The sequence below is a fragment of the Thalassophryne amazonica genome, chromosome 6, assembly GCF_902500255.1.
Source record: "Thalassophryne amazonica chromosome 6, fThaAma1.1, whole genome shotgun sequence".
Taxonomy (NCBI): domain Eukaryota; kingdom Metazoa; phylum Chordata; class Actinopteri; order Batrachoidiformes; family Batrachoididae; genus Thalassophryne; species Thalassophryne amazonica.
This window is the reverse complement of record NC_047108.1, coordinates 102,527,026-102,644,983: the sequence shown is the minus strand read 5'-3', so window position 1 is coordinate 102,644,983 and position 117,958 is coordinate 102,527,026. Positions and strand designations below refer to the sequence as shown.

At 41.0% G+C, this 117,958-nt stretch overlaps 4 protein-coding genes across 5 annotated transcripts; 2 read left to right on the top strand and 2 right to left on the bottom strand.

The window, feature by feature from the left end:
• Nucleotides 1-6,501: 6,501 nt before the first annotated feature.
• dnajc5aa (DnaJ (Hsp40) homolog, subfamily C, member 5aa) lies at nucleotides 6,502-13,960 on the bottom strand. The gene is made up of 5 exons (XM_034173012.1): nucleotides 13,804-13,960; nucleotides 12,847-12,977; nucleotides 9,846-10,059; nucleotides 9,583-9,754; nucleotides 6,502-8,632 (listed from the first exon to the last, which is right to left on the bottom strand). Exons 2-5 carry the CDS (start codon nucleotides 12,954-12,956, stop codon nucleotides 8,529-8,531), a joined length of 600 nt encoding a protein of 199 aa, XP_034028903.1. The 5' UTR covers nucleotides 12,957-12,977; nucleotides 13,804-13,960; the 3' UTR covers nucleotides 6,502-8,528.
• A 12,358-nt stretch (nucleotides 13,961-26,318) lies between these two features.
• On the top strand, nucleotides 26,319-29,195 carry LOC117512793 (glucose-induced degradation protein 8-B homolog). The gene is made up of 5 exons (XM_034173011.1): nucleotides 26,319-26,492; nucleotides 26,812-26,939; nucleotides 27,517-27,713; nucleotides 28,031-28,228; nucleotides 28,741-29,195. Exons 2-5 carry the CDS (start codon nucleotides 26,819-26,821, stop codon nucleotides 28,912-28,914), a joined length of 690 nt encoding a protein of 229 aa, XP_034028902.1. The 5' UTR covers nucleotides 26,319-26,492; nucleotides 26,812-26,818; the 3' UTR covers nucleotides 28,915-29,195.
• Nucleotides 29,196-35,322: 6,127 nt separating this feature from the next.
• On the top strand, nucleotides 35,323-68,165 carry LOC117512791 (solute carrier family 17 member 9-like). Its single transcript, XM_034173010.1, has 13 exons — nucleotides 35,323-35,492; nucleotides 35,647-35,844; nucleotides 40,624-40,763; nucleotides 43,410-43,509; nucleotides 43,589-43,713; nucleotides 58,972-59,071; nucleotides 59,170-59,266; nucleotides 59,405-59,492; nucleotides 63,422-63,456; nucleotides 63,689-63,804; nucleotides 64,424-64,479; nucleotides 66,839-66,868; nucleotides 66,974-68,165. The coding sequence occupies exons 1-13, from the start codon at nucleotides 35,371-35,373 to the stop codon at nucleotides 67,144-67,146; spliced, it is 1,380 nt and encodes a 459-aa protein (XP_034028901.1). The 5' UTR covers nucleotides 35,323-35,370; the 3' UTR covers nucleotides 67,147-68,165.
• A 13,540-nt stretch (nucleotides 68,166-81,705) lies between these two features.
• Nucleotides 81,706-96,587, bottom strand: ythdf1 (YTH N(6)-methyladenosine RNA binding protein 1). 2 transcript variants are annotated; one of them, XM_034173004.1, is made up of 6 exons: nucleotides 96,467-96,587; nucleotides 95,674-95,701; nucleotides 85,239-85,333; nucleotides 83,508-85,142; nucleotides 83,308-83,352; nucleotides 81,706-83,197 (listed from the first exon to the last, which is right to left on the bottom strand). In XM_034173004.1, the coding sequence occupies exons 1-6, from the start codon at nucleotides 96,467-96,469 to the stop codon at nucleotides 83,183-83,185; spliced, it is 1,821 nt and encodes a 606-aa protein (XP_034028895.1). In that variant the 5' UTR covers nucleotides 96,470-96,587; the 3' UTR covers nucleotides 81,706-83,182. The 2 variants fall into 2 exon arrangements, with proteins under 2 accessions (XP_034028895.1, XP_034028894.1); XM_034173003.1 differs by lacking the exon at nucleotides 96,467-96,587 and adding an exon at nucleotides 95,963-96,322.
• Between the last annotated feature and the right edge of the window lie 21,371 nt (nucleotides 96,588-117,958).

The following is a 117,958-nucleotide window of genomic DNA, read 5'->3' as shown; positions in this document are numbered from 1 at the left end:
TCTCACAAATCCAACAAGACCAAGCATTCATGATATGCACACTCTTAAGGCTATGAAATTGGGCTATTAGTAAAAAAATAAAGTAGAAAAGGGGGTGTTCACAATAATAGTAGTGTGGCATTCAGTCAGTGAGTTCGTCAATTTTGTGGAACAAACAGGTGTGAATCAGGTGTCCCCTATTTAAGGATAAAGCCAGCACCTGTTGAACCTGCTTTTCTCTTTGAATGCCTGAGGAAAATGGGACAAACATTCCATTATGTAAAGCCATACAATTGTGAAATTATAATCAAACATTTTACATTCTACTGGCATGTAGAAATAAATTCTGGCAACAAACGGTGTATGAACCACATCATAGATTGACTAATGGCACCTGGTGTCAAATGAATTTACAGGTTTTATTCATGATTGTGTCTATAGTAAAAAAAAAAAAAAAAAAAATCTTGAGGGTAGTTTTAAAATAGCACTTTAAAAAAAATCTCTCTTTCTTATTTGCTTATTTATTTTTTACAGTGTAAGGGATTCACTGTGATACTGGCATTTTGAGCTCATTGGTTTATGTGACATCATCAGAACATGTCATTTTAATCACTGACAAAATTGATTCTTAAACCAATCAAAGTTATGGATGAATTATTATTTGCTGATCAGCTATGGTGTGCTGATTTGGACAAAACCCATGTTCATGTTTGAAAATAATTATTATCTTTCAAGAAGTAAATGAAAGCTAATTAGGAAAACTGCAATTAATGTGTTATAATAAAGTTGCATCACGCTCAAAGTGTGTTCAGTCTGAGGGAGGGTGTGCATCCATTTTGTTATCACATTTTGTCACATAATTTGCAACCTGTTGCTCCATAGATCTGATTAAATTTGCAAAATAAATACAGTAAATAAAATAAATTAGAACTGTGTTGTATTCTAATGCAAACTAACAGAACATCTCCACAAACTACACAAACAAGTATGAAAAAGCTGAGCATCTGAAGTCACTTCATATTATTTATTGTATTTGATTGCATTGTAAGCACATACAGATTTCTCTACTCATTGAGCATATTAATAAAATATAGATGCAGAAAACAGAGCTGTCATTAGTGCTTAATGTTACAGGCCTCTAGTTGCTAAATCTAGAAATACATTTGTGACTCTGGTTTTGATACATTTCATATGATTGTGTTTATTGATTTCTTTGATGTTTTATTCTTTGTGTCTTATTTATTCGCCTCTGGGTGTTGTCTTTTATTTCCATTTGTTATTTCCCTGTGTCTTTGCTTTTGGTTATTGGTAATTATTTTTCCTACTCACCCCTGTTTGTCTGATTTATGTTATTCTCTGAGTTTTCTCTTTTTAATTATTTTCTCTTTGTATTCTGTTCATGTGCGTCAGTTCAGTTTTTAATCTCTCCTTGGTTACTGTTCAAGAACGGGTCGATTGTCTAGTTGTGGTCAAGAATTGTTGTGCTATTTCAAGTGTATTCGTTACTTCTGCATCTGCGGGTTGTAAGTATATTTTGTGTCTTTATTTTCTGCAGTGGTTCTAGTTTTGTTGGTTCATTTGATTTCTCTGTGCCCCCACAGTTTGTTCACAACCTTTTGGGATGTTGAATTTCAGTATTACCTTGTATCATTAAAGCACCTTGGTTTTGCACCTTCACTCTTGTGTCCTAGCTGACCTGCTTTTGGGATTCAATTTTGCCTGGTTCCTGGCTCCCAGTCGCAACAGAGAAAGATTATCCACAGGTAAAATTTGAATGCCTATAAATTTGTAAAGGTTTAGACCCAGATAATGTGAGTTAATGTCAGATGGATACAGGTGGATTATTGGTTATGGTTGACATAGTTCTTGCACCTTGGCAGAAGAATGTTCTCTCCTGAGTCCCCCTTAAATTGCAAATCATGCTTAAAACCTTTCATAAATTGGTTCATCTGCAACATCAGTACAGTCACCATTCAGCATGGTAGGTCTAATAAACTACGATAAGAAGGCATTGTTTCAGTGTTGTATGTTAAGAAAGAAATAAAACCATTGACAATTAATTCAACAAAGAATGCATGTTGTTTGAATTCTTTGTTCAACTGTGTGGTGGAATTTTACAAATACACTATGTTTTTGTGACTTCTGTACACTTCACCCATTTAATAGGCCACCTGGTAGGAGTGCTTCTCTCAAGCATTTCTTAATTAGCAGCTTCTGATAATTTGAGGGACATTATGAGACTTTATGGGTCCACCTTGCTAAGCCTTGGAGATAAAACCAGATGTAACATCTTCCAGCTTTGGGATGACCCTCAGAACAATAGCTGATTCATTGCTCTGACTGTTGCAAGGAGAAATAAAATACACAAGGGCATTTTCAGCACAATTTGATTCTTTATTTCTGATCAGCACTCACACAATTTTTCACAACAAACTATTGGTGAAGTCCTGGCAACACAAATTCCTGGAGGGTATGTAGCACAGTGCATCTGAAAAGTATACACAGGACTTCACTTTTCCCACATTTTCTTATGTTACAGCCTTATTCCAAAATGGATGAAATTAAATTTTTTTTTCCTGAAAATTCCACACTCAATAAACCATAATGACAAAGTAAAAAAGTTTTTTTTTTTTTTTTTTTGTTTTTTTTTTTAGATTTTTTGCAAATGTATTAAAAACAAAGCAAAAAAAAAAAAAAAAACTAAAATCACATGTACATATGCATTCACAGCTTTTGCCATGAAGCTCAAAATTGAGCTCAGGTGCATCCTGTTTCCACTGATCATGCTTGAGATGTTTCTACAGCTTAACTAGAGTCCACCTGGGGTAAATTCAGTTGACTGGACATGATTTGGAAAGGCACACACCTGTCTACATGTAAGGTCCCACAGTTGACAGTGCATGTCAGAGAACGAACCAAGCATGAAGTCAAAGGAATTGTCAAAGGAATAATTATGTTACCTATGCCATTTATCTTGTATAGGTAACATAATTATTATGCAATTCAAACAATATACTTTATGTATTTTAAATAAATACTGTCATTATTATTGATTTTGAGTAATTATATTTTATTAATACTAAATACATAAAGCTGAGGATTATGCATTTCAAATAAATAAGATTTATTACAGTAATGAATATGCACCATGTAAGGTTTATTTGGTAGGTTTGTATTAAAATTATCTAAAAAAAAGTAAATGGGAATTTGTCATTTAATAAAATTACATAAATCTTAAAAGTTAGGGATAAATATTTCTGTGAGTGCACCCTAGGGACACAAAGTAGTCCTGCACTCTGAGAACGCAATGCCCGGGCCAATACGTAAGGTTTAATTAGGTCAGCTAGGTAGGGAGGTGCCAGTCCATGAACAATTTTATAGACTACAAGTAGTAGCAGAACCATAAAATCTGATCTCACTGGGACAGGAAGCCAGTGAAGGGATGCCAAAATGGGTGTAATGTGATCGAACTTTCTGCTTCGTGGCAAAAGTCTGGCTGCAGCATTTTGAACTAATTGGAGACCCCTAATGCTGGACTGCGATAAACCAGAAAATAGAATATTGTAGTAGTCCAATCTAGAAGAGATAAACGAATGAATCAGGGTCTCAGCATCAGCCATAGACAGGATGGGACGAATTTTCGCTATATTTCACAGGTGGAAGAAAGCAGTCCTACTAATATTTCTAATGTGGAGGTAAAAGGACAATGTAGGATCAAAAATTACCCCAAGGTTCCTCACTTTGTCGGTGTGATGTATGACACACGAGCCTAGGCTGAGCTTAACTGGTCAAATTGATGCCGATGTCTCACTGGACCAAGAACCATCATTTCAGTCTTATCAGAGTTTAAAAGTAGGAAGTTTCTAGACATCCAACGTCTCACTGATGCAAGGCAATCTTCTAAGGATTTTATGTGAATGAGATTACCAGCAGTTATCAGCATGTATAACTGAGTATCATCTGCATAGCAGTGAAAGGTAATCCAAAAACACTGCAATATGTGCCCAAGGGGTGCTATATAAAGGGAGAAAAGCAGGGGGGCCAACTAGCTAACTAAGGTTAGAGGTAGCGTTACTGTACAAAACACAGCGACTGGTCAAGTATGACGTCAACCATGCAAGGGCACTCCCAGTAATCCCAAAATGATTTTCCAGCCTATCAAGTAGAATATGATGATCCACAGTATCAAATGGAGCACTGAGATCTAACAGCAACAGAACCGTAGTGGTGTCTGAATCCATTGTAAGCAGACGATCATTCACCATTTTAGTGAGAGCCGTCTCTGTGGAATGATATTTTCTAAAAAAAAGACTGAAGCTCCATCCAACCTGATGAGCCTTGAGAGGTGCTGCAAAGAGGAACAGGCAAAAATGCCCAAAGATAGGTGCGCCAAGCTTGTGACATCACTGTATTTCCACAAAGAGAGAGAGAAATAATGACAAGTGAGTGTCTTTTTTTGCAACTCAGGCAACTTCCTGCAGCCACAGGAAAGACTTAATGTATTTTTTTTTCAAGCATTCGACTCCACACAGCTGATATGTACATGGTGTCATGAGGAAATTGTAAAATAATAATAATAATAACAATAATAATAATAACAAAGATTGAAAAAAATGTGAACATTAACAATAGCATAAAGTCACTTTTATACCTATACATTTAAAAGTCAACTAGTTTATTGAAAATTAAAACCTCCTTTAACTGTGAACTCTGAATGCTTTGTTTTGATGCAGTCTTACATAAGACAGAAAACAAAAGTCTGAACAAATGTAGCTTTGTCATTTTAAAACTGTATGGAATAGAAAGGAAATTTAATTGTTTTTGAACACATGCAGTTGCAAAAAAGCCAAACCTTATAATAACGGCTCATGGGAACCCCTGCGCTCATGGGATAGATAAAAATACATTGTACGAGTATAGTATGAAGTTCAAATATATATAAAGGGATTATGCAACATCTGTTAATTTTTCTTTAAGATAACTGACCTCGCTTTGGCAAATCAAAATTCAAAAGTTTGATTCTTGTCTCCATCTGCTGGCATTCCACCACACAGCAGCTTTACATGTCTATTTATAAAACAAAATAAACAGAGGCCAGTCCAGGGTGCACCCTCACCTCCACCCAATGACTGCTGAGACAGGCACCACCAGCACCCCCGCCCCCCATCCTAGTGACCCTTGACAAGACTAAAGGTGCCCTGACACTTGCACGACTTTGATCCATGCATTTGCACGACTTTGATCTGTGCATTTGCACGCACGCTGCTTTAGAACATGAATGAATGCCTGAATGAGCAAATATATGACGTGTTTTGTGGACATGTAAAAGGTGTATGACCAGGTGCTCTGTGGGGTGTTGGGTGCTGTGGGAGTGTGGGTGCTGGAACCGCTGCAATGCATCATTTGGTCTCTATACAACCAAAGTAGGACCTGTGTCTACATTCTCAGTATTACGTACTTCAGGGGTCCAAAACCCCCTGTTCCCAGTACGTGTTGGACTCCACCAGGGAGGTGATTTCAGACCTACATGTCTGCTTCTTGTAGATGATGTGGTTTGCTGGCTTCACCAGTAACCTCTGATGTGCACTGTGCAGGTTGGAGGGCGAGTGTGAAGCGACTGGGATGGGGATGAGGATCAGCACCTCCAAATCTGAGACCATGGTGTTCTGTCACAAGAAAAGGTTGGATTGTGCTTTCTGGGTCAGGGGAGGGTTATCGCCTCAAGTGGATTACCTGACGTATCTCTGGATCTTCTTCATGAGTTGGGCTAAGATGGAGTCTAAGATTGATAGATAGATGAGGATTGCTTCTGATGTTTTGTGGATGCTGCACAGCTCCATCATGGTGAAGAAACAGCAGAGCCAGCAATCGAGAGTCTCAATTTACCAGATGATTTATGCTCATAAACTTTGGGTGATGACCAACAGAACAAAGTTGTGGATACAAATACCTGAAATGCACCAGGAATCTGGGACTACACTCAGGGACAGGGTGAGAAATTTGAGTATCTGGGAGGGACTCGCCATAGAGCCGCTGCATCTTTACATCACAAGGAGTCAGCCGATGTGGTTCGGTCATCTGGTGAGCATGCCCCTAGGTGTCTGCTAGGGAGGTCATCTAGGCACATCCAACTGGGAGGAGGTCCCAGGGAAGACCCAGGACACGATGGAGGGATTATAACTCCCAGCTGTCTTGGGAATGACCCGGGATCCCTCAGGAAGAGTCTGAGAACTTGAGGATAAGAAACCTTGGGATGAGGATTTTGGTCTGCTGCCACTATGAGCCGGACCCAGATAAGTGGCAGAAAATGAACTGATGAACGAGCGGAGATGTAATGCAATAAAAGACATTTTTAATTTTGGGGAAATGTGTAAACAGGACTATTTTTCCCTGTAAGAAAGCTAAAAAGACACTAGCAGCACTGACGTGTCATTTCAACTGTACAGTTTTTTTCAGTATCCAGTCAGCTGACCGCATGAAATTCAGTGAGATGTGAAAGAAAAATCTTCCCTTAACAACTCCAAATGTTCAGGAACATTTATTCACCAACAGCAAATCAGATCAATGATCCACATTTTCTTTCAGACACACAGTTACCATGCTACAACATAAATGTTAAGTTTTATACTTTGTATGGTTCAGTGTATGTACAAGCAACCTCAACCATTAAACTGTTCTTTGCCTAATTTAATGGTTACATTACAACACCGCAGCAGGTTAAATTAAAGCCATGACAAAGTAGGAAATAAATAAAAGTCCAAAAATGCATCATATAACCATTTCACTATAGATACACTATATACTATATTGTTTTTTTTTATGGAATCATGACCTGATTGTTAATCCTTTATATATTTTTAAACAGTGCATTCAACTTAAAACATTTATAGTAGCATTTTTCAGTGTGTCAATGAAAAAGCTATGACAGGTACATCTATTTTTCATCAAAGGTTACAGGAAACATCATACAAGGGCCACAGAGGTCAACATCCATACTATTAATAGCAGAGGGTGGCCAACAGGAGCTCACCAATTGTAAACCACTGAAACACATATTATCCTTTATGAAACTGACAAAGATGGAAAAGGTGTTCATGACCATTTATGGCAATTTGCAGATATATTGCAATTTTTGGAGCGAAAATAAAAAGATAATTCAGAGCTGCCTGTAGCACTGGCTCACAGAAGATGATATGCATTTGAGCATCTTTTACTCTACAAGCATTCACACAACTCAACAATGACAGACAACCACTATGTGTGACAAAATGTCCATTTTCAGATTTCAGTTTGAAACACAAGGACTAAAAACATGACAAAAATATTATTCCTCCCTTCCCATGTGAATATCCTGCAGGCAGCTTTTCTTTACAAACCTACAACAAACAGTGTAAAAGCATCTTAACAACACATGTACTTGTTAAAGATGACCCGGAGTTAAAAACATGTCAGCCTCTGATCAGAGATGGCTGGATTACCTCGAGTTCCTTGGCTTTGTGCAACTTAAGTAAACAAATAATGAGGTAAAATTTATATTCTTCAGTCTTAATGAAGTCTTTGAAATAAATGAAGGTGGCAAAAAGTCCAAATGCCATACCAGACTGAAAAGATGAAAGTCTGTATTTTAAAAATGCCTGTGAGAGTTTTGCATTGTTAATTTGGACCCACTTTTCTAAATCCTCATTAAGTTAGATAGAAATTCTTACAAGAAATCTTAACAGATTTTCACTTTAATTGCTAAAACAACCCATTCCATGTTGGATAAGAGCTTGAAAGTCGGCGACATCTTAAAAGGATGCACGGAAGTGAAAGTGTAAGAAAGAAAACATAAGATATAAATAAAGGTAAAAATATCATGTCAAAGTGTATGCAAATAAAGTTATGTGCCTCAATGAGCCAGTGATTTGCACGAAAGACAAAGAAGTGCACCGCCAAATAGCGCTGACAATCTGACCATGATCAACTTAAATACCATTTTTAATATGCAAATCAGGTATGAAAATTGTCGTAGCTTGATAGTGCTGTTCTTGAAGGTTTAATGATGGCACCAACTCTCTGTATCCAGCACCTCCCTGAGCCATGCCTTTACCTTTAGTGTAAAACTAAACTAGCCCCGTCCCGCTGAATTGTATCTACACATATTGCACAAACGTTATGAATCTTGCAAAAGATCAATGAAAATTGGGGCATTTTTTTCTCTCTCTCAACAGTGCATGCTACACCATGATGCAAAATATGGGTCAAAGACAGCTGGGTAGGCAAACTGTGCAGTTAAAGGCAAAGAATTGCAAAATAAAACCTAAAAAGGAAACCTTCTTGGGGTTTTTTAATATATTGTTTAGGGGGAAATGAGCAGTGAGTCAATCAGGGATGGTGGAAAGGATTCCTTAGTTTCATTAGTTCTGTTCATGGGCCATGCTGACAAGTCCTTCCCCTCTGCTTGGCTCCATTTCTGAAGCCAAAAGATGGACTGCCCCTCTCTTTCATGTCATTTAGGTGGACCAGGGAAGCAGGCAAGACTGCAGGCCAGAATCAACAGGAAGGGATGGTTAGTTGAAGCCGGTGTCAGTGTGGTAGGAGTGGTGACCATCTGCTGTTAACTGCGTTGTCTCTGTTGCTGAAGGTTGCAGCACAATTGGGTCACCACCAGCCTCTGCAAAAGAAAGGAGAAGAAAAAAAACTATTTGCATGGGGGTGTATTTGCTGTCTTGTGCACCATCAGGTTACATAGGAGGCGTTTCTATTAGTACTGATTGATTAAGTCAGCACAGTGCAATAATCCCTCCAAGGGAGTAGAGAAACCTTTAGGAACAACTCCACCAAGCAAGCACCCCAAAGGTGCCGGTATTTTTGGTTAGCAAAGTCACAGAGCCACAGCAGAAACCCAGAATGAATGAAGGGTTCAAACTCCCAAGAGGATCACCTACAGGAACCCCTGGGCTGCACAGAGCAGCCACTACAGGCCCAAGGTAGACATGCAACCTGAGTTATGGAGTTTCCAGCAGCCCAAGAAGGTGAAAAAGGGAATCACTGCAGGATCCCAAGCAGGGCTTTGTCCCCATCCTGAGCTGGGCAATACACCATAGGAATAGTCTAGCTGGCAAGTAATAAAGAGGAGGGACAGGCCACTTTAGCCAGCCACAAGGGGACCAGGGTAGCCATGGCCCTATGTGCTCACATTTGGTGCAGTCCCGGGTGGGAGTCTTATGGTGTGTCCTCCTTGGCTCTTCAGTGGCTGGCCTGTTTGGCTTATGGATATACCTGTGGGAAAGGGCACCAGCACTGGCCTAGAAACAAGGCCACAACCTCACTGAGGACGGCTCAGCTAGCAAAAATCAACTAGACTCAAGGCAAGTTTGAGAGCAAGTGCTGGTGCCATGCTTTGTCGCATCCACGACACCATGGAACCACCTTGGATCCTCAATGGCAACCACCTAGGTAGACAACTGGTCTATCACAACATCTCTAAAATACTCAACTGACCATAAATATAGCTGCACCCCACAAGAGCAGGATCTCTGCTACCAAAGGCAAGAGAAGTTCAAGTGCTAAACCTGTACCCAAACACCAAACAGAAAACCAATTTAAAAAGAAAGTGGTCACCTCTCTCATCAGATTGTAGTTGAGCCTCCAAGTCCTCAGGAGACACGTAAAAGTCCTGTTCCTGACCCTCCCGAGGCCGTGGTTTACACCTTCCACAGCAACAATTACAGCAGCAGCACAGGCAGCAACAGAAGTAGCAGCCAGTGGCCACGCCGCAAAGTACAAACAGAGCCTGAGGGAAGGCAAAGATAAAGGGACAAAGTGAAGAAAAGTGACATCACAAAAGCAAAACATAATGAACCTGCACCCTCCTCAAGGTTTACCTTTGCCCACCAGCTTGACAGAACAAAGTACGTGTTCACATTCTCTTCTCCAAACTGTTCAGCCACATACAACCCCAGGGAACCGTATTTGTCGTAAATATTACGTTTTGTTGGGTCATTCAGAATTGCATGGGCATTGTTTATCTCTTTGAATTTATCAGCTGCCTCTGGATTGTCAGGATTCTTGTCAGGGTGGAACTTCAGTGCCAGTTTCCTGGGTGAAAAGTAAGTGACAAAATCAGAGTAGAAATAGCAGAGATGATGCACACCTCGCTGTAATGAGAGCTAGCTAATGTCACAGAGGAATGTCTGAAATATGGACACTACCAGTCAAACATTTGGACACACATTCCCAGAAAACGCTTGACTGGTACTGTATTTGATATGAAATATGAATTACAAGACAAAATAATCCAAGACAATTTCTTTCTTTTGTGATACAGCCAAGTTCATAAGTATAGTGTGCACCATGCCTCCACCTTCTTTCCTTAAGGGAGAGCCAGCAAGTGAAAGAGCCAGTGAGTGGGATGCCTGAAATATGATTTTAAAATGAAATTTTAATTTCAACACACATGAAGACCAGATCATTGCTTTCCTTTATGGTAGAGTCAGGTCCATAATTACTGCACCATGTCTCTGCCTCCTTTCATTCAGGAAGAGAGCCAATGAGTGAAGGAGCCAATGAGTGGGATGCCCAAAACACAAATTTGATGTAAAATATGAATTTCAACATAATTTTATGTGCAGCATGCCTCTGTCTCCTTTCATAAAAGGAGAGAGCCAGTGAGTGAGGCAGCCAGTGAGTGGAATGTCTGAAATATTAGAAATAAAATATGAATTTCAGCACAATATTTTGTGCAGCATGCCTCTGTCTCCTTTCATAAAAGGAGAGAACCAGTGAGAGAGAGAGCTAGTGAGTGAGACAGACAATAAGTAGGATGCCTGAAATATTAGCCACAAAATATGGATTTCAGAACAGTATTTTGTGCAGCATGCCTATATCTCCTTTCATAAAAGGAGAGAGCCAGTGAGTGGGATGTCTGAAATATTAGAAATAAAATATGAATTTCAGCATAGTATTTTGTGCAACATGCCTATGTCTCCTTTCATAAAAGGAGAGAGCCAGTGAGTGAGAGAGACAATAAGTGGGATGCCTGAAATATTAGCGACAAAATATGGATTTCAGAACAGTATTTTGTGCAGCATGCCTATATCTCCTTTCATAAAAGGAGAGAGCCAGTGAGTGGGATGTCTGAAATATTAGAAATAAAATATGAATTTCAGCATAGTATTTTGTGCAACATGCCTATGTCTCCTTTCATAAAAGGAGAGAGTCAGTGAGTGAGAGAGACAATAAGTGGATGCCTGAAATATTAGCGACAAAATATGGATTTCAGAACAGTATTTTGTGCAGCATGCCTATGTCTCCTTTCATAAAAGGAGAGAGCCAGTGAGTGGGATGTCTGAAATATTAGAAATAAAATATGAATTTCAGCATAGTATTTTGTGCAACATGCCTATGTCTCCTTTCATAAAAGGAGAAAGCCAGTGAGTGAGAGAGACAATAAGTGGGATGCCTGAAATATTAGCGACAAAATATGGATTTCAGAACAGTATTTTGTGCAGCATGCCTATGTCTCCTTTCATAAAAGGAGAGAGAGCCAGTGAGTGGGATGTCTGAAATATTAGAAATATAATATGGATTTCAGAACAGTATTTTGTGCAGCATGCCTATGTCTCCTTTCATAAAAGGTGAGAGCCAGTAAGTGAGAGAGACAATAAGTGGGATGCCTGAAATATTAGCCACAAAATATGGATTTCAGAACAGTATTTTGTGCAGCATGCCTATGTCTCCATTCATAAAAGGAGAGAGCCAGTGCGTGAGAGAGACAATAAGTGGGATGCCTGAAATATTAGCCACAAAATATGGATTTCAGAACAGTATTTTGTGCAGCATGCCTCTGTCTCCTTTCATAAAAGGAGAGAGAGCCAGTGAGTGGGATGTCTGAAATATTAGAAATAAAATATGAATTTCAGTATAGTATTTTGTGCAGCATGTCTATGTCTCCTTTCATAAAAGGAGAGAGCCAGTGAGTGAGAGAGACAATAAGTGGGATGCCTGAAATATTAGCGACAAAATATGGATTTCAGAACAGTATTTTGTGCAGCATGCCTATGTCTCCTTTCATAAAAGGAGAGAGCCAGTGAGTGGGATGTCTGAAATATTAGAAATAAAATATGAATTTCAGCATAGTATTTTGTGCAACATGCCTATGTCTCCTTTCATAAAAGGAGAGAGCCAGTGAGTGAGAGAGACAATAAGTGGGATGCCTGAAATATTAGCGACAAAATATGGATTTCAGAACAGTATTTTGTGCAGCATGCCTTTGTCTCCTTTCATAAAAGGAGAGAGAGCCAGTGAGTGGGATGTCTGAAATATTAGAAATAAAATATGGATTTCAGAACAGTATTTTGTGCAGCATGCCTATGTCTCCATTCATAAAAGGAGAGAGCCAGTGAGTGAGAGAGACAATAAGTGGGATGCCTGAAATATTAGCCACAAAATATGGATTTCAGAACAGTATTTTGTGCAGCATGCCTCTGTCTCCTTTCATAAAAGGAGAGAGAGCCAGTGAGTGGGATGTCTGAAATATTAGAAATAAAATATGAATTTCAGTATAGTATTTTGTGCAGCATGCCTATGTCTCCTTTCATAAAAGGAGAGAGCCAGTGAGTGAGAGAGACAATAAGTGGGATGACTGAAATATTAGCCACAAAATATGGATTTCAGAACAGTATTTTGTGCAGCATGCCTCTGTCTCCTTTCATTCAAGGAAAGAGCCGATGAGTGAGTGAGCCAGTGAGTAAATGAGCCAGTGGAAGAACTAGTGAACTGAATGGGTAAACTGAGGAACCAGTTCAGGCAAGGACTGATAAGAGGCTAAATTAAGCTGTAGTTAGGGCTCAATGTTGTATAAATAAAGTGAATGGAATGTCTCACCTGTAAGATCTCTTAATGTCATCATTGGTGGCCACCTTGTCAACTCCCAACACATGGTAGAGAGACTCACCGGCGGTGGACAGAGAGCGCTGTCTCTGGTGCTCAGACATTTTGCTTCACACGTCGACAGGCTGGCCACAGAAACAGACAAGAAAAAGCGCTGCTAGGGCTGCCTGTCATTCACAAACCTATGGGATCACAACCACTTTGTTCAGGATTTTGTACCATGTGCATCTACTCTAAAAATAATAACAATAATAACTAAACTGAGGCCTGTGACAGGATCCTCCCAAGTGCAGGCAACAAGCTGGTGCAGTGCTGCCTTGATTACAGATCAACAGCTCAACATGATATATATGTACAACACCGTCATATGACAAAGAGCCATGAAGGGAAAACATATACAGTCTCTGCATCCATCTAGTATTTATGGATTTTTTTATGCAATCCCACAACTGAATGAGCTTTTTCCAGCTTTAATCCTGCAGGTTTTCTGTGCGATTTCTTGGCATCAGTACTGATGCTGCAAGACAGCGGGATTTACTGAAACGATCCAACATTCAGGACACAAAGGCCAAATGTTTCATTCTGAAACAAAAGAACAGAACAGCTCCTGCAGCCTGTTCAAAGCCCTGTATGGCATATTTAATCATTTTCACCAAAACCACTGTGCACCCGTCATTTAGGTGACATCATTCTCTCGGATGTGAATCTGGAGCTGTCGTGCACGATCAGCGTGAGGCGTTCAAAGGTGTGAAATCATGATTTGGAAACATAAGCATCTTCCCCAGCACGGCCATAGCGCACAGCATCCATGTTGCTTCGCTTCCTGGCCTGGTCTGGTCTTGATGCAACCCGGGGATGGATCGTCAACAGCAGCACCGTTCGAACGAGCAGATCCTCGAAGGAGGGGTAAAAAAAAAAAAAAAAAAGGTAAAATCGGAGGAAAAGGCTCACCTTTCAGTCGAATGTGATGCGCTGCAAAGCAAACGATCCCAGATTGTGGAGAGTGAAGCGTGACTATGGCTGCATGTCGGTCGTATCCGGATTCCGTGTGGATCCCCACGACACAACCATGGACAGCTGCAGCAGGACGCAGGCTCCGCCCCCCGCAGCAGAACTCAGGCTCCGCCCCCCGCAGCAGGACTCAGGCTCCGCCCCCCGCAGCAGGACTCAGGCTCCGCCCCCCGCAGCACCCCACGGCGACCCGACGTGCGCGCGCCCAAAAGCGCCGAAGCGACAGGCAGCGAGATGACGTTGTAGTGTGTTGTAACATAAAAACTGGACTATTTCTCCGATTAAAAAGACATTCAAAATCAGTTTAAGGGCAGTTTGCACGCTGGGAGCGCCGAGCAGCAGTGGCGGCGCCAGAAAATTTTTGTTGGGGGAGTTGAAGAGAGTTGGAGGGGCTCCACAAAATGTCATTGAAATGAACAATATATAGTAAATTGCTTTATAAATACCAAGGTGTATGTTTTAGTCGCCCGTGCTCCTCTAAAATGTGGTATCAGTGCACACACACGTCACTTAGAATGATTGCAAGTTCAGTAAACTTGCACATAGGTATAAATAAAGATAAGTGAAGTTTTAAGAGTGGCTGTAATAAATATTTAGGAAACCTAAATTTTTGGAGTATGGAGTTAAATTTGTCTCATTAATACTTGCAAATGCACAGAGGGTGATTTACAAATATCCTTTGATTTGTACTCGTGCTTTGTGATCCGCAAACACAAATTTCTGATTTGTAACTTGTGTGTGGGTTTTTGCAAATAAATGTTTATTTGCAAACTGAAAATTCTGGTTGTGAAGGGTGATTCAGCATTAGTGGATCACCGAACACACACATTCATCACTTTGCTCAGTTATGCAATACTGAGACATTCTCAGCACAAAACTGCAGTTGAGATCCACAAATATGTCAGTCGCTATTCACATTATTGGCAGAATTATTGGGGGGGCTGAGGGAGGGCTTGGCTCATTATTGGGTGGGCTTAAGCTGCCCCCCAAGCCCACCCTTGGCGCCGCCACTGACAGTTTTAGTCAGTTTTAAGAGGTACTAAAGTCTGCTTTAGGCGCAGATCCTCTCTGCAAACGTTTTTTACTCACTGTGGTCATCATGTCTGGATCTGATCACTGATCACCTTTGATAACCTCATCACTGAGCTTTGATCCTGAAAACTGACCTTGAGTGTGGCCTTGTCAGCTCCTCTCACTAGGCCACCATGGCCTGTTGGTGAGTGTGATGGGTTTGGTCCTTGTCTTGTGTGAGACTTGAAATACATCCCTACTGGTCTTTTGACCAGGCCTAGACTCATGATTTCCATGGGCGCAATTTGGTGGGGGATAGGGGGGACATGTCCCCCAACCTTTTCAACCAGGGGGGACAGAATATGGTATGCCCCCCCCACCTTCTGACATATATGTGTGTACTTTAAACATGCTATGTCAGTCTTATGTGCAAAACCATGTCAGAATAGTATCTTTGTTTCTGCAAGTTTGTATTTTTAGCAGCATTGACTTGTTTACAACACCTGTTTCTTGTTTTGTCTCATTCTGAATTTTCTGGGACTGCATTTGCCCAGATTTGAAACCAAAAATAGTTGCCTCTATGGACTAGTGTCTACACATAAGTATCAATGGACATATGCTAATTTACTAAATTCTGAAAGTTAGAAAAGGAAATCAGAAAAGCTATCTGGGACCTCAGAAAGCCCATCTGCAATTATTGCTTGATCTCCAAAATCAGTCTATGCAAGCGAAATTATGTTCAGTATGAGTGTTGTCATTAGTGCCACTTTGGGGAAAATTAAATTCATGATAAGTAATTTATCCTAAACTTAAACCAGTGGCCTATGGGCTTCGGCTCTGCGGGCCTCACACTTTGTCCCCCCCAATTTCTAGTTCTAAATTGCGCCCTTGATGACTTCCCCTGCTAAACTACTGATCTTTGATCAGATCTAATAAGGGTGGGAGGCTCATCTATGTTGTTGTTCTTGTTGTCCATTCAGCTGCTCCCATTCTGTTCGGGGTCGCCACAGTGGATACAGCCAGATCCGCATCAGTATTTGGCAGAAGTTTTATTCTGGATGCCATTCCTGACGCAACTCCAGTATTACCTGGAGAAACACACACAGCCTCTGGTGTTCCAAAGAGGTCTCCCATCCAAGTACTAACCAAATCCTGCACTGTTTAGCTTCTGAGATCTGACGGGATCAGGCTGACACAGAGCAGACTATCTTGTCCATTCTGTTGACACTCGGAGCTTCCAGTACTTGTGCTGACATTTTATTCCACCTATCCACCACATGTGAAAAGAACTTTTGAGGAAGACATGTTGCAATGCTGCTTTTCCAGTCCTTTGGTATTTGACTTGTTATCCAGTTTTAATATGCTATTGCAGCCCAGTTTTTTTTCATCCTCCCAGCACAAAATTATAAAAATTTTCGTGATGGCGGGGAGGGGGGGGGGGTACTCACTATTACTAACCCTAGTCCTACCCCCAACGAATGGGTTGGCTATTGTCCAACTTGTGGATATTGTGTGCATATTTGCAGACCTCTGTCATATCACCTCTCACTCTTCCACATGCCATACTTGGGATTTTCATGTTTTTTAAGCCTTTCTTCATAATCCAACCCTGGTATAATTTAGGTTGTTCTATGTAACACACCTTCAGTAAGATTTTTGCCTCTCTCCAGAAATGGTGACCAAGCTACGTTTCCAAACTCCAGCTTAGGGTGGACAATAGTTATGAAAAGCATCTTCATGATCCAGCCCAGTCTCACGTTTTTGTTTTTTTTTCCTCCTGTCATGAAAATTTGACTTATTTCGTTTTTTAAAACTCACTATTACTAACACTACTCCTACCCCCAACCCTAACCTTAACCATAACCTAATCCTACTCCTTCCCCCACCCTAACCATAACCACACCCACCCCTCACTTCACTTTTAATTTCGTGCAGCCATCCCGGAATGAATTGGAATGATTTCGTGCTGCCATGACGAAAATGAGGCACTTTTCGTCACAATATCACAAACCAATAGATTAATGTATATTTCGTGCTGCTGAATCACGACTTGCTTTGAGTAAAGGTGGGCGATACCGGGAATTTTGGTATTAATCCGATATCAAGTAAATACAGGCCCAGTATCGCCAATATTGATACCGATACCAATACTTTTTCATATTTAAGCTTCATAGATGCAAAGGATCCAAAAGACCTAGGATAAAATTTCACCAAACATTGTACGTGACAACAAAATACTTTATTATCACAATCAACATTTTTGTTTAAAAAAATATCACTCAACACAACTTAAAACAAAATCTCCTGAGGTAGAGGGCCGACAAACCAATCAATCAATCAATCAATTTTATTTATATAGCGCCAAATCACAACAAACAGTTGCCCCAAGGCGCTTTATATTGTAAGGCAAGGCCATACAATAATTACGTAAAAACCCCAACGGTCAAAACGACCCCCTGTGAGCAAGCACTTGGCAACAGTGGGAAGGAAAAACACCCTTTTAACAGGAAGAAACCTCCAGCAGAACCAGGCTCAGGGAGGGGCAGTCTTCTGCTGGGACTGGTTGGGGCTGAGGGAGAGAACCAGGAAAAAGACATGCTGTGGAGGGGAGCAGAGATCAGTCACTAATGATTAAATGCAGAGTGGTGCATACAGAGCAAAAAGAGAAAGAAACACTCAGTGCATCATGGGAACCCCCCAGCAGTCTAAGTCTATAGCAGCATAACTAAGGGATGGTTCAGGGTCACCTGATCCAGCCCTAACTATAAGCTTTAGCAAAAAGGAACGTTTTAAGCCTAATCTTAAAAGTAGAGAGGGTGTCTGTCTCCCTGATCTGAATTGGGAGCTGGTTCCACAGGAGAGGAGCCTGAAAGCTGAAGGCTCTCCCTCCCATTCTACTCTTACAAAACCTAGGAACTACGAGTAAGCCTGCAGTCTGAGAGCGAAGCGCTCTATTGGGGTGATATGGTACTATGAGGTCCCTAAGATAAGATGGGACATGATTATTCAAAACCTTATAAGTAAGAAGAAGAATTTTAAATTCTATTCTAGAATTAACAGGAAGCCAATGAAGAGAGGCCAATATGGGTGAGATATGCTCTCTCCTTCTAGTCCCCGTTAGTACTCTAGCTGCAGCATTTTGAATTAACTGAAGGCTTTTCAGGGAACTTTTAGGACAACCTGATAATAATGAATTACAATAGTCCAGCCTAGAGGAAATAAATGCATAAATTAGTTTTTCAGCATCACTCTGAGACAAGACCTTTCTAATTTTAGAGATATTGCGTAAATGCAAAAAAGCAGTCCTACATATTTGTTTAATATGCGCTTTGAATGACATATCCTGATCAAAAATGACTCCAAGATTTCTCACAGTATTACTAGAGGTCAGCGTAATACCATCCAGAGTAAGGATCTGGTTAGACACCATGTTTCTAAGATTTGTAGGGCCAAGTACAATAACTTCAGTTTTATCTGAGTTTAAAAGCAGGAAATTAGAGGTCATCCATGTCTTTATGTCTGTAAGACAATCCTGCAGTTTAGCTAAGTGGTGTGTGTCCTCTGGCTTCATGGATAGATAAAGCTGGGTATCATCTGCGTAACAATGAAAATTTAAGCAATGCTGTCTAATAATACTGCCTAAGGGAAGCATGTATAAAGTGAATAAAATTGGTCCTAGCACAGAACCTTGTGGAACTCCATAATTAACCTTAGTCTGTGAAGAAGATTCCCCATTTACATGAACAAATTGTAATCTATTAGATAAATATGATTCAATCCACCGCAGCGCAGTGCCTTTAATACCTATGGCATGCTCTAATCTCTGTAATAAAATTTTATGGTCAACAGTATCAAAAGCAGCACTGAGGTCTAACAGAACAAGCACAGAGATGAGTCCACTGTCTGAGGCCATAAGAAGATCATTTGTAACCTTCACTAATGCTGTTTCTGTACTATGATGAATTCTAAAACCTGACTGAAACTCTTCAAATAGACCATTCCTCTGCAGATGATCAGTTAGCTGTTTTACAACTACCCTTTCAAGAATTTTTGAGAGAAAAGGAAGGTTGGAGATTGGCCTATAATTAGCTAAGATAGCTAGGTCAAGTGATGGCTTTTTAAGTAATGGTTTAATTACTGCCACCTTAAAAGCCCATGGTACATAGCCAACTAATAAAGATAGATTGATTATATTTAAGATCGAAGCATTAAATAATGGTAGGGCTTCCTTGAGCAGCCTGGTAGGAATGGGGTCTAATAGACATGTTGATGGTTTGGATGAAGTAACTAATGAAAATAACTCAGACAGAACAATCTGAGAGAAAGAGTCTAACCAAATACCGGCATCACTGAATGCAGCCAAAGATAACGATACATCTTTGGGATGGTTATGAGTAATTTTTTCTCTAATAGTTAAAATTTTATTAGCAAAGAAAGTCATGAAGTCATTACTAGTTAAAGTTAAAGGAATACTCAGCTCAATAGAGCTCTGACTCTTTGTCAGCCTGGCTACAGTGCTGAAAAGAAACCTGGGGTTGTTCTTATTTTCTTCAATTAGTGATGAGTAGTAAGATGTCCTAGCTTTATGGAGGGCTTTTTTATAGAGCAACAGACTCTTTTTCCAGGCTAAGTGAAGATCTTCTAAATTAGTGAGACGCCATTTCCTCTCCAACTTATGGTTTATCTGCTTTAAGCTGCGAGTTTGTGAGTTATACCACGGAGTCAGGCACTTCTGATTTAAAGCTCTCTTTTTCAGAGGAGCTACAGCATCCAAAGTTGTCTTCAATGAGGATGTAAAACTATTGATGAGATACTCTATTTCACTTACAGAGTTTAGGTAGCTACTCTGCACTGTGTTGGTATATGGCATTAGAGAACATAAAGAAGGAATCATATCCTTAAACCTAGTTACAGCGCTTTCTGAAAGACTTCTACTGTAATGAAACTTATTCCCCACTGCTGGGTAGTCCATCAGAGTAAATGTAAATGTTATTAAGAAATGATCAGACAGAAGGGAGTTTTCAGGGAATACTGTTAAGTCTTCTATTTCCATACCATAAGTCAGAACAAGATCTAAGATATGATTAAAGTGGTGGGTGGACTCATTTACATTTTGAGCAAAGCCAATTGAGTCTAATAATAGATTAAATGCAGTGTTGAGGCTGTCATTCTCAGCATCTGTGTGGATGTTAAAATCGCCCACTATAATTATCTTATCTGAGCTAAGCACTAAGTCAGACAAAAGGTCTGAAAATTCACAGAGAAACTCACAGTAATGACCAGGTGGACGATAGATAATAACAAATAAAACTGGTTTTTGGGACTTCCAATTTGGATGGACAAGACTAAGAGTCAAGCTTTCAAATGAATTAAAGCTCTGTCTGGGTTTTTGATTAATTAATAAGCTGGAATGGAAGATTGCTGCTAATCCTCCACCTCGGCCCGTGCTACGAGCGTTCTGGCAGTTGGTGTAACTCGGGGGTGTTGACTCATTTAAACTAACATATTCATCCTCCTGTAACCAGGTTTCTGTAAGGCAGAATAAATCAATATATTGATCAATTATTATATCATTTACTAACAGGGACTTAGAAGAGAGAGACCTATTGTTTAATAGACCACATTTAACTGTTTTAGTCTGTGGTGCAGTTGAAGGTGCTATATTATTTTTTCTTTTTTGAATTTTTATGCTTAAATAGATTTTTGCTGGTTATTGGTGGTCTGGGAGCAGGCACCGTCTCTACGGGGATGGGGTAATGAGGCCACAGATTGTTAGCTCACATTAGGAGATAATTTCTGTACCTGGATTCTCAGGTGCTGCAACCTGGTCTGACAGCTAGAGGTGGGCGGACCGATCCTAATATCGATAATATCGATACCAACGCTGATATTGATATTGAATGATCCTCGTGTAAAAAGATCAATACTCAAGCTTTTTTCTCTCCCGCACGCACTGACTGCTGCACACGCAGATTCATCAAAGTCTACTCTCTGTCTGTAAGAGCAGCGCTGCTCTGTGTCACACAACACGGAGCAGCACACCCTTGTATTCTGGTCATATCCTTAAACTAGGTTTAACTTAAAACTTAAAACTAGGTTTTAAACTAGGTTTAAGGATATGATTCCTTCTTTATGTTCTCTAATGCCATATACCAACACAGTGCAGAGTAGCTACCTAAACTCTGTAAGTGAAATAGAGTATCTCGTCAATAGTTTTACATCCTCATTGAAGACAACTTTGGATGCTGTAGCTCCTCTGAAAAAGAGAGCTTTAAATCAGAAGTGCCTGACTCCGTGGTATAACTCACAGACTCGCAGCTTAAAGCAGATAAACCGTAAGTTGGAGAGGAAATGGCGTCTCACTAATTTAGAAGATCTTCACTTAGCCTGGAAAAAGAGTCTGTTGCTCTATAAAAAAGCCCTCCGTAAAGCTAGGACATCTTACTACTCATCACTAATTGAAGAAAATAAGAACAACCCCAGGTTTCTTTTCAGCACTGTAGCCAGGCTGACAAAGAGTCAGAGCTCTATTGAGCTGAGTATTCCTTTAACTTTAACTAGTAATGACTTCATGACTTTCTTTGCTAATAAAATTTTAACTATTAGAGAAAAAATTACTCATAACCATCCCAAAGACGTATCGTTATCTTTGGCTGCTTTCAGTGATGCCGGTATTTGGTTAGACTCTTTCTCTCAGATTGTTCTGTCTGAGTTATTTTCATTAGTTACTTCATCCAAACCATCAACATGTCTATTAGACCCCATTCCTACCAGGCTGCTCAAGGAAGCCCTACCATTATTTAATGCTTCGATCTTAAATATGATCAATCTATTTTTATTAGTTGGCTATGTACCATGGGCTTTTAAGGTGGCAGTAATTAAACCATTACTTAAAAAGCCATCACTTGACCCAGCTATCTTAGCTAATTATAGGCCAATCTCCAACCTTCCTTTTCTCTCAAAAATTCTTGAAAGGGTAGTTGTAAAACAGCTAACTGATCATCTGCAGAGGAATGGTCTATTTGAAGAGTTTCAGTCAGGTTTTAGAATTCATCATAGTACAGAAACAGCATTAGTGAAGGTTACAAATGATCTTCTTATGGCCTCAGACAGTGGACTCATTTCTGTGCTTGTTCTGTTAGACCTCAGTGCTGCTTTTGATACTGTTGACCATAAAATTTTATTACAGAGATTAGAGCATGCCATAGGTATTAAAGACACTGCGCTGCGGTGGTTTGAATCATATTTATCTAATAGATTACAATTTGTTCATGTAAATGGGGAATCTTCTTCACAGACTAAGGTTAATTATGGAGTTCCACAAGGTTCTGTGCTAAGACCAATTTTATTCACTTTATACATGCTTCCCTTAGGCAGTATTATTAGACGGCATTGCTTAAATGTTCATTGTTACGCAGATGATACCCAGCTTTATCTATCCATGAAGCCAGAGGACACACACCAATTAGCTAAACTGCAGGATTGTCTTACAGACATAAAGACATGGATGACCTCTAATTTCCTGCTTTTAAATTCAGATAAAACTGAAGTTATTGTACTTGGCCCTACAAATCTTAGAAACATGGTGTCTAACCAGATCCTTACTCTGGATGGCATTACCCTGACCTCTAGTAATACTGTGAGAAATCTTGGAGTCATTTTTGATCAGGATATGTCATTCAAAGCGCATATTAAACAAATATGTAGGACTGCTTTTTTTGCATTTACGCAATATCTCTAAAATTAGAAAGGTCTTGTCTCAGAGTGATGCTGAAAAAACTAATTCATGCATTTATTTCCTCTAGGCTGGACTATTGTAATTCATTATTATCAGGTTGTCCTAAAAGTTCCCTGAAAAGCCTTCAGTTAATTCAAAATGCTGCAGCTAGAGTACTAACGGGGACTAGAAGGAGAGAGCATATCTCACCCATATTGGCCTCTCTTCATTGGCTTCCTGTTAATTCTAGAATAGAATTTAAAATTCTTCTTCTTACTTATAAGGTTTTGAATAATCATGTCCCATCTTATCTTAGGGACCTCATAGTACCATATCACCCCAATAGAGCGCTTCGCTCTCAGACTGCAGGCTTACTTGTAGTTCCTAGGGTTTGTAAGAGTAGAATGGGAGGCAGAGCCTTCAGCTTTCAGGCTCCTCTCCTCTGGAACCAGCTCCCAATTCAGATCAGGGAGACAGACACCCTCTCTACTTTTAAGATTAGGCTTAAAACGTTCCTTTTTGCTAAAGCTTATAGTTAGGGCTGGATCAGGTGACCCTGAACCATCCCTTAGTTATGCTGCTATAGACTTAGACTGCTGGGGGGTTCCCATGATGCACTGAGTGTTTCTTTCTCTTTTTGCTCTGTATGCACCACTCTGCATTTAATCATTAGTGATCGATCTCTGCTCCCCTCCACAGCATGTCTTTTTCCTGGTTCTCTACCTCAGCCCCAACCAGTCCAAGCAGAAGACTGCCCTTCCCTGAGCCTGGTTCTGCTGGAGGTTTCTTCCTGTTAAAAGTGAGTTTTTCCTTCCCACTGTCGCCAAGTGCTTGCTCACAGGGGGTCGTTCTGACCGTTGGGGTTTTTACGTAATTATTGTATGGCCTTGCCTTACAATATAAAGCGCCTTGGGGCAACTGTTTGTTGTGATTTGGCGCTATATAAATAAAATTGATTGATTGATTGATTATTCACCTGAATGTCAACATGGTGAGAAAATTTTAAGCTTGTGTCCACATTAACAGCTAGATTCGTCGCAAGTTCCATCTCTTTCATCTCAACAGTTTCACTACTGCTGTGCTTTCACATACTATACTTATGATGTGTATTTTTCTGCTAAGGTGAAGCACTTTACATTTATCAGCATTGAAATGTAGCTGCCAAGTGTCTGCCCAGTCAACAAGACTATCTAAACCACTTTGAAGTTTTTGCTGTTTGACTACTGTTTCTACACTGTTATACACCTTTGATCCTGATTGCTGCTTTTTGATAGTGATCATTGACTGTTGATCCTGATCTTTGATCATGCTTGATGACCTCATAGTAATCTTTGATCCCACATGTGGACCTGTGATCTGTACCACTGACCTTGGATCCTAACCTGATCAGTGACTCTTGATATCACTAACCTTTGATCTTGAACACTGAGCTTTGATCCTGATTACAGGATATAAGGAGTCCTGATCCAAGTCCAACATTAAGGGTCAAAATCAGGATCCAGATTCACACTTAACCTTCTTTGGCCCATGCCCTACTTCTCCACAAAAGCTCATTATAATCATTTCAACAGTTTTTGTTGTTGTTGTTTCTTTGTTTATTTGCTTTCTGTGCAAATCTTCTAAACAAACACAAACTGATGTGGTTGAAGTACACAACAGACACACATTCCTTACTTGGCAGCTAGAAGGGCAATCAGTATCTATACCTTCCTGTAGGGTGCAGTTTCTTTGAGTGAGGTCACAAAAATAATGAGCTCAGTTGTGTCAGAAATCGTTCTATTTGAACTGTATTTACATTCTGCTGTTTTATTTAAATGTCTGCATTCTTGGTATAAATTGCTTTATAGTGGCAAAAAAAAAAAAAAGAAATAAAATTAAAAAATTAAAACATTCACAGTGTAACTAAGAATTCCTACCCAGAACATGTCCACTAGTTCACTTTTTATTTAATTACAAATCTCACAATGTACATATTACAAACCCAATTCCAGTGAAGTTGGGACGTTGTGAAAAATGTAAATTAAAACAGAATGCAATGATTTGCAAATCCTCTTCAACCTATATTCAATTGACTACACCAAAAGACAAGATATTTAATGTTCAAACTGATAAACTTTATTGTTTTTGTGCAAATATTTGCTCATCTTGAAATGGATGCCTGCAACACGTTTCAAAAAAGCTGGTACAGAGGTATGTTTACCACTGTGTTACATCACCTTTCCTTCTAACAACACTCAATAAGCATTTGGGAACTGAGGACACTAATTGTTGAACCTTTGTAGGTGTCGGTTTTGAATGCAATGCTGCCTGAGCGAAGATCACGGGTATTCAGTGTTAGTTTTCAGCCTTGCCACTTATGTGTAGAAAGTTCTCCAGATTCTCTGAATCTTCTGATTATACTATGGACTGTAGATGATGGAATCCCTAAATTCCTTGCAATTGAATGTTGAGAAACATTATTTGTAAACTGTTGGACTATTTTTTCATGCAGTTGTTCACAAAGTGGTGATCCTCGTCCCATCTTTGCTTGTGAATGGCTGAGCCTTTTGGGGATGCTCCTTTATACCCAATCATGACACTCACCTATTTCCAATTAGGTGTTCTTTCAGCATTCATCAACTTTTCCAGTCTTTTGTTGCCCCGTTCCAACTTTTTGGAAATGTGTTGCAGGCATCCATTCCAAAATGAGCAAATATTTGCACAAAAACAACAAAGTTTATCAGTTTGAACATTAAATATATTGTGTTTGTGGTGTATTCAATTGAATATAGGTTGAAGAGGATTTGCAAATCATTGTATTCTGTTTTTATTCACATTTTACACACCGTCCCAATTTCATTGGAATTGGGGTTGTATGTAAATATTAAATATTAGGTACGCATTTAATGTACATAATATTTACAAATAAATTTATGTTGAGTGTGTTTTCTATTAACCAAAGCCAGTGTAATCTTGGACTACTCCTGTGCCAGCCAACACCTTGTATGGAAGCTTGTGACCTTTATGTGTGTGACTGAATATGACTGTAATTTACTTTGGATAAGTAAATAATAATAAATGTAAATAAATGAAATGTTTTAAAAAATGTTTAAGTAACGTAAATATCCAAATTTTCTGAAGAACAATTTTAACACATCACATTATTACATTTTCTTTCAACACAAAGTTAGGTCTATCTTTAAAATGCTGCTCAGCTGTAGGATTAGTTTGTATTTTATTTAAATATTCTATCCAGTTTATATTTAATGTAATGTTTGCACTTAACGTTTGTGTAAAATCTGAATAATTTGACCTTGTTTCAACAGATATGTTCTTGTCAACAACAATAACATTCCCAGACTTAAAAATTACAATCATTAAGCAATACGAGCCGAATACAAATGTAAAGAGATGTTTAACTACAAAAAATACAGATAGTCACATTAAACACATAAATCAACTGTTTTTTTTTATCAAACTCCTGATTGTTGCGCTATTGAAAGTGTTGTTTATTTTATTTATTAAAAAACATATTTGTAATTAGTAAATCTTCATTTATGAATATAAACACACAGTAGCAAAATAAAATGAATAATATAATACTGTTTTTTTTTGTTGTTTTTTTTTTGTAGAATAACAGATAAACAGTATATGTAAGAGAAAAATCATCCCGAATGTAACTGTTCCTTGGTAACCGTGACGTCATCGTCATCACCAATCAGGCCCCTCGTAGCGCTGACGTTGCAGTATCGCGAGATGGTCACATTAGCTTGGTTGGTTAGCTAGCCGCGAAAAGCAAAGCTAGATTGTCTACACACAGTTCTACTTTTCTTTAAAGCGCTCAAAGTAAACTAAGCATTATTTTTTGTTTTTCTTTGCACGTCTGCACGAAAGGATCATCGTCGGACCCAGTATTTGTGCGGTAAGTTGTGTCCACGCACATAGTCCGCTAACCATCAGGAGGAAACGGGTTTGTTTAGGAAGCCTCGGAGAATTTCCTAATTATGATGGCTTTTCTTTTACCTTAGCACTGTTATAACACATACAAAACCTTATAGTCGTGATTTATGTGTTGTTTATGTTAATAGTGTGTATTCTTTTTGTCTGTTCTTTTTTTTTTTTACTAACATCTATCTTTGCACTGTAGCGTTGCTCTGCATGTAGTTACACCGTATGACCACCAGGGTGAGTCATTCTTGTTCACTTTTAGCTATGTTTCCAATGAAGTTTCCACTTTTCAGGATCCCAATGATGAGTTATGCCGAAAAGCCAGAAGACATCACAAAAGAGGAGTGGATGGATAAATTAAACAATGTTCACATTCAAAGGGCAGATATGAATCGACTTATTATGAATTACCTGGTGACAGGTGAGGGATCTTTGTGATATACTTAATGTGGATGTAAAATGGTATATGCTTTTAATGATTGATCATTATACACCCCATAAAAATACTATGTGTACATGTGAGGAGTTACTGTTTTGATGTTATTCTAAACTGAAGGGCTGCAATTCATTACATTGTTTTATCTGCAGGCTGTTTTCTAACTACCAGTTAATATGTTTAGTTTAAACTGTCAGGAAAAAATAGTGTACCTATTTGTGTATTTGTTTTTTACAGATCAGGGCAGTAGCTTCATTTTTACTTTTTTTTTTTACAAGTCCAGCAGTTCAAAGTCCAGATATTTTAAGCAAAATCCAAATGTGTGAAAGTTTCTGCCACCACCATTTTGTCTGTACTATTCGGTTTATATGAGCAATGTCTGTCCTTGCAGGTAGCCAGCCATATACCAGTGAGTCTTAGTTGTAGGTTAGGGTTAGGTAAGGTCTGGTCATGTAAACAACCATGTATGTTGTGAGATAAAGACTTTAGCATTGGTAGCGCCACAACAGAACTGATAGCCTTATGCATAACAATGATTTCCTGTATGTTTTCATGTTTCAAGAGGGATTCAAAGAGGCTGCAGAAAAATTCCGGATGGAATCAGGAATCGAGCCAAGTGTGGATCTGGACTCTCTGGATGAAAGGATAAAGATTAGAGAGATGATCCTGAAAGGACAGATACAGGAAGCTATTGCACTCATCAACAGCTTACACCCAGAGCTGCTAGACACCAATCGATACTTGTATTTTCATCTTCAGGTGCGTTTGTTACATCCATGAGGAGTCATCATGTGTGGACCTCTGTAATTTGAATAGTACTTGGTGCCAGTTTGTGGGATTGCATTAGCTGGAGAAGGGCAGCTTGATGTTTATACCAGCAAAGCTTGGAGACTGAAAAAAAATTAAGAAGGCATTGTTTATAAAGCAAAGAAGTTTTGCTGAAAATGTGTTGTAGTGATCAACCAAGCACAAATTGTAGGCAACATCTCAAGCTTCCTTGTGTTCTTTATTTACTTTTTGTATTTATTTCCAGAACTTCAACATTAATTGCTTGTACTTTGTTTCTCCTCTTGCAGCAACAACACTTGATTGAGTTAATCAGGCTAAGGGAGACTGAGTCAGCTCTGGAGTTTGCGCAGACACAGCTGGCCGAGCAGGGGGAGGAGAGTCGTGAGTGTCTGACAGAGATGGAAAGAACACTAGCCCTTCTGGCGTTTGACAATCCAGAAGAGTCACCCTTTGGAGACCTCCTGAACATGATGCAGCGACAAAAGGTAAACTGTTCATGCCTGCAGTGGTATCAACAAATACAGGCAGGTAAAGAAGATTGAATGGGAAAGTGTGTCCAAATAATTGACTGATACTGTGTGCTTCTGCTGATCTTATAGAACTGTGGCATTCTGGGTCAGTATTGACAAAATTTATAGCATCATTTTTTACAATACACAAGCGTCATTCAACATCACACTCAAGGTAAATTTTTGCCACAGGATATGTGATTGGCATGTATTTAACAGTTGACCCAGTTAGAAATTTAGCGAAATGTCAAATGCGCCATCTCCTTATGCAAAAGAAAGTGTACTTTCAAAAATGGACTGCTCAACACTGAAATTTGATGGTATCTTTCCCTTTTATAAGTTGTTTTGTAGAGATGGGATGAAAACCTTAAGGAATACTGCTTAAAAACAAGAAAATGCTGGTGATTACATATCCTCTTTGGCAAAGGTAATAATTGTGCAGGAATTTTTAAATGTAAGTTGACTGCAACACATTTCTGGATGCACAGGTATGGAGTGAAGTGAACCAAGCTGTCCTGGACTATGAAAACAGGGAGTCAACACCAAAACTGGCTAAGCTACTGAAATTACTGTTATGGGCACAGAACGAGCTGGATCAGAAGAAGGTGAAATATCCCAAAATGACTGACCTCAGCACAGGCACCATCGAGGATCCCAAGTGAACACTACAGACAAGATCAACCACCTTCCACATCCTCTTTATTTATGATCAGTCAGTGACTGTGTGATAACCAGGTAACATATATGTATAAACAAATGCTATGTTTTTCATGTTTCATTCATGAGAGGTAAGACTTGATGTGCAAACTGTAAATTGCTGTATTTGCAAGGTGACAAATTATTTAGTTTAAATATTGATCCTGAATTTTTAAATAGATCTCTGAGACAACAGAATTCATATAGCTGTTTTTATATTTTGTCTTTCTAAAGCTTAAGCCAGTAGTATTATTTATTGTGACTATTTTCTGTCTTACAAGACATTATATTGCAGCTTGAGAGTTGGTATTATAAATGTTTACACAGTTAATAATACTGTGCTGCAATGTGCAGAGCCAGAAATATTGACTTCATGGGAGAGAGATCCAAAGTTTAGATAAGCAATGTTTGAATTTCAGTTTTTAGAGAAGGATATGTTCATTTTGCATTGGCCTGCAGGACTGTAAATGGGCTGTTTATTCACTTCAGAAATCAATTCAAAATCTAACTGAATCACACAAAAAGTGTACTAAATGAAAGCTATACTTTATTGTAGTAATTGTACTGTTTTTGTTATACATTTAATGAATGATCGCAAAAATAACACACCAGGGGCCAAATGTATAAACTGGTGGTTTATCTTCTACTCGACAAATTTTTAAGTCACAGTTGTGAGTGGCAGTTTTTGGAATTTTGCCTCTACACCACCGCAGTGGAGGTGAATTGAAACAAGATAAGATTGTTGTGTAGACTTTCCGCTGTAATTATAAAAAATATCATGTTAATCATTTAGGAATTACACTCATTTGTATACAAGGTCCCTCATTTTTGGAGCCCATATATAAATGGACTACGTATAAGGGTTATTATTAATACATATCACTTTTAAAGCTACTTTTCTTGAGACAGATTAGGTGTTGGATAAATTAACATTTTTGTCACTAAATTCATCTGGGACTTCATTTCCATGATTAAGAAGAACAAACAAAATGGTAACTGTGGTAAATCTGTCTAGTAGGTAGTTGTCAAAAACCTGAGTAACTGGGCAAGAACAAGACTAGTGAATGAAGCCATCAAGACACCCAGACAATGCTGAGGGAGTTATGTTTGTGTGGGTGTGATTGGAGAAGCTCTGCATAATGTCTGTATCACCAGTTATACTACTTGATGGTGAAGTGACACAGAGAAAGAGTTTCTTTAAAGGAAGATGCAAAATTTCAGCTGAGGTTTTGCAGAAGGCACCTGAGACTTGGGCTGAGATTTGATCCATTTCTGGTTTTAAAAGTCCTTCTCTGTGGCACTTGGTGATGAAGCTGTTACTGGTGGTGCTGCAGTAGGCAAAAGTTGCACTGTCCCCATTTTGTTCAGTCACATCCACAGTAACCTTTAAATCCTTCATTGTTGTCATGGCTGTCTGGATGTTGTACAGTGAGGCAAAAAAGTATTTGATCCACTGTTGATTTTGCAGGTTTTCCCACCCACAAAGAATGGAGAGGTCTGTCATTTTTATCGTAGGTACACTTCAACTGTGAGCGACAGAATCTTAAAAAAAAAAAAAATCAGAAAATCACATTGTATGATTTTTAAATAATTCATTTATATTTTATTGCATGAAATAAGTATTTGATCCAATAGAAAAACGGACTTTAATATTTGGTACAGAAAGCTTTGTTTGCAGTTCAAGAGATCAGTTGTTTCCTGTAGTTCTTGACCAAGTTTGCACCCTGTAGCACGGATTTTGGTCCACTCCTCCATACAGATCTTCTCCAGATCTTTCAGGTTTGGAGTTTCAGCTCCCTCAAAAGATTTTGAAGAAGTTGAGGTCTGGAGACTGGCCAGGCTACTCCAGGACCTTGAAATGCTTCTTACAGCCTCCTTAGTTGCCCTGGCTGTGTGTTTGGGGTCATAGTCATGCTGGAAGACCCAGCCACGACCCATCTTCAATGCTCTTACTGAGGGAAGGAGGTTGTTTGCTAAAATCACAGGATACTTGACCCCATCCATCCTCCCTTCAATACGGTGCAGTCGTCCTGTCCCCTTTGCAGAAGAGCACCCCCAGAGTATGTTTCCACCCCCATGCTTTACGGTTGGGATGGTTTTCTTGGGGTTGTTCTCATCCTCTAAACATGGTAAGAGGAGTTGATTCCAAAAAGCTCTATTCTGGTCACATCTGACCACATGACCTTCTCCCATGCCCCTCTGGATCATCCAGATGGTCACTGGTGAACTTCAAACGGGCCTGGACATGTGCTGGCTTGAGCAGGGGGACCTTGCTGCCCAGCAGGATTTTAAACCATGACAGCATCATGTGTTACTAATGTAATCTTTGTGACTGTGGTCCCAGCTCTCTTCAGGTCATTGACCAGGTCCTCCTGTGTAGTTCTGACCTTTCTCAGAATCATCCTTACCCCACGAGGTGAGATCTTGCATGGAGCCCCAGACCTAGGAACATTGACAGTCATCTTGTGTTTCTTCCATTTTCTAATAATTACTCCAACAGTTGTTGTCTTCTCACCAAGCTGCTTGCCTGTTGTCCTGTAGTCCATCCCAGCCTTGTGCAGGTCTGCAGTTTTGTCTCTGGTGTCCTTAGACAGCTCTTTGGTCTTGGCTATAGTGGACAGGTTGGAGTGTGATTTATTGTGTGAACAGGTGTCTTTTATACAGGTAACAAGTTCAAACAGGTGCAGTTAATACAAGTAAAGAGTGCAGAATAAGAGGGCTTCTTAAAGAAAAATTAACAGGTCTGTGTGAGCCAGAATTCTTGCTGGTTGGTAGGTGACCAAATACTTATTTCATGAAATAAAATGCAAATTAATTATTTAAAAATCATACAGTGTGACTTTCTGAATTTTGTTTCCAGATTTTGTCTCACAACTGAAGCGTACCTATGATAAAAATTACAGACCTCTCCATTCTTTGTAGGTGGGGAAAATGTGCAAAATTAACAATGGATCAAATACTTATTTGCCTCACTGTATCACGCCAGTAATCTAAGCACATCACGTTTCATTTCAACTCTAATGTGGTGATGGTGGTGTATGGAGTAACATTATAAAAATTCTTAATGTCCAATCATTTATGGACCTGACTGTATTTCTACTCGCTTCAGCCACATCTGACGTAACATTTATAAGGGTGTTCATACAATTGAGAGCTAGGAGATGTTGTTTTAAACACCACCTGCTAGCTATCAGCTATGTGAGAAGAGCAGCAAGAGATTCCAAAAGTACAGTACTGGGGATCCCTGTACTTTGGGGTGGAGACTGGGTGGCATAAATGTTTCCAGAAGAAAACAATCCATATGTCATTTTCCCCTCACACACACAAAAAAAAACATTACAAGGGGAATAACATGGAATTGGACTGTGTGCATGTTCCATACATAAGACAATGAGTACACACTGTTTTCATTTGCGATTTGATTTTGATATGCAAAGTGGAAATGTGAGACAAATTCTGACATAGAGTTCTCTTTGCTACTCTGTCAGTGTTTATGATGTTATAGTGTACACGATTATTGAAAGATTATTTTGAAAGACCATTTTGTATGGTTTTATTTCAGTCTGCTGTTTTGCTTTGTATCTTTCATTGTGAAGCACTTTGTGACGTTTGTGATATAATTATTTCTGACATCTTGGTAATAATTAAGCCACTGTAATTAGGTATTTAATGAGTGGTTATTGTGGTTACTATAGCCGAAATACACAATGCTGTGCATAATATCAGAGGACCAGTGTGCCGGTGCCGTGTACCTACAAATAATTTACAGTTGCAGGTTTTTGATTGACTTATTAATTGACAGCAGCATAGTTGCTGTCAAAAGGTGTGTGTGTGTGCGCACGCGTGCCGGGGTCTCTGTTAAGGTTTTGCCAATATGATTTAGGTAAACGTGTGATTCTCTCTCTCTCTCTCTCTCTATATATATATATATATATATATATATATATATATATATATATATATATAGTGGGGGGGGGAACAAAAACGAACATAATCATATGTAAGCATTATAAAGGGTCTGTCTTTTTTTTCTTTTTTTTTTTTGTATTATCCACTGTGGTACTGAATGTCAGGAGGGTGCAGCTGCATCCACTCGTGATTGAGAGTGGATGCAGGGGGAGGTGATGGTCTAGTGGTTAAGCGTTGGGCTTGAGACCAGAAGATCCTCGGTTCAAATCCCCGCCTGACTGAAAAATCATTAAGGGCCCTTGGGCAAGGTCTTTAATCGCCTGTTGCTCCCGGTGTGTAGTGAGCGCCTTGTATGGCAGCACCCTGACATCGGGGTGAATGTGAGGCATAATTGTAAAGTGCTTTGAGCATCTGATGCAGATGGAAAAGCGCTATATAAATGCAGTCCATTTACCGTTAAGATTTCTTTGTGGGGGTTGGGGATGGAGTAGGTAAGGCTTTACAGATTTGACATAATACAAAACCATGCATGTTTTTTATTTTTGTATGTATGCAGATTTTCAATCTTGAACATTTTATGCATCTGAGCACTGAAATACAGTGGATGACCTGAGTTGTGTTTTGAAATTAGTACTTAACGGTAACCTGCTTAACTGTAACAGCTTTGGCAGTTCATGGCTCTTGTTAGTCCCAACTTCCTGAATTCAAATTTTATGTAAAGAGGAACCACAGATATTTTATGCAGGAATGTTTTTTGTTTATTTTAATTTTTTGCTCCCCCATCCAAAAGCTGTGAAGCTTGCTTACATAAACACAGCAAAGGGGACTGCATAGGTGGATATGCTTGGTTTTAAAGTAGACTCTGGATATTGTCTAGGGCAGGGGTGGGCAACTTGTTCCAGAAAGGGCCAAGAGGGTGCAGGTTTTCTTTGCAGCCACTGACTCCACCAGGTGATTTCACTGATTAATATCACCTTGAGCAGATGGAATCAGTTAATCAGTGAAATCACCTGGTGGAGTCAGTGGCTGCAAAGAAAACCTGCACCCCCTTGGCCCTTTCTGGAACAAATTGCCCACCCCTGGTCAAGGGAATTCATAGTGTATGGTTTGGTGGGACTTACTCTAACATGGAAGCTAAAACTCAAAGGCTGTAGTGTCTGTTGAGCTTCTTTTGGTGTTGGTGAGTCAGGTTTAATCAGTGTTACCCAACTGACAGCAACCAGAAAACAAAATGTGCACACCTTTAATTTGGCTGGAGTAAATAGGCGGCTACTTTCCGGAGTTGGGGATGGACAGTTGTTAGTAAGTCAGGACTGAGGACGCTTACATCATGTGGTGGAATGTGGTGTAGGATGCATGTCACAAATGCATGCTCACAGACCTGACCCCTGCAAACCTCAGATGATTTTCTAACAGACTGGTTGTATTAATTTGTGATGTGATGAATCAATGCTTGGTGCCAGCCTCACTTATGCTTTTTGTCTGTCTAGGTTAAAGTAGATATTTATTAAGTTATGATGTTGGCATGATTGGTACACAGCTTGGAATGAAAGCTGCTCCACAGGTGCAGCCTTCTATGGTGAAATAGGTGTGGGAAAAGTGAGTGATAATGTTGCCTGCTTTGAAAGCTCTTGAATTGCTGTTTTGCTTTGATTGACTGGAGGAAAAAAGTAAATGAGTGCATTTCTATAGCGTTCTCTCATCTGAGGCAGATGCTCAGTGCTTTACAATGATGCTCCACATTCACCAATGTCAGTGTGCTGTAATGAAAGGTGTTCACCTGCACACCAGGAGTAACTTGTGAATTAAGAACCGTGCCCACGTGTTTTAGTTATTAAATCTCCCCCCACCCCAATCTGATGGAGATTTGAACTGAGGATTCTGTCTTTTCATACTCAACATTTTAGCCTCGAGGAGTTCATCACCTCCCGTAAAGGTTATTCAATCTGAACAGTCATTTTAAAAAAATAAAAAAAGTTATGGCTTTTGCTGTCAGTTTAACACTTTTACCACTGTGAATATCTTCACATTACCTGCATGTAAAAGTATATTTTTCTTTTCATTGAGAGGCTGTTGTGCCTCTTTTTTTTTTTTTTTTTGTCCTTTGGGGGTGGGGGATGTTGACTTTTATATAAAACAAACTTGCTGCTAGTTGTCCGTCATTTCTTTTTTGGTTGTATTGTCTCTGATATTGGCTTTGTCAAATACTGAGACCCAGAAAGTTCATATGTTTTATTATTCAGCATTTTTAAGGTCAGATTTGCAATGATTAAAATAAAACAAAAATCTTTTTGGAATCAGTGTTTTTCATTGCGAATTGGACTTTGTGCAGAATTCTGAAGAACATCCAGTGGTTTTTCCCAACTAAAATCACTTTTTGGTGCCTGCACTCAGTCTTCTAAATCACACCCAATTTTGCGGAACACGTCTTACCTGTCTGGCCTGTTGACCTGAAGGTAAGAGAGAGCTTCCTTTTTGTGACAGTCATGTAGAAGGAAACCTGTGTTCTCTGAATGGCTGAACAGCACAAACTGGAAAATGACAGCAACAGCTCTGATGATTTTTTGTTGGACTTGTCCATTTTCACCTCACAGGCTTCTGTCAAAGAGGAAGTAGACCAAAATCTGTGGGCCAGGTAAGATGTCAGTCAAAACAGCTTATGAGTCTTCTTCCAAGTTCTCTTTAATCAAAAAATAATTCTGTTGTTGTGTTCATAGGTTTGCTAAATAACATTGTTCATGGTGGAAGTTTATTTTTAACAAAACATTTCTTGTTTTTGATAATTGCAGACCTCTTGCAAGAAAATGGACTAGTATGCTCTTCTTGGGCACTTGCCTCCTGTATTGTGCCAGGATGGCAATGCCTATCTGTGCTGTCTCCATGGCTGCCGGTTTTGGCTGGAGTAAGATCGATACAGGCTTGGTTCTGGGTGGATTCTTCTGGGGTTACTGTGGTACACAAGTCCTGGGAGGACATGCCAGTGACAGGTAAGCTCCATCAAGGCGGATGTACTTCTGGTTTTGTTTGTTTGAGTAGTATAGTTGTTTCAAGTATATTTTCATTAATGACAGGACTTGTTTCTGTTTAGGCTCTCAGTTGTCCAGGTGGTTTCCATAGTAGAGAAGATTGAATCTTCGACTGGACTGGGTTGCTTGACGCGAGGATGTTTCGCTTCATATCAGAAGCTTCCTCAGCTAAAATTCTTGCTCTGGTAGTCTGACTTCTGTCTGACCCTTGTCGAGAAGAAGGAGCAAGAATTTTAGCTGAGGAAGCTTGTGTGATTTGAAGCGAAACGTCCTCGTGTCAAGCAACCCAGTCCAGTCGAAGATTCAAGCTTCTCTACAATGACAGGGCTTGTTTGTTTTTAAGTTTCAAATACAGAGTTAAGTCAATAATTTGGATTTTGCACAGTCAGTCACAATTTGTGCCATTTTGGCTCTTTATAGCCCCTCAGTAAAGTAGAAATAATTTGCTTCTACTATATAAGTTAAGCTTTAAAGCTACATTGTGCAGGATTTAGGGATGTATATGTATGTGAACACAATTGGAGTATAGTATTTATAACATCTGTTTATTCGTGTATAATAACCTCCAACAATTAATGTGTTTTCATGAGCTCAAAATGAGCCCTGCACATCTACATGGTAGCGGGCCCCCTCACTGCAGCACTGTGAAAGACTGCTGGAAAAATGGAGTAATCAGTGATTGCCCCTCTGTACTCGGTCTACTGGTTGCTAGTAAGAAGTTTAAGAACCCTCATTTTTGTGAACTAGTCGATCATAGCTGTTACGTATCACAAGAGAAGGCAAGCTCCTCATCACCAAAGAAGTGAAAACTTGAAGGCAACCACTTCGTGACTCGTGACTGACACTGGCATAATACAGTCTGCAGCCTCACCATAGAGGGTGACACAGGAGTAGATTTTCATTCCTGTCCTGTCCCACTCCCACAGGAAAAATTCCTGTCCCATCCCAATCCCGGGCCAGAGTTAAAAAAAATTCCTGTCCCGTCCCGCTCCTGGTAAAATGACTCCCACTCCCATCCCGCTCCCATTTTTTTCCTTCTTTTAGTTTTTAGGCTTTAGTGTTCTGCAGTTTTATTTCAGAAGATGTGGCAACAGAAACAGTTCATCTGTGGTATTACAGGGAGGCACTTATTGCCTTAATCCAAATAATTAAAAAAAAGTCACTAAAAGACACAAAAGATAAAAATAATGCATGGCCTGTGATCTTACAGTTTTTCAAAATGTGGTGGTGGACATGTAATGATTTTGACATTTGTCTTCTATTTATGTAACTGCAGACTACATATTTCATGTTTTGTGAGATCAGCTTTATTTTTATTTATTTTTTGTTAATGTATATATCCATTCCTACATTTAAGGCCTGCAGCATTTTCCAAGAAAAAAACATCAGAAATGTCAGAGGATGAAAACATGAACATTTCCAAGTGACTAAATACTTCTTAGACTTCATTTATATCGATCATTCAGAAATACAAACAGTGTGGTACTTTATGGTAAATTTGTGTCAGGTAGGCAGTTCTCAAAAACTAAATGTCCATGCTGGAAGAAGACAAGTGAGGGAAGCCACAAGACACAACTCTGGAAGAACTTTTGGCTTCTGTGGATGTGAGTGGAGAAACTAGGAACAGTACAACATTTTTGTTTTTTTATTTTCATTTTACATACAGTCCCTGCTTTTTTTATTTGTGGTTGTTTCTGTTCCGTTTCTGAAATTAAAGAACTGCTATAAGGAAAAGTGTTAACTTTTTTTTTTTTCAAACTTTGTAGAACAATCGCAAACACCAAACTCAAAAAAAAAAAAGAAAATACACAAACATGCAAGAAAAACTGAACAATGCAGACTGATTTGACTCCCATGATTTTTGAAAATAATAAGAGGTAACTTACTTTGACATAAATGAAACACAGAGCTGCAATCTAATAACTTTGAAAAATAACACAAATCAGCAGCTTGTATTTTTAGTCTGACAGAGTTCATTTCCTCTTTTTTTCTCCTCAGTCACGTTTTGTGCTTGAACATAAAACAGCTACATTAAGCCATCTAAAATAAATATAAAATCTAAAATAAATATCTTTGGAAAATAACAGCCTGTTAAAGTTCAGAGTTCTCAACTATTTTGAGATTTCTGCTTCTGAACATCACTGCAGAGTTTCTCCACATCAGGTTTTTTTGAACACGTGTGTGTGATTTTTATTCTGTTCATTCCTATGTTCTTATTTTTAAGGAATTTTGACTATTTATTTAAAGTAGACCTGCATTGAAATAAATGTGGTCAGATCTCAGAAAGAAATAGCTGATATGTATTTATAAGACACTTATGAATGCAGTAAAGTAAATCTGCAAGCCCAAATTTGTAATTCAGCGGAGAAATCTTCGTTTAAAAATGACAAATTTGCAGCTAAAATTTGGCCCTCAGCGAAAACTGTTTGTACATCCGGGTCATTGCAGTGACATCCGGCAGAAGACGGCGTGCTCCCGCCTTCAGTCCAATCCCACATTGAAATTGACTTTATCTGTTAATAATGTTACTGTTATACACATCCTGGTTTCAGCATCCAAAAGTAAGCTGCAATGAATGCGAGATACAGCTCTGCATGATCAGATCAGCGGCGAGCGACATCGACAGCAGGCGCCGTTCTTCCCCGACACCTCTCTCTGCCTCCGCTGCGCTTACTAAGTCTGCATGTTCGGTAAACGCCGAAGCGGGCCACTCACACCGCCTGTGTCTGCTGTGCAGCCGCATCACCTCTCTGTCTACTGAATGGAGGTGCAGCCAACTTGGCAAAAGTCCAGAGACTACGCTCGCTGTTTTGATGCGGAGCGGCCGGTAACACCTGTTGCTGCAAGGACAGACTTTCCGCAGCGCCGCACGTCTCGGTAATCGGAGCCGCAGAGCTCCGTGGCCACTGAGAGAGGTTTATATCTTTTTAATGACTTGGATTCTTTGCGGGTCCCGCCACCGTACCCCGCGACGGTAACACCGGAGGCGAAAGACAGTAGATTTTCAATGCGACACCACTCAATCAAACGGGCGTATGAAAAAGTCCCCCAAAATAATTTTCAAGCACAAATAAAAGAAATGTGTGCTCACCAACCGTGCCGCAAGACAATATGAAGTTTTAAAAAGTAGATCCTTCCGTATAAGACAAGAAAAAGGTGCAGATGCAAACTGACGTAAATCCACAAATTACATTTGGCGCGCGCAATGCATGCTGGGATAGGGTCTTCTCTCTGACGTCTCGGCAGCGTCCCAAATGTGATGACAGTTTTGCGGAGGGCTAAATTTTAGCTGTAAATTTGTCATTTTTAAATGAAAATTTCTCAGTTGAACGACAGATCTGGGCTTGCAGATTTACTTTACTACATTCAGAAGGATCTTATGTGTAAATATGTCATTTTTTGGTCCAAAGATCTGACTGCATTTATTTCAATGCAGGTCTACTTTAAACTCATAAGTTTAGTTTAACTTTCACCGACACGTGCACATGGTGTGAACAGGACGTACCATCAGAACAGTACAGGGAGAAGTAAAGGCAGCGTCACAGTTTTGTGTTGCTTTTCACTCTGTGCTCAGCGCGCCTCTCCCGCGCCCCCTCCCCTCTCTCTCTCCTCGCAGCCAGCCGGCTCACTCACACACACACACAGATGGCTGCAGTGATCGAACCCAGTCCTAATTTTAGACAGCTTTAAGCAAAGCCACCAGGTTTTTTTTTTCCCCTCTGGCGTCTTTTTTTTTTTTTTTTTTTTTTTTTTTGGAAAATTGACAGCCCAAATGACAGCTCACTGCCTAAAACCTTGGTTCCCGCTCCCGTCTGCTCCTGTGAACTTTTAATCTATACCATCCCAATCACGTGATAAATAGCAAAGTTGACTCCCATCCCGTGGGAATCCCACGAGAGTCCTGTGACCAGTGGGATTCCCGAAAACATGTCAGCCTCAACCTCACCATTAGATGACCATTAGTGCCGTGCACATGGACAGACTGCAACCAGTTTGAAAAGGACTGTCAGATAATAACACGCAGCAGGCGATCTGACTGTCACGTCACCCACGTGAGCCCTGTTCCACATGACGTGGTGTTTTGTTGCACGCCGTCCATGCGCCAGCAGATGTGGATATGAATGAACTGCTTCTCATTCATATCATTTTCATGAGTATGTGTCAGTGACCATGTGTCATCTACAGAGAAACAGACGGATCATATTTTTATTGCCCGCTTGATGAGAGGGATTTAATACAATGCGGTTTGCTTTTTTTTTTTTTTTTTTTTTTTGTATTTAATACGTCCATCTGCTTCCTGATATGAGGCAGTTTCCAGCACCTGTCACAGGACAGCGATGGTAGCTCACTGGTAAAGTTTCCAACTGGCAATCAGAGCTTTTGGAAGGCGCGGGTTCGAATCCCGTGGGTGGCATGTATTATTATTATTATTTTCAGCTGCGTGATGTGGTACACACTGCTGGCAAAAGCTGCTGTGTTCCCGCATGCACTGAACCATCACAGCATGTATTTTTCTTATTTTTTTATTTATTGTTTTCTTCATAGCTGCTGCACAATGTGTTTACACATTGTGCAGCTACTTCAGAGTTGTCTCTGTGTTTTGGTGGCTTCCCTCACTTGTCTCCTTCTTGCATAGCCACTCAGTTTGTCACAATGAGATTGCTTGTGGTTAATTTATTAAGGTTTTCACACAAGCACTTTGGACTTTAAGGAGTTTATCAGTGTTTCTTGTTCTGTCAGACTCGGAGGGGAGCGCGTGTTGTTGCTCTCTACTGCATTGTGGACTCTGATCACAGCTGCTACGCCTCTTCTGGCCAAAGTAAGCACTCACAGCCTCCTCCTCATGACTTTGGCCAGATTGCTTATGGGGCTGGTGCAGGGTGAGTAAATGTTCTTCAATAAGATTCCTCAACTGCTGCATCTAAACAAACCACACATTGTTTTCACATACTACTTACCTTATGTTCTTTACATGCTCAGATTTTGAATTAAAATGAATTTCCAAATGAAATCAAGTGGGTTGCGGTCGAGGGCGGGTGGCCCGGCGGCCCGGTCCGCGCTCACAGCCCCTGGCTGTTGGGATGTGGAATGTCACCTCGCTGGGGGGGAAGGAGCCTGAGCTTGTGCGGGAGGTTGAGAGATACCGACTAGAGATAGTCGAGCTCACCTCCACGCACAGCTTGGGCTCTGGTATCCAACTCCTGGAGAGGGGCTGGATGCTCCACTTTTCTGGCGTTGCCCACGGGGAGAGGTGGACGAGAGGGTCGCGTCCCTACGCCTTCGGGTCGGGGACAGGTCTCTCACTGTTGTCTTGGCCTACAGGCCGAGCGGCAGTGCAGAGTACCTGACCTTCTTGGAGTTCCTGGGAGGGGCACTAGATAGCGCTCCGACTGGGGACTCCGTTGTTCTCCTGGGGGATTTCAACGCCCACGTGGGCGGCGACAGTGAGACCTGGAGGGGGGTGATCGGGAAGCACGGCCTTCCCGATCTGAACCCGATTGGTGTTCAGTTGTTGGACTTCTGTGCTAGTCATAGTTTGTCCATCACAAACAACATGTTCGAGCACAAGGATGTCCATAAGTGCACATGGCACCAGGACACCCTGAGCCGGAGGTCGATGATCGACTTTGTAGTCGTATCATCTGACCTTCAGCCACGTGTCTTGGACACTCGAGTGAAGAGAGGGGCTGAGCTGTCGACCGATCACCACCTGGTGGGGAGTTGGATCCGCTGGGAGGGGAGGAAGCCGGTCAGAACTGGCAGGCCCAAACGTATCGTGAAGGTCTGCTGGGAATGACTGGCGGAACCCTCTGTCAGCGAGGTCTTCAACTCCCACCTCTGGGAGAGCTTCTCCCAGATCCCGGGGGAGGTTGTAGACATGGAGTCCGAGTGGACCATGTTCTCCACCTCCATTGTCGATGCGGCCGCTCGTAGCTGTGGTCACAAGGTCTCTGGTGCCTGTCGCAGTAGCAATCCCCGAATTCGGTGGTGGACACCGGAAGTAAGGGATGCCGTCAAGCTGAAGGAGTCCTACTTGTCTTTGTTGGCAGGTGGGACCCTGGAGGCAGCTGACAGGTACCAGCAGGCCAAGCGTGCCGCAGCCCGTGCAGTCGCAGAGGCAAAAACTCTGGTCTGGGAGAAGTTCGGGGAGGCCGTGAAGGACGACTGTCGGTCAGCCTCGAAGAAATTCTGGCAAACCATCCGATGCCTCAGGAGGTGGAAGCAGCTCTCCACCAGCACTGTCTACGGTGCGGGTGGGGAGCTGTTGACCCTGACTGGGAATGTTGTCAGGCGGTGGAAGGAATACTTCGAGGATCTCCTCAATCCCATCGTTACGTCTTCCAAAGAGGAAGCAGAGACTGGGGACTCTGAGGCAGACTCATCCATTACCCAGGCCGAAGTCACCGAGGTGGTTAGAAAGCTCCTCGGTGGCAAGGCTCCTGGGGTGGATGAAGTCTGTCCTGAGTACCTTAAGTCTCTGGATGTTGTGGAACTGTCTTGGCTGACACGCCTCTGCAACATCGCATGGCAGTCGGGGACAGTGCCTCTGGATTGGCAGAGCGGGGTGGTGTACAAGCGGCCGAGATGAGTTTCCTCCGCAGGGTGGCTGGGCGCTCCCTTAGAGATAGGGTGAGGAGGAGGAGCTCGGAGTTGAGCCGCTGCTCCTCCACGTCGAAAGGAGTCAGTTGAGGTGGCTCGGGCATCTTTTCCGGATGCCCCCTGGAAGCCTCGTTGGAGAGTTGTTCCGGGCACGTCCCACTGGGAGGAAGCCCCGGGGAAGACCCAGGACACGCTGGAGGGACTACATCTCTCGGCTGGCTTGGGAACACCTTGGGGTTCCCCCGGAGGAGCTGGGGGAGGTGTGTGTGGATCGGGAGGTCTGGGCGGCTTTGCTTGAGCTGCTACCCCCGCGACCCGACTCCGGATAAAGTGGAAGAAAATGGATGGATGGATGGATGGCTGGGTGGTGGTCCCTCTGTTTAAGAAGGGGGACCGGAGGGTGTGTTCCAACTACAGGGGGAACACACTCCTCAGTCTCCCCGGTAAGGTCTATTCCAGACTACTGGAGTGGAGAATTTGACCGATGGTCGAACCTCGGATTCAGGAGGAGCAGTGTGGTTTTCGTCCTGGTCGCGGCACACTGGACCAGCTCTAGACGCTACATTGGGTGCTCGAGAGTTCATGGGAGTTCGCCCATCCAATCCACATGTGCTTTGTGGATCTGGAGAAGGCATTTGACTGGAGAGGTGTTCCGGGCACGTCCCATCGGGAGGAGGCCCCGGGGAAGACCCAGGACACGCTGGAGGGACTATGTCTCTCGGCTGGCTTGGGAATGCCTTGGGGTTCCCCTGGAGGAGCTGGGGGAGGTGTGTGTGGATCGGGAGGTCTGGGCGGCTTTGCTTGAGCTGCTGCCCCCGCGACCCGACTCCGGATAAAGCAGAAGAAAATGGATAGATGAAATCAAGTCAAACTGAGAATTGATGGACATTTTGTAGAATTCAGTTTGAGACTCTGATGTCTTACAGGTGTTTACTTCCCCTCTCTGGCCAGCCTGTGCTCACAACGTGTCGTGGAGAGTGAGAGGGGGTTTTTGATGAGCAGCATGTACAGCGGATGCTATTTAGGGTATGTTGGCCACACGCGCATGCACACTCACAAATTAATAAATTGCTGAACCTGTCCCTTACCCTTGCTGCTCTCTCAGAACTGTGTTGGCAGGTGGGCTGGGCTCCCTGATGTTGGAGGGGAACGGATGGGAAAGCATCTTTTACTGCACTGGTTTAATGTCTGGACTGTGGGCGCTTGTTGTTTGGCAGTGTTTAATGAAAGGTACGTCAGCCACACTGCAAATCAAGACTGGATTCTTTATGGTTGATTTATACACACCTGATTGAGTCTCAAGTCTTGTGCCTCACCAGTGGGCTCATCAGTGGATTGTCACTTGTCTTCAGGAATTTTGTACACTCAACAAAAATATAAACGCAACACTTTTGGTTTTGCTCCCATTTTGTATGAGATGAACTCAAAGATCTAAAACTTTTTCCACATACACAATATCACCATTTCTCTCAAATATTGTTCACAAACCAGTCTAAATCTGTGATAGTGAGCACTTCTCCTTTGCTGAGATAATCCATCCCACCTCACAGTTGTGCCATATCAAGATGCTGATTAGACACCATGATTATTGCACAAGTGTGCCTTAGACTGCCCACAATAAAAGGCCACTCTGAAAGGTGCGGTTTTATCACACAGCACAATGCCACAGATGTCGCAAGATTTGAGGGAGAGTGCAATTGGCATGCTGACAGCAGGAATGTCAACCAGAGCTGTTGCTCGTGTATTGAATGTTCATTTCTCTACCATAAGCCGTCTCCAAAGGCGTTTCAGAGAATTTGGCAGTACATCCAACCAGCCTCACAACCGCAGACCACGTGTAACCACACCAGCCCAGGGCCTCCACATACAGCATGTTCACCTCCAAGATCGTCTGAGACCAGTCACTCGGACAGCTGCTGGAACAATCGGTTTGCATAACCAAAGAATTTCTGCACAAACTGTCAGAAACCGTCTCAGGGAAGCTCATCTGCATGCTCGTCGTCCTCATCGGGGTCTCGACCTGACTCCAGTTCGTCGTCGTAACCGACTTGAGTGGGCAAATGCTCACATTCGCTTGTGTTTGGCACGTTGGAGAGGCGTTCTCTTCACGGATGATGCGAAGGAGATGTGTTGCACTGCATGACGCAAATGGTGGTCACACCAGTTACTGACTGGTATCCCCCCCCAATAAAACAAAACTGCACCTTTCAGAGTGGCCTTTTATTGTGGGCAGTCTAAGGCACACCTGTGCACTAATCATGGTGTCTAATCAGCATCTTGATATGGCACACCTGTGAGTGAGATGGATTATCTCAGCAAAGGAGAAGTGCTCACTATCACAGATTTAGACTGGTTTGTGAACAATATTTGAGGGAAATGATGATATTGTGTATGTGGGAAAAGTTTTAGATCTTTGAGTTCATCTCATACAAAATGGGAGCAAAACCAAAAGTGTTGCGTTTATATTTTTGTTGAGTATATTTATTCTTCTTTTTATTATAGGCTGTGTTGATTTCCACAAGCCATTTGATTAACTGATTCAGGTGACTTTGTGGGACATCCTGAGAACTTTTGGAATCCCCAATAAGCTGCTAATTGCCAGCCTATACTTGGAAACTGTGTGTGGATTGGTGGCAGAGTCTATGACGACTTAAATTCTGGTGTCCATCTGGGATCTGTTTTGGTTCCTTTTTTGTTCAATGCTTACTTGAACTGTGTTTTTTGCATAAGGTTGGGAATTTCAGCAACGTGGTTGCTTTTGTTGTTGAGGAAAGGTTCATTGATCTTCCCTCTGTGCATGATGCTGGAATTTTTGTGGAAGCAATGAATGCCCCGATTACAAGACTAAAATCCAGGCTTCTAATAACTTCCTGGACAGAGCCATCAGTGGTGTATCTATATGTGGAGGAAGTATTGAAGTTGTGTTATTGCAAGAAAAAGGATGTCCAAGTCTTTGGGATCCTGGTGATTCCAGGCTGATTCTAAGTAAGTCCTGTTGGCTTCTCCATTGTCAAGTCGCCACAGCAGATCCAGGGTGGATCTGCATGGTGATTTTGGCACAAGTTTTATGCTGGATGCCCTTCCTGAAGCAACTCCACATTCCATGGAAAATGGGCAAGGGTGGCCTTGAACCAGGAACTTTTAGCTCTGGAAACAAGCGCATTTAACCTCTGACTGCATGGTTGTGAAATTTGGGCTCTAAAGATGTCATCACATTGCGAGGGACTGAGTAAACTAATTAGTAATGGATCTAAATACTGTTTACTGATAAATGATATCAGTTATCATTTGCCTGTCTTTATGGTTCTTGATTTGCATCCCCTTAATGAAATATGAGTGTTCAAATCAGTCCACATACTTCAGAGTGAGAAACGAGGAAACAATTTGCGAATTTAGAAGAGAACTTTTACAGCAAGACTGGTTTGGAGTTTATATGGATGATGTGAATGAAGCATACATATTTTTCATAAATACATATTTGTTACTTGATAACAAATGGTGTCCACTAAAACTATATAAGAAAATATCAAGAAGTGGAAAACCTTGGTTTATGATAGGAATTCTGAGATCATGCCAAAAGAAAAATAAACTGTATAGAAATTATTTTTAAAAAATGGACACCCAACATTGAGATCAAATACAAAACATATAAAAATAAATTAACAACTATTATGAGATCTGCTGAGAACGATTATTACAATAGAATATTGAGGGAAATCATGGGAATATGAAACCAACATGGAAAGTATTAAAAAGTGTAATGACACTTAACTCCAAACCAAGACAGCTACCTGATTAGTTTATTGAGAATGATGTTGAATATATGAACAACAAAACTACTGCTAATGAATTTAACATGCTTTTTTCAAATATTGGAGCTAATATTGCAGAATCCATGACTACAATTAAAAGAAATCATTCATAATGGGAAGTAAAATAATGGCGTCTCTTTGTTGGGGAAGTCAGTGAACATGAAGTCTTAACTATAGTAAATAAATGGAAAAGTAAATTATCTACACATAATGACGGATTAGGTATGACAATTGTTAAAAGAGCTATTAACTGCTTTCTTAAACCGCTGACCTATATTTTTAATCTATCCATACAAACCAGTGTTTTTCCTGAGTAAATGAAAGTAGCTAAAGTGATACCTATTTTTAAAACTGGGGATGAACACATTTAACAACTGTAGACCAATGTCACTGCTTTCACAGTTCTCTAAAGTCCTTGAGAAATGGTTCACAAATTTTTTTGAGAAATGTAAATTAGCGAAAAACAATATGGATTTAGATCTCAGCGATCGACAACCTCAGCACTCATTGAATTGATAGAAACAATTACAACTGCAGCTGAAAGAAATGAGTACACTGCGGGAGTGTTTATTGATCTTTGCAAAGCATTTGATGCTATAAATCATGAGTTCTTATTATTAAAATTATATAAGTATGGGATTAGGGGCACGGCACGTTGGTGGTTTCAAAGTTATATCACAAATTGTCAGCTGTATGTACATATAAATGAACTGAATTCTGATTATAGAGAGGTTAAATGTGGAGTTCTGCAAGGATCAGTTTTAGGGCCTTTGCCTTTTCTTTTGTTTATTAATGACATATATGAATCTTCTGAAATGCTATTTTTTTTTTTTTTGCCAATGATACCAGTATATATTATTCAGGAAGTAATCTGTTGGAAATAACAGAAGTAATAGGGGAAGAAATGTTAAGTGAGAAACTGGTTTAATGAAAATAAGTTGGCTTTAAACTGGGATAAAACTATCATTTTTGGCAATCGAAGCACCAATGATGTGAAAATTACCATTGATGGAGTTAATGAAGTTAAGTTTCTTGGTGTAGTGTTGGATGAAAAATTAAATTCGAAAGCCCACATAGATTATACAACAAAGTTAGTCAAAGCATTGGTATTTTATTTAAAGTAAAAGATTTGTTTGAATGTAATTCTTTGTGTATGTTGTATTGCTCAATGATTCTCCCATACTTCAGTTATTGCGCTGAAGTCTGAAGACATACATATAACAGTACCACTAAGCCATTTTTTGCTACAAAAGAGAGCCATTAGAAGTCAACAAAAAAGGTTATAGAGATTTTAAGGTTGTGCTACTAGTCTATAAAATTATTCATGGACTATCACCTCCCTACTTACACAAAAGTGGAGACATTTTAGCAAAAAGTACAATAATTTATTCAAACTTCACAGTGAAACATAACTGGTGTATAACATGATGATGACAAAGGTGTCCCATTCTGTAGCATGAACCTCTGCAGCGGTGACTCTGAGAAAACCATCTGAAACACACACATACAGCATACATATTTTAATTAGTGCTGTCAGGTTATTAAAAAAATAATGTGATTACAAGGTTTGTGATTAGTTAATCTAAATGAATCATTTAATTGCAGGTATATTAAAAAAAACTCAGATCTGTGTGTGTTTGGGATATTTAATAATCAGGTAAAAAATGATCAGGGTTATTTTTGTTACATATCAAGGAGGTATTAAACAAGCTGTAAATTGGTCTTAAATTGGGAGAACTGTCTAAGTGTAATTTGGATGGGTTAAATGCAGGCAAATGTCATTGTATTTGTGTACAATGACAATAAAAGGATATAAAGAATGTCTATAAAAACAGAATTGTGGGAGTTTGGAGGCTGATTCTTTCTGCACAATATGACTCCTTTAATAATCTTATTAGATTTCATATTTTAAATTTGTCCATTGAACATTCAAATCTGGACGAAAAACAAACGTTTTTAATGTGTTTTAAGCCTGTTCGAGTTCAGTGACGACATTAACGGTCATTAAAACCGAATCAACATTTTGTGCGTGAACGTCAGTAAATGCACAAACTCCCACATTTGAGATTTAACAATAAGTTATTGTAGTATATTGTTAGAATGATCTGGGATCATCATTGATCGATTAGTTCACCCTAAGGGAGCGCATCGGTATTTGATTTGTTGGGTCTGTTTTTCTGTGTAGTACCTGAGCGGCAGAATAAAAGTTACATACAAAGTGTTCACCCAGAAATATGCCTCACCGTTTAATTTTATAGTGTAACAAGTACACAACATGGTGTCAGAAAAGGGTTTTTTTTTCTTCAGCCACATGAGACATGAGACACCATTAGTTTTCGTTGTTACTCCACTGTGGTAAGAAGAAAGTTAAGTTTTACGTTTGTATCGAGTGACCGAACGTCAACGTTAGCATGGACCAGTTCAAGCCACCTGCACCGCTAGTGCTAACAGGCAACCTTAGCGAGAATTGGCGCCGATGGGAGCAACGTTTCCAGCTGTACATGACGGCCACAAGTGCGGACGAGAAGGATGAACCGGTGAAGATTGCCATCATGCTACACACGGTCGGTGAGGATGCGTTGGAGATCTACAACACCCTCGATGTTGAAACAGAGGAAGTGGATGGTCAACCTGGTGAACCTACACTCAAAGATATACTGGATGCCTTCAGAAAATACTGCACTCCAAAGAAGAACATTGTGTTCGAGCGCCATCAGTTTTGGTCACTACCCATGCCAGAAGGAGTCAATGTTGACCAGTTTGTGACGGAACTTCACCAGAAATGTAAAAAACTGTGAGTTTGGAATGACCGAGAATGACATGATAAGAGATAAGCTTGTGTTTACTGTGCCTGATGTTCGTGTGAAAGAGTGACTATTGAGAGAAACGGACTTGACTTTAGATAAAGCAGTTGATATCTGCAGAGCAGCAGAAGTCGCTAAATCACAGATGCGTGCCATGCAATCAGCCCAGCCAGAGGCGTCAGTGGAGGCTCTTCACAAGGTGTCAGCTAGCTCGGAGAAGGGGAGAGCGGGCATGAAAAGTAAGCCGAGACCACAAGAAAAAACAAAGGCACAAGCAGCAGATGTAAACACATGCAGAAAGTGCGGCGGGGCGCATAAACCTCGTCAATGTCCAGCGTTTGGCATCATATGCCACAACTGCAACAAGAGGAACCACTACGCGAAGATGTGCACGTCAACACAAGATAGACGAGCCACTGCCCGAGGCGTGCATGATCTTGAGGTCGAATCTCTGTTCATAGGGACTATGTCCTGTGCTGGACCCAAAAACAGTCAGCACGATAATGCGTGGTACACAACAGCCAAAATACAAAATACAGAGGTCAAGTTCAAATTGGACACTGGGGCAGACGCAAATGTACTCCCTCTGAGCATTTTGCAGAAGATTCCGGGTCCTCATCAGCTGCAGCCCACCCACATAGCTCTCGTGGCTTATGGAGGAACACGTCTGAAGCCAGAAGGTACCGTGAGTCTTACCTGTGATGTGGCCAGGGTGAAGTCAGATCTTCAGTTCTTCATCACCAAGCACTCCTCCACTCCAATATTAGGCAGAGACGCATGTGAACAGCTGAAGCTGGTGAAAAGAATGAAGACCATTGCAGTCAAGGCACCAGCCACAAAAGAGGAGTTAGTGGACGCCTACCCCTCCGTCTTCAGTGGTCTGGGACAGTTTCCTGGGGTGCATCACATTCACACAGACCCACATGTGACCCCAGTAGTGCATGGCTGCAGGAAAATCCCCATCACTGTCATGGACAGGCTGAAAACCACGCTGGAAGAACTCGTTGAAAGAGATGTCATTGCACCTGTGACAGAGCCCACAGAATGGGTAAATAGCCTTGTCATTACAGAGAAGAAAAATGGGTCGCTCAGGGTGTGCTTGGACCCTCGTGACCTGAATGAGGCGATCAAGAGACAGCACTTCTCAATACCCACCCCAGAAGAAGTACTCCACAGGCTGTCAGGGAAAACCATCTTCTCCATCTTAGATGAAAAGGATGGATACTGGCAAGTGAGACTGGACAAGCCCTCCTCGATGCTCTGCACATTAAGCACACCGTGGGGCAGGTTTCACTTTAAGAGACTTCCCTTTGGCATTAAGTCCGCCAGCGAGGTTTTCCAACAGAAAAACTGTGAGACATTCGGCAACATCGAAGGAGTGCACATAATTGCAGATGACATGATCATCGCCGCTGCGTCTGAGGAAGAGCATGATGCCATTCTGCAGAAAGTCATGGACATGGCACAGAGAAACAATATCAAATTCAACAAAGAGAAAATTCAATACAAGGTGGACTCGGTCAGATACATGGGACATGTTGTCACCTCAAAGGGCGTGAAGCCGGACGAGTCCAAGGTGTTAGCCATCAGAAACATGCCACAGCCTGAAGACAAGAAAGGACTACAGAGGCTACTGGGAATGACAAGGTATCTCTGCCAATATATCCCAAACGAAGCCATGATCACAAGCCCACTCAGAGAGCTGCTGCGAAAAGATGCTGCCTGGCACTGGAGCCATGAACACACTGCTGCACTAGGCAAGCTCAAGACCGCCCTCATGCAGGCCCCAATACTCCAGTTCTTTGACCAGAGCAAGCCACTCACCATACAGTGCGACGCATCAAAAGACGGACTGGGAGCCTGTCTGCTGCAGGAAGGGAGGCCACTGTCTTATGCTTCACGAGCACTCACAGAGTCGGAAAAGAATTATGCTCAGATAGAGAAAGAGCTGCTGGCAATAGTTTTCGCAACCAAGCGTTTTCACCAGTATGTCTATGGCAACACAGTGACTGTACAATCAGACCATAAGCCACTAGAAGTCATTTTCAAAAAGCATCTGAGCAAGGCACCAGCACGACTTCAGCGCATGCTATTGCAGCTCCAACGGTATGACCTGAGAATAACATACACTGCAGGCAAGGACATGCACGTTGCTGATACCCTGTCCCGCGCTGTTGTCACTGACTGCAAGGATGACGCGAAAGAGGATCTGTTCGAGGAGAGAGTAGTGCATGCAATGGAAGCCACAGATGCACTCGATGCAGACACTCTCGCAAAGCTCAAGGGGGCCACGGCGACAGACAACGTACTGCAACAGGTGATGGAGCTACACAACAAAGGCTGGCCGAGACGACGGAGCAGTGTTTCCATCAATCTACACCAGTACTCGCCTATGCGAAACTCCATCAGCATCAGGGATGGCATACTGATGACTGGTGACAGGGTTGTGATTCCACAGAGTGTGAAGCAACTGATGCTTGACAGACTGCACCTCGCACACCAGGGGATACAGCGGATGAAAGCACAGGCAAGAAAAGTGATGTACTGGCCAGGTATGACGCAAGACATTGAACACATGGTGGAAAGCTGCGGCCCATGCCAAAAACTCCAGCCACAGAATCACAAAGAACCTCTGATTCCACACGTGGTACCTGAGCTGCCATGGCTGAAAATTGGGGCTGACATCTTTGAGCTACACGGACAGTCATACCTCCTGATGGTGGATTACATGTTAAAATACCCAGAGGTGCTCCACTTACCTGACAAAACCGCCTACGCAGTCATACGCAAGATAAAGGCTGTCTTCGCCAGACATGGAATCCCAAAAGAGCTGGTAAGCGATCATGTTCCTTTCGCCAGCTCTGAAATGAGACAGTTTGCGTCGTCATGGGGCATAAAGCTTGTCCACTCCAGCCCTGGATATCCACAATCCAACGGCCTTGCAGAGAGAATGGTAAAGACAGTAAAGCATGCACTTATAAAGGCAACACAGACTGGCACAGACCCGCACTTAGCTCTCCTGTCACTACGAAACACTCCAGTGACTGGCACAGAGTTTTCACCAGCACAAGTCCTGATGGGAAGAGTACTGCGAAGCACCTTGCCAAGCTCCACAGCTGTCCTGCAGCCAGCTGTCCTGCATGGATTTCACTCTAGGCTGAAACACCTACAAGCCAGGCAAGAGCACTACTACAACCGCAACACAAAGACTCTGCCAGAGTTTGCTCCTGGTACCACAGTTCACATGGCAACACGTCGTGGCTGGGAACCAGCTACTGTCTTAAGCAAAAGATTGGAACCACGTGCATACAACGTACAGACTCCCAGTGGTGTCACATTCCGGAGAAACCGACGTCATCTGAGGAGAATCCACCCCAGTCTACACAGAGAAAACGACAATGACATGCTGGAGCGACCCATTGCTTCACAGAGAGAGGACAGTGCATCACAGGCCCTGCAAGACCAGCGCACTCCTGCCTGTGAACCAAACAACCCCACTCCAGCTGCTCCCACCTACAGCACCAGAAGTGGGAGACTTGTAAAGATGCCTACAAGGTTCAGGGACTATGAGTTCACATAATGCTTATGGCCACCTTACAGAATTGTCAAGTTCTGACTTTTACATTTACGTGTTTCAGTTCAATGAGTTAATATTTACTTCCACATCTTTATAATCAACAGAGCGACTGAAGTTAAAAAAAAAGGGGGGGGACAGAGACAGAAGAAGAAGAAAAAAAAAAAATTTAAGACGTCACTTATATGATGTGATTCAAAGGTTGTTTTTTACAGTATAAGGATATCATTTAAAATGCCTAATGCAGGAGTTATTTCTTGTTGTGATGTTAAAGTTAAAGATGACCCTCATGCTTAAAAAGGGAGGACGTAGTATATTGTTAGAATGATCTGGGATCATCACTGATCGATTAGTTCAGCCTAAGGGAGCGCATCGGTATTTGATTTGTTGGGTCTGTTTTTCTGTGTAGTACCTGAGCGGCAGAATAAAAGTTACAAAGTGTTCACCCAGAAATATGCCTCACCGTTTAATTTTATAGTGTAACAAGTACACAACAGTTATCAAAGCAAGTTACTTTGGTTAAAAAAAAAAAAAAAAGTATTGACATTAACACGTTTATTGCTCAGAAACGCGTCTTTATTCACAAACCAAGTCACTGACGTCAAAACAAAATGGAGCAAAGTGTGACTGAAGGCCTGATAGGTATTGTAATTAATCTAAATTAACGCTTTATTTTGACAGCCACAATTTTAATAGTTAATAGAGACAGCCTGCAGCTATTAATTATTTACGAGCTACTTAGGAAGCTAACGATTAGCTTACCGTCATGCTTTGCCTTTTCATCTCTAGCCACTTGTATCTTCTCGTCTTCATCTTCATATGAATTCCCAAAGTCTTCTGTACGTCTCAAGCGTGTTTTTCTCGCTGCCAGCAACTTTCTTTTAAAAACTCACACAGCAGTAAACACACGGAGTTCGCCATTGTTTGTTTGTGTCGTGTATAAAACGACGTCACTGCAGTTTGCTCTGCTGACCCCGCCCACGTTGAAGAGGTACCATTTGCAGTGGAAAAGCTCGCGCTTGGAACCAGACCGAGTAGAGCCGAGTAGTACTGGAGCTTTGTAGTGGAAAAGTGGCTTTAGCTGACCTAATTAAACTTTACGTACCGGCCCAGGCTTTGTGTTCTCAGGGTGCAGGACTACTTTGTGTCCCTGGGGTGAATAAGAAGTCTGCAGGTCATAGATTTTTCTCATGTGCTTTCTCTTATTGTGCCCCTGTTCTGTGGAATGTGCCCCTGCGTCAGTAAAACAGTCAGATTCTGTGGAGACTTTCAAGTTCAGACTTAAGACGCACTTATTTTCCCTTTCATATGACTAGCATACTGGTACAGTTTTTTTTTTACGCGTTTTACTCTTTTAATTTATTTTATTAGTAAACAGAGCGTGCCGCAGCCTCAACTTTACCTAAATTCTGGGTCTTTTAGTGAAGCTTAGGGCTAGCGGCCGGCGATCACCTTAGTGTTTCTTCTGTTTCTATTGTTGATTAATGCTGACAAATTATACTGTATTTCTCGTCTTTCTGATGCCTGATTCTGTTTTTTCTCTCTGTTTAAGGTGCAGCTCCATCCAGAGATGGGAGTTGTATTTGTGCTGGCGACCCTCCTGTCCTGTCCACCAACAGCATTTCCTGTATATTTGTTTTGTGAATTGTTCTGTAATTTATGTCTGTAGCATGGCCCAAGCAGAGGGTCACCCCTTTTGAGTCTGGTCTGCTTGAGCTTTTTTCCTCAGAGGGAGTTTTTCCTTACCACTGTTGCTCTGGGGGTTAGTAAGGTTAGACCTTGTGTGAAGCGCCTTGAGGCAACTCTGTTGTGATTTGGCGCTATATAAATGAAAATAAATTGAAATTGAAATTAGAGTATACTAACAATCTGTTTATTGCAGCCAATCAATTAAAATTTAAAGATTTTGTTGACTAAAAAATTGCGCTTATGTGAAAAGCTAAATGTTGTATTTTACCAGATGAAGTCCAACATTTATTCAGTCTTGTTACACAGGCCACTTGTCATAGAAAAAAAAGTAACTTTTGGGTTAAGTACTCACGAAGTACCACAAAACAGAAATGTCCCTCTGTGTATGGAGTTAAGCTTTGGAAAGCAGTGAGTGAAGAAATGAAATGTTGTACATGTTGTACATGTTGTAAGAAAAATTGTTGATAACTTTATTGTTGAAAACTGTTGATACGTAAGACAGATATGTCACTGTTAATGATATTTATTTAATGTTTGGTGACTGACGAGACGGTGTTGGGGTTGGAATTGTGGAAGTTTCTGGATTTTTTTTTTATGATGTAAGGGACAATGTTTACAAGATTTACAGTGAGGAAATAAGTATTTAAACACCCTGCGGTTTTGCAAGTTTTCCCACTTAGAAATCATGGAGGGGTCTGAAATTTTCATCTTAGGTGCATGTCCACTGTGAGAGACATAATCTAAAAAAAAAAAATCAGGAAATCACAATGTATGATTTTTTAAAATAATTTATTTGTATGTTACTGCTGCAAATAAGTATTTGAACACCTACCTACCAACCAGCAAGAATTCTGGCTCACACAGACCTGTTAATTTTTCTTTAAGAAGCCCTCTTATTCTGCACTCTTTACTTGTATTAATTGCACCTGTTTGAACTTGTTACCTGTATAAAAGACACCTGTTCACACACTCAATCAATCACACTCCAACCTGTCCACCATAGCCAAGACCAAAGAGCTGTCTAAGGACACTAGAGACAAAACTGTAGACCTGCACAAGGCTGGGATGGACTACAGGACAACAGGCAAGCAGCTTGGTAGAAGACAGCAACTGTTATGATTATTTATTAGAAAGTGGAAGAAACACAAGCTGACTGTCAATCTCTCTTGGTCTGGGATTCCATGCAAGATCTCCCTTTGTGGGGTAAGGATGATTCTGAGAAAGCTCAGAACTACACAGGAGAACCTGGTCAATGACCTGAAGAGAGCTGGGACCACAGTCACAAAGATTACATAAGTAACACATGATGCTGTCATGGTTTAAAATCCTACAGGGCAGCAAGGTCCCCCTGCTCAAGCCAGCACATGTCCAGGCCCGTTTGAAGTTCACCAGTGACCATCTGGATGATCCAGAGGAGGCATGGGAGAAGGTCATGTGGTCAGATGAGACCAGAATAGAGATTTTTGGAAACAACTCCACTTTCCATGTTTAGAGGATGAGAACAACCCCAAGAAAACCATCCCAACCGTGAAGCATGGGGGTGGAAACATCGTACTCTGGGGGTGCTCTTCTGCAAGTGGGACAGGACGACTGCACCGTATTGAAGGGAGGATGGATGGGGTCATGTATTGTGAGATTTTGGCAAACAACCTCCTTCCCTCAGTAAGAGCGTTGAAGATGGGTCATGGCTGGGTCTTCCAGCATGACAATGACCACAAACACACAGCCAGGGCAACTAAGGAGGGGCTTCGTAAGAAGCATTTCAAGGTCCTGGAGTGGCCTGGCCAGTCTCCAGACGTGAACTCAATAGAAAATCTTTGGAGAGAGCTGAAACTCCAAACCTGAAAGATCTAGAGAAGGTCTGTATGGAGGAGTGGACCAAAATCCCTGCTGCAGTGTGCAAACCTGGTGAAAAACTACAGGAAACGTTTGACCTCTGTAATTGCAAACAAAGGCTACTGTACCAAATATTAACATTGATTTTCACAGGTGTTCAAATACTTATTTGCAGCAGTAACATACAAATAAATTATTTAAAAAATCATACATTGTGATTTCCAGATACTTTTTTTTTTTTTTTTTTTAGATCATGTCTCTCACAGTGGACATGCACCTAAGATGAAAATTTCAGACCCCTCCATGATTTTTTTTTTTTTTCCCCCTGTCTGTATATATAGTAATGGTAAATGCCACACTGGCAGAACCATTTATGAACATTAATACACATATATGCAATTTATTCTTGCAGGACAGAAGGTATGTAGTGCATGAGTGAATGTGGTGTGCATGTGTGACCCCCATCCGCCCTTCCTGATCACCCTACAAGATCCTACTCAAAGCCGACTGACAACTTCTATCAGGAGGGACCGACCACCAAAACAACGTGAAGACAGACAAAAACGAAAGACAAGTGGTGAAGACAATAACTGTGAAGTGAGACACCGAGTAGACCGGGCCCCAACATAAAACATGCCAGAACAAACCACCACACATGAACAAGCAGTGACAACGACAGTCTGTTGTCTACTTAGTGAGCATTCATTCCCTAATCTAGGACACCAGAGTCTTGATCCCCTTGAGAGCAGCCAAAACCGAATTGTGGTTTCGGCCACGAACACGTGACCAGCCACACACAGAGACCCAGATCACATTTATATATCCGATCACTACTGTGGCTGGCGTGTTGGGCCAAGATAAAAGACCAGAACCTTACCATAAGACATGGACCACTCCGGCGTGTCGGAAGCCATGCGGCCGACCGCAAGCGACAACGGAAAAGGGCTCAGGACGCAGGGCCCCAGGAGGAACCAGGCGAAAATGGGAAGCGGAAGGGCACAGGGACCAGGAAGGGCAGCCACCGGAGCAGCATGACGGACCAACAAGGGAGCGGCCCAACTCGCTTGGAACGCACCCCCGAACCCCCCAATGGAGTCACAGGAAGTAACCTCACACCCGAGGGAAGCACACAGAGCGCCGGCACCAAGAGGGGGGGCCCACAACTGCACCATCCCACCCACGGCACTGGAGGGAGGAGCGAGCGGGGATGGGGGGCAAAGGAGCAACTGCAACCAGAGCGCAGGCAGGGGCCACTGGTACGCGAGAGCGGGGCCCGGCCCCCAGGAAAGAGGCGATATCCCCCCCCCCGGACCAGGAAGCACACGAGGACCCCCAGATACCCCCAGCGCCCAAACCACCCCGGATCCCACCCCGGAACTAAGCCCAAGGTCGGGAACCGGCTAAGCGAGAACGAGGCAACACCCCACCTCACGGAAACCGCGGCCCCCAAACCCGCAGCAGCCGTCCGCCCACCGTGCCAGACTCCCACCCCCCCCAACGAACCACAGGGCCCCAAGACCACGGCAGAGCCGGCGAGGCAGACCCCTCCACCCCAGACCCCACCAGCCATCCAGGGCCCAACCTCACATGCCACACTCACCCTACCTACCACCACCACCATAATTGTTATGGTTAACTCCGTTGTTGTGTGTGACCCCCTAAGTGAGCAAAGATAGTGTTGCATTAAAAGCAGGACAGGAGACGGCAGGTGGCAGACTACTGTGGGAGGCTGCGGCACACTGTTGCACCACAACCTGCCCTACAAACCCACCACCGCCTGTGACCCCGACTCTGAAAAGTGAGTGTGTTTACTAACTGTTGAAATATAGTGTGTGCATTAAAATAGCAGGGCAGGAGTGGCAGATGGAGATCAATCCATACCCAACACCTGGTTGCAGAACTATATGATCCCTATAATGTGCTACTTAAACCCCAGTATGATGTGCGTGCGTGTACTGTGCTGGTGAAGTGCATTAAAAGGGTGTGACATGTGAGGGCCAACCCCAAGCGGCTGGTGGAAGGAGAGGCGCGGTGCAGGGAGCAGGCCACACACACCGGCCCTACTGGGCACCGCGGCCCACCTCCAGGGGGGAAAGGGGGCAACCACCGAATGCGAGTGTGCAGTGCTTGTGTACGTGAACAGAAGATGAACAGATAATGCACAGACAAAAATTAACATCTACTGGATGTCCACTGGCAAACTATGAACAACTACGGGACAAAGTGGTAAACAAATGTGCAACCACCGGTGAAACTCTCCTTCTGATGTCTGCTCAAAGTTGCGAGCAAGCGCAAACCCTTCAGACGGACTCTCCAGACATCAGCTTTCTCATTTAACGAATGAGAAAAGGACTTGTACAGGACAAAAATAGACATAAACAGATGTCTCAATTTCATTTCCATTGCTCATCCATTTCCTCAAACTGTCACAGTGTGACAGCTGCATAACAAGTGGTCTAAGGTGATAATTAGAGGTCTTTGGTACTCTTCTCTCCAGAGACTCCTTGTGTACAGTTGGAATGATTTTGTGTCTAATGAGCACTTATTTAGGGAGACTCGAATGAGGTGTACTGCTTGTGTTATGAAGAAACTTCATCTCCAATGATGTGGCCATGTGGCGTGTTCCCTCGGTGTGATCCACCACAGAGATTAATGATGAGGACCTCAAGGGGGTGCCCACGTATCACCAGTCTGCAACAGATGGATGGCTATGATGATATCAGGCACCAGATCTGACTTGTACATATCAGTGTATTTTTCTCCTATCTTTCAGGCCGAGCTTTGCCCACATCAGTGAAATCCATGAATGAATCGCACTGGAATTTGGCGAGGATCCAGCTGTGGCTGAGTTTTCTTCAGAGAACTCCTGTGTGGTACTGACTTTTTAAATCTTTCACTTTTTACAAATGCGCATTTATGATCATGCTTATTAACCTACTAACTACTCGCTCTCTGTCATGTTCTCTCTCAGGGCCATGGTCTGTGCTCACATGTGTATGACCAGCACCAATTACACTTTGCTGGTGTGGTTGCCAACATACTTCCATGAATCCTTTCCGAATGCCACCGTATGTGTTCTTTCGTCCTAACTTTTTTTTTATGCTTTACTGTGTTTTCCGTTTTAGTCAAGGTTTTGATGGTCAATTCTTGATCTACTTCAGACAAAATGAACAATTAATGAATTCTCCACTGTTCTGTTTTTACAGGGATGGAGTTATAACATAATTCCTTGGCTTCTTGCAATCCCATCAGCGCTGAGTGGAGGATGTGTTTCAGATTTTCTCATCTCTAACGGTTTTATTCAAGTCTTCACATACACACTGCAGTTTAACACTTAACCTACAGTAGCATTAAAAGCAAAACAAAAAGTTTGACAGCTTCTTTCTCTGGGCCATCAGAAGCTTAAACTCAAAGCCCTGTAACTGATTTTGTCCAGAGTGGAACTAACTGTAATACCAACACCAGCCTCCTGAAACACGAGTTGTATTTGCATTTATTCATGATGTGAGCTTTATGTTTACAATGTCTCTTTGTATTTACTTTTCATTGGGTTGTACCCTTTAATTTGCACTGTAGCTCACACAATTTCATGGATCAGGTACTGTGACAACAAAGGTATTCTATTCTATTTTATTCAAAAAAAAAAAATAACAAACATGTTCTAGCTGTTAAGTTAGTATATCTAAATTAAAATGTCTTAAAAAATTTTCAAAAACCATCCATGACCTGAGAGCTAAGGTGAATAATGACCAATTTATTTTTTATTAGTACTGTGAGTTTTCTGTACACTGTACAGTAAAATGAGAGGTGCTAGAGTTTTGGCCCTGAAGCTGTTCTGCTGTCATTGTGGCACTATTAATAAATAAACATGTTGGATTACAACTGTCACTTTAAATTAATATAAAAAAATAGTGCTGTTCAGTGATCAAACTCGGTGCACAAAATCCCACATTTGAGATATAATTGTGACAGAATGACAAGTTATGCTGTGTTTACACATAGGCAGGACGCGTTATGTCATTTTTCTGTCATTCGTGGCACATTCCTGACCATAGGTTTCTTAACAGTGCGTGTCAGTGCATGATATTCGTGGAGCTTGTTTTTGGCTGTCAAAAAATCTTCGGCGAATGTCACACACCACCTTCATTTCTCCTCATGTTGTGGTGTTCACAACTGAGCATGTTGATACGTGGTGATATTTAATAGACTGTGAGAGCGTTCGTAGTGGTTCCTGTGATGGTTCTTGGAGCCCAAACTGTCATGTGTCATTAAGAATTGTTACGAAAACTGTCAAGTTTTGAGACGATTGTAACGCGGCGTCACATTTCACTGTGCACCACTACGTATCACTTCTCTCTTGTGCACACAATTAAACCCTGCTACACTGCATTCAGTTTTATTGCTGCAGTATGCTGAAGAAGGACACTGACACCAAGTCGGCTAAGTCCTACAGGTGTTCCACCTGCTGTTGTGCTTGATGTTCGGGAAAACGAGTCTGAGCCAGATGAGAGCCGCGTGCAGCCAGACATCTGGCTCTCTCCGTCTACTCCGCCTCCTCCTTTCTGCGCACCTCACAGCTTTGGAAGCATTGGGGGGGGGTGCGTATGGAGACAATTTGCCTGATTCACAATGTGACAGAACGTAACTATGCGCTGTTATGCAAGAGTGCGCAGCAGCGCGGGACATTATTCTTGACTGTGCGTAATGGTTCCTGCTAATATGCCAGCAACACATGCCATTAATCGTAGTGCATGGTAACAGGTTGCAACAGTTCCTGAGGAGACCTGACGCCTCTGTCCTGAAACCACATTCGTGATCAGCAGCCAAGAATGTATACTTTGTGGCATTCGTGACTTGTCGTCGTTATGTATTTAAGTATTTAACAGGTATTTCACCTACGTGTGTTGCTAAGCACACGGAAACATTAACATGGCTGTTTTTATTGCTCACGTCAGAGAGCAACACAAAGTGCTGTAGATGTTCTGATAGTATTATTTTTTGTTGGTACTATTTAAAAAAAAAAAACAACAAACAAACAAAGATAATACTTCTGGGACCTGTACTATGAAGCGGGGTTACTGGCTTATCAGGGTAAGTTTTGATCGAGGTATGCTGCCATGGCAATTTACGCTGCGTGCCAAACCTGCTCTGAGCAGGTTATGTTCTAGGTTAGCTTGAGGTTTTCGTTTAACCACTCCCTTTATAAGTACCGCCCATCCACCTTCAATTACTCCGAAGACATTGCCGGCCTACCTGGATGATCCGTTTGATATTGGGGCACAAATTGTGAGGGGCTCTCCTCGCAGGGCGAGGGTTTTTAAAGACCACCAGAATCCGCTGACATACCTGGACGTATTCTCTATGAAAGATATAGATTCTCAGCCGAGGGAATTCGTTACCTTTGTCAGCTGATCGAGCCAGAAGTCTGTAACATCACCCATCGTAGCAATGCCCTGACGATCGAGCAGATAATGTGTCTTGCACTTAGATATTTTGCCAGTGGACAATTTATGTATTCCATCAGTGATTGATGCTGAACATCTGAGCAAGAATACTGTATGTTGTATGATTCGCAAAGTAGTACTTGCTCTATCTAAACTGTTGGATGCATTTGTCGTTTTCCCTGGCCATTTATCCGCAATGCAAATCAAAGAAGGGTTTTATGCAATCGCGGGTAATTACTAATATCAAAATAGGTCTAATGCATGTCCATTAATTAGGCGAAGTGGGGCTTATCAATGACAATTTCTCCAGTCGTCACCTTAAGTCACTGGTTACTGTAGAAGTCTTACAGCCATATAGTACAACCCCTGGCAAAAATTATGGAATCACTAGCCTTGGAGGATGTTCATTCAGTTGTTTAATTTTGTAGAAAAAAAGCAGATCACAGACATGACACAAAACTAAAGTCATTTCAAATGGCATCTTTCTGGCTTTAAGAAACACCATAAGAAATCAGGAAAAAAAATTGTGGCAGTCAGTAACGGTTACTTTTTTAGACCAAGCAGAGGGAAAAAAATATGGAATCACTCAATTCTGAGGAAAAAAATACGGAATCACCCTGTAGGAGCCATTGATTGCACGCAAATCCCAATCAGTGCACCCCTGGGAGAGCACCAGGGCGATTATGTCAATCGCAAATCTTTTCACAGTATCACAGCAAGAAGGTCGTGGGATCGATTCCCGCCTGTGGCCTTTCTGTGTTGAGTTTGCTTGTTCTCCCCCTGTTTTTGGGGTTCCCTCTGGGTGCTTTGGCTTCCTCCCACATCCAAAGACATGCAGATTAGGTGGACTGGAAACTTGAAATTGATTGTAGGTGTGCGTGCATGTGTGAATGTGTGTTTGTCTGTGTGTGGCCCTGCGACAGACTGCTGTCCTGTCTAGGGTGTACCCGGCCTCATGCCCTATGACTGCTGGGATAAGCTCCAGCCCCCCATGACCCTTAATTGGACTAAGCGGTTGAGTGAGTGACTTACATGCCATTCCAGCAGGGGGCAGTAAATCATTTTTATATTAAAAGCATGGATGCGTGATTTTATTTAGTGAGTTCAATCTAAGTGCATATAATTCTAAATACGTTAAAACATTAATGGATGACGCAAGAAAGTGAATACACTTATTTCCATTGTGGTCCATTTAAAAAAATCAAATGACAAAATAATAATAATGCCTTGGATTTATAGAGCACCTTTCAAGATCCCCAAAGTGCTTCACAAGCTGCATTATTCATTCACTCGCACATTCACAACAATTGATTAATGTCCGAAGTACATAAAATAGAAGTAAAAATAATAATAATGTGTATATGATAATAACAACCTAAACAATTTCTAAAAACATTAAGACAATAAATTAACATTAAAAATTACATAGTTAACCAGAAATAAAAGGGTTGAATTCTTCTTTTATCAGTAAGATTAAGAGGTTCATTTCTCAACCAGCTACACACTAACTAGCTAAGCCAGAATAGTTGTGATCACTAGCTAACATACTACTTGTTGACTGTGTTTGGAATTGTTTTTCTGTTGGGTTAAATTTAGTAAAATTGCATTGCGTGGCTAACTAATGTGAGAACCCATTGTTAACTTTGATCATGTCAAAGATCAGCTGTAGCAGGAAGACTTATGATTAGTCATCAGAATTTATCGCTTCCTTTGGCGCCACTTGTTTAATGTTGATACTGTAGTTAAGTAAATTTTCTATCTTGTGTTTACTCTCTCTAGGATATGGTGTTTCACATGTTAGAAAGATAATGCAGGTGAGTACGAAATGACCTAACATTACTCCATTGTACCAAAATTATTCTTTTAAGTGATTTACAAAAAAATAAGAAATGGTTTCTGTCTAAACAAACATGTTGGCATCTTACATGTCTTTCAGGCCAGCAATTACACAAATACAAATTAGCCATGAGTGCTTCCTCTTGTCTGTAGGTCAGATATACTAAAATTCCCACCTCATACTCCTCTGTGTTTCATCTTCATCTTCAGTTCCTTGCCATGGGAATGTCGAGTATGTTCCTTGTGCTGCTGTCTGGGGTCGATTCTTTTCCGTTGGCTGTGGCAATCATCTCCGTGGCTCTGAGTTTCACGACATTCAGTATCAGGTACAGATTAATAAGAAACGTGTGTTGTGGACCCATCGGTTGTAATTCTGGATTTTTCCACAAAGATTTTAGTTGGTAGACTGCTCTTTTATGTTGAGCTTAACTAAATGAACATAAAATGGAAGCTGCAGCCCTGGTGGGCTGTGATGGTACTGCAGCTGGGCAATGAGGGATCATTAAAAATATAAGTAAAATGTAAGGTCATTAAAAATAAATATGAAGTTCAGAATGACCTAAAAGTGGTTTATTTTTTTTTTAAATGCTATCAGAAGTAAACACACAAGGTTATGGGGTTTAAATGATGTGCCACTCTGCTTGGTGTGCACCTGATCCCATCAGATTTTAGAAGTGACTTAGAGTGGGTCGGAATTAGATCTTAGCTCTAAGTTCACATGGGAAGACCAGGAGCTGTGTGTGTTTCTTCATGTTAAAGTGAAGTTGCTTCTGGAAATGCCCCAGCGTTCTTAAATTTGAGAATGGCCACCTTAGTGGATAAATTTAGTTTGCAAATTGAGAGTGTGAATTTGTTGCAGCTATGCAAATGAGAAAATTTTTGTGCTTTTAAATTTTATTGAAATGCTTTTAATGAGATTATCTCATTGCTTTCTTTGTGTTTCAGTGGTGTGTGTGTGAATGTGCAGGATCTCACACCATCATGTGCTGGCGCTCTCTTTGGTGAGTCTCCAGAAATGCATTGAACATTGAAGTAAAAGTCGAGAACAAATTAATTGGACAGTGCCGTCTCGTTTGAGGGTGAGCGCTAAAGCGCTCAAATATGACGCAATAATCTTGCATCTGGGGACAGTCCTCATATGTCCCCATCAGAAACATGGCAGTTTCTCTGAGATTTTGGGCAAATTACACATCAAACAAAGTGAAAATGTAAAGAAAAGGTGAGGATGCGGTGGAAAGTGAACATGTGTTGCGGTTTGTTTATGACCCGGAGCTCAAACGTCTTGAGGCGGTTGTACAGGTGAGAGAAGGCAGCTTCTCTGGTTAGCTGTGTAGGCTAACATGACCACTCCCATTTACCCTGTCTTCCCTTCTCCACTGGGTACCAAAAAAACTGCACGACTGCTTCGGTGATTGCAGCCGAAAGCAAAACAGTACACGATTTTTCCGTGTGAAGTGATGATGTGTTTATTTTGAACAATGGCGGGTTGTCCCCAGAATTGTTCAGAACCTGATATATCACACACGAGTTCAAACGAGAGTGTGCTGCCCTATTAATGTCCTGTCCTTGATGTTAACCACCCAGCCAAACAACTGATCCATCCCTGTCTGCTGAGAGAAGCCATCTAGTTGCCACAGTTAGACAATACGAGGGCTTCACCTTGGTCTTTTCCCCAGTTGCTCCAGTTCCTCAACACTGAGGCACCTGTGTGCTGGATCATGTCCAGGGAAGCACACTGTGCTGCATGGGGTTGGTAAGATTAGACCTTACTTGTGTAAAGCTTCATGAGGCAGCTTTGCTGTGATTTGGCGCTTTTTAAACAAAATGAAATGGCCAAAAATATCCTAGCACGTGTACCAGTAGTACGATTCATCTCATTCTTGTTGAGTCATTGGTTCCCAATACAGGTCCTCAGGGACTGTGCACACTTTCCATCACATTCCTGCTGTGCCAACAGCATGACGTTTTTACATATTCTTGAAGAATAAAAAAAGTTTTTTCCACATGTTGTCTTTGTTTTTTACCATAAAATTACACTGAACAAGGATTTAGATTTTTTGTTACCCATCTGAGAATTTGAATTTACCGCCTCCGAGTTGACCTACTTTTTCGCTGCGACGGATGTGACATCATTCGAGTAAATGTGTCTGTCTGTTTACCGATACGGCAGACACAGACAGCGACGGCATAGTGCGCGGTTATAGAGAAGATTTAAGTGACATATTGATTGTTTTTGAAGAAGATGAGGAGGTTTCTGATGAAAGGAAGCCACGGTAAAAATAATCAGCGGCTCCAAACCGTGTATGTTCCAGCCATGCAACTAAAAGAGGATGTGAAGCGCAGCTGTCAGAGAATGACATCAACGCTGTCGGATATAAGCTGCTTACAAAACAGACTGGTTTGTTCACTCGCCACCTTTTCTTATTAATGATCATTTATTCCTGGCACGGTGTGTTTGTGTATGAAAAAAAATTATTTGAGCAGCACAGCGTGCTTAAATTCAGGAGTTTGTTCTAAAATCACAGAAAATAAAGTTTCTGTACATTCTGTATATATTTAATCATTTATAAGTCAGTTCTCCTGCAAGGCCAACCATCACCAAACTCCACGTCCATTTCCCTGCTGTTACTCACTCACTCACTCGCTCATCTTCACCTGCTTACGCCAATTAAGGGTCCCGGGGGCCAGACCCTATATCCCAGCAGTCACAGGGCATGAGGCGGGGTACAACCTGGACAGGACGCCAGTCTGTCACAGGGCCACATATAGACAAACACGTTCACACCTGCACACACACACCTACAGGCAATTTAAAGTTTCCAGTTCACCAAACCTGCATGTCTTTGGATGTGGGTGGAAGCCAGAACACATGGAGAGAACCCACGCAAACATGTGGAGAACAGGCAAACTCCACACACAAAGGCCACAGGTGGGAATCGATCCCATGACCTTTTTGCTGTGAGGCAACAGTGCTAACCACTAATCCACTGTGCTGTCTCCCTGGCATCAAGGTTTATTTATTTGTTTGTTTGTGTAAAACAAATTTCCACCTGTTCTTTTTTTGAAAATGATTTAGGAATTCCTATTTTGACCTTTTACCCTGATGAATTAGCCCCTCACCATGTTTCAGTAGCAGGCTTACAAAACGGGCCCATTGACGGGATAAAAAAAATAATAGAATATAAACAGTTAAACTTTGCTATATTTCAGTCCAGGGTAATGTCATATGTAAGAATTTGAAGTAGCACCAAAGTTAAGTTGATACAATCACTTCAAAAACCTGCTTGGAATCTTAAGCGAGTCGTATGCTGTATGAAAAATGACTTTGGTTAAATACCTCTTATTTGTTTTCTTTTATAGGTTTTATGAATACAATCGGTGCTTTCATGGGTATGTATCATTATTATTTCAAAAAATGAATTCAAGAAATTCAAATCATGTCATCTCCCTCACATTTATCTTGAATGCCTGTTGTTCTTGGTGTGTTTTCTGCAGGACTGGTGCTCATCTCGTTGTCAGGCTACTTGATTGAGGTCACACAGTCGTGGTCCTCGGTGTTCTCCCTCATCGTTTTAGTTAATGTCACAGGCCTCGCTATCTTCCTGGTCTTTGGTGATGCTCATCGTGTCGACCTGAATCACTGCAACCAAACCAAGAATATTAGATGAAATGGGTCATTTTACACCTCCATGCATCGTCATTTAAAAGGTTATTGTTAGCAGTTGACATATTTTTGCTCAAACTGCTCATGCATTTTGTGGTGTGAAATAGTCAGGTATGCATTTGGACTATTTGCTACTGCATACCACCGCAGTGGAGCTGAATTTAAACAAGATGTGACTGTTTAGTAATTAGTCATATTTATTCATAGTCCCAGTACAGTCAGTTTTATTTAGACAAGTCAGGGAATGGCTACATGAACACTGATTAGACTTTTGACTTTGACTTTGGTCATTGATTCATTATAACATTGATTACTTGTTGCCTTCAGTGGTTTTGATGGTAGAAACTCTGCATCGTCCAACGTTTGCGTGTTGCACCACCCGTCACAGTTTCATGGTGGACTTGGACAGAGAATGATTCATAAAAGAAATCTGATCTCGTCTTGTCTCCCACTTGCCTTTTTGCAAAATGTAGCTGAAATTTCACCACTTAAGAAAATCCTTCAGTAGTCCACTCCACCACAAACCTGTACAAATGGTGATGCAACAGAAAAAGGTGCACTATGCAGTTTCTCCAGTCATGACCACAGACACCTATATCTCCTTCAGAGTTCTCACAGGTGTCACTAGTCTCCTTTTCATGGCCACTCCAGACAGATTCACAGTTTTGCATTTCTTAATGATTAAAATTAGTGATCTGGAAATGTTTATCTGTCCATCCTGTGACTTGTGTAATGAAAACTGACTGTAAAGGTGAAGATTTGTGTTAATAACAATCTATGCATTTAGCTTGTCCAATTACTTATGGTCTCTGAAAACAGAGAGACTACACACATATACAAATAGCTATATTTCCAAATGGTTAATGCAACAGTTATGTTAAAGCTATTGAATTAAAGATAAGTCTTGTGGTGGTGTACAGAGACAAAATTGCAAAAACTCTAAATAGCCAAATACTTATGGACCTGATTTTTTTCTGTGAAGGCTCGTTTTTCATAGTAGAGAAGCTTGAATCTTCGACTGGACTGGGTTGCTTGACGCGAGGATGTTTTGCTTCTAATCGCAGAAGCTTCCTCAGCTAAAATTCTTGCTCTGGTAGTCTGACTTCTGTCTTGACTCTTGTAGAGAAGAATAACAGAAGCCAGCAAAAGCTGGAGTTTTAAACCTAACCAGACCCCTCCTAACGAGAGGCAAACTGCTATAAGCTAGTGACTAACAATTCATCTAATTAGCGCCCATTGGGCTCTAGTTAGCACCCTCCTAATGGCAGGGTAGCTGTCCCTCTGAATGATGGGACTGACACCTCTCCTGATGACTCTCCTGACAACATGAATGACTCATTACCATGAACAAAAGACTGAAACTGCTTTGACCTGAGTACCCCATTGTAAACAGGGGACAAAGTGTGTCTCAGACCCCCTCCCTGGTTAAGGCTGGGTTACAACTGTTTCACATACAGTGCTTCCTTCACTCTCTCAAACCATTTCTTTTCTCTGGCTAAGGTTTTAACTTCCTTGTTCTCAAACGTGTGGTTAGTGTCTTTAAGGTGGAGATGAACTGCACACTGAGGTCCACCAGCGCCCCCTCTGTGGTGCTGGTATAGCCTTTTGTGCAACGGCTGCTTAGTCTCACCTATGTAGTGTTCGTTACAGTTTTCCTGACATCTGATAGAATACACCACATTGCTCTGTTTGTAACTAGGGTTCCTGTCCCTGGGGTGAACTAATTTGTGTCTCAAGGTGTTAACAGGTTTAAAGTAAACTGAGATTTTGTGCTGTCTGAAGATCCTGTATAGTTTTTCCCCTATTACTGCTAAATAAGGGAGAGATACTCCTCTTCTTCTTGGCTCTGTCTCCTGTCTGTCTGGTCTCTTTGTTCTTTGGGACTTCTGCACTTTATGCAGGGACCATCGTGGGTACCCACATACTGTGAGGGCTTTCCGGACATGTTGTTGTTCTTTAGCCCTTCCCTAGTCTGTAGTTGTGGGCACCTGTAGGGCTCTGTGTTGAAGAGTCCTGCTCACCCCGAGTTTGTGTTCAAGGGGGTGGTTTGAGCCAAAGAGCAGATATTGGTCAGTGTGAGTGGGTTTTCTGTAAACCCCTGTCTGGAGCTGCCTGTTCTCTCCAATCATAACATCACAGTCCAAGAAGGCTAAATGGTTGTTTCTGGCATCCTCATGTGTGAATGTGATATTGGAGTCCACCGAGTTGATGTGCCAAGAGTCAAGACAGAAGTCAGACTACCAAAGCAAGAATTTTAGCTGAGGAAGCTTCTGCGATTAGAAGTGAAACATACTCGCGTCAAGCAACCCAGTCCAGTCGAACATTCAAGCTTCTCTACTATGGACCTGATTGTAATGCAGAATATTAGCGGACAGCTTGGTCATGAATGAATGTGGAAGGAGACTCTTCAAAATTAAGTAACCTGAATATTTATACTTATTTTGAGTATTTTTGTTTTGCTGTACAATGATGTGGTAGTTTACTGGTTATCACTGTTGCCTTACAGCAGAAAGGCCGTGGGATCACTTCCCGCCCTTTCTGTGTGGAGTTTGCATGTTCCCCCCATGTCTGCGTGGATTCTCTCCGAGTTCTCCGGCGTTCTCCCTCATCCAAAGACATGCAGGTTAGGTGGATTGGAAATTTTAAATTGACCATTGGAGTGCGTGCATGTGTTTGTTGGTCTATATGTGGCCCTGCGACATCACGCCCTTTAACTTCTGGGAGTAAGCAGATATAGAAAATGGATGTACAATAATCTGTCACTTTGTAGCTGAAATGTTGCAGATCTATACAGTCATATCCTGTTTTTATGAATTGGTTAAAAAACAAAACTTAGTGAAAAAGGCAGATCTTTGGATAGTTGTGGATAAAGCAGTTTTTCCTCCAAAATAAGTTGCAGCTACACTGTGTAAGCCCTACAGTGGAGTGGCGTGCTGTCTAGGGTGTACCCTGCCTCACATCCTGTGACTGCTGGGATGGGCTCCAGCCTGTTATGTATCGCCCCTCTCACCCTGCCACAAACACCTCACACAATGCCACACACTTGCCAGAACTTTGCCAGCGTGTGGCGAGGGTCTTGGTCATGTTCAAAATGCTAAAATAGGCAGGGGGAGGGGAGAGACGGAGAACCCAGATGAACAACATGCACGCACAGCAGTCACATGCACGTGATTGTGGCTGAAAGTCAAAATTGATCATGGTGATCATTGTTTCAGGTATTAATAGGTCCATAGTACTCACAGGTTGTCAGGGCAGGTGAGGTTGATGTTACAGCTGCTTTTTTTTGTTTTTGTTTTTGAGAATTAAATGTAGGACAAAACTGATCACATGGTTTTGTTTTGCTTGACAAAAACCATGGCACCATGTAGATTTTGCTGTTACAGTAAATATATGTATTTTTGTTTTTATGTCACTGTTAATTTATGTTGGGATTTATCTCAAGTCACATTCCGATCATTCATATATGATGACCTGCTGACACATCTCAGGGAATTTATTCTGAGCCTTTCTAGTGCCTTTTGGAACAAATACCTAAGAGCACTCCTCCACCAACACCACTGTCTTTGAGACTAGAACATATTCACAGGATGTTGAATCAACTCAACCCACTTCTGTGGCCAAGAATCCAGAGAAGAGTCAGAAACCTGGTGTAAAATTGTGCTACAGTTGTTACTGAAAAAATGTCCAAATTTGATCACCCTCAACATTTAAATACACCCTAAAGATGATCTCCAAATCCTTACTGAAATCTATTCACTACTTTTTCAGATATCTTGGAAACAGTCAAATATGAGTGTTTATTTAACGGTGATTAAAGATACAAAGCCGTTTGGAAAATGAAGTATATTTGTGTTGGGAAATGGCTACTTCTGTACCTCAGTGTCAGTAAGGACATTTAACCTGTTTATGAAGACTTCAAGCCTGACTTGAACTTTGACCTTGACTTGAGTTTTGACAGTTTACTTTGAAATGATTTGACTGTCCTTTCCTGAACCATTTTTAAAGTGCACTTTTGTGTATTTATTAACATGTTATAGCTTTATCCGGTTGTTTTAAGTGTTCAGTTTAACTGGTTGTTTATGGTTTGGTTATGGCTCCTTTTTAAAATATAGTGTATTTGGAAAAACAATGCATGCAGGTATTAATAGTTCTTCCCCGGTTTATTTGACAGATTGTTTTTATTATTATTATGTAAAATAAAGTACAAGTGATGAAGCTGGCTGCATTGGACTTCAAATTATGTTGCTGGTACAAAAATAAACAATTCAGCCTTGAATATCCTGTTGAACGTGCTCAAGTGACTAAATTCAAAAGATAATCTGACAATAAGAAGACGAGTTATTTGGAAAATAATTCCTGGTTTATAAATAGTAATTTCTTGTTTAACACTGACATTGAACGTGAAGTCTTTCTTTGCAGCGGAGCCTGAATGCATCAGAGAACAACAATAACAACTGACAACTGAGTGTTTCTTTCTCTTTTTGCTCTGTATGCACCACTCTGCATTTAATCATTAGTGATCGATCTCTGCTCCCCTCCACAGCATGTCTTTTTCCTGGTTCTCTCCTTCAGCCCCAACCAGTCCCAGCAGAAGACTGCCCCTCCCTGAGCCTGGTTCTGCTGGAGGTTTCTTCCTGTTAAAAGGGAGTTTTTCCTTCCCACTGTCGCCAAGTGCTTGCTCACAGGGGGTCGTTTTGACCATTGGGGTTTTTACGTAATTATTGTATGGCCTTGCCTTACAATATAAAGTGCCTTGGGGCAACTGTTTGTTGTGATTTGGCGCTATATAAATTAAATTGATTGATTGATTGACAAGTTAGACTGCAAAATTTACTGTGCAAGTCTGTTTCACAACAAAACGAAATTGGTAAGCACAACCTTAACTCAAATTTTTAAACTGTGAGGCTCTACACACATCAGTTTCTACAGTTGTGTTCAAAATAAGTATTTTTAAAAAGTAAAGCTCAAAATCGTTATAATAGCTTTGATTTTCATACACACACATGCATTGGGAACACTGCACATTCCAAATCAAAACATGAAGAAAAAAATGATCAATTTACTGTATAAACTAAAAAATACCTAAAGATTTATCTTTTCTGTGAATCACTGAGCTAATATTTAGTTGTATGAAAATTCAGTAAGGTATATTTTCTATTATGCATTTCAAATATAAGGTGGAACTCTACTAGTGTATACTAAGGTACTCCTAAATATTAAAATAAAAAAAGAAAAAAAAAACAAGGGGCAGAGCCACCTAGGTGCCTGATCTTGACAACCAGGGATGGTATTCCAGCCCAGGATGACTGGACTACCTTCCATGATTCCTCTGCATTCATTGGTTTTCCCTCAGAAACAATATTTTTGATGTCAACCACAAGTTTTCTATTGGATTAAGATCTGGGTTTGTGCTGGCCACTCCATAACATTAATCTTGTTGGTCTGGAACCAAGATGCTGCTCACTTGCTGGTTTGTTTGGGGTTGTTGTCTTGTTGAAACACCCATTTCAAGGACATTTCCTGTTCAGCGTAAGGAAACATGACCTCTTCAAGTGTTCTGATGTATTCAAACTGACACCACAGTATGAAAAACATCCATGTATCATGTTTCCTTCACCATGCTCCACCTTCTTCACAGTGTAACTTGGCTTGAATTCAGTTTTTGGGGGGGACATCTGACAAACTTTGTGGACCCTAGACCCAAAAAGAACAATCTTGCTTTCATTAATTCACAAAAAGTTGTGGCATTTTGTCTTTAGGCCAGTCAATATGTTCTTTTGCAAATTGTAACCTCTTCAACATTTTTTTTTTTTTATTTTATTTTACAATGGGACTTTGTGGGGGCTTCTTGCCCATAGGCATGTTGTAATTGTTACAGTGCTCACATAGACCTTCTTTGATCAGCCTGGAGCTGATCATTGGCCGAGTCTTTGCCAGTCTGGCTATTCTTCAATCCATTTGAATGGTGATTTTGCTTTCTGCACATCTAGATAAATGCAATACGAGTTATGTTTGTCTCCGAGCTAGCCCCCCCAATCTCCTGATGTTTTTTAATATTTATTGAAGTATGAAGTATGTGTGTGGGTGAGTTGTGTGTGAGGGTGGTCATTGTTTTTGAGGATGCACAAGCAAATTGCGTTGTGCTGATTGTTGTGCAATGACAATAAAGGTGATTCTGATTCTGATTGTGGTCTTTCTGGTTTTGTTGCCATTTTAAAACATCCAAGCTAATTTTATCTGAGCAGCCGATCATTTTCTGCTCTTTTTGTGTTCTCCTCTCCAATCACCTTTTTAATCAAAGTACACTGTTCATTCTTTTGAACAATAACTGGAACGACCCATTTTACTCAGAATTTCAGACAGAAATGATCAGCATGTACAACGTTTACTGCCTTTGTCCTTAAATAAGGGCCACAGAAAAAAAAAAATCCAGACACTGCTATTTTTTTTTTTATTATTTATTTTTTTTTTTTTTTTGGAACAGCCCAGTATTACGTTTCTGTAAAGTAACAACAAATTTGATGAATTTTTCTTCATGATTTGATTTGGAATGTGCTGTGTTCCCCATGCATTTGGGTGTGTATGAAAATAAAAGCTATTAGGATTTTGAGCTTTACTCACTTTTCTTTACATATACAGTAGTGTTCAGAATAATAGTAGTGCTATGTGACTAAAAAGATTAATCCAGGTTTTGAGTATATTTCTTATTGTTACATTGGAAACAAGGTACCAGTAGATTCAATAGATTCTCACAAATCCAACAAGACCAAGCATTCATGATATGCACACTCTTAAGGCTATGAAACTGGGCTATTAGTAAAAAAAAAAAAAGTAGAAAAGGGGGTGTTCACAATAATAGTAGCATCTGCTGTTGACGCTACAAACTCAAAACTATTATGTTCAAACTGCTTTTTTAGCAATCCTGTGAATCACTAAACTAGTATTTAGTTGTATAACCACAGTTTTTCATGATTTCTTCACATCTGCGAGGCATTAATTTTGTTGGTTTGGAACCAAGATTTTGCTTGTTTACTAGTGTGCTTGGAGTCATTGTCTTGTTGAAACACCCATTTCAAGGGCATGTCCTCTTCAAGTATTTTGACATATCCAAACTGATCCATGATACCTGGTATGTGATATATAGGCCCAACACCATAGTAGGAGAAACATGCCCATATCATGATGCTTGCACCACCATGTTTCACTGTCTTCACTGTGAACTGTGGCTGAATTCAGAGTTTGGGGGTCGTCTCACAAACTGTCTGTGGCTCTTGGACCCAAAAAGAACAATTTTACTCTTATCAGTCCACAAAATATTCCTCCATTTCTCTTTAGGCCAGTTGATGTGTTCTTTGGTAAATTGTAACCTCTTCTGCATGTCTTTAACAGAGGGACTTTGCGGGGGATTCTTGCAAAATAAATTAGCTTCACACAGGCGTCTTCTAACTGTCACAGCACTTAGAGGTAACTCCAGACTGTCTTTGATCATCCTGGAGCTGATCAATGGGTGAGCCTTTGCCATTCTGGTTATTCTTCTATCTATTTTGATAGTTGTTTTCCGTTTTCTTCCACGCGTCTCTGTTTTTTTGTGTGTGTGTTTTTTTTTAAAGCATTGGAGATCATTGTAGATGAACAGCCAATAATCTTTTGCACCTGCGTATAAGTTTTCCCCTCTCCAATCAACTTTTTAATCAAACTACGCTGTTCTTCTGAACAATGTCTTGAACGTCCCATTTTCCTCAGGCTTTCAAAGAGAAAAGCATGTTCAACAGGTGCTGGCTTCATCCTTATATAGGGGACACCTGATTCACACCTGTTTGTTCCACAAAACTGACGAACTCACTGACTGAATGCCACACTACTATTATTGTGAACACCCCCTTTTCTACTTTTTTTTTTTTACTAATAGCCCAATTTCATAGCCTTAAAAGTGTGCATATCATGAATGCTTGGTCTTGTTGGATTTGTGAGAATCTACTGAATCTACTGGTACCTTGTTTCCCATATAACAATAAGAAATATACTCAGAACCTGGATTAATCTTTTTAGTCACATAGCACTACTATTATTCTGAACACTACTGTACATATATGTGTGTGTATCCATATATATATATATATATATATATATATATATATATATATATATATATATATATATATATATGTAGGCTGCGTGCTCGTGCTGTGCCACGTTGGAATCCATCTATTGAGGTCCGTTTTCAGCACCGAGGTCAGTGCGCGTGCACCCGCATCGTCTGCACAGACAGCAGCGCGCGCACACCCAGCCGAGCGCGAGGACTGGAAACCACGTCATGACGTTTTTGCTTTGAGGACCGCGGTATTGATTCGATATTTTTCACTGTCCATTTGATTTAAAGCTGACGGTCTGAGTGGACTGGAGCGGGTCTTTGTCCTCAGCGGGCCCGAGCTGATCCCGATCCGGATCCCTGCGCTCTCTCAGCGGTATTGTTCGCTTTTACCTGCATGGATTCGTTTCTTTAAAAAAACCTCCGCTATAGGCGCCTCATCATGCTGCGGACCGAAGGCTCCTTCTGGAAAGAACTGGACTCATTCATCACCGATTTGTTTGCAAACGGAGCAGCTGAAGCGCTTTGTCTGCGCGCAATGCGCCGCACATTTTGCGCCACCATTTATGCCAGTTAATGTGCGTGCGCGCCTGAGTGCGCAGAGGCCCACGTTTGTAGTGTTAATGCGCTCGTGGTGCTCAGCCATCACGCACAGATTCCCGCTCCTCGTGTTCACGGCGGACCTTGATTTATTAGACATACAATTAAGGCACGCGGTGAATGCCAAGAGAGGAATCACTCTGCAGCATCATCAGCATCAGCAGGAACCGCCGCCGTGGATACATCAGGCTGAAGCATGACAATTCTTTGGTCTTTCAGTATTTGTGATCCTGTTCGTCATCACAACGATTCGAGCTGAAAATAAACATCAGTGAAGTGTTTACAGAGGGAGAATGTTTAAAAAAAAAAAAGTGTGGCTCTACAGTAAATATGAATGTGCTCCGATTGTAATTCCGTTTACCGTAAAACTGCCCAACATGATCCGGGGAAATCTGCAGGCTATGGAAAGCACGGTCTTCTTAAGAACAATGCTCTTCTTGGAGATTTATTGTTAGCATTAAAATAAATAAATGAACCAGGGGCACTCACTCATCTGGGCTTCACATATTTTTGCACATATTTATGCAAAACGTTTCACATTTGTGTGCATTGGCCTTTCAAGGTCCCCCAATGGCAAATTTCATGTGACCAAAAGAACAGCTGTGCATGGCTTTGGTGCGTCTTCAACCAGCTCCTAAAAAAAAAAAAAACAAACAAGAAAAACACACACATCCTAAATATCCCCAGGACAACAGCATTGGGCTAAAATGTTGACCTTGGTTTGACCTTGACTTTTGATCTTTTTTTCCCCCCTCAAATCAAATCAAATCAAATCACCTGGTCCAAATCAGATCAAACCTCTGGTGGATTTTGTTCACACAGAACTGAAAACAATACCCTTGCATGTGTTAGGTTTAAAAAAAATGTATGCAAGTGGCCTCAAATCAGTCCTGGACATAAAATGCAGATCAGTAAACTGCTTAAGTAATTATATGAGTGGATTTCAAAAGAATTTTGTTTGATTCAACCTTTTAGCCATATTTACATCATAATCTTGCATTTTGTGATTTGAGTGGTTAAAAATTAGGGGGTCCACTCTGGCTCAAAAACACCTCGTCTTGAACAGATAACCTCCAGCTGTAGATGCATGTGTGTATGAATCTGCAGTCCATCCAGCACTTCACTTTTCCCACATGCAGTAAATAAAAATTTTTTCCCTCAAAATTCTACTCACTACACCCCATAATGACAACATGAAGGTTTTTTTTTTATTATTGCAAATGTATAAAAAAAAAGTCACATGTAAATAAGTTTTCACACCCTTTGGTCAATACTTTGTTGATGCACCTTTTGCAGCAATTATGGCTTCACCTCTTGAATATGATGCCACAAGCTTAATGCACCTATTATTGGGCAGTTTTGCCCATTCCTCTTTGCAGCACCTTTCAAGCTTCATCAGGTTGGATGGGGAGCATCGGTGCACAGACATTTCCAGATCTCTCCCGAGATGTTCAATCAGATTCAGGTCATTCATCTTCACCTTGAAAAACATCCTCACAGCATTATGCTGCCACCACAATGCTTCAGTGTAGGGATGGTGCCTGGTTTCCTCCAAACATGACTTCTGGCATTCACACCAAAGAGTCCAGTCTTTGTCTCATCAGGCCAGAGAATTTTGTTTCTGATGGTCTGAGAGTCCTTCAGTGCCTTTTGGTAAACTCCAGGCAGGCTGTCATGTGCCTTTTACTATAAGGAGTGGCTTCTGTCTGGCCACTCTACCATACAGGCCTGATTGGTGGATTGCTGCAAAGATGGTTGTCCTTCTGGAAGGTTCTCCTCTCTCCACAGAGGAATGCTGGAGTTATAACAGTGACCACTGGGTTCTTGGGCACCTTCCTGACTAAGGTCCTTCTCCCCATATCACTCAGTTTAGATGGGCGACCAGCTCTAGGAAGAGTCCTGGTGGATCTGAACTTCCATTTATGGATGGAAGCCACTGTGCTCACTGAGACCTTCAAAGCAGCAGAAATGTTTCTATACCTTTCCCCAGATTTGCACCTTGAGACAATCCTGTCTTGGAGGTCTACAGACAATTCCTTTGACTTCATGCTTGGTTTGTGCTCTGACATGCACTGTCAGCTGTGGGACCTTATATGTAGACAGGTGTGTGCCTTTTCAAATTATGTCCAACCAACTGAATTTACCCCAAGTGGACTCCAATAAAGCTGGAGAAACATCTCAAGGATGGTCAGTGAAAACAGGATGCACCCAAGCTCAATTTTGAGCTTCATGGCAAAAGCTATGAATACTTATGTACGTGTGATTTCTTAATTTTTTATTTTTAATAAATTTGCAAAAATCTAAAAAAAAATTTTTTTTTCTTACATTGTCATTATGGAGTATTGTGTGTAGACATTTGAGGAAAAAAATGAATTTCATCCATTTTGGAATAAGGCTGTAACATAAGATAATGTGGAAAAAGTAAAGCACTGGGAACACTTTCCGGATGGATTGCAAGATAATACAGCATGAAAAATACACAAAAATGACAACGTACTCACAGTGTAAAAATAATCATCCGATTGTTGGTATTTTAGATGTGCATTTAATAGATTTGTGTAATATATAGTGATGATATGAGATTGAACCCCTGTCGTCATTTCAATATCAGTAGTTCAGAATAATCCAAAACAATCAAAATGCCATTTATTGTTTCAAAAATCAAGAAAGACACTTAAAACCAGACCTTTTGACTTCCCTGTCCCAGTTTAGCTTCTGATCCTTCTTAGTTAGGTGGGCATCCCCAGAAAAGATGATCATTGTTACCCCCAAAACCTGTACACCTGAAACCTTTTCAGATATCTTGAACTGATATCTATTGATATTTTAGGACTGGATGTCAGTATCTTAGATTGTGTACTGTTCCCTGGGCCATTTAAAAAGGAACGGTAGTAGTAATAGAGTAGTACTCATCTGGTTAATGTATGAATGCTCCTTAAAAAAAGACATAAAAAATAAGACAACTGATTATTTACCGTTCCTTTTAGCAGCCATGTTCCACAACAAGTAATCTGTTTTTCTTCAAACCCTAAACTTTAGCGTGAAAATTAGAGATTTGATGGAAATTTTTCCTGGCATAATGTTGAAATAGGGGTAGGAGGAGGATATGGGGGGAGTTTTAAATCTCCCATCACATACATTACTGCACTGATTATACGGAGTTAAGCCGTAGGGTTACTTGTCAGATTCACCCACATTGGACTGTCATAATAAAAACGTTAGTGGTTTTTCCAAACCCCAAATGTGAAAATGAAATATTTTTGCCCTTAATTTGACGAGTGTTGCTCCTTTCTTTCTACTGATCAATTAGAAATTAGACCAACAGGAATCTATTACACTTGATGGAAGAAATAAATGATTATTACAAATTTATCGAGAAGACTTTTTCAAAGTCAGTATTTTTGTTTTTGACACCATTTGCACAAGTGTGCACGCTGACTACCGGTTATGTTATCTCTGATGGATCAATTTATGATAAAAGTGGGAATGAAAAGCTAAAATAGCCTTTGTCATTCAGCCACCTGACTCTGTTAATTCTGCAGATTGAATATTTAAAATAACTTGTTAGCAGCCTGTTAGTACTGGTGTATCAGTAGTATTGAAGGGGTCATATTATAAACCTTTTCAGCCAGCTGACAGTTACCATGTCTTACAAATATTAAAGTCGATGAAAAGACCTCATAAAAATTGTTGCATCTTCAAAAAAAGAAAAAAAAAGAAAAATTGGTCTTTAAAGGTAAAGATACTTGTTGCCACACCCTCCTACCCCTCATTGAAGTCTTTCTTGCTCTACCAGATCACAGGGGCTTTCCCCACAAAGTGAGACCAGCTCATTGGGCATCTCAGCAGGAGTCCAGATATAGAGTTCTATGACATATGTCACAGAAGTCTAAAATTAGCCGTTTCTGGCCTTACATTTTGCTTACAGCAGAGGAAATGTTACATGAAGTTGTGGAATTGTAGGAAGTTGGGGATGTTTAAGGTGTAAATCATCCATATGCAACTGTAGAAGTTGGAAAAAAAAATAGGATTTTACACAATATGACCACTTTAAGTTGCCTATTTGTGCATGTGTGCATGTATGCACAAGTATCAAATACTGGATTCAAATTTCAAAAACTACGGCATCAAACTGTACTTTAAATGAATCTCTGTGCTGAACATTTTTATGCTCCTGCTTTACCAGTGGTGATTATATGACAGTGTATCCAAAAAGTATTCACAGCACTCCACTTTTTCCCACATTTTGTTACAGCTTTATTCTAAAATGGAGTAAATTAATTTTTCCCTCAAAATTCTACCCACAACACCCCATAATGATGACAAAGTTTTCTTTTAATTTTTGCAATAAACAAACTAAGAAATCACATGTGCATAAGTATTCACACCCTTTGATCATTTCTTTGTTGATGCACTTTTGGAAGCAATTACAGCCTCAAGTCTTCTTGAATATGCCACAAATTTGGCACCCCCATCTTTGGGTAGTTTTGTCCATTCCTCTTTGTAGCACCTCTCAAGCTCCATCAGGTTGGATGTGGAGCGTCGGTGCACAGACATTTTCAGATCTCTCCAGAGGTGTTCAATCAGATTCATGTCTGGTCTCTGGCTGGGCCACTCAAGGACATTCAGAGAGTTATCCTGAAGCGACACCTTTGATATCATGGTTGTGTGATTAGGGTCATTGTCCTGCTGAAACATGAACCATCACCCCGGTCTGAGGTCAAGAGTACTCCGGAGCAAGTTTTCATCCAGGATGTCTGTACATTGCTGCATTCATCTTTCCCTCAATCCTGACTAGTCTCCCAGTTCCTGCCACTGAAAAACATCCCCACAGCATGAAGCTGCCACGATACTTCACTATAGGGATGGTGCCTGGTTTCCTCCAAACATGATGCCTGGCATTCACACCAAAGAGTTCAGTCTTTGTCTCATCAGACCAGGGAATTTTGTTTCTCATGGTCAGAGTCCTTCAGGTCCCTTTTGGCAAACTCGAGGTGGGCTGCCGTGTGCCTTTTACTGAAGAGTGGCGACTCTACCACTCTACCATACAGGCCTGATTGGTAGATTGTTGGAGAGATGACTGTCCTTTTGGAAGGTTCTCTCTCCACAGAGAAATGCTGGAGCTCTGATAAAGTGACCATTGGGTTCTTGGTCACCTCCCTGACTAAAGCCTTTCCCAGGGGCAGCCAGCTGTCGGAAGAGTCCTGGTGGATGTGAGCTTCTTTCATTTCCAGATGATGGAGGCCACTGTGCTCATTGGGACCTTCAAAGCAGTATAAATGTTTCTGTATCCTTCCCCAGATTTGTGGCTCGAGACAATCCGGTCTTGGAGGTCTACAGACAATTCATTTGACTTCATGCTTGGTTTGTGCTCTGACATGCACTGTCAACTGTGGGACCTTATATGTAGACAGATGTGTGCCTTTCCAAATTATGTCCAACCAACTGAATTTACCCCAAGTGGACTCCAATTAAGCTGTAGAAACATCTGAAGGATGATCAGTGGAAACAGGATGCACCTGAGCTGTGGGCAAAAGCTGTGAATACTTATGTACATGTGATTTCTTAATTTTTTATTTTTAATAAATTTGCAAAAATCTCAAACTTTTTCACATTGTCATTACGGGGTATTGTGTATAGAATTTTGAGGGAAAAAAATAAATTTTATCCATTTCAGAATAAGGCTGTAACATAATGTGGAAAAAGTGAAGCACTGTGAATACTTTCTAGATGCACTGAACCTCACATATATTAAATAACACTACAAATATTGCCAGGTTCCACAATAAAACACTCCATCTTACTCTAACTTCTTAAAATTGAAGCCAGATGGCAACCACACAACTTCAATCACAATAAAAGATAAAACAAAACAACAGATAAGTATATCTTTAATAATGATATGATCAAATCTAAGAATGCAATAGTGACCTCTGATACAATGGATATTTAATAAATGGTGACTTAAACTTTTCCCTTTTGCATAAATTTTCTATATACCAATACTGTCATATAGCTCTGATTGCTCCAGTTACACACCCTCTCTTCTTTCATTCTTACACACAATACAACAAGTAATCAAATAAAGTCACATATACCATATAGTCTAGTCTCATGGGTTTTCACACACTTGACAATAAATCAGTAAATATAATGCTACAGTTAAACATTTGAGGGGATCTCTGTTAAAAATGCCAATACATTAAAGCTTACATTTTCTGAAGATGATGTAGACAGGTTGTAACAATGGAAATACCCCAAATTTAAAAAAAGAAAAAAGACAATGGGCCTGGCCTCATTTTAAAAAGCACTACATGCTACATTTTCCCTTACAAAGACTCCAAAGACCGGAGTTGCAGGTAACAGAGTGAAATAATAGCATGTACAAAAACAAAACAAAAAAACACTTTAATGCAAAATTAGTGTTGCTAAAAACAGAAACTAATACAGTAAGTGTGAATATTAATTCTGTAAATAGACAGAGGAACTGCCTTTAAGAATGTTGTATCTCTACACATCTTTTCCCTGAATCTCTTGTTGGAAAAGTTGAGGTACAGTACAGGGGCAGGGGAAAAAAACAAAACAAAATTATACCGCAGCTGTAAATAAATAAGACTCCATTCTGGTGTATGAGAGAAAAATACAAAAATAAAATGCAACAAATCCCATATTAATGTTACTTTTAAACCAGTGGTAAGCCAGGTGAAGCAAATATTTTTCATACTTCTAAGCTTTCTAATGTCAACCTTCCACAGTTCTAAACAGAAAAAACAAAACAAAAACATACTTTCAGTGTACACATTCTTCCAAAATAAGACACCGGTTCAAAAGAGCTTGATAGGTTTTTTCTCCTCCTAGTAATATAAAATACAACTGGCCACACACAGATAGCAGACGTTTGTTAATAAAATGTTGGTCACTCGTAACATTAACCAATACAAGCACTTAACATTTCTCCAACACACAAACCACAAAGTGAACAGTCACCGAATATCAGCAGCATGTTGTCGAGAGATTTTCAAAACAGACGTGCAGATATTTGTTACTTAGAATTAGTTTGGGGATAGCAATAGAGATTTATAAGGTTAAAAAATACAGAAAACAAGCAAGAAAATATATTACTGAAAGGATTCACCTGGTGGAGCTGGCCTCATCCCTGCATGACTCATCAAGAATGGGAACCAGGAGCAACATGGCTCAAAGTTTGACACAGGCCAAAGTCGCAAAAATTAAATGGAAAAAATATTAGTTTTTGAATTTCTTATGTCCTCTGTTTTCTTTTTAAATTCTAAATTTCATTATGTCCGTCCAAGCACAATCGTTGATTGAGGTTTCAGAAGGCATCTTCAGTTTATTTCTGACGATCCTGGATGAAACAATAAATAATAAATATCAAACTAACAGTGCTGAGCTACATGACAGCATTTGCATCAATGCAAAGCGTTCAAATTTAAAAAAGGTAAAAACAGACTTTACCTGATCCATTCTGGCTCTGCTTTGTATAGAGGCAGGCTCATAACTCTGTTAGGAAAATAAGCAAAACCTCAATGAAACATCAAACAATGGCAACAATTACCCATTAGCAAGTATTTTAACATTTTCTGTGACTGTTGTGTTTCAGAAGGTAAACATTCTTAATACAAACATTTATAGCGCAGTGTGAAAGAAATCATTACCTTTTTCACAACCTCTTCCTCCTCCTGCTTCTTCTCATAGTGAGAAAAGTCATCAAAGATGGAGGTGGTGTGTTTGTACTGGGAAATAATCTTGAGCACCTGCTTTGCTTTTTCCAAAGGAACCTCTTGAGTGTCGCGAGAGTTGGTGACTGGCTTGTTGTCGTTGTTCTCCAGACGGATGTGGCGCAGCTGACTGTTGGGCACATCCTTAACAAACAACCAGTTCACGTCAAACTTGCCCTTCCACTTGTCCTGTGCCCAAACGCCCGCGCTGGTGCCGTAGTCCACAGGTGAGCGCATCTCGGCCACGCCGCAGAAATGCCCACTGCCGTTGACACTATACAACAAGTAGACGGGACCTTTAGCGTTCATGGCTCTGTAGGCCGAGTCCAAACGTTTATTTCCATGCTCCGTGCTGCACCAGATGGAGTACTTGATGGAGCGGTGGATGTCGTCCTCAGAGTAGCTCTTGATGATGAACACACGGCCGTTTTTCAGGTTCCAGTCAAACTCCTTGGGATTGTAGCTGTGGGCTGCTCGAAGCTTCTCCAGCACAGGATGGGACTCTGACCTCAGCTCTGATCCTGGAGGCAGACCTGGGCCACCTCCATTACCAACACCACCACCATTGGAGGAGCCACTGCTGTCCAAACTTCCACCACTGTAGCACATGTTGCGATTGCGTGGGGCTATCCAGCGGGTCTGGGGTGATGGAGCAGAGTTGTGGTTCTGGTAAGACTGCGGAAGAGGAGGTAGAGGACCCTGCATGGTCATCTGCTGCACCAGAGACTGGGCAGACTGTAGCGACTGTTGAAGAGGAGGGATGAGACTGGTAGTATGGGAGTGGAGCTGTGGTGGCTGGTGCGGTTGGTGGTGGTGAGGGGGCAAAGGGGACACAACTTTTGTCCCCTTGTTATCCCATGTATCAATGTCCATGTTGTGTTTAATGGGAGGAGGAGGAGGAAGTGGTCCTCCAGGTATAACTGTGCCAGTCTTGCTTTTGGACTTTTGTTGCTGCATCTTGGCAGGTTTACTGGCAATAGAAGCCCACGATGCAGGTTTAGGAGAGGGCATTCCAACTGGTGTGCCGCCATTACCCGTAGCAACAGCAGCAGCTACACTTCCGTTGCCACCAATCACAGAGCCTGCAGTCTTCACACCAGAGCCACTTCCAGTCACATCGCCACCTATTTTTAGACCTAGCATACCCTGCTCTAGACTGTTCATACCAGGAGCCTTACTCAAGTTGTCACTATGGAAACCAGTTTGGCCATCAGGGACTATGGTTCCTCCCAGAGAACTGGGGGGATAGCTGTAATTCCCCCCATAGGCAGAACTCTGAGTCTGCTGTCCCTGAGAACCACTGGTACCCCAGGCTGAAAAGGCGGGGTTCTCTGGGAAAAAGTTAAACCGGTGAGGATAAATGCTACTACTGAGCCCACCAGGCTGCCCAAAAACTGTATCGTGCATGAAGTGATGGTCACCATTGCTGAGGGGAGCATAGGGTGTAAGGTAGGGAATTGGCGGATCACCTCCTGTCGACCAAGGCGCCTCACTGAGAGGGTAAGGAAATCCAATGGAGGGGGCATAGTAACTGGGTAGGTATGGGTCTGTCATGGATTGATAGCTGTTGTTCTATAAACAGACACAATAACAAAGTTGATTTTACATAGAACTAATCTGGTGTTCAGGAGATATTAATCCTTTGTAACACAAAGAAGTGTTGCTCACCTGATTGGACTGGCCCGTGAGATAGGGCTCAAAGTCACTGTCATGGACTGTGTCCTTCTGGTGGAGTGAGCCATTCTGCACTGAAATGGGAAAAGCTGAAACAAAGTCAGTGCATCAGACTTGTGCTGTTCCAAGCAGCTAAATGAAAACAAACAACCAAATTAAAGTCAGTCCGTTAAAGTGGCATTTTTCAAGTTAGAATGAACACGTCTTTAGAACAGGGCTGCCACAATTAGTCGACTAGTCACGATTATGTACAGTATCAAATTTGTCGACGTCATTGTTTATTTATTTATTTTTTTAAGCTTTGTTTTTCTCTCAAAAACTGCCGCTGTACCTTCCGCTGCCTTTCTGTCCTTTACGCACATGTGCAATAATGTTAATTGGGGTCAGCTGTGATGTCACCGGAAAAGTTACGCACAAACAATATCATGGCTTGCAGACAACGAAGCTCAAACGTTTGGGAGCATTTTAACCAAATTAAAGAGAAAAATGTGCAATGCAAAATCTGCAAGGCAGAACTTTCCTTCCACGGCAGTACAACGGTAATGCAGCAACATTTGAGAAGGAAACACATTGTGGCTGATTCAGATGCTGACAAGGACACTCGTCCCAGTAAGCTAATTGGCTAGTTAGCCGCTAACATTAACATCTGTAGTGATCTACTTACTTATACTGATAGCTATAAATGTTAACATTACCGTTGATTTCATTAACCTTAGCACACATATGTTACGTGTTTTCTGTACTGTAACGTTATAACAGCAATGCCATGTTTGAATAGGAAATGTGTTAACACTAATGTTTTATAATGCTATGTTACGGTGCTAAAAATATATGTTCCTCTTCAATGGACGACTGTTACCTGGGCCCGGTTTCATAAAGCAGTCTAATCTTTTAGTCTACTAAGTTTACTTAGTCCACTAAGGTTAGTCGCCCACCATTATCCATCTAATCGATGGCTAAACTTATAGATTAGCCGTCTTACATTAGTCGACAATTTTCGTGGTCATAGCAGTCTCACAAGGGCCAAGAAATGCCTCCAATGCGCGACAGTTTTGTTTACTTCCGGGTTGGACCGTCTGCTACAATCATGACTGAGTCCGCTGCAGTACAGGAGAAGCACTCCTGACCTCGGCGTCCGTCAAAATTTCAAATAGATTATTCCGGTCCCGGAACACCTGCTCCCGCCACTAGTCTCCCCTTCCTTCATCCTCCATCACGTGGTGATACACGATAGCCGCTTTTTTAGAGGTAAGACACTGAAGTTTTGTCGGCTAAAATAAGAATTAGCCTCCTCTGTACCAGGATAAAAAACTTTAACTGACTAAGCGCTTTGTGCAACGACTAACGTCAAAAGATGAGTTGACTGAGTTTAGTCCACTAGACAAGATTATACTGCTTCATGTAACCGGGCCCAAGCCAACTACATGCACACCTCGACAAGCAAAAATTCTGACTGAAGCATCTTGAACATGTTGGTGACTGACATGAGACCCCTGTCCATGGCTGGTGATCAAGGGTTCAAAGAGATGCAAGCAGTTCAACCCAGAATACCATGAAAACTACCTACCAGGCCGATCTCACTTCACCACAATAATGGAAAAATAATTACTTAAACGATATAATAAACAATAGCAACATTCAAAGACAAATAACAGCTGCATGCTGGTGCGATAAGCCGCAATTTCGTATGATCCGATTAGTCAACTAATCGCAAAAATGATCGGTGACTAGTTGATTACAAAAATAATGGTTTGTGGCATCCCTACTTTAGAATGACATCACATCAGTTCTTTCAGTATGTTCTTAGTGGTGCAGCATATAAGGCACCAGAATGTGCTCAGCAACAAAAACCTGTTCTGCACTGTCCACACTATTAACTTAAGCAGAGATGAAAGTCCAATATCTTTGTGCAACATGTTTGCCCCAAACAGAGTTATATAATATACATTATATCCCATCTGCTCCAGACTGCGGTACTCTGCTGAATAAATGAAATACAGCTGCAACGACGAATTGATTATTAAATGAAATCAACAATATCATCATCATCATCAATAATCATCAAGAAATGGTGAAAAATGTCAATTAATGTTACCAAGAGCTCAAGATGACGACTTCAAAATGTCTTGTTTTGTCTGCAGCCCAGTTTACTGCCAAATTGGAATAAAACAGCTTGTAATCTAAACAATCAAATGTTCAATTTAAGAAGCACAAATCAAAGAGTTTGGATATATTTTAAAATTACCCAAAATAATTAATCAATTATCAAAATAGTTGGTGATTAATGTCAATCAATCAATTTTTCAATCAATTTTTTTATATAGCGCCAAATCACAACAAACAGTTGCCCCAAGGCGCTCTATATTGTAAGGCAAGGCCATACAATAATTATGTAAAACCCCAACGGTCAAAACGACCCCCTGTGAGCAAGCACTTGGCTACAGTGGGAAGGAAAAACTCCCTTTTAACAGGAATGTAATAGTTATAATAATCAATGACTCAAATTGTTGCAGCTCTAGTTCTGGGTCTTTTTTTTTTAATGTCTGACTTCACCTTCTTAATTGTCCATATATATATTTATTTGAGGACATCATCTTGGGCTTTGGTGAGCACCAATTGATATTTTTCACAATTTTCTGCCATTTTATGGACCAAATGATTAATTTATTAATAAAAGGAAATTATCAACAGATAAAGTGATAATGAAAATAATCATTAGTTCCAGCTCTATAAAACATTTCATCAATTTCACTGACTTTTTGTGTCACAGGAAGAGATACTAATCTAGCGTGTAGGTGAAAATTTATTGACAACCCCTGGTAGATATCTTTTTAATTTTTGAAAAAACAAAAAACAAACAAAAAAAAAAAAACAAAACAAAACAAAGTAACTTCAAAATAATAATGATAAAATAATCATTTTAATGTTAACTCCATGTTTTTTTTCACCAAGCAAAATCCATTTCACCAAGCAAAATCCATTTGTGTTGTTAAATGTGTTTGTAGCATGGCCCAAGCAGAGGGTCACCCCTTAGAGTCTGATCTGCTTGAGGTTTCTTCCTCAATACATCAGAGGGAGTTTTTCCTTACCACCGTCGCCTATGTGCTTGCTCTGGGGGTAGGTAATGTGGAAATATGTATGTATGTACATATGGGGAGGGCGTTTATAAGCTTTGCTTCTGCTCACTCCCTTTTTGGTCACACATGTCACTGTGGAATTGTCTTGTATATCAGTTTTGTTATTGACGAGTTGTGTGCCAAATAAATAAGTTCATAAGTTCAAGTTCATTTTTATTCCCACCTGAGCATGAAACAGGTAAATTGAGCCTCTATACCCCCCCAAAAAAGAAAAACAAAAGGTCCAGCTTTCCTCTCTTGAAAAAAAATGTAAGCGCTAATGACGAACTTGCAGCGCAAGAAATAACTAAATTTGATACTGAAACCAATTTACACAGACTAAAAGTATATGCCTTCCTTCTTGCAAGAAAATGGAAAAATAACCCCAAAAATTATCCCTAGATCTAAAAATATAATGCAATACTAAAATACCCTTGGCCATATGAGCCTTGTGTTCTTTATAATTATTAAGATCCTATTGTCTTGTGTACAATTTGTACATGTTCAATAAAGCCCCTCTATCAATCAAAAACAATAAAAGTTTTAAGAGCAGAAGTTGTGCAAATCAAGCAATTTGTAGCTCATGCACTGTGGATTTGCTGGTATTAAGACAAATTTAACTCCATAGGAAGTCAGTGACCCTGACTGGGGATGTTGTCGGGCGGTGGAAGGAGTACTTCGAGGATCTCCTCAATCCCATTGTCACGTCTTCCGAAGAGGAAGCAGAGACTGGGGACTCAGAGGCGGACTCATCCATTACCCAGACCGAAGTCACCGAGGTTGTTAGAAAGCTCCTCAGTGGCAAGGCTCCTGAGGTGGATGAAGTCCGTCCTGAGTACCTTAAGTCTCTGGATGTTGTGGGGCTGTCTTGGCTGACACGCCTCTGCAACATCGCGTGGCGATCGGGGACAGCGCCTCTGGATTGGCAGACCGGGGTGGTGGTCCCTCTGTTTAAGAAGGGGGACCAGAGGGTGTGTTCCAACTATAGGGGGATCACACTCCTCAGCCTCCCCGGTAAGGTCTATTCCAGAGTACTGGAGAGGAGAATTCGACCGATGGTCGAACCTCGGATTCAGGAGGAGCAGTGTGGTTTTCGTCCTGGTTGCGACACACTGGACCAGCTCTACATGCTCCATCGGGTGCTCGAGGGTTCATGGGAGTTTGCCCAACCAGTCCACATGTGTTTTGTGGATCTGGAGAAGGCATTCGACCGTGTCCCTCGGGGCACCCTGTGGGGAGTGCTCCGGGATCCTTTGTTAAGGGCTATCCGGTCCCTGTACGACTGCAGCAGGAGCTTGGTTCGCATTTCCGGTAGTAAGTCAAACCTGTTTCCAGTGCACGTTGGCCTCCGCCAGGCCTGCCCTTTGTCACCGGTTCTGTTCATTATTTTTATGGACAGAATTTCTAGGCGCAGCCAGGGTGTAGAGGGGGTCTGATTTGGGAACCACAGAATCTCATCTCTGCTGTTTGCGGACGATGTGGTTCTGTTGGCTTTGTCAAATCAGGACCTTCAGCATGCACTGGGGCGGTTTGCAGCCGAGTGTGAAGCGTCCGGGATGAAAATCAGAACCTCCAAATCCGAGGCCATGGTTCTCGACCGGAAGTGCTTTGCCCTCTTCAGGTCGGTGGAGTGTCCTTGCCTCAAGTGGAGGAGTTTAAGTATCTCGGGGTCTTGTTCACGAGTGAGGGACGGATGGAGCGTGAGATCGATAGACGGATCGCTGCAGCATCTGCGGTGATGCGGTCGCTGTATTGGACCGTCGTGGTGAAGAGAGAGCTGAGTAGGGGGGCAAAGCTCTCGATTTACCGATTGATCTACGTTCCGATCCTCACCTATGGTCATGAGATTTGGCTCATGACCGAAAGAACGATATCGCGAGTACAAGAGGCCGAGATGAGTTTCCTCTGCAGGGTGGCTGGGCGCTCCCTTACAGATAGGGTGAGGAGTTCGGTCACTCGGGAGGAGCTCGGAGTCGAGCCGCTGCTCCTCCACGTCGAAAGGAGTCAGTTGAGGTGGCTCGGGCATCTTTTCCGGATGCCCCCTGGACGCCTCGCTGGAGAAGTGTTTCGGGCACGTCCCACTGGGAGGAGGCCCCGGGGAAGACCCAGGACACGCTGGAGGGACTACATCTCTCGGCTGGCTTGGGAACGCCTTGGGGTTCCCCCAGAGGAGCTGGGGGAGGTGTGTGTGGATCGGGAGGTCTGGGCGGCTTTGCTTGAGCTGCTGCCCCCACGACCCGACTCCGGATAAAGCTGAAGAAAATGGATGGATGGAGGAAGTTAGCTTTGAGTTAGTGAAAGTTAGCATGCATGCTAACATCTGCAAAATGTCTTGTAATTACTCCAGAGGTGTTATCAGGTTATCAAAATAGTGTTTTCAGTTTTAGAAGTGTTTATTTCTCACTAGCTTTTACATAATATATGACAAAGAGGATACATTTACACACAAACGAAATAGAGTTTTGCAGTTAGCTACCAGCCTGTGATGTTATCATGCGAACAAGGGCTTGTAAATAAGTTCAAAGGCGTTATTAGGTTCCAAAAACAGCATTTTCAGTTTTAGAAGTGTTTATTTCTCACTAGCTTTTACATAATATATGAGAAACATGTATATAACAGACACGAAATGAAGCGGTTTTGGAGAGACCAGCCACTAACGTCTTGGTGCAGCTCTACTCTGATTGGCTGTCGCGACTACCACTCAAAAACAAAACTGAACAGATTGAAACAGAAGGTGACTTTTTAACCGCTTAAAATACATCAATGTTTGCCACCTTTGAACTTGTCCAAGGTCTGTGTCCCAAGAATGTTCCCTGTAAATTTGAAGACTGTGGCAATAATACGCCTGGACTTATACTGAGCAAAGACAGATGGACAGATGCAAAGCCTTCGCAATACCCGATGGCCTCGGGTAAAAATAAGCCACAAACAAGTACAAAAACAACCACATGTTGATTATTACTTAACATCCCGGTTAGCAACACATCTAAGTATTCATGATTGCAAGTCTACCCATGCAAATGTGGTAATAATTAGTAGTTGCTGATGTATTTTATTACTAATTATCCCTCTCATGCTGCAAATCAGCAGGTGCATTTCCAGGAAGTGTCATTTCCCTGTGTGTGATGTACATTTTAGGGAAAGCAGAAACATCCCGATGGCTGGCTGACAGAGTGAAACGAACACTGCCATGTCTGATAAAGTTTCTGAGCTTTCATTCGGAAGTGGTGGATGTACAGATAGACAGGAAGCGACACACTTCACCCTGAAACTCTTAATTTTTTCAGAGTCTGTCGGATTTTGGATCCTAACATGTGCCAATACTGCTGCCTGTGTTGCGGGAGGCTATTTTACTGAAAGTGTGCATGCGTACCTCTTCACTGTTTTTCAGGCTGTCTGATCACACAGATGTATTTAAAATTTTTCACAGTTATATCAATGACAACACTTGTAAGTGTGCACAAAACTCAGGCTGGGCCTCTAGCAAACTGTTTTTAACAGGCTGCGTTCATGATGGACGCGCACGAGCACTAATTTTTCCTCACAGTGGAGCCCGGCTGCTGCTTTTACCATGACTGCATCAAAATTAACGGTTATCACTTAAAATCGAGTCATCATAACACGATATCACACTTATGGAAACTTTGCAATTAATCTGTGGCTCCGTTTTTAACATTGACAGCTACATTCCATTCAAGTGCGCGCTTGGATGTTTTCCTCAAAGCTGTATGCTGTATGTAAACAGTTCTGGAAACACTCAGAAATGTTATGATTTCAGTGCGACATCCTTTAAAACATAGAATGGAAATAATGCACACCACTATCCAGCACCAAAACCTCAAAGAATGAAAGTGTGTCTCAGTACCTCAAGAATTTTGATTTTCATTCTACCGTTTTCTTCATAACCCCCACCCCCTGTTCACTGTCACAAGCACTGCAGCACTGTTGTTAGCCTCGGATCTGGTCGATCCCACAGCAGACAATGTCAATCGAGTCGGTTGTGCACCGGTCTCCGCCTCCATGGTGGCTCAGTGCCAACGTGCCCCCTCCCCAGACAGACTGGCAATTGCAGCACCCCACAGGGGCTGTGGTCACCGCAAAGACGAAACACAAAAAATGCAGGGATCGTCCTCTGATTATCGGGCTTCGTGTAACGCTTGCCTTTTGTCATGGTTTGTGTTGTTTGGATGTAAACAGGATAAAATAAAGAGCTGATGTTATTTATGTGAAATTTTTCCACAAAAATGGCTTACCACTGCTGCTCAGGGGGTTAGTAAGGTTAGACCTTACTTGTGTGAAGTGCCTTGAGGCAACTCTGTTGTGATTTGGCGTTATATAAATGAAAATAAATTGAAACTGAACTGAAACTGAAAAAAAATGGGTTTGTGTGAACATCGCGAGGTGACGCCACTCAGCAGCGCGGCACCGTTATTCCATTTTCTGGAGAGAACTCTGCAGTTTTACAGTATATGACAAAATAAACGGAACCCGGAAACACATTTAGATGGAAATCCGTCAACAAGCAGAGGTTTTGCAGCCCTGTAAACTTTGTATGCATGCATTTTTTGTGTTTTTTTTATTTATTTATTTATTTATTTTTTTGGTAAAATAAATCTTGTTTATGAAAACTATTTAAATTCAGTGCTGAAAGTTATTGGAATAACTTGTGGCTATGATTTCCTGGAAAATGAACCAAAGAATTAATTTGCTGTTCAGAAAACAATCATTTGGAAAAAAAAACATTACATTAATTACATTAATTGACTTGAACAGACAAACAAAATATTTAATGCATAACTTTGGGAATAATGTTGATGGTACAACACCCTCAGATATATTTGTGCAAACACAATTTCTCAATCAAACGGAAAAAGACGCAAGTATTTTTGGAATTAATCAACCAACGGCCCGTGTTCATTAGATTAACATCAATCAAACCTAAAATAGGATGAAGCCAATTTTGACATGAGGTTCCAAGTCAGTTTTGTAAGAGCTTAGTACTTATTTGTGTGTGTGTGTGTGTGTACTGATTAGCAATCAGTTTGCACAAATTAAATTAAAACATGCATTTGTCATCTGTTCAACAGTAAATTATAATTTTTTCAAATCTTGGTGTACTTTTCCTTGGTCTTGGTTGTTTAAATGTTTCGGTAGATTAAAACAGACAGGGACCAGAGTTATACATGCCTCCATGCCATTCAATTCTCATTATCATCCAAGAATGAAGGTAAATAACACCAAATTGCAATCAGCACTTGCTGCAACTTTAAAATACTTTGAGACATCATAGGTTTAAGAAATGTAGCAAAAGCTGGAACGAGGAATTGAGAAAATGCTGGTGCCAACATAGTCGGTACCAATATCTTCTCTGCACCTTGGCCAGAACTGGAGATATGACTACCCAGATTTGGGCCAGAGACCGAGTCTAGGAGTTACACGACTACTGTTGCTGCAGAAAAGGCAGTGAGAGAGTAACTAAACAAAATGAGCAAAAACAAAATGTTTCTTTTTATGTTGAATATCTGTGGTCGTTGCCATTTTGGTCCCCTGATGATTTTAACCTGTCCCTAAGCATTTCAGAAAGACAGCTTTTGCTGGGGCTCAGTAATTCCCTTTTATTCCTGTAAAGCAGCTCTCAAACCTGGTCAAGTTTTGCAACGTTTCAGAAATAACAGGCCAAGTTACAGCTCCATGCTCCTTGGCTGATTTCCCCAAAGCAGCTCCCATTCTGACATCACGTCCTTCCAAGCAGGCAGTAAAGCCCTGTATGATGGTCTCAGCTTGCCTGATGGCATCAGCTCCAATGCACTGATTGCACTGAAGTTATTTCTAATGGGTAAGCGGTGAAGCCCCGGTCCCATGGAATAATGAATGATGAATAATAAGCCACATACCATGTTACTTTGGTAGGAGTCCATTTATTCAACAAACCTGGGAGAACAGTGGCTCTGAGAGGCTCTTAGAGGCAGAATATTCGGCTAACGAGGCTCATCTCTGAGCATGGCACTAATTTCAAGAAGTTCAAAATTTAGCAAAAACAACATTGGGCAGTTTGTGTACAGGGTACTACAAGGACAAACAAGAATGTTAGGGACATGTTAGTGGTAAGGATGAGGCTGTTAGAAGCCCGTTATCCGAGTACCTGGTGGCTACGAGGAAAAGGACAAGGTATTTTGGCTCCACCCTCTCATGTGTGCACTTCGTTGTGACAATCTCACCTGCTTTGTGCACTGGACACTGTATAAAAAAATAATTATTTCGTAGCGGATTAACCATTTTCTGTCAGAGTTTGGCTATTGAAAACACTTCTAATCACTTCCGGAATCCCTGAGGACCGTTTCATCTGGAGCTTTTTTCTTCTCTCTTGTCATGCACTTCAGGAGGTGGAGAACATATTTGGAACAGCCTAAAAGGTAATTATTTGTAATGTTTATATTGTAATGGCTTGGTAAAACAGTTGCATGTTCATTCCTTCTTAGACCTTACTTGTGTAAAGCGCCTTGAGGCAACTTTGTTGTGATTTGGCGTTATATAAATGAAATAAATTTAAACTGAAATGAGCAGCTGTAACAGTATGTTTATGATAGATTTAACATCTCGTTATAATCGATCAGATGAGGTGCGCCGTGAGGCAATCACTCACAATGATTTTTAATTGTTTGCGCAATGTTCACATACGTGGCTCATTATTCGAATAATCACTGAAATTTCTGACAAATCCATACGTGGCTTATTATTCATGGCTTTAATATTCGGTGGGACCAAAGCTTAAACCTCTCAGTTCAACTGGCAGTTTAGTGATGTCTGGTTGTATTCCAATGATGCTGAATTGGTCATTCATGGAAAGTGATATTCTTACCACTAACTGTATTATATTCTGTTCATAATTCACATATAATACCTATTTTTAGTTACATGTGCTGTACTGTTGGGTATTTATGTACTCTGTGTATCCTTTGTGTGTTGTTTGATTCTTCATTAGAGACGGTCATAGTTTTGATATATTTAATAACATCTGATACACTTTTGATCTGGTCTCTATTACTTGCTTTATAACTGTAATATCGCCAAGCAGAAATTATGCACAATAACGTTTAACGGGCGGCCCAAAGTGACTTGAGCTTTCTGGTCTTCAGCCCAATCAATCCCACGGATGAATCCTCTCATGGGTACCAGTGTTATGATGATTACTGAATTTATAGTAGACGAGCATCAGCTCATTTGCAGCCCTAACCTGTGTGCACAAGTGATTCGGTCCTACAAACAGACTGAGGTGTGACATCTGTACGTGCAATAAATCATTTTCCTCTTACCTTTAGCACCATCTTGTCCTTTTGATGTCTTGGTGGTCATATTAAAATCAGGAATGCATGTAAAAGAAAGAGGGGGGAAAAACAAAGCTTTCATGAGCACTCCATGTTTTCACAGTTGCATGGTGACATGACGGCTGAGCGGAGCGTTAAACGTCCGCCAGGAAGCAGCCAGGCCTCGGTTTGCTGCAGCAGCGACCTGTCGGCTGGGCGGACGGGCTAACTGCAGCTAACTAGCCGGCAGAGGCGCGATTCTGTGCGGCTGGTAGCCGTCTTTCTTATTGCACCTTACCTGAGGGTCAATACTCGTGGCAGACATCATTCACAGACCGGGTGCCGTAGAGACTGAAGCCCCGACAAGACGCACAGTCTGCGGCAGAGACTCCGGCTGCAGGAGCGGCTGTTAGCCGGAGGAGCTAACAGTTAGCAACAGCTGTTGTGGTGTCGCTGCTCGGCGCCGACACGTTGCTTTTCGCGGCCCTGCTGGCTCCGAGCGCCGCCCTGTCCTCATTAATCCAGCAGCGGGGCTTCAGTCCGCTCAGACCCTCTTAAATTAAAAACCAAGCAGCCACGGTGGCCCTGCTCACTGGCCCCAAAAACGGCTTCATCCGGGCTCTACACGGCGGACATGACGCCAGCGTCACCACGCAACCTCTCGCCCACCTTATTACTATTTTATGAATATACCTTATTCATTTAAAAAAAAAAAAAAAAAATAGGATAACCGTGAATAAAGTACAGCTATGTTTATTATACTGAGTAAATTCTACGTTCACAAACTCAAGTGTGTTCTTACCATTTAGATGGAAAATCAAACAACCTCAAGATAACTTTGCTCCACTTTCTGAGATAGTTCCTCTTTTATTGTTTCTCTGACTCTCGTTTCTTATTCTGCCTCTAACCTCAAAGCTCTCATTCTCTCACTTAGTGCATGAACCAAGCAGGTTTTCGGTACCACTTAAGGGGAAAGGTGCGTTTACAAATAACCAAGACGCGTTACGAATGTCATTTTTCTGTCATTCGTGACACATTCCTGGCATTCTTAATGTGACTTAACGCATCTGAATATGTTTCTTAATAGTGCGTGTTGGTGCGTGATATTCTTGATATTCGTGGAGCATGTTTTTGCCTGTCAAAAAAATCTTCCACGAATGTCACACACCACCCTCATTTCGTCTCACGTCGTGGAGGTCGCAACTGAGGTATTGATCCGTCTTGATGAGTATTGATCCTTAATACAACCCCTGGCAAAAATTATGGAATCACCGGCCTCGGAGGATGTTCATTCAGTTGTTTAATTTTGTAGAAAAAAAGCAGATCACAGACATGACACAAAACTAAAGTCATTTCAAATGGCAACTTTCTGGCTTTAAGAAACACTATAAGAAATCAGGAAAAATAAATTGTGGCAGTCAGTAACGGTTACTTTTTTAGACCAAGCAGAGGAAAAAAATATGGAATCACTCAATTCTGAGGAAAAAATTATGGAATCATGAAAAACAAAAGAACGCTCCAACACATCACTAGTATTTTGTTGCACCACCTCTGGCTTTTATAACAGCTTGCAGTCTCTGTGGCATGGACTTAATGAGTGACAAACAGTACTCTTCATCAATCTGGCTCCAACTTTCTCTGATTGCTGTTGCCAGATCAGCTTTGCAGGTTGGAGCCTTGTCATGGACCATTTTCTTCAACTTCCACCAAAGATTTTCAATTGGATTAAGATCCGGACTATTTGCAGGCCATGACATTGACCCTATGTGTCTTTTTGCAAGGAATGTTTTCACAGTTTTTGCTCTATGGCAAGATGCATTATCATCTTGAAAAATGATTTCATCATCCCCAAACATCCTTTCAATTGATGGGATAAGAAAAGTGTCCAAAATATCAACGTAAACTTGTGCATTTGTTGATGATGTAATGACAGCCATCTCCCCAGTGCCTTTACCTGACATGCAGCCCCATATCATCAATGACTGTGGAAATTTACATGTTCTCTTCAGGCAGTCATTTTTATAAATCTCATTGGAACGGCACCAAACAAAAGTTCCAGCATCATCACCTTGCCCAATGCAGATTCGAGATTCATCACTGAATATGACTTTCATCCAGTCATCCAGAGTCCACGATTGTTTTTCCTTAGCCCATTGTAACCTTGTTTTTTTCTGTTTAGGTGTTAATGATGGCTTTCGTTTAGCTTTTCTGTATGTAAATCCCATTTCCTTTAGGCGGTTTCTTACAGTTCGGTCACAGACGTTGACTCCAGTTTCCTCCCATTCGTTCCTCATTTGTTTTGTTGTGCATTTTTGATTTTTGAAACATATTGCTTTAAGTTTTCTTTGATGTTTTGACGCTTTGATGTCTTCCTTGGTCTACCAGTATGTTTGCCTTTAACAACCTTCCCATGTTGTTTGTATTTGGTCCAGAGTTTAGACACAGCTGACTGTGAACAACCAACATCTTTTGCATCATTGCGTGATGATTTGCCCTCTTTTAAGAGTTTGATAATCCTCTCGTTTGTTTCAATTGACATCTCTCATGTTGGAGCCATGATTCATGTCAGTCCACTTGGTGCAACAGCTCTCCAAGGTGTGATCACTCCTTTTTAGATGCAGACTAACGAGCAGATCTGATTTGATGCAGGTGTTAGTTTTGGGGATGAAAATTTACAGGGTGATTCCATAATTTATTCCTCAGAATTGAGTGAGTCCATATTTTTTTCCGTCTGCTTGGTCTAAAAAAGTAACCGTTACTGACTGCCACAATTATTTTTCCTGATTTCTTATAGTGTTTCTTAAAGCCAGAAAGTTGCCATTTGAAATGGCTTTAGTTTTGTGTCATGTCTGTGATCTGCTTTTTTTCTACAAAATGAAACAACTGAATGAACATCCTCCGAGGCCGGTGATTCCATAATTATTGCCAGGGGTTGTAGAACGTGACAACATTCGTAGTGGTTTCTGTGATGGTTCTTGGAGTCCAAACTGTCACGCGTTATTACAGAGTGACGTGGAAATTGTCAAGTTTTGACATATGGCAAGCCAACAGTGCCACAATTACGCCACTTTCAGTCGCATTTCAGCAAAAAACACTGTAAAAAACACAGTTTTGTCAGTTATTACGGCGCTTTTTACGCTGTAATTAAAGACAACGCCGTTAAATGCGCCGTAATGCGTCAAATAATACGTCGTTTTTTACGGCATTTTTTTGGTGAAACGCGACTGAAAGTGGCGTAATTGTGGCACTGTTGGCTTGCCATATTGACACGACTTGTAACGCGGCGTCACATTTCACTGCGTGCCACGACGAATCAGTTTTCTGTCACGTGCGTACAATTAAACTCGGCTCCAAAAGTTCCTGCTGAAGCTCCTCAGGATGCTCCTGCAGGTGTTCCACCTGCTGTTGTAACCGATGAGCGGGAGAACGAGTCTGAGCAACCAGAGGAGCGAGAGGAGCCTCATGTGCAGCCAGACATCTCTGCACCTCCTACCGGCGTGAAGTTAGACAGACAGTAGATCATTATTCAGACAGTAATTCGCGATGAAGCAGTTGTGGTTATATTATGGGCAAAAATATTTTTAAAATGGAAATAAATGTGCCCCGTTAAATTCTACCTTAAAAACAAAAAAATCCAAAATAAAACAATGATTTGGTTTTGATGCTAAAACCAAAAATATGACGACAGAATATGGAAAGCGTAAAGAGACATATACTCATTTATTAGGCTTGTGCTTTGAATTAAATCTGTCAACTCCTTACACCTCACTCTAGTCACAACTTTAGTTAAAAAAGTGCTGCAAAAACAATTATGAAAAGAACGGACAGTTACACATCAAAAAACAACTAAAAATAAAAGAATGACAAAAATTTCAAAGTTAAAAAAATAGTCAAGATGACAAGTGACTACTGTACAAATAATATTTCAAAAATTCTGATTTTCTGCGCTGAATAACTGTCCACATTTAAGCAGTAATAGCTTTTACATGGTCAAGTGCATTTTGGTGCCACCTGCCCAGATATGTTGAGTGCCCTTGCCCCATGCCCACCAACCTCCATTTCACCCCCTCCCATCCTTCAATTTCACTTTTTTTAATATGGCGAACTACTGTCTGGAAAATGAATCACTGTCCAGAAACTGAATAACTGTCCACACTTAAGCAGTAATAGCTTTTACATGGTCAAGTGCATTAAAAGCTATTACTGCTTAAGTGTGGACAGTTATTCAGATTCTGGACAGTGACTGTAATTCCAGACAGTAGTTCGCCATATCATTAAAACAAGTGAAACTGACGGGTGGGAGGGGGTGAAATTGAGTTTGGTGGGCATGGGGCAAGGGCACTCAACATATCTGAGCAGGTGGCGCCAAAATGCACTTGACCATGTAAAAGCTATTACTGCTTAAATTTGGACAGTTATTCAGCAAAGAAAATCAGAATTTTTGAAATATTATTTGTACAGTAGTCACTTGTCATCTTGACAATTTTTAAAATTTTTTAATTTTTGGCATTCTTTTATTTCTAGTTGTTTTTTATGTGTAACTGTCAGTTCTTTTCATAATTGTTTTTGCAGCACTTTTTTTTAATCTAAAGTTGTGACTAGAGTGAGGTGTAAGGAGTTGACAGATTTAATTCAAAGCACAAGCCTAATAAATAAGTATATGTCTCTTTACGCTTTCCATATTCTGTCGTCATATTTTTGGTTTTAGCATCAAAACCAAATCATTGTTTTATTTTGGATTTTTTTTAAAGGTAGACTTTAACAGGGCACGTTTATTTCCATTTTAAAAACATTTTTTGCCCATAATACAACCACAACTGCTTCATCGCGAATTACTGTCTGAATCAGGGCCGTATATAGGAATGTGAAAGGGGGGGTTCAAATCCTTTACTTGGGGGTCCAGTGGGCTGCAGGGCCCCCGGTGGGGTCAAGGGGCAATGCCCTCGTGGGGGGCTCAGGGGGGCAAAGCCCCCGAAGCAGAAGCTTTTTGAGGATTTCGAGGGGTAAAAAGCTACGTAAATTTCATTTGAAACCCAAAATGTATCATTTTAGGAAATACATTTTTATATACAAATAGTCCTTGCTTGGGATTGGATCAGTTGCCATAAGAACCACCCAGGAAGAACCAAGATAACATTAATGCAAACTTTATACCTGCCTGTTGGTTGCGAATGACGCAACCAACAGGCGTGAAAAAACTCACGCATGCGCACGAAGGTTCAAGCTTGGCTGACGCAAGCGCACATGATTCAAATCCATATAGTTTTTGCAAAAAATAAAAAGGTCGGATAGTTTTCTAACAGACCTCGTATTTAGTGGTATTAATATTCGCGTTTACATTATGAATATGTACGTATATGTACGTTATGTATTAAAATAAAGGTATTTAATTTGGCGACCTTGTTTAACTTGTGAAATTCGCATAATAAATCCCACGCAAATATTTGCACTTTTACAGTATTTGCAACAGGAAGGAGAAGCTCCCTTTATTTCTCAGCTTATACATACAAACATGTTTTTACAAACCAGACAAGTGTAATTGTGTGTCTACATGGGTATTTACAAGCCTACTAATCTGTTTGATATCAGAGGAGGATAGGGACCAGGGAGCAAAAATTCTCAACCACCACGGGAAAAGTTTATCTAGCAGTTTCCCCTTTCATCACTTTCATCACTTAAGGAATTACTCTGGCAGAGGAAATTGAAACTTGAGGGTGTGTGATAATAGCTGTGTAACAGTTAGTGCTTGTTGCTTATTATCAATGAAAAGAAAATACATAACGTTGATATCCAGATCAGAAAAAAATCAGCAGAAACAAATCAGTAGAATTCTCGGCGGGGGGGTTCGGTTGAACCCCCTAAACCCCCTCTATATACGGGCATGCTGCTGCATCGCATTCAGTTTGATTGCTGACACCAAGTTGGCTAAAAGTCTAATTTCAGTGCTCTTCAGCGCACTCCTGCAGGTGTTCCACCTGCTGCATGTGCCTGATGCCGCATGAAGCCACACATCTGGCTCTGTCCGTCTCCTCCTCCTCTCTGCGCCACTCCATGGCAGAGAGTCCAACTACGCATGCAGTCACAAAGTTCTTCTGAAAAACTGGAATGATCTGAATTCGGTTGGATGAATATGGGTGTGTGTGTGGAGACAATTCACCTCGTTCACAACGTGACAGAACTTAACGATGCGCTGTTACGTGCAATAGCTATTCTTGACCGTGCGTAATGGTTCCTGATAATTCTCCAGCAACACGTGCCATTAATCGTAACGTGTGGTAACAGGTTGCAGCAGTTCCTGAGGACACCTGATGCCTCTGCCACGAATCATCACATTTGTGATCAGCGGCCATGGCATTCGTGACTTGTCGTCGTTATGTGTAAACGCAGCAGAATAAACAACACTTAGAATCCAGCCTCAGTGTATCATAGCCTACATAAAAATGTATGATAGCCATCCCATGGTGGTAGCTGTAGCCAGGTAGGAGTCAATGAAGAATTACACAGAGGTCAAACTTTAAAAGTGCTCCAATCATGTTGAAAACTATATCACATTACTTGTCTGGCCATAACAATTCCAAAAAGGTATAGTTTGGACTGTCTGTGATGGAATGTTATGGAGTTATGGGGTAAAAACAGCAAAAATGGTGACAAAGGTCAGTTTCAGTTTGTACAGGGGTCAAAAGTTAAAAGTTGCTCCAATTTCAGTACAAAATGATGCAAATTATTGGTTGAAATAAAAGGATTAATAAATGGAATAGTTTTGACTGTGTTGAATGTTTGGTCTCCAAGGTAAAGGTCAAACAAGTTTAACATCTATTGGATTCTATGACATGTGACATATACTCAACAAAAATATAAACGCAACACTTTTGGTTTTGCTCCCATTTTGTATGAGATGAACTCAAAGATCTAAAACTTTTTCCACATACACAATATCACCATTTCCCTCAAATATTGTTCACAAACCAGTCTAAATCTGTGATAATGAGCACTTCTCCTTTGCTGAGAAAATCCATCCCACCTCACAGGTGTGCCATATCAAGATGCTGATTAGACACCATGATTAGTGCACAGGTGTGCCTTAGACTGACCATAATAAAAGGCCACTCTGAAAGGTGCAGTTTTATCACACAGCACAATGCCACAGATGTCGCAAGATTTGAGGGAGCGTGCAATTGGCATGCTGACAGCAGGAATGTCAACCAGAGCTGTTGCTCGTGTATTGAATGTTCATTTCTCTACCATAAGCCGTCTCCAAAGGCGTTTCAGAGAATTTGGCAGTACATCCAACCAGCCTCACAACCGCAGACCACGTGTAACCACACCAGCACAGGACCTCCACATCCAGCATGTTCACCTCCAAGATCGTCTGAGACCAGCCACTCGGACAGCTGCTGAAACAATCGGTTTGCATAACCAAAGAATTTCTGCACAAACTGTCAGAAACCGTCTGAGGGATGCTCGTCGTCCTCATCGGGGTCTCGACCTGACTCCAGTTCGTCGTTGTAACCAACTTGAGAGGGCAAATGCTCACATTTGCTGGTGTTTGGCACATTGGAGAGGTGTTCTCTTCATGGATGAATCCCAGTTCACACTGTCCAGGGCAGATGGCAGACAGCGTGTGTGGCGTCGTGTGGGTGAGCGGTTTTCTGATGTCAGTGTTGTGGATCGAGTGACCCATGGTGGCAGTGGGGTTATGGTATGGGCAGGCGTCTGTTATGGACGAAGAACACAGGTGCATTTTATTGATGGCATTTTGAATGCACAGAGATACCGTGACGAAATCCTGAGGCCCATTGTTGTGCCATACATCCAAGAACATCACCTCTTGTTGCAGCAGGATAATGCACGGCCCCATGTTGCAAGGATCTGTACACAATTCTTGGAAGCTGAAAATGTCCCAGTTCTTGCATGGCCAGCATACTCACCGGACATGTCACCCATTGAGCGTGTTTGGGATGCTCTGGACCGGCGTATACGACAGCATGTACCAGTTCCTGCCAATATCCAGCAACTTCGCACAGCCATTGAAGAGGAGTGGACCAACATTCCACAGGCCACAATTGACAACCTGATCAACTCTATGCGAAGGAGATGTGTTGCACTGCATGAGGCAAATGGTGGTCACACCAGATACTGACTGGTATCCCCCCCCAATAAAACAAAACTGCACCTTTCAGAGTGGCCTTTTATTGTGGGCAGTCTAAGGCACACCTGTGCACTAATCATGGTGTCTAATCAGCATCTTGGTATGGCACACCTGTGAGGTGGGATGGATTATCTCAGCAAAGGAGAAGTGCTCACTATCACAGATTTAGACTGGTTTGTGAACAATATTTGAGGGAAATGGTGATATTGTGTGTGTGGAAAAAGTTTTAGATCTTTGAGTTCATCTCATACAAAATGCGAGCAAAACCAAAAGTGTTGCGTTTATATTTTTGTTGAGTGTATATTGCCCTGTAACATGATAACTAAGCATGACAGATGGTGCAAACTATTCCTTATTAGGACCCTATTAACCCAAACAATAATTTGCATCATTTTTTTTTACTGAATTTGAGCAACTTTAACTTTTGACCTCTATACAAGCTGAAATTGACCTTTGTCACCATTGCTGTTTTGCTGTTTTTACCCCATAACTCCAGACCATTCCATCACAGATAGTCCAAACTATACCTTTTTGGAATCATTATGATCAGACAAGTAATGTGATGTTGTTTTCAGCATGACTGGAGCATTTTTTTTAGTTTGACCTCTGTCAAACTTCATTGACCTCTACCTGGCTAGAGCTACCACCCTGGGATGGCTATCATGCATTTTTGTGTAGGCTGTGATACACTGAGGCTGGATTCAAAGTGTTGTTTATTCCCCTTAAATGGTACCGATTTGGTCAAAATTGATGAGTGGCTCATGGACTAACTAAAAACTTCTACAGTCTTATGCACTGCCTGTGTCTGAAGCTGCATTCGAGGGAAACTGGGAATTCATAAATCCATCTTCAGACTATGAAAAAAAAAACAATAAAAGAGAATGAATTCTGATGTCACAGACCGAACGGTTCCCCCCCCTCTCCCCCCCAAAAATTGGTCCACCCTGCCTCCACTGTCCATGCATCATTTCGGAGCTCTGAGATAGAGTCTCTTCACCCAAAGCAATCAAATGGATTAATGTGATTATTAATCATCAGATGACAAGGTAAAACCTCTTAAGTCAGTCTAAAGTCAGCTTTAAGCAGAAACGAGGTCATTTTAAGCAGCAACGAGGTATTACTCTGAAGCTTTTGAAATGACCGATGCACAGTGAACGCATCAGCTATCAGCTTGCGTAGCTGCAGTGCTCTGATCGCTTCCACCGTCTTTTATGATGAAGTAGTGCTGAATTTATGTGGAAATGATTGTTGTACAAAAGCTTCAGATACCTGTCGCTGAGACAGATGATGACTGGAGTGCAGTTTGAAGCAGAAACAAGGTGATAATCAGTGAACTGTGGCTAATGATGCACACAGTGAAGGCAGGGCGGACCGATTTTTAGGAGGGACCATTCGGTCGGTGACACCAGCGCTAATCAATTTGGTGCCCTCGCCAAGATTTTTAATGGCGCACCCTGTACAAAGAGTAAAAGTGTAAATGCAGACAACATGAACTGTAACACAAATAAATAATCTTACACCCCATGTTATAGCATTTTTTAGCTATTACAAACTTTGCTTAATCACATGACATTTCAATAAAAATGGAAACAGCCGCTGGCATTGATGATCAATGGATGTCAACTGACAGAGAGAAACTCCGCTTAAAGCCTCAACCAACTATACCCACCCCAACAAAACACAGTTTATTTTGGGGAGGTCAGTTTAGGTGAACCTCACCCCGAAATGCCTTAGGAATTCGTAAACCATGGATGAAGGCACGTTAATACTGCTAGCTACCTGATGCAAAGCAACGGAAAAAATAATTAATCATATTGGCTTTACTGTACCTCTGTCTTGACCCCCCCCTCCAATCTCACGGAATTTCACTTCACGAAAATGTGACTTATTTTGTGGTGGGAGCACGAAAAAAAAGCGTGAGACTGGGCTGCAAAACCCATGGCTCTGCCCTTGTGGCCAGGGAATTCTTTCAGCTGTTGGGGAGTGAGGTTTACTTACTACTATTACACAGTGACTCCTGCTGGCCGCCGTCACACCCGCAAATGTAAGACTAAAAAAACAAACAAAATTAGAAGCAGTAGAAAATAAATAGATTTTAAGATTTCCCAATTAGAGTGGACTTGGTAATGTCAGCAGGCAAACTGTTCCCCAAATGCTGCCTGCCTGCTGACTTATCTTTAACCCTCGAAACACAAAACATTCCTGCGTACTGGGACCGCAGGGCACAAGAAGGCACATAAGGTTGGTCAGCAAGACAGGTTGGAGTGTGACCATTTTGCAGTGATGGGCACAGCTAACTGAAAAGTTAGCTTTGGTAACCATTAAACTGCTAACTGAAAAGTTAACTTTTATAACACTGAACAGATAAACCACTTAAAAATTTAGCGGTAGTTAGTATTTGCTGTTTCGCAGTTGTGAATCTTTCGTGACTCACGCGAGAGGTCAGTTTTAGCAGAGTTCCGCTTCAGGGTTTACAAACATTTTTGACCATTAAACTTTACTCACTTTACCAGCAAAAAAAAAAAAAAAAAAAAAAAAAAAAAAGGATAGTGGACCGAAAGTTAGCGGAACTAATGTTAGCAGAAGCTAATTGGTCCACTGATGGTTTTCAAAGTTAGCTGGAAAGGTAACAAGCTAATGAAAAAGTCAGCTTTGCTACAGTAATTAGTGGTTAGCGGATTAGCGGAACTGTGCCCACCACTGCCATTTTGAGCCTTAAACATCAGCAGCAAAACCTTGAAATATGGTCTTATATTCACAGGAAGACTTATCACCTTCTTTGTGGACAAATGCTTAAAAAGTTCTTAAATTATTAACAGCTACACTGATTCACAGACATCATTATTAATGGATATTTGTAACTCACACACATATTTAATCAGCAAAATGGAGACATTTCAGTCTGCATATATGATCATTTTTGTGTGATGATGTTTGTTTCTGTCTCACACAGGAAAAATATCTTCATTTATCTGTCAGCAGTCTGTTATTTAACAGACTCTTTGGGTGTTACCATATTTATTGGCATCAGAGCAGTAATTCTCTGTAACTTTTGGGTAGATAGATTTGATCAAAAGTTTCCCAGTTGGAGGTAATAAAATAATCAAAGTGCTGTTTCAAAGGACTTTTTAAAACAGTTAATGGAAAATCTTCAAGTTGTGTTTTATGATCATTGTCTTATAAACCATATTTTACCTCAACTCTTCTACACTATAGTAATTTAAGTAGAAAGTATGATTTTAAAAATTGACATGATTAAATTTGTAAACGAATTGAATTAAATTTCATTTAACATAATCAACATGTTTTATCCTTTAAAAAAAAATCAGCGACTTTACCTGTAGTTTTTTTTCTAACGGGGCTATAAAACAGCACGTTAATGGTGCACTAATTGCTGTTGATTTATTAATGACCAGCTTCATTTTTATGGTATTCTACATTCTTGCAAATTCATCAGCAAAATACAACATTCTTGTATAACAAAAGTTATCAAAGCATATATTTACTATATAGTTCTTTCATTTTAGGTCACAAAGCGGTGATAATAATTGTATCTTACAGTTTCCCTCTTATGTTATAATTACCCCATAAATATCATACATTAATGTACACTACATTTGTATGGTTAAAATTGAATATGCACACAGACATTTCAGTGTGCCGCATAATCTAACAGTGTTTGCTTGTGTTTATAGTGTGGCTGAAGAAGATGCTGGTTGTAAAAATCCCATCATGCCATTGATGTGTACGTGAGCGCTGCCTGGTTTCTGCCCGCTCAGTAAACTGCTGTGATGCCCAGCTGTTTTTTCTCTGACTGCTTCTCTGCAGTCTACGCCTGTGTGACAAACTTATTTGTGCTTTTACTTTAAAGAACAGTGAAAAGCTTCAGAACATTGTGGAGGAAAAACCAGAAAAGAAACTCTGGACCAAGCAAAAAGCTGTTTCCTCAGCTTGTAAATATTTAATGTAAAAAACAAAGCTGTGCAACACTGAACCACAGGCTGAAGAGCAGATGAGTTTTATTTCACTGAGGTTTATTGTTGGCCACCTTTTCAAACTCCAACAACATACATGAATTATTTAGGTTTTTAAAGCTACAGTGTGTAGGATGTGGAGGTTTATTAGCACAAATGGACGATAGCACTCATAAGCATCATTTCATTAGTGTAGAATTGCCTGCAACAGCAAAGGCGTGTGTTTTCACGAGCTCAGGAATCAGTGGTTCGTGTTCTGTGCACCGTTTGTTTGTGCAGGTTAACAGGTAGGAGAATCTTCATTTTTGTGAAATGGAGGATCATAAATATTGCCCATCACAAGTGAAGGTAAAAGAACATAAATCCCTGTGAAAACATGAAGGGAAACAAAATCATGGCAGATGATGGCATACTGCAATCTGCAACCTTGCCACTAGGCAGCTCTCAATCCTACACACTGCAGCTTTAAGGAATCATGAGGAACAAACACTTTCCATGATCACAACATGCTTTTGTCTCTGAATTCGTAATTTCTGCTGATCTCTTTCACACTTGTGTCATCAGCGATGTGAGGAAGTGCACACTCTCAGTAGATATACATACACTGAGCAGCACAGTGTGGCGTTATCTTCTGTGACACCTCTTTTATTGACATCTTCTGGAAAGCAGATACATGTCTGCAAAGTCATTCCATCGAATGCCAACTTCCTTCTCAGCTGTCTACTTTCTGTGGCTAACAGTGAAAATATATATATATTTATTTAATTAAATCACACAGGGTAGCCACCATGTCTTTACAACTGAGAGGGTTTGGAGGGATGATGGAATTCGCCAATAAAATGATCTAAAATAATTTAGGGAAGAACACCATAAGCACAGAAACTGAAGCAAATCAAAATCACACATGCAAATGAAACTCTTAAAAAGCAACAAAAATGGAAATGCACATGCTGTATGGGGGGGGGGGGCGCTTTTTTTTTTATAGTTAAAGTGGTCATATTATACTTGTTTCCCTGCAAGTTATTATAGGTTACCAAAGAAATATTTAAAGCCTCTTCTCACATTTACACATGTACAAGTTCACAGTTTTAAACCTTAGAGTGTTGGGGAGGGTGTCTGATGATATTCCATCTTTGTGCCATGACCTTATTTTGACATGTCTAAATTTTCAAGATGTTCAGATTTGTTTTATTTTTCCTTGCAACCTTTGATGTGCTTTGGTAATCCCTTGCATTTCCTAGAGCATGTAATGTGAATTCTGTAACACCCCAGGGGGTTTTCCAGAGGCGTTGTGCTAAAGTTATCCAGTTATACGTTGTCCTTTGACTTCTACATTAGAGATATTACGAGGACTGCTTTCTTCCATCTGCGAAATATAGCGAAGATTTGTCCCATCCTGTCTATGAGTGATGCAGAGACCCTGGTCCATGCATTTATTTCTTCTAGATTGGACTACTGCAATGTTCTATTTTCTGGTTTACCAAAGTCCAGCATTTGGGGTCTCCAACTGGTTCAAAATGCTGCTGCCAGACTCTTGACAGAAAGCAGTTCAACCACATCACACCCATTTTGGTGTCTCTTCACTGGCTTCCTGTCCCTGTGAGATCAGATTTTAAGGTTCTGCTATTAACCTATAAAATTATTCACAAACTAGCATCTCCCTACATAGCTGGGAGTTAAACCCTACGTACCAGCCTGGGGTCTGTGTTCTCAGGGTGCAGGCCACAGAGCCTTCTCTTACCGTGCACCTGTTTTGTGGAATGACCTTCCTATGGAGATAAAATAGTCAGAATCTGTAGAGACATTAAAGTCCAGACTTAAGATGCATTTATTCTCCCTTTTAAATGGCTAGCATACTGGCATAGCATGGAATTATGCTTCCTATCCTTTTAAATTCATTTTAAAAGTAATGGAACAGGTCACAGCCTCAACTGTTGTGGCTGGCGTGCCTGGCTGGCTTTTGTTTGTCCTCTGTTTCTGTCTTTTGGTTTTCCTTCCAGGTGGTGCGCATTTGGGACTGAGTGGCTGTGTGGCTGAGATATCAGGACCTCACCCTGATCACCTGCGGCTCGTCAGGACTCACAGCTGTGGTGCATCTACACGGATTGGAACATGGTAGCATTTAAGTCTGGAGTACACAGTGTGTGTTTGCCAGAGACTCGACCTTGTGACCAGACGGGTGAGATCGTCGTCTCAAGAGCCATCTCATCATCAGTGGATGCAGAGAACGTCCAGGTTTGATGCATGGTCTGTGAAAGAGGAGGGGGTGAGGTCTCACGCTCGTCAGCACACTTCCTGAGGTACGTTAGATTTTGTGACTAACATTTATACAGTCAGTAAATGTGGTGTCCCTCACACCTTATTATAGGTGTGAGGGACCGAACTGGTTCTGGCTCCGGACCGTTAGCGCTGCTGGGAGTGCACCGCAATCCACCACGCCAGACCGCGCACTTTTATATTTATCACATCACTGTTATGTTTATTAAACTCTGTTATCCTTTGTACCGTGCTCTGCTTATTTCATACTGGGTCCTTCAAACGCTGGTCGGTTCTCCGGGCTGCGTCCGACACATAACACTCAACTTTATCTAAAATCTGGGTCTGTTAGTGAAGCTTAGGGCAAACGGCCCTATACATACAGTAGTGTTCAGAATAATAGTAGTGCTATGTGACTAAAAAGATTAATCCAGGTTTTGAGTATATTTTTTGTTGTTACATGGGAAACAGTGTACCAGTAGATTCAGTAGATTCTCACAAATCCAACAAGACCAAGCATTCATGATATGCACACTCTTAAGGCTATGAAATTGGGCTATTAGTAAAAAAAAAAGTACAAAAGGGGGTGTTCACAATAATAGTAGCATCTGCTGTTGACGCTACAAACTCAAAACTATTATGTTCAAACTGCTTTTTTAGCAATCCTGTGATTCACTAAACTAGTATTTAGTTGTATAACCACAGTTTCTCATGATTTCTTCACATCTGCGAGGCATTAATTTTGTTGGTTTGGAACCAAGATTTTGCTCATTTACTAGTATGCTTGGGGTCATTGTCTTGTTGAAACACCCATTTCAAGGGCATGTCCTCTTCAGCATAAGGCAACATGACCCCTTCAAGTATATTGACATATCCAAACTGATCCATGATACCTGGTATGGAATATATAGGCCCAACACCATAGTAGGAGAAACATGCCCATATCATGATGCTTGCACCACCATGCTTCACTGTCTTCACTGTGAACTGTGGCTTGAATTCAGAGTTTGGGTATCGTCTCACAAACTGTCTGCGGCCCTTGGACCAAAAAAGAACAATTTTACTCTCATCAGTCCACAAAATATTCCTCCATTTCTCTTTAGGCCAGTTGATGTGTTCTTTGGCAAATTGTAACCTCTTCTGCACGTCTTTTATTTAACAGAGGGACTTTGCGGTGGATTCTTGCAAATAAATTAGCTTCACACAGGCGTCTTCTAACTGTCACAGCACTTACAGGTAACTCCAGACTGTCTTTGATCATCCTGGAGCTGATCAATGGGTGAGCCTTTGCCATTTTGGTTATTCTTCTATCCATTTTGATGGTTGTTTTCTGTTTTCTTCCATGCGTGTCTGTTTTTTTTTTGGTCCATTTTAAAGCGCTGGTGAGCATTGTAGATGAACAGCCTATAATTTTTTGCACCTGCGTATAAGTATTCCCCTCTCCAATCAACTTTTTAATCAAACTACGCTGTTCTTCTGAACAATGTCTTGAACGTCCCATTTTCCTCAGGCTTTCAAAGAGAAAAGCATGTTCAACAGGTGCTGGCTTCATCCTTAAATAGGGGACACCTGATTCACACCTGTTTGTTCCACAAAATTGACGAACTCACTGACTGAATGCCACACTACTATTATTGTGAACACCCCCTTTTCTACTTTTTTTTTACTAATAGTCCAATTTCATAGCCTTACGAGTGTGCATATCATGAATGCTTGGTCTTGTTGGATTTGTGAGACTCTACTGAATCTACTGGTACCTTGTTTCCCATGTAACAATAAGAAATATACTCAAAACCTGGATTAATCTTTTTAGTCACATAGCACTACTGTTATTCTGAACACTACTGTACATATATATATATATATGTGTGTGTATATATATATATATGTGTGTGTGTGTGTGTATATATATATATATGTATATATATATATATATATATATATAAAATCAGTCATTGTGCAAAAGCTCTTACTGTTTGTTTTCTGGCAGTATGTTTTTTTTTTCTTTGAAAAATAAATTGGAAAATAAATTGAAATTTCTTTACCGTCTGACAGGTGTCTTCTTATGAAATGCATGAAAGTGGCCGCTAGGTGGTGGTAGAGTTAGAGTTTAGATTCGGCCCCAGAGGGCGCAAGATACAAAAACAAGTTCCACCAAACAAAAACTGCCCTACTTTTATAACAGTACGACGTTTGATTTAAAGAAACCTACAAACAAAACCCTGTCAGAAACACTTTTTAATGATGTAACTAATAGTTTTCAGATCAGCTCCTTTCGGTCACTCTGAGTTAAATTTAGAAACGGGGGTTTTAAAGCACCCATTGCAAATGTTATTTTAGTCAACGAGGTCTCAAAATAATTTCTTCTCAGAACATTTATGTGCTTTGACCAGCTGCTGTTGCAGGTCAAGAGTCCAAGAAACAAGAATAGAAAATGAAATGACAGCTAAACATATTAATCATGATTCATTCATTCTCACAAAAATAAAGAGGTTCTTTTGTCCCCTGAGATACTATCTTTTATTTACAGGGGAATATTATTTCACAATTACTAAACTGCTACAGCACAGCGTGTGTAGTCCAGGGGCCAAGCAGACTACAGCTGTATGTAAAAGTTTGGGCACCTATGATGATTTCCATGATTTTCCTTTTTAAATCATTGGTTGTTTGGTTCAGCAATTTCAGTTAAATATGTCATATAGCAGACAAACACAGTGATATTTGAGAAGTGAAATGAAGTTTATAGGATTTACAGAAAGTGTGTAATAATTATTTAAACAAAATTAGGTAGGTGTATAAATTTGGGCACCTCAACAGAAAAAATACATCAATATTTAGTAGAGCTTCCTTTTGCAAAAATAACACCCTCTAAATGCTTCCTATAGCTTCCAATGAGAGTCTGGATTCTGGTTGAAGGTATTTTAGACCATTCATCTTTACAAAACATCTCAGGTCTGTTGGTTTCTGAGCATGGACAACCTACTTACAATCACACCACAGATTTTAAATGATATTCAGGTCTGGGGACTGAGATGGCCATTCCAGAACATTGTTCCTCTGCATGAATGCCTTAGTAGATTTTGAGCAGTGTTTAGGGTTGTTGTCTTGTTGAAAGATCCAGCCCTGGCGCAACTTCAGCTTTGTCACTGATTCATGAACATTGTTCTCAAGAATCTGCTGATATCAACTGGAATCCATGTGAATCCATTTTAACAAGCTTCCCAGTACACTCTAAGAAATGAAACACAGGGGTTTTAAATGTAATTAATACTATTATTCTCAATATACTTGCAAGTTAATTTTAGAGATTTAAGTAATAATGTTTCATTTGATTTAATTAATTTCAACTACAACATTGTTTTGCACTTAATTGACAATGTTATGCGGAAAAAGTTACCTTAACTTTATCAATTAAATTCAATGTTTTATTTCTTAGAGTGTACCTGCACTGGCCACCCAGCCACACAGTATGGTGGATCCACCTCCAAATTTTTCTGTAGGTAACAAGTGTTTTTCTTGGAATGCTGTGTTCTTTTCCAGCCATGCATACTGCCCCTTGTTATGTCCAAATAACTCAATTTTACTTTCATCAGTCCACAGCACCTTATTCCAACATGAAGCTGGCTTGTCCAAATGTGCTTTAGCATACCTCAAGCGACTCTGTTTCTGGTGTATACGCAGAAAAGGCTTCCTCTACATTACAGCATCTCCTTGTGCAAAGTACGCTGTATAGTTGAACGATGCACAGAGACACTATCTGCTGCAAGATGATGTTATAGGTCATTGGAGCAGGTCTGTGGGCTGACTATGACTGTTCTCACCATCCTTCACTTCAGATTATCTGAGATTTTTCTTGGCCTGCCACTTCAGGCCTAAACTAGTACTGTGCCTGTGATCTTCCATTTTCCTCACTATGTTTCTCACAGTGGAAACTGAGCTTACCAAACCAATTTTGTTTTCCAATAATTAGTGCTAAATGTATTCAAATCAATAAAATGACAAGGGTGCCCAAATTTATGCACCTGCCTCATTTTGTTTAAATAATTATTGCACACTTTCTCTAAATACTAGAAACTTCATTTCACTTCTCAAATATCAGTGTGTTCGTCTGCTATATGATATATTTAACTGAAATTTCTGATCCAGACAACCAATGATTTAAAAAAATCTTGGAAATTATCAGGGGTGCCCAAACTTTTGCATTCAACTGTATACCACCTAAGGTGACTAAAGAACACTAACAGTCCACCGTGGCCGACACAAAAATATAAGATACCACCCTATAGTAGTGGTTATAGCCAAACAGGGGTCAAAGAAGATTATCATATTTAAAACTATACCACATTATTCGTCTGATCACAAAGATTCCAAAAAGATATAGTTTGGTCTGTCTATGACTGAAAGGTTTGGAGTTATGGGGTAAAAAACAAAAACAGCAAAAACTGCGACAAAGATTATTTTCAGTCTGTATAGGGGTCAAAAATCAAAGCTGCTCCTGTTTGGGTAAAAAGTGATGTAAATTATTAGTTGAGCTCAGAATATTTTAAAAAGGAATAATTTGCACCATCTATTGTGTTTAGTTATTACATTAGGTGGTAACAGATGCCATATATTACAAAATAACGCAATGCTAAAATATACTCGGCTATATGAGCACACAATCAATGAAAGAGTGTGTAAAAAGAATTACATTACATTAGATAGAACTTTATTGATCCCTTGGGAAGACTCCTTCAGAGAAATTGATGTTCTATAGGAGCACACAGGGTAAGAAGCACACAGAGTATCAAAAGTGAAAGCAAAACAAAACAAATAGTTTGCAAATATAAATACATATACACAATATAAATACCAGTATACTGATCAATACTGATTTACTGGCTACTACTGTTCCTCGCCTTCCTGTCCTCTGTCTTCCTGTTACTCCTCCTCTCCCTGAGTGAGGAGTTGTACAGTCTGATGGCCTGAGGGACAAAGGAGTATTTCAGTCTGTTGATCCTGCACTTGGGAAGGAGCAGGATGTGGCTGAAGAGGCTCCTCTGGTTGCTGATGACGGTGTGCAGAGGGTGACTGGCATTGTCCATAATGTCCAGCAGTTTATTTGTTTTGACCCCTTGGAACAGGTCAAGGTTAGCCATCTTTGAATTTGTCCAAGGTCTGTGTCTCATGAATGCTCCCTGTGAATTTGAAGACCCTGGCAGTAATAGGACTGGACTTATGCTGAGCACAGACAGACAAACACACAGACGCAAAGTGTGCACAATACCCAATGGCCATATTATGGCCTTGGGTAAAAATCCAGTGGACATTGACCTTGCTTGCCTGATACTTTGAAGACCAAGCATTCAGAACAGTTGAAACCTAACATGTGCTTATCAAAAGTTAGTCATGCTGGCACACCAACTAGCACATGCCACACCATCCAGCAGGTGGTGTACATGTCTAGGGGACTTACCCACTCGCATTGTTTTTACACTTTCAGTTGATGTGGTGGTAAGGTTACACCTTACTCGTGTGAAGCGCAACTCTGTTGTGATTTGGTGCTATACAAATAAAATAAATTGAATCTGGTGCAACAAAGTTAACCACCTTCTAATCACTTCATCCTGAATGTGTGCTCTTTGTAAGTTGGTGGGTGGAGGGAGGCCAAAATTGGACCCAACATTCCTCTCCTAGTCGGAACTCTAGCAGCCGAATTCTGAACCATCTGGAGACTTCACACTGGACTGCTGCAAGATAGAATATAACGCAATGCTAAAATACCCTTGGCCGTATGAGCACTGTGTTCTTTATAGTTTGCAGTTGTTTAATTAATTATTAGTTAATTAATTTCTTATGCACAATGCAAATCGAGGAATATTTGTAGATCACCCGCTGTGCATTTGCAGGTATTAATGAGACAAATTTAACTCCATAGGAAATTAGCTTTGAGTTAGCGGAAGTTAGCGTGCATGCTAACATCTGCAAAATGTCTTGTCAGTGACTGCAGATGTGTTATCAGATTACAAAAACAGCGTTTTCAGTTTTAATAGTGTTTATTTCTCACTAGCTTTTACATTATATGACAAAGAGGATATATTTACACACAAACAAAACTGAGTTTTGCAGCTAGCTATCAGCCTGTGACGTCACCATGCTAACATTCGCAAAATGTCTTGTAAATAAGTTCAGGGGTGTTATTAGGTTCCAAAAACAGCATTTTCAGTTTTAGAAGTGTTTATTTCTTGCTAGCTTTTACATTATATATATATATATATATATATATATATATATATATATATATATATATATGACAAAGAGGATTTATTTACACACAAACAAAACTGAGTTTTGCAGCTAGCTATCAGCCTGTGACGTCACCATGCTAACATTCGCAAAATGTCTTGTAAATAAGTTCAGGGGTGTTATTAGGTTCCAAAAACAGCATTTTCAGTTTTAGAAGTGTTTATTTCTTGCTAGCTTTTACATTATATATATATATATATATATATATATATATATATATATGACAAAGAGGATTTATTTACACACAAACAAAACTGAGTTTTGCAGCTAGCTATCAGCCTGTGATGTCACCATGCTAACATTCGCAAAATGTCTTGTAAATAAGTTCAGATGTGTTATTAGGTTCCAAAAACAGTGTTTTCAGTTTTAGAAGTGTTTATTTCTCACTAGCTTTTACATAATATATGAGAAACATACATATTAACACACAAAACTAAGTGGTTTTGGAGAGACCAGCCACTGATGTCACAGTGCAGCTCTACTCTGATTGGCTGTCAGGACCGCCATTCAAGAACAAAACTGAACAGATTGAAACATAATGTGACCTTTTGACCTCTTAAAATAGGTCAAGGTTAGCCATCTTTGAACTTGTCCAAGGTCTGTGTCCCAGTAATGTTCCCTGTGAATTTGAAGACTGTGGCAGTAATAGAACTGGACTTATACTGAGCACAGACAGACGGACAGATGGATGCAAAGCCTTCGCAATACCCGAATGCCATATAGTGCAGCAGATAAGTAAATATTTACTGAGGGATCCTTCAAATGGTGATGCAAGCACCAAATTTGGCGCACATACTCCTTAGACATTACTCTTTTAAAACTGCTGGGTACCCGCGTGAACTTTCAATAGACGGCCAAGAAGGGGTCAACTGAAGTATTACACAGGAGTCAAAATTTAAAAATGCTCCAATCATATTGAAAGGTATTCCATATTATTTGCCTGATCATAAAAATTCCAAAAAGGTATAGTTTGGACTATCTGTGAATGAATGTTTCGGAGTTATGGGTAAAAACAGCAAGAACAGTGACAAAGGTCAATTTCAATTTGTACAGGGGTCAAAAGTTAAAGTTGCTCCAATTTTGGTAAAAAGTGATCTAAATTATTAGTTGGGTGAATACGGTTTTAAAAAGGAATAGTTTGCATCATGTATCATGCATAGTTATCATGTTACAGGGTAGCATATGTCACATGTCATAGAATCCAATGGATGCTGATATTGTTTAACCTTTACTTTGCAAACCATGCAGGCAACACAGTCAAAACTATTCCATTTATTAATCCTATTAGCTCAACCAGTAATTTGCACCACTTTTTACCAAAATTGGAGCAACTTTACCTTTTGACCCCTGTACAAACTGAAATTGACCTTTTTCAGTGTTCTTGCTGTTTTTACCCCATAACTCCAGACCATTCATTCACAGATAGTCCAAATTATACCTTTTTGGAATCTTTATGATCAGACAAATAATATGGAATACCTTTCAATATGATTGGAGCATTTTTAAATTTTGACCCCTGTGTAATACTTCAATTGACCCCTTCTTGGCCGCCTATTGAAAGTTCACGTGGGTACCTGGCATTTTTAAAAGAGTAATGTCTAAGGAGTATGTGTGCCAAATTTGGTGCTTG

Coding starts and splice junctions, on each gene's coding strand:
- dnajc5aa (XM_034173012.1), bottom strand. CDS start 12,956: ATGTCTGAGCACCAGAGACAGCGCTCTCTGTCCACCGCCGGTGAGTCT. Junction 10,060..12,846: donor GACATTAAGAGATCTTACAG/GTGAGACATTCC, acceptor CTTTTCACCCAG/GAAACTGGCACTGAAGTTCC. Junction 9,755..9,845: donor TGTCAAGCTGGTGGGCAAAG/GTAAACCTTGAG, acceptor GCCTTCCCTCAG/GCTCTGTTTGTACTTTGCGG.
- LOC117512793 (XM_034173011.1), top strand. CDS start 26,819: ATGATGAGTTATGCCGAAAAGCCAGAAGACATCACAAAAGAGGAGTGG. Junction 26,940..27,516: donor TATGAATTACCTGGTGACAG/GTGAGGGATCTT, acceptor TCATGTTTCAAG/AGGGATTCAAAGAGGCTGCA. Junction 27,714..28,030: donor ACTTGTATTTTCATCTTCAG/GTGCGTTTGTTA, acceptor CTCCTCTTGCAG/CAACAACACTTGATTGAGTT.
- LOC117512791 (XM_034173010.1), top strand. CDS start 35,371: ATGGCTGAACAGCACAAACTGGAAAATGACAGCAACAGCTCTGATGAT. Junction 35,493..35,646: donor GACCAAAATCTGTGGGCCAG/GTAAGATGTCAG, acceptor TGATAATTGCAG/ACCTCTTGCAAGAAAATGGA. Junction 40,764..43,409: donor GCTTATGGGGCTGGTGCAGG/GTGAGTAAATGT, acceptor GATGTCTTACAG/GTGTTTACTTCCCCTCTCTG.
- ythdf1 (XM_034173003.1), bottom strand. CDS start 95,992: ATGATGTCTGCCACGAGTATTGACCCTCAG. Junction 85,143..85,238: donor TCACGGGCCAGTCCAATCAG/GTGAGCAACACT, acceptor GTCTGTTTATAG/AACAACAGCTATCAATCCAT. Junction 83,353..83,507: donor AGGAAGAGGTTGTGAAAAAG/GTAATGATTTCT, acceptor TTTTCCTAACAG/AGTTATGAGCCTGCCTCTAT.